The sequence below is a fragment of the Neofelis nebulosa genome, chromosome 1, assembly GCF_028018385.1.
Source record: "Neofelis nebulosa isolate mNeoNeb1 chromosome 1, mNeoNeb1.pri, whole genome shotgun sequence".
Classification (NCBI taxonomy): domain Eukaryota; kingdom Metazoa; phylum Chordata; class Mammalia; order Carnivora; family Felidae; genus Neofelis; species Neofelis nebulosa.
The window spans coordinates 96,124,746-96,235,382 of record NC_080782.1 but is presented as its reverse complement, the minus strand read 5'-3'; the positions used below and the strand labels follow the sequence as shown (position 1 = coordinate 96,235,382).

Below are 110,637 nucleotides of genomic sequence, written 5' to 3'. Positions count from 1 at the left end.
GGAAAATGCTAGAAGCAACATTTAAAATAATTGCCCATTTGCATTAGGATAGATGCTATCTTTCAGCAGGGACTCAATAAATACCTGTAGTTAACTTTTAGAAGAAAATGATCCACTTCAAAGGGGCAATATTTAAAGAAGAACAAGAGGCAAGAAATGTATAAAATCTAGAAGAATAGGCAAAAGGAAAATATCTATTCCTCTATTTAAAATAGAACTAACACATGGGAATAAAGTTGGAAAAATAAAATTTTTTCAAATGCTGTAAGTCAGCACTTAAAGACGATACACAAACTTCTTTAATAAGTCATGAATTTTGCTTATCCATCCTTAGGAGAATATGCAGATAATCTACACAAACGCAGATTAGCTGAAGAGAAGCCAGCTTACCTCCAAGACTAAGCTTAAAATAACTATTTAGGATGTCATCACAAAAGCGGCACAGGTTGGAGAGCTGTTTCAAATGTTCTTGTAATTGAACTTTAGGAAAGCGTATTTTATAAAGAGGTGCAAGAAAACCAAACACGTAGGCATCCAAGGTAGATGGCCTAAAAATAAATTCAGGATTTTTAAAAAACACATAGGAAAATATTAACTTGGGATCATGTTAAAAATATTTTTTCTCTAATACATTTACCAATTCTGAAGTATACAATATAGTCTTTTAGAAGGTTTACTACACATGTAAGCTTATAAAAATGATGTAATGAGGGTTTTTAAAAAAAAATTTAATACTCTAACCATTTATTTTATTTAGAAGAAAATTAACTCATAAATTAAAAATTCATCTTTACTTACAAGTGTTATATGAAGATATGAGACAGGGTGGGGATAGTCTTAGATATTTTAAATTCATATATATAGCATGTCTAGTCAATGTTTGATTACCATGGACAGAGAAATTACTATAGTAATTCATTAAATCTTTTTTTTTTTTTTTTAAAGCAAAACCTCATGGGTGGGAGGGGTGGCAAGAGGACTTGCTTTAAATAACTACTCATGGACTATATGCATACAAAACACGAAAACGATTTTTAAGGGAATGCACTCACGTATCTCCAAAGAAAAACTGAGATGTTCCCAATCTGTTTGACAGAAGATTTAGGCACTCCTTGGCATCTCTGTATATCTAGTAAGGATGAAATTACAACTCAAAGGTAGAACAGATGCTCTAGAAGTCCTTCTAAGCAGGCATCCAGGATGTTCATCTCTGCTGTCTCTCTTGTCCCTCCCCTGGAGGGACCTTGCTCTGAAAGTAATCCCAACCATACCTGAGCTTCCACTTCTCGGAGGTGGTAAAGGGGAGGCTCTCCTTTAGTCAGGAGAATTCTATTCAGTGCTCCCTTAGACATCCTTCCAGGCAGGATCAAACTCAAGGGAAAAGGAATTCGTGAAGCAAACCATGGCTTTGTCACAGCAAAGTAATTGTCACTCTCAACCCAGAATGTGTGAAGCTACAAAACAAAACAAACGAAAAACACAAGCATATTCTTTTATGAAAAGAAAGGTCATTTAAACAGTGTGAAAGTTTTGGGTAAATATCCTTGTACAAAGTGGCTTCATAAAACTTTCCCAATTAGAATGACTCAAGGATGAAACAAGATTTTAAACATGTGGATTTGTTGATTGCTATATCCCAGGCACCCAGAACAAGGCCTGGCACATATGTGCTCAATAAATATTTGTTGAAGGAGTGAATGATAGTTAGCTAAATTCTATACATGGAGGAACAAACTCTGTCTTCCACAAATAATTTTTATTTCCAAAATGACAGTATCTTTCATGTTGTTTCATGTCTTAGCTGAATGTCTAACAGAACCCAGTTTCACAGTAACATGAAAGAATCAAAATTAATTCATAAATGAAATTTCCTCCTTTAAGCCTTTTTCACTATGTTCCTTCTAAATAGATTAAAGCATACTTTTAGTAGGTCACTACAATGATGTAATATTCACCAATGCTCACCACTGCAGGAAGAAGCTTCTCTTCAAGGAGAGCAATGTAAGCCAGTGTATCTGCCCCCTGTTTTGCTGAGAGTTCATAATCAGCATTATATTTCTATTAAAAAATATAAAACCAAAAAACTTCAGAAGTCAAGGGTATCCCACAACAGTGAAGTTAAATAAATTAAGATTCCTATTCTTCCTTAAAAATGGCAAATATGATATTGAAAGGCATAATGATAAATACAAATTCAATGACAAATGCTGTTTAATGCAAATACAGTTCTTAGCACAACATTCCGCACACAGTAAGGTCAATAAATATCAGCTACGGTTTTTTATTAATTGATATTCTGTGATTGTTTACAACCTAGTTTAGCGCATGGCATGTTGTACCAACAATAAATAGAAGTTATTACCTTTAACAATAAGGAAGAAGTTCTAATTGGTTGCATTTTTCCCCATGAAAAAAGAAAGAAAACCTTCCAAGTTAGAACAATTCTAAATTTTGTTGACATAGGATTTATTTTTTCAAGAAAAGTTTTGGCAAAACCAATTACAACTTTTGTATTTATAAAAGTCTTTACATGTTTAAACATTTTGTATGCATTATATAAATCTTTAGATGCTCACACATTTTAGATACCTTACTTCATGGGACATTTAACTGCAACTCTCCAGTGAAGCGCTTTTTAAAAATAAATAGGGGGGCGCCTGGGTGGCTCAGTTGGTTGAGCGTCCGACTTCGGCTCAGGTCATGATCTCACAGTTCGTGGGTTTGAGTCCCACATCGGGCTCTGTGCTGACAGTTCAGAGCCTGGTGCCTGCTTTGGATTCTGTGTCTCCCTCTCTCTCTGCCCCTCCCCCACTCACACTCTGTCTCTCTCTCCTTCAAAAATAAATAAACATTAAAAAAAAATAAAAATAAAATAGGTGCTAGTTGAGGGGAACTCAGATGCCATATGCAGCAGAAAGTGTGTGGCAGCTTTCACTCCAGTGATAATCATATCAATAAGTGTAATCATAAAGATGGCTTCATTGAACCTGCCTATTTCTAAACTTCAAGAAAATCCAAAAAAGTACATGAAAACATAAATTGAGTGTTCCTCACTACAGGACTTTCAAATCACAGTAAAACTCATGATTCAGAGCGGTAATTCTCAAGTCTCTTTTTATATCAAACTCCAATTGTCTACTGAGTTGGTAAAAAAGAATTAAAAAAAATTCCCCAAACCTTACAATGTATTTTTTTTAAGTAACATGTAGGGAACAATCTACTTCTTCAAAAGGAACCACCCACCTGTTTTCTTAAAAAGTTTAGTATTTTCGCAGGCTGAGAAACAATGTTGTCTTCAGTTGTCAAAATTGGTACATCTCCTACAATCAAAAACAGTTTACATACAAGGAAACATTTCTATTTGCTCTGAAGACATTGCAGTCCCCTAAAAACCATACCAATTGCACATTCGGAGGGGGCAAAATGAGTAAGTTCATCTTAGTTTTTTGCAATTTCACAAAGCAGTTGTAGAGAACAGTGCCGTATTTCCATTGATCTGACTTGTACTTTACAGTATTACTCACAATGCCCAAACCGTAAGCAACACACAGCCAAAGTTATGGTAAGAAGAAACTAAAACCCCAAGGTACTTCATGGCTATATGCTTCAAAGCTTTAAATTCAGATATGGGGGCGCCTGGGTGGCTCGGTCGGTTAAGCGTCGGACTTCGGCTCAGGTCATGATCTCATGGTCCGTGAGTTCGAGCCCCGCATGGGGCTCTGTGCTGACAGCTCAGAGACTGGAACCTGTTTCAGATTCTGTGTCTCCCTCTCTCTGACCCTCCCCCATTCATGCTCTGTCTCTCTCTGTCTCAAAAATAAATAAACGTTAAAAAAAAATTAAAATAAAATAAAATAAATTCAGATATGGAGGTTGGGGGGCGGGGGGGGGAGTCTCTTAAGAGAGGAGAAAATTGTGTTTACACTGTACCTCTTGCACCTCTCCAGGTGTTATCTATGACATTGACTTTCAAGGGTGCACCAGAAAATTTGGCGTAAGCCTGAAACAAAGTTGGTAAGAGAACATTTAGACTGAGTACGTAGTGCAAATCTGCAAGCAGCTTTAATTCACAGCCCGGTCGCCCTAAGGCAGAAACTCCTGACACTGGGGCTGAATCCCTCTCCGGAGGTCTAGCCGAGGGTGCGCGCGCCAGCTACCCAGCTTTCGGGGACTTTGTTCCCCCAAAGGTCCGGGGGATGCAGAGCGGGGCGCGTGCGCGCCCTGCTTTGGTCTTAAGCTCCACCGCCCAGAAAGCTTTGCAAGGCTGAGTGGGCTCGCAGGCAAGCGGAGAAGCCTTGACTCTCCCGCCAAGGCCTCGGCGGGGTCACAAGCCAGGCTTTTGACTCCACGGGAGGGAACCCAATGTGGTGCAGCGAGAAGCGCCCCGGCCGGTCTCAGCCCTGCAGCGCCGCAAGGAACCGCGGCGAGCAGCGGAGACCAGGCCCAGCCAGCCTCGCGCTCTGGCCCCGCCCATCTTTCCTGCGCCCTGGTCCGCGAGGCGGCCTCACCATCACCACCAGGGACTCGCTGTGCACCGATGGGAGCCCCCAGCCACCTCCCCAGCAACTGAGCTCCAAGGGGGCCGCCATCTTGCCGGCGCCGACCTTTGTTACCCCGGAAGTACTTAGACGCTCAATTTCCGGCACGGTGAAACACGGGGCGGGGCGAGAGGAGGGAAGGGTACCTTTAGACTGAAGAAATGCGTCAAGAGGTGGAGGGGTTAAAAGCTCTCTTAGCCTCAGCTTGGCCTGATGGCTAGGAGTCTTGGCCCTTGAGTTAGACCCCCCCGCCCTCCCCGAGAGTCTTAAAATATTTATAGGTGCCTAAAGTGCTCCGAGCCCTTTGAGAATTACTACCTTGGGCTTCAATTAAGCCATCTGTAAAATAGACATGATTGTTGTGTTTAAAATTATGAAACAGGGAGAAATAATTTGACATACAATAGGCACTCAATAGTTCAACTCTTTCCTCCGTATGTTTGGCTTTTGTCTCTTTCCACTCTGAATTATGTCACCCTCAAGTTCACTTGGTCTGCTCTCCTTAAAAGTAATCCTATTCCTGAAATTTGTGAAGTGAATTCTGCCTTTTTTCAATCTGGAATATCTCCTTTTCCCTGCCATTGCTCCTTCAAAAGTGACCTTAGACGTCGCCTTCTCCGGGATGATTTTACAAAGTTAGGAAATTCTGGGTTCCTGCAAACCCTTGTACATACTTAAATTGTAGCTTCTTTTTTTTTTTTTTTTAAATTTTTTTTTTTAACGTTTATTTATTTTTGAGACAGAGAGAGACAGAGCATGAACAGGAGAGGAGCAGAGAGAGAGGGAGACACAGAATCTGAAACAGGCTCCAGGCTCTGAGCTGTCAGCACAGAGCCTGACGTGGGGCTCGAACTCACGGACCGTGAGATCATGACCTGAGCCGAAATCGGACGCTTAACCGACGAGCCACCCAGGCGCCCCTTAAATTGTAGCTTCTATTCCATACAGATTTTTTGCCTTTCACTATCCTTGAAAACTCCTTGAAGATACAACAGGACTGGCTTCATAGATGTGAGACCTGTGCAGTCACCCAAGGCCCCATGCTTAGAAGGGCCCACAGTTGCCTTACTGTTCTGCTACCATTGTCTTGAAATTCTTAACTTTTGAACAAGAGCCTTCCATTTTTATTTTCTATTGGGTCCTAGTGATTGTAAAGCCAATTGAGTCTGTGGGCATGAACTAAATGTTTGTTTTTTGGTTTTTGGTTTTTTTGTTTTGTTTTGTTTTTGTTTTTTTTTAACATCAAACTGACAGTTTCTCAGAGAAACTGTCAAAGAGGAAAAATGGGCCTTCAGAATGCCATGATCCTAACATGCTTACAGAGTGTGGGAGTTACGCCTTGGGTGGTGGATCTTCTAGAAGGCACAACAGTCTTTCTGGGGTACCCTCTCAGTCACTTCTCTGAATTCTTTGCCTTTCTCTGTTTCACTAAGTTAGTTGGGTCCCCTTAAGTAACTGAAAGCTCAAAAGAAACCTCTGCAAATTTTCATAAAATTATAATTCGACAGGGGCGCCTGGGTGGCGCAGTCGGTTAAGCGTCTGACTTCAGCCAGGTCACGATCTCGCGGTCCGGTCCGCGAGTTCGAGCCCCGCGTCAGGCTCTGGGCTGATGGCTCGGAGCCTGGAGCCTGTTTCCGATTCTGTGTCTCCCTCTCTCTCTCTGCCCCTCCCCCGTTCATGCTCTGTCTCTCTCTGTCCCAAAAATAAAAATAAAAAACGTTGAAAAAAAAAAAATTTAAAATAGCTTTATAAAAAAAAAAAAAAATTATAATTCGACATATAATTGCTAGGTACTCCCTAGGGTTACATGGTTTATATAGCTTATATGGCTATCTAAATTTTTCCTCTTTCAAATGCAAGAGTTCTCAGAAATGAGAAGGGTAAAGTATGTCAATGGTGAGAATCCATTAAAAATACTTTATAAATGGGAAATGCTTAACATATGTACCATTGAAACCAAGTATCAAAACATTTATTGAGTAGTTAAGGTATGCAAGACACAGTAACGCTCTAGGAGAATACAGAGATAAATAAGGCATGAACTCTATCCTCAGGAATTTATAGTGCACAAAGGAAAGATACAACTAAGGGTAACAAGTCATATTATCATGAGTAAAGGCAGAGATACAAATGAAAATACTATAGAAGCACAAACCAGAAAGGATGCATTCTCTGTGTGATCAGTGGAGGCTGTCTCTTCAGCCTTCAGAGTAAAGAAAGTAATTCAACTTTCAGACCCAAGAAATAAGACCTCCCTGTTTTGAGGTTAAAATCTTAATCCATAAAGCTCGGAGTCCATATACTGCAACCGAGCATTTAAACTGTGAATGCCCTGAGTCTTGTTTGCAAGGTGGAGGGGGGTGGGCAGTGGATGCACATTTTTTTGTGGACACATAATATAATTACTCAGTTCAGCCTTCTCCCTTATTTCTGATGTTACATATGACAATTTCATTTGCATTAAAGAGAAATTAAATATCTCCTCTTAGCATTGCATTCAGACAGAATAACATGCTAATGCATCTGATGAGAAAATCCTTACACACAGGTTTATCTGTGTCTATTTAATAGCAATCTTTTATTGTTGCAATTCCTCCTGAGAGTCTGTATTTGCTAGGTTGAATTTTAAAACCCTAGCGCAGCTGATTGCACAACCAGGCTGAATGTTGTTCCAGAGAACCACACAGAAAGCTGAAACCTTCAGGAATTATGCCTGGTATGGATAGTTGGCCCCTGTGCCTTTTTTGGCTGCTAAAGCGTGTTGTTCAGAGTTCATCAAAATCATAATTTCAGATTCCTACCAGGAAGCATATTATCTGCAAAGCATTCACATATGTGTGGGATAACTTGAATCACAGCTTTATAATGAGTATTCCAGACAATGTTTTCCCTTAAAAAGAAATATTATTTTTGAAAAGAAGGACATTAAAAAGGGCCTCATCTAGTGACAGTCATGTGAACTCAGGGGACCTGACCTTGGCATCCATTTGTATCCTTCATGTGTTTCCTAACTTGAAAGCCATGGTGTAAGTTCTATTAGGATCTTTTTGTTTGGGTGATTAAGAGTCTGTGAAATGCCCCTGTCAACAAAGATGAAAGTTTTGTGATAAGTGATCAGAAAATATAGTCCTTTGTGGAAAAGGTAAACCAAACAGCCTTGACTATCTCTTTCCCCTCTGAACATCTATAATTTAGTTCCGTGTTCGGGTACAAAATCCTTGGGGAGGAAAAGCAAACACTGAGTAGAAGTCAGGAGTGTTGGTTTCTTACTTTGCCTCTAATTAATGATAAGACCTTAAGCCAATCATTTTACCTTTATTACTCAACTCATTCACTTATAAAGTAAGTGAGATACTGAAATACTATCATGCTATGTGTGATAAACATTTAATAATAGTTAACATTCTTGGAACACTTTCTACATGACAGAAACTGTTCTTTGTATCTGACATAACTCATTTGATCTTCATAATGACTCCATAAGGTAGGTAATGTTATGTTCTCCTGTTTCCAAGGAGAGAAATTAAGGCATAAAGATGTTCATGAACCTTCCCAAGTTCACCTAGCCAGTAAGTGACAGAAGTAGGATTTGAACCCAGGTAGTCTGGGCTCATACTCTTAACCACTGTGTCATACGGCTGGTAGCCTTCTAAGTAGTCCATTAAAAATCCTAGCTTCAGTCAAAATGAACCTATCAATGCCATGATAGTACTATCATTACCTGTTTTAATAATATTTTTTGGTATTAATCCATTAAATAATTTCCTTAAGCAATTTCTTTTTTTTTTTTTTTTTAATTTTTTTTTCAATGTTTTTTTTTATTTATTTCTGGGACAGAGAGAGACAGAGCATGAACGGGGGAGAGGCAGAGAGAGAGGGAGACACAGAATCGGAAACAGGCTCCAGGCTCCGAGCCATCGGCCCAGAGCCTGACGTGGGGCTCGAACTCACAGACCGCGAGATCGTGACCTGGCTGAAGTCAGACGCTCAACTGACTGCGCCACCCAGGTGCCCCTCCTTAAGCAATTTCTGTATGCCCAGCACATTGCTGGGCTATCAGGGAATAATAACTTATGTTCACGCTTTCATAGGGATAGTTGATAAAACAAGGCCTACATGTTTGAGGTAAGTAGAGGTGATTAGGAGTACCATTTTGTCCAGCAGACCACAAGTCCAATGTGATTTTAGACAAGAGACTTTAACATACTGCACTGCATGGAAAAGGCCTAGTGGAAGAAGTGGGACTTCAGCTGACCTGGCAGGAAGGATGGCTACATTGGATTTAGATTGGCACAGGGAAGAGATTCCACATGAGCTATGCTACCTTAGTCAAGGCATAGTGCTGGGAATGATTATGGCAAAGAATCTTAAGTAAATGGATGCTGAATTTGATAACAAGACTGATCGGGATGTTGACTGACTAACTTAAGAACCAGAATTGGTGATGTTGGAAGGCATGGATATATGTAGTTTTGAGAAAGTAAAAAAGAAGAGTAAAAGTCTGAATACAATATTAACAGACACATGTAGTCATGGAGAGAAGGTGGGATGCTATCGTCTCATGGACACCGTAGGAGGAAGGGCTTTATGAACCTATCAATTGTACTAATTGAAGGAAAATGTTGTGGCAAATGAAGTGAGGAAATGAGGCTGAGTATTAATAGAAGAAAATCAACTGGCACCCTTGTGCTGAGCATTTTTCATTGAATAGGTTGTTAGAAATCAAATTGGAAGGGATTGTTGAAGAAAATGGTATTAGGAACAGGGGCAAGGAAAAGATCATAAGGCATGTGACAGATGAAGGAAAGAATGGGACAGGAGCAGATGACTCAAGATAAATGTTTTGGAGGAGATGACAAGGTGAATCTACATACATATGAAGACAAAATTGGCTACTAGTGAGCAAAAGCCTAAAGATGCCAGATAGAAAGATGCCTTGTATCCTATTCTTAGAGTTCTCAGAATTACCCTAAGAGTTGAGAGCCTGAGATCAGGAGTATGAGCAGTGCAGCTGGCACTGAAAATGAGAGAGGCTTTCTTTCTGACACCAAAGGAAGTTTCAAGGACAGCATGGGATCCTGAGTTAGCCCAAGCCAGTTACCTTCAAATTTCTGTCTTACATTAGAAAAAAATCAAAAGAGCATGAAAGAGAGATTGGGGCTTCAGAAAGAAGGACAACAATTTAGAGACTGTACTGGTGAGTTAATAAAAAGTGAATGGAAGCGTTGCTGGCAGTGGCAAAGGTCAAATTTAAATTAGTATGAAGGAGATAAATCAAGTGAGAGTCATGGACAGGCTAATAATTAGGCATCCTTTCAGTTATTATTTAAATATTCACCATTTTTCAAAAACTGTAATGTTGGTAGCTAGAGAACATAACAGGATCAATTTAAATTTTAATCTTTCCATCTGTTAAAAGTCCTACATGGAAACCTAGGCTTTAGTACCACTTAGAGTTTGCTCCAGAGGATTGCACAGAGAAGAGGGAAAGGATCCTAGGAATTGTGTGAAGACGGAACTTATGGATTCAGTGGGGCTCAGCCATCTTTATGTCTTGCTAAGTTAGCACAGTTGTGTGGCTTCCTCCAGCGGTACTTTGTGGCCCAGAAGTTTAAATAGGGGGCCAGCTTCATTTATTCATTTAGTATCAAGGCTATCAGGCAGTCGTATGTATTGTAAGGGATTAATTTTGTTTCTCCAGCATAGTGAACCTGATGTCTGTGTTTTGTATGAAAAAGAATTAGATAAAACAAAAATAGTAGTGTTATCTGACATAGCAATCAAACAGGAAAATTATATTTTAAAAGTGAAGATGGTGAAGAGTCTTAAAAGGAAATAAGGTGTTTATGCCTCCTCAAAGTGGTAAAGAACTATATACCAGTAGATTGTGACAAGTTATATATGTGTATTGTAATGCCTAGAGCAACCACTAAGAGAAGTATACAAAGAGATATACTCAAAAACACTGAATAAATCTAAATAGAATTCTAAGAAATGTTAAGACAAAAAGCTACACACATGTTCGTTAGCAGCTTCACTCATGATTGCAAAAAACTAGAAACAGCTCAAATGTCCTTCAGTAGGTAAATAGTTAAACAAAGTAGCTCATCCTTACTCAACAGTAAAGAGGAAGGAACTACTGACACACACACAACAACTTAGATGAATCCAGAAACAATTATTCTGAGCGAAGAAAAAAAAAAAACTTCACAATGTTTCACAGTGTATGATTTCAACAGATTAGTGGCTATCAGAGGTTGGGGATGGGGGTGATGGGCTGGGTGAGTCCACAAAGGGATAGCTCAAGAGCCTTGTAGTAATGAAGTGATTTTGTATCTCAGTTGTGGTGGTTACTCAAATCTGCACATGATAAAACTACATAGAACTATATACACATAGGCACATGCAAATGAGTGTGTAAAACTAGTGAAATCTGAAAAGGCTCCACGGGTTGGACCAATGTTAATTTCCTGGTTTTCTGTTGTATTATATGCAAGATGCTGTCATTGGGGAAAACAGTATGAAGGGTGTACAGAAGCTCCCTTTACATTTGTTTTGCAACTTCCTATGAATCTATACTTATTTGAAAATAAAAAGATTTTTTTAAAGAATTATGGGCCTCTGGGTGGCTCAGTGGGTTAAGCATCCGACTTCGGCTCAGGTCATGATCTCACAGTTCGTGGGTTCAAGCCCCACATCAGGGCTGTCAGCACAGAGCCTGGAGCCTGCTTCAGATTCTGTGTCTCCCTGCCTCTGCCCATTCCCCACTTGCACTCTCTCTCTCTCTCTCTCTCTCTCTCTCTCTCTCTCTCTCTCTCTTCAAAAATAAATAAACATTAAAAAATTTTAAAAAGAGTTATGATGTAATAGTGTGTGATGCAAAAAAAAAAAAAAAATTCGTATATAAAATGTCCAGAATCCTCAACCAGATGGCAACTAAAAATGTAGACTATCTGCCTTCATGGACCTTTGTACTTAGGACATCCTTTCATCAACAGAGCCATGCCATTTATATGTTTTCCCAGAAGAGGTGTTGAGCTACGTTCAGCCAACCCCACAGCTCTCCATAATCAATAATGATGAATAAGGATGGACAACTGGGATTAAGGAGCTCTACAGGACACAATCTTAGCACCAGATAAACTTCCCTGTACCACTGGGGTTCAGTCAACCTTGGAACTTCTGTATGACCTACAAATAATCCAGCTACTTCTATTTTGGCTAAACATATAGTTTTGAGTTTTCTTTAAGAAAAGAAAAGTGATGCATAAAGTTGCATAGATTCAGTTCACTGATATAAAGGAATTATATATTAAATACAATATATAATATATGTATAAAGGAATTTATATACATACATACATAAACTTATATATGTGCATATAAATATACATACATTATATGTTATATATGATTATATCAATATAATTGTTATAACAATAAAATTATATTTAATATAGTGTATATTCACTATAATTATTGTATTGATAACTTAAATATTAATTATTATATCAGATATAATAATTATATTACTTAGAATCATATACATGTAATTTTATATGTACATAAATTCCTTTATGTTTCTTCCATTGAATTAGCTCATTTTACAAGGGGGAAAATCATTAAATTCACATGCCTCATTTTTTATGGTAGTTATTAAAAAGCTATAAAGTACCATTTTTGTCAATATTTAAAAACGAGTATATAAAATAATCCTAGTTATATCCAGAACTTAAGTCATTCATGATATTGTTAAGTTTTTAGGGAGCTGCATTAACTTTCCCAGATTAATAGGCTACCATTAACAGTGAAAGACAAAAAAAAAAATCCTACCTTGTGAAATCTTGAGATGTGGATAAGTAGTCATTCATTTGAGGGATTCTTTGCTTTATACATTAAGTTGTTTTAAATAGCACAATCCAGTAGCATTTTTAAATAGCTCATAAATACAAATTCTGTCTATACACAATCATATCAGTTGTGTAAAATGACACATATCTGGTCTGATACCCTACTTCATGGAACCTCCTCTTGAAATAACCATTACTTACACAAATGTTTTAAATGTTATCTTAGCACGCTAAAAGGAACTAGTGTATATTCTGAGTAACGGAAGTGATTTAGGATGAGGAAAGGACAGAATCCAACACATTTGAAATGATGTCACAGGACAGTTTTATGTGTGTGTACTGTTTACAGCTCTTGAAATCCTTTTGTTCTCCATATTCATCAAAGGTCTGAGGCAACAACTTTAAAACCAAGCCAAAAGGTATACTGAGTAGGTATATAAAAGAATGGAATGTATGTTGACTATTTGACAATATGTCTCTATGTAAATACTTGTGAATTATTATTAAGTTGTATTATTGTATCTACTCACACCCTATGGTTGCCTGCACATCAAGCTGCACTGACTTTCGACTTCAAATGCAGGGGCTAAGTCTTATATCCTCCACAGCCAACAAGCATACCATAGATGTTCATAGTTGATGGCATTCCCCTAAAGGGAAGGGAAGGACACCAAACATGTTCAACTATTTTTTTTAATGTTTATTTATTTTTGAGAGAGAGACAGAGCATGAGCAGGGGAGGGGCAGAGAGAGAGGGAAACACAGAATCTGAAGCAGGCTCTAGGCTCTGAGCTGTCAGCACAGAGCCGATGTGGGGCTCGAACCCTCAAGCCATGAGATCATGACCTGAGCTGAAGTCAGGCGCTTAACTGACTGAGCCACCCAGGTGCCACATGTTCAACTATTAAAAGAGTGAATCTTGGGGTGCCTGGGTGGCTCAGTCAGTAAAGGTCTGACTTAGACGCAGGTCATGATCTCGTGGTTCATGGGTTCAAGCCCCACATCCGGCTCTGCGCTGACAGCTCAGAACCTGAGGCCTGCTTTGGATTCTATCTCTCCCTCCCTCTGTCTCTCTCTCTGCCCCTTCCCCACTTGCTCATTCTCTCTCTCTCTCTCTCTCTCTCTCTCGTTTTCTCTCTCTCTCAAAAATAAGTAAACTTTAAAAAGAAGAAAGAAAACTTAAGCCTAGTTAACAAATCAAACAAACAAAAAAGAGCAAATCTTTTAAAAGAGCAAAAATTGCTTCCTCAATTTCCAAAGTCTCAGACTCACCCATTCCATCCCATCACAATGTCTGCCCCTTCTTACAGTGGTTTCCTCTGAGGGCTGTGTTCTATCTTTCCATTGCATCTTTTCTCCACTTCTGGAACCTTTTTTCCTTTTGCTGTCTCCTGTCTCTACAAGGCATATCCATCCATTAGCTTCCCGATACTTTATACTTTCTATTACTGCCACCACAGTCTTCCACTCTGCACATCTGAATCCATCATGTGAATGAGACAATAAGACTATTCTGTGAATAAATACAATTAATGTGCTTTTCCTCCTCTTTGTTGGAGTAGATAATTAAGTGACCTTGAACTCTCATGCAAATCATGTTAGTCATGCAAGACTAACTAAATGCTGGAAACCAACAGGATAAAGGAAAGTGAGCAAAGCAAGTCCAGAGGATATTCTCTGGGGTGTATTTTCCAGTGTGGAACAGTGACTCAGTATGAATATTCAGGGCAGTGCTTCCAAGAACATGTATGTGTGTGCAGTGGGGGAAGTGTTACAAGGCAGGAATTGTGGTAGAAGCTTCCTCAGGCAAAAGAAATATTCTCAAGCAGGTCTCTACTTTGAAGAAAAAAATCTCTCTGATCTTTTTATGTGTAGAGGTATTCATTATGTATGTGGGCCTGTTTTTAAAATACTGTATTTTTAAATTCATTCTTCTTTAAAATAATTTGTACTTGGAGATATGGCCAACAGTTTATAAAAATTAAAAGAGACCAGTTGACTCTCAATTAAACTGCTCATCCGATCCATAAGTATCCTCCCTCTATTTGGATTTCAAAAGCCAAATGGTGTCTTCAAATTGGCAAATATAGTTGCAATTCTGTTGAACATATTTTTCCATGAAAAATGTTATGAGTACAAAAACAACATCTTAGAGGTGACTGTCAATACATATTTTCCTTGCAAGTACTCTATATTTGTTTCTGTATTTTAGGAAAACCTTAAGGGACGGTTGGGTAACAGAATTAGCAGTAGCATTCTTGAATCTTTCCTCACAATAACCCTAGGGATAGTATTATACTCATTTTATAGATATATCCCTTTCAATCCAACAAACATCTATTGAGTTTACTAAATGCCAGCACAGGTAATGCCAAGGTAAATAAGATGTAGTTCTTGTTACTGAGTGGCTTACATTGGAGAAGATAAGCATATAACATGCATTCTGTGCAGCTTGTGCTCATTGGGATAAATTCAAGGTATTATGGGACTATAGGGAAAGGATAATTTACCCATCTGCAGAGGGCTTGGAGATGAAGTGGGATCAGACAAGTACTCTTGGAGGCAGTTGGCCAGGAAGGAGTTCCCAGCAAAGACAGTAGCTCCAATGGAGTATAACCTACTGAATGAAAGAAGATATTTTCAAATGACACATCTGATACAGGGTTAGTAGCCAAAATATATGAAGAACTTATACAACTCAACACCCAAAAAACAAATAATCCAATTAAAAATGGGCAGAAGACGTGAACAGACATTTCTCCAAAGAAGACAGCCAACAGACACATGAAAAGATGCTCAATATCACTTATCATCAGGGAAATGCAAATCAAAACTACAATGAGTTGTCACCTGTTATGACCTGTCAAGGCTAAAATAAAAAACACAAGAAAAAAGTATTGGTGAGAATGTAGAGAAATAGGAACCCTCATGTACTGTTGGTAGGAATGTAAACTGGTGCAGTCACTGTGGAAAACAGTATGGAGGTTCCTCACAAAACTAACAATCGAACTACCCTATGATCCAGTAATCACACTACTGAGTACTTACCCAAAGAATAAGAAAACACTAACCCAAAGAGATATATGCACCCCTAAGTGTATTGCAGCATTATTTACAATAACCAAATTGTTGAAACAATCTAAGTGTACATTGATAGATAAATGGATAAAGGAGATTATATATATCATATATATATGATATATACAGATATTATGTCTATAAAGCATTACAATGGAATATTCTTCAGCCATAAAAAAAAGAATTAAATCTTGCCATTTGTAGCAACATGGGTGGAGCAGAGTATTATGCTAAGTGAAATAAGGCAGTCAGAGAAAGACAAATACCATATGAGCTCACTCATATGTGGAATTTAAGAAACAAGACAAACGAACAAAGGAAGAAAAAAAGAGACAAACCAAAAAACAGACTTTTAACCATAGAGAACAAACAAAGAAGATGTAAGGGGGGTGGGAGGGTGAAATAGGTAAAGCGGATTAAGAATATACTTCTCCTGGGGTGCCTGGGTGGCTCAGTTGGTTAAGCATCCACTCGGCTCGGGTCATGATCTTACAGGTGGTGGGTTTGAGCCCCATGTCAGCCTCTGTGCTGACAGCTCAGAGCCTGGAGCCTGCTTCGGATTCTGTGACTCCCTCTCTCTCTGCCCCTCCCCTGCTCATGCTCTGTCTCTATTTCTCTCAAAAATAAATAAACATAAAAAATTTTAAAAAAGAGAGTACACCTCTCTTGTTGAGCACTGAATTATATATGGAATTGTTGGATCACTATATTGTACATCTGAAATGAATATAACACTGTATATTAACTATACTGGAATTAAAATTTTTTAAAAAGACATGGAGTAGAGAAATACTATGTTGTCGTCTGAGAACTATGTATAATTCAACTTTTCAGGAGGGTGAAGTGAGCAGTAGATAATGATGAGAAGTAAGACTACAGACATAATCAGAAGCCTATGTAGCCACACCAGCCACACTAAGGAATTTGGACTTGGAGGCACCTGAGGTAAATATCTTGTCCTGAAAAGTGATTCCATGAAGATTTTTACCCAGTTCTATTTGTCCCCCAAGCCTGTGCTTTTTACATTATTACATATTTACTCCACAAACAATCTTAAAGTTCAGTATTTGCCAAAGATATAAATAAATCGTCTTGTGAGTCGGAAAAAAATAATATTAACTTGGAAAATACTTGAATAGCATTACTTGGAAAATGTGTGTTATAATCCTGCTTTCAATATTTTTTGAACTTTGAGTCTATTCATTAGACATCTTACCCTCTGCTATTTTAATTTATTTTTTACACCCTGCTTTTTTATACCATACCATGCACTGTGTTGTCGTTAGTATTAAAATAGCAAACTGACCAGCATCTAATATTGGGCTTATACTTGGTGGGTGCTCCAAAACAGTCACTCTACTTTTTGAGAATCCAGCCACCGCCTTCAGTAGCTACCTGACATGGATCTGAGACCAGACCTTCACATCAAGGGCATTTCTACCAAGGCACATCTGCTGGGCCTGATGGGAGCAGAGGTCTCTCCCAGGCTTGACTTAGGGGACTGACATCCCCTCACTGGAGGTCAAGGAAAACCCAGTTACTAAGAATGACTCTGCTGCCCCTAAACCATTAGCATTTTCCAAAGAGGAACAGAAGCACAAAGACCATGCCCTCTGTCATATTTAACAGTCATACTGCCTCAGGAGGGCTGGGAAGAACCCTCTGGATGACCTCACGCTCCATCCTAACATGAATGGCCTTCATCCTTTCCCACCAAACCATTTAAATAGAGAGGGTGCAGACAAAGTCAACTGTAATCAATTGGTGCAGAGCAGAGAGCAGAGAGAGAACATTTCATATTCAAGAATAAATTGTCCAAGCAGGAAATGTCATTGGGGTGAGTCCTGTAATGAGACAGGAGAGAAACATCAAACAGTTGAGGAAACTCCAGGAAAGAAAAAGGAAAGCTCGAGAACTAGATGAAAGAGCATTAAGATTCTACGTCTTCAGAAAAAGACTTCTGAACAAAATTGCATCGATGGTGCCGGAAAGCCGACCTAGGACATACCCCCACCACAGGAGGTGGGTCAAGGAACTATTATTGCAATGAAAGCTCATGTGACAAACTTTGCTTCCTCTTTCTCTTCAAAATTTTTGATTAAATGCCCTGATTCTCATCATAAGAACAAAGAATGTAAATGTTTTCCAGTAAGAACAAGGTCGTCGGTTTAAACTTCCATATGATAGTCTGTTACAGATGAAGGCACATTCAATATTGTGTTTAACTCCGGGGTTGGAGAGTGGAGGGTGGTTATTAGCAGGAGAGGGAGATGGACGGGGTGTCAGTAATTTGCAGTAACAAACTTAGCTGACGGTGGGAATGAATGTTTTATAACCCTGTATATACCTGAAGCATTTTATATACATTTAAAAAGTGGATTGGAGATTCAGGCAATAGTTAGAGAAAGGAGAGAGGGGGCAAGAAAGAGATCAGAAGGGCAGGCATGAGACAAAGAGCAGAAATAAGAGAGAGATAGAAAAAAGACGAGAAGGGATGGTTTTGAACCTACAAGAGTTTTTTGACTCAGTGCTGTTTGCTAGTGGTTTGCCTTATCAACCATTGCCCTGATTGAGTAAGCTCTCTGTCTCTCACCACACGAAGCTCAAGCAGAGGCTGAAGCCCGTGGCATTGTGATCTTTACAACCCAGACAAAAAAAGCAGTTCTTCCGAAGGAAAGAAGAGAAAAGAAAAAGAGGGGGAAAAGGACAGCAAATGCAGTTATTTCAAGAAGAAAAGAAAAAACAATCAACACATATATATATGAATGAACCTAAAGCCACTCTAAACTACTCCCCTTTGGGGACAGAAGCAGATACCCCAGCCAAGTTCAAAATGAAATCCCATATCCCTCCAGACCCTTTTCTTGCCTTTACTGTGTAATTTATATGCAAGTTGTCTGCATAGTTAATCTTTTGTAGCATCTGGTATTTATCATCAGAAACAGATTTGGGGGAGATTCTGGAGAAGCTCTTTGTATATTGTGGGTTTTTAACATTTCTCTACAAGTCTATTTCTTTAAAAGTTAGAAGTGCAGCTGAGTTCAGGGAAATATGTAATACAAAGGAGGGGGGCACATTACCAGGGAGGTGAAGATAAAACAGAACTAAATTTTTTTAGTGTTTATTTATTTTTGAGTGGGGGAGGGACAGAGAGAATCTGAAGCGGGCTCTGCACTGACAGCACAGAGCCCGACGTGGGGCTCAAACTCACAAACTGCGAGATCATGACCTGAGTGGAAATTCAGATGCTTAACTGACTGAGCCACCCAGACGCCCAAAAGGGAACTAAATTTTACAGCTAAAGGGACTTTGAAAGTCTTCCAGTTTGGCTCCCTGATTTTTTACAAGCTACAATGGCTGAGCTAATACTAGAAGCTAGGTTTTCTGAAATGTCATTCGGGTTTGCCTCAAGGTTTTATTTTCCCCCCAAATGGAGAAAATGGAAAGGTTTTATTAGATTATTCATTTAGAGTGATGACTAAAATGTGTAAAATGATATTGTTCAACTTCTGTAAGTGGGATCAGCATTGCATTCGACCGGCCTGAGAGAGTCAGGACTCTATGCCTTCTGGGAAGGTGCTTTCCAGTATTGGTGACGGAGAATATCTCTCAGTGTTCGTTCTCAAGATGCAGGTCTGAGATCTTGCCAGACCCATCACACAGGCTAGATCTTTGCAGGACATCAGTTGGACCCATCTTCCTTCTCACGTACTACAGTCGTCCCTTCTCTGTGGCCTGTAGATTTTATTTAGAATTTCAGAAAAATCTAGAAATAAACAAATAGATGAAAGTTCAGAGAAGCGTTTGCCCATTGGAGCAAAGATTCAACTTTTAGCACTCTTCAACTGTGGTGAATGAAAAAATAAAAAATAAAAACCAATTTAAAATTAGAATAATAATTAGAGAGCAGAAAACGACAGTAATTAGACAGAGTTCATGTGGGAAAGTCACAGTCCATATATTTTGGAACAAGGTAGGCTTTCCATGTTCTGTTTCTTAGCTCCTTTTGTGTATATTTATTTTAGAAAATCCAGAAAGTATTGTAAATGTCTTCACTTTCACTGTAATATTCTCCAGCTTTCCCTTTATTGGCAAACATAAATGGATCATGGTTTTCTCAAAGTTTAGGGGCTTGTACTTCCATGTGTAAAAAAAAAATCAGTGTAGTTAAAGGTTAATTTAATGAGTAAATTTGCAGTTATCTGAATTAACTATCGTTTATAATTTAATTTACCAGGCATGACAATTTTGATTAAATTAAGTCACTCCTAATATATTTTAATAGACCTGAACCACGAAGTAGCTTACACTCTGTATGGAGACAGCTTGGCCTAGAGAGACGAACAGTATATGTGAATTCTAGAGAGTTGGGGTTGACCACACGTTGACCTGAGTTCTTCACTTTACCTCTCTGAGTTCTAGAATCCTAATTTGTGTAGAAGGGCACCAATCGCCCTTCTGCCTGGCTGGTGGGCTGTTGTAAGAATCCAGAGAGATAGTGTAGTTAGAGATGTTTATAACCTGGAACACCGTGCACACCATATATGTTCTGTTTGTGGCATTGTTATTAAAATAAAAGGTTTTGTATGCATTATCATTTTCCTGAAAAGCAAAAGTTTTCAGAAAAGGAATTGGGGAAACTTTTTTTCCTTGTAGCTATAAAATATCAAGAGGTTTCATTTCCCCACGTGAGTCAATTCTACTCTGCTCTAGTTCTTTCTGGAGTGACACCTCTTCCCTCCAGATTCTCTTGCCACTCACAGTCAGATTGGACACCACTCTCCTCACTGGACCTCAACATCGCCCTGCTGGCAGATGCCACAGGAGTGCATTTCTTCTCCCATGGCGCTTGCATTCCAGAATACGAGAGCCAAAGACATCAGGGTACCAGAAGGATCAGATAGGGGGGTGAGTAGTTGATGCCCAGTGAATAGGATAATGCCCATGAGGTGTTTATCCTCTTCCATAACTTCATAGCCCAATGCGACTAGATACTAACAGGGAGAAATTAAGCTTATTTTTTCTTAGGAATTTCACAGGCATATGAAAGAACATGGTTAAAAAGGACTAAGTTAATTTAACGCTAGTCATTTTTTTCAAACTTTCTGGTATTTAGTGTCAGTTCCTACTTGTCCCAGCTATGCCCGCCTGTAGGTGTGTGGGCCTTAAAAGGACAGTCTTCATGTTGCTCTGAGTGAACAAAAGCAAAGTTGAGTGCAGGGACGTCCTGTGCCTCCTAAAATTAGTCTGTACCATCAAGCCAGGTGAGTAGTGTTCAAGGTCAGTCACCCCACCCCCGAGAATCAGGCATCCTTCTTCCATGCCCCATCTGCAGGACTCGCCTGTTACCCAGATCCTTGTTCTTGATCAGGTTCTACCTCAAGACTGGAATCCTGCCAACTGACACAGCTCTTGGGCTCCATTTGCTTCTGTGCATCAAACAGAAGCCCAAGAGTAGATGGGAGACCCAGAGTGAGCTAGTAACAGGATCTCATCCAGAATGCAGGTCTTCCGGTACCAGCCCTGGGCCCATTCACATATCACGTATTTTTATGAAAGACACATATCATTTTGGGTCTTACTGTCACTTTTCTTCTGGTGATGTGGATGGTATGTTGCGTTTCGTCTGAGATTAACAGTATCAGTTATTCTTCTCAAATGGTAAATACTTAGTTTTACTTTGAGAGTGAAGAAAGCCATAGATGTCCCTGCAAGAAAAGAAGGTATAAGACCCTGATCTGTGTATTTTGGGTATGATCTTATTACAAACTGAACCCATGTCCAGAATAAATGTGGACCATTCTCAGCAGAGCTTAGGAGCATTAAAACATTTATTATCACATCACAGCAACGCTAATAAAAATCAGATTGGTATGATTTTCAGAGAAGAAACTAAAGATACACTCGAGCTGTGTTCATAGTAATAGAGTCTTTGTGAAAGATAATTAGCTTGTTTATGTACTGTATTAACAACAAAAAATTTTTTACAGACCAGTGAGCATCTCCTAACTAAAATCAGTGATTTATATATTAAGACATAAAAATGGTTCTACCAGTGAAAAAACTAAAGCACATGTCTCCGTCTGCAGTAGAGTTGCCAGGTAAAATACAAGATGCCCAGTTAAATGTGAATTTCATATGAATAACAAATAGTTTTTATACTAGTAAAAACTTTAAATTTAACTCAGCTTCCCATATTTTTGATAAATATGGACACTATAATTTAAGGGGCAAATGTTGTTTGCAGCTAGTGGTCCTGTATAAAACCAAAGGATATGATGGCACACTCATTTGGAAAATATTTAAATACAATTTCAAATCTTACTGAGGCAGGGTTTCTTGGCATTGTCACTACTGACCATTTAGGCTGGATAATTCTTTGTGAGGGGCTACTCTGCGCATTGTAGGGTGTTTAACAGCATCCGTGGCCTCTACCCACTAGGTGCCAATAGCATTCCCTAGTTGTGACAGCCAGAAATGTGTCCAGACATTGCTAAATATCCCCTGGGACACAACATAATCTCTGGCTGAGGACCACTGTTCTGAGGGAAGAAGCTTATTTATAAGTAAATATGGTGCATGTATTTTTTTGGTAAAAAACTAGTCTGTCCTTGTCTGGAAGGAAGAAGGGAAACCCCATATTTTATACAGTTTTCATTTTAAAGCATCTTGAGAGAGACACCAATGGAGAACTGATGGAAAGTGGTTGAGAAGCTGAAGAGCCGGTAGACAGGATTGTTTTGCAATCCGAGGCTCTGTGAGAGAAGCTTCTGCTTCCTCTTTGAGATAAAAAAGGCAGTAGAAAGGACTTAAGTGAAGGCTGGTATTCCCAACATAGCCTCCATCCAGGCTCTGAAAGAACAGTTAGTACAGAGTCTGCTGATTTCTGGAAAAGGAGTGTTATATTTGGATAGCAATAATTGAAATTCCAACCTAGACCACCTAGCTGAATAATCATGTGTGTGTCCAAAAGACCCAAATTGCCAGGAGATGTGTTGAGAACCAGAGTGGGGAAAACTGTTTACTGTTTGATCTCCAGAAAACAATTTGACAGGAAATTTTACTATGGTGTTGTTGCTTCTGTTTTCCCCAAGAAAACATATGAATTTAGTTTATTGTCTAAACCAAGAAAGTAATGTGGTTACACATATTATGGAGGCATTTTTTAAAGAATTAACCTTTCAATCCTTTGTGGCTCTTAATTACTGTTCTTTGGTCGTACATAGAGAGTCACTAATCATTCATTCCTCCAAAGAATTTACAGCATAATCCTATTTTCCACTCAAGTTCTACATGATTGCCAGATTGGAGTGAAAAATCAAATCAACTTCCAATGAAGAGAGACTCAAAAGAACAGTGGTTCAAACAAAATTCCAAAGAGAATACATGAGCTGCTTATTCTGCCTTTATTAATTTGAAATCTACAATTTTGTATTTTGTGAGGGTAGTGCAAAAAATATTCTTTTAATTGAGTCATTCTAACAAAATTTAGGGGACAAATATCCCCACTAATATTCTTTTTTAAAGTTAGGTCAAGGCAATTCTGCTCTAAGGGTGAAGCACTTAAGTTCTGGTCTGAAGTTCTTTGTTTAGACACACAATATACACAATGCAGCAGAGACCCATCGCCCTTGAGATAAAGTCTTGAATCCGTACTGCACTCTGCAGGGTCCTGACGTATCTGGCTGGAGTTGATCACACTTTCTCTAGCTCCTAGCATATAGGCTAAGCTGCTCCAACATAGAGACCCCAAAGTGAATTTGCTCAAAAAAGATCAAAGTTGGTTATTCTCTCACAAAACAGTTTAGAATGATGCAGGTGTTCAAAGGCCCGGGATTCATGTGGAGCTCGACTCATGAGGTGATCTAGTGACCAGGTACTCTATCTTGTTGCTCCTCATCTATATGGTCAAAGCGCACTCACCAGCACCCTCTTTGTGCTCCAGTCTGAAGAAATATGGGCAGAATGGCAGGCGAAAAAGCTTTCTTTTAAAGATGTGTTGCAGGTGGGTTTCCTAGGAAACAGATTCTGAGGCGGGGATCAGCATGCAGGAGGTTTGTTAGGGAGTGCTCCTGAGATCAACAGCTGTAGGGGGAGAGGAAGGAAGCAGAACTGTGCAGGGGAGAAGCTATGCTGCAGGGCAGGCATGACAAGGCCTCAAGTGACCCTCTCGAGAGCCCTGAAGCTAACATGGCCCTTCAGAAGGGGGATGGAGAGTTGGGCCTTTATATCCCTTGATCAGTGATAAGCTGTGAGCAGCTCCAGGTCAGGGACGTTGCCTGGGATGAGATGGCTCTTTTTAGCTCAGGCGATTTTCAAAGAGGGCTGTTGGCCAACAGCTATCTGGATGGCTACATGGCAGCACAGCACAGCAGCCAGGACGTGATGTGACCTGGAAGTTGCACGAACCTCTTCTACTTACATCCATTATCTGGAATGTCTCGAATGACCTAGAATGACCACCACAGTTGCAAAAGAGACTGAGAAATATAGACTTTAGCTAAAAGGCATGTGCCTATCTATGAACTAAAAGGAAGAAGGGGAGAATGGGTATTGGGGAACGATCACAAGAGGGAAGATAATCATTGCTTGAGTTTGTTCCACTTATTGCCTATTTTAGATCAAAAGCTATTTCATTGAGGAAGCCACCTGCAAAGCACCGAGGCAGAAAGAAAGCTAAAATTGGGGCAAGAACAACAGAGGTTCCTTATATCCAGTGATGTCCCTTGACTAGTGATGACTACACCAAACTTAGCTAGATTTTGGAATGAGCCAGGGACTGATTCCCCAGAACTCTGCAGGAAGAGGTTCCTAGGGGCACAATTCCAATCTCCTTCCCCAAAGCACAAGCTACAAGGAGAACTAAATAAAGCAGTATCTCCATGAAGGGCCTTACTTTGGGCTCTATCTATATCCATCTATGGGATGAGGGGCTTTTCTAAGACCTGCTGCATGTCAGAACAAGTCACTTAATATAGAGGGTAAAGTGTACTAAAATATGATTCTGATCCTGCAGAGAATACAGTAACTGTACTGACCCAAATCAAACACACATCAGATAGCACTGAAATACTTTATCACTTTCTGTTAAAGGTACTTGGATTTCAGCATAATAATTGTGTGTAGAAAGGAAGGAGACTGAGGGAAGCTTAAGTGCCTGCTGTCCCTCTTTCTGAGCAAAGCAGCCAGACTGGTTACTGCTACTGACTAGACCAGGAATTGGAAGCTAAAATCAAAGCCACTACTATAGGCTGAGCGCATAAGGAGATCATTAGCCTCAAAGGAAGCCTGGTAATTAACCCTTACCAGTAACAGAACTGTATTGCATAGTACGGCAATAACCAACCAACTTCTTGTGCATTTGGAATAAGAGAAAGGAGGAGCCAGTCAGTATGCAGGAACAGGAAAAATAATAGTGAAACTATAGAGACCAAAACAAAGAGAGTATGAAGGACCATAACAGTCTGACTTCCAGAATGCCTGACGGACTCCTAGAAGATTCCCCTCTCCTCTCCCCTCTGCCCTGGTCCCCATCCTCTCCCACACACCCAGAGGTGGATTACCGTGTGCTTCTTAGCTATACACAGGCACGTCCACAGGGATCCTCCTGATGGGCCAAGTTTCTGCCGTCCTGAAAAAGTGTTTCATTTCTTGACTCCTGAGGAGTCATGCCAGGATTCTGTATACTGAGATTTTAAGAATAAAATGAAATTACCATGAAGAGAACTACTTTGAGGCCCATCTATGTCCACTTCTGGGATTTAGCCATAGTCAGGTATATGCAGGTGATAGTGATGGCCTGCCCTAAGCGTATTTGTACCAGGCAGGGAAGGAGAAGGATTAAGAAAGCTGTCTCTGGATTTCCACAGACCTGGGTTTAAACTTCAGCTTTGCCACCTATTAGCTATATGACCTTAGAAAGTCCTGTATCCCCTTTAAGCCTTCAGCTTCTCATTTTTAAAATAAGCACATAAGGATAGTGTCTGCTTCCTCCTTGATTGTGAGAATTAAATGAGGTAAAATTAGCTCTTGGCCCAGGGCCTAGAATGTAGTAAGCACCCCCAAAATGACAGCTGTAATAGCAGCTACCCCATAAGTAAGACCCCGTGGAAGACATTTACCTTAAGGTAGGAAGAAAGTCAACTTGGCCCAGTAAAACAAACAAACAAACAAACAAACCTCAAAAGGAGAGAATCTGAATACAGTTTGCTGGTTCCCAGCTCTCACCTCTGTGTCCCGGCCTAACTTCCCAGAAAATCATCATCAAATTCCACGTGGAGGTGGAATTATAAGTAAAGTGTGACAAGAGCTGTTTCATTAAAAGCTCGTTGAGGCTTTGAGGTACAAGGCAGTGTTGCTTTGGCACCACCACCACTTCCTGCAGTGTGTATGCCTCTGTTCCACCTGACCGGGGAAGCTGTAATCCCTCAAATTTCACTTCACAATGCTGCACAGCTTTGGAATCTCACAGGATCCAAAGCGTCAGCGGTGATACCTGGAAAATGTGACATGTGTTTCCAGCAGACGTGACTGTGGTCATGATGTGATGACAGTACCTAGCAGACATCAACATGGTTGGTATAACAATGACCTCCTGCAGACACGACTGCAGTACTCAGCAGATGTGACAATGGTTCCTAGCGGTCGTGGTGATATCTCCGGTGCTCTGTGGCTAAAGCAGGACCCTCAGAAGCCACTACAGCCTGAGGCTGGTTGAGACCAAGTGGTGCTGGGGCCCAAGGTTGTGGTATTCATTGGCCAGTGGTTGGAGGAAGAGAGAAAGAACATGGCTGACACCAGGGAGTGGCTGCTAGTATTTAGTTATGAACATGTGCAGGTCTAGTCCAAGGTATAGAAATTTGGGTATGAGGGAAGTGGTGAAGAGATTCTGAAGTGAGCTGGAGGGAAGAAAACAGGCAAGGAGGTATGGCATACACTTCTCTTATCTGGGATCCCTATAAGCATCAAATGAAGAACTTCCCCTATGGCACCATATTTCAGTGAGGGATTGGAGTGAGCACTGCACCAGGACCATAGAGACCTATATTTTCATCCTACCCTGACACTGACTCTCTCTGGGAAAGTGCCTTAACCTCTTGGAAGCTCAGCTTCTCATCTGCAGAAAGGAGGGAAGAGAGTTGCACTTGATAACCAAGACCCTTTCTATAATGGTTTTACTTCATCACTACCGGATTCAGATAAAGCCAAGGTCTCTTTAGCACTCTTTTCCAGTTGAAATGTGTAACTCCCAAGGACTTGGAACTGTTACCATTTTGGTAAGGAATCTTTTCATGGAAATATTACATCCTTTAAAGTAATTAACATTCAGTACTCAACCTTAGAACATTATCCAAATTTAGATGAGAAAAGATGAAGGAAGGGAAAAGGTGTTACCCTATCATACTTTTTCTTTTGGGCATGCAAATAAAGATTCATTTAGGGGATGGGGAAAGTTTTCGTTTCTTTAGTACTGAGTTGGTGGCAGCGAGAGCTAAGTAGGAGTTGACTATCTCAGGTATAGATTTTCCTGAAGTGATTCAGGTATCCAGGCTGCGTCCTTGTAGCCAAGGCAAATGATGCCCTTCTGGGGCTTGCATGCTTGATTACAAGTAAGAGACCTTCTGTAGAGGTCTACAAGTCCCTAGGGAGATAGGAGGGCACATTATAAAGGGCTAAAGCTGGTGCACCTGGGAGGCTCACTTGGCTAAGTGACCAGTTCTTGATTTTGGCTCAGGACATGACCTCGTGGTTCATGGGATTGAGCCCTGTGCCGACTCTGCGCTGACAGCACAGAGCCTGCTTGGGATTCTTTCTCCCTCTCTCTCTGCCTCTCTCTCTCTCTCTCTCTCTCTCTCAAATAAACAAATCAGCATTTAAAAAATAAATAAAGGGCTAAAGCTGGCCGACCCTGGGGGATAGGGGTAGACAACTGGTACCTCTATGAGATGTAATAGGAGGGGCGAATTCATATTCTGGAGCTCATCCCCATGCCTTCTGGTACATCTCCCCCTCTGATAAAGAACCTCTGATAATCATGTGTTTCACTGGAACAACACCATCCTCATCATTAGTAAAATGATTGCTCATTGTCGACATTCACGGAAAAGGTCCCTAGAGAGGCCAGGTGTCACAGGGAAGACTGGAAGACTGGCTCCCGAGGGGAACGTTCCTTTCCATGGTGAACGAGCCAGAGACCAGGGTCTGGGACTCAGCCTTAGACAAACAGATACTCTTCTCTTGTCAGTGTGTGAAGGACGTGGAAGAATAATAAGCAGACTACCAGTATTGTCATTAAAAGGCAAGGTCTCTTTTATGAGGTTGACATTCGCCTCAGCCTGGTAAGAACATTCTTAGACAAACTGCAAGGAAGCCAATTTAACAGAAAGCTGTCTGGCAAGCAGCAAGGGTGCTGCCGGATGGGGTCAGCCTGTAATTACCTGATGCATCCATTTCCACCATGTGCCTGCCTGCCTCTTGGACCTCTTGGTTGTGTTTGGAGCCAGGACAACCCTTCTGTGGACACTGCTCACATGTCCACTGCCAATGTTTGCCTCACTGACTCTTCCTGTGCCACCCATTTCCAAACTTCGATGTCTGACCACTTCCCTTTCTGACTGAGTCTTTCCTTTAATGTGTTACAATCTTTCATCAGGACAGGTCACGCTCTAAGATATGGCTGCATACTGAGTTTACCCACTACATGTGCTCAGCTGACCAAAGGCGATTTCCTTTCATAGCCTAATTCTTGAGGTCACCTCCTTGTTGCCCTCCTCCCATACAACACCTACACTGCAGTCTTAAAATATCATTTTGTTTTATTTCATTTCACTTTTATTTTCTGTGTGCTTTTAAATGTCTCCACTGATTTTTTTGAGTGGGATTGCTCTGAGAAAGGAGGTTATTTTTAGCATAGATTGAATCAAGTAAGATGAAATCTCATAACAAATTCAACTGCCATAATCAACTTCATTATGTCAAACGAGGCCAGGTTCTTTCCCTCTTACAATTTCTTTTTTTAATTATTTAACTATTTATTTATTTAGAGTACGTGCAAGTGGGGGAGAGGGGCAGAGGGAGAGAGAGAATCTTTTTTGTTTTTGTTTTTTAGTTTATTTATTTTGAGAGAGAAAGAGCACACGCACAGGGGAGTGCCAGAGAGAGAGTCCCAAACAGGCTCCACATTCAGTGCAGAGCCCAACGCAGGACTCGATCTCACAACCCTAGGATCATGACCTGAGCCAAAATCAAGAGTCAGACACTCAGGGTGCCTGGGTGGCTCAATCAGTTGGGTGTCCGACTTCAGCTCAGTTCATGATCTCACCGTTCATGAGTTGGATCCCCACATCGGGCTCTGTGCTGACAGCTCGGAGCCTGGAGCCTGCTTGTGATTCCGTGTCTCCTTCTCTCTCTGCCCCTCCCCCACTTGTGCTCTGTCTCTCTCTGTCTCTAAAAAATAAATAAATGTAAAAAAAAAATTTTTTTTAATTAAAAAAAAAAGAGTCAGACACTCAACTGACTGAGCCAACCAGGTGCCCTCTCTGGTACAATTTCTATTTGAGAGATAAAACTGTGTTCATAAATGGTAAGATGAATATACATATATTATCACATTTAGAATTACTACTAGCTCTAAAAGTTGGTCAGTAAAATATGGCAATGTGAGGTAATAAGTTTTCATTTCTCTTTTTCATAAGATTTTGGTTGTTTTGTTTGTGTTTTGTAACCACTAGCGGCTACTAAAAACCCCAAGCCTAAACAAACTGCTTGTGACTTCAACCTTAGATGAACAGATTCAAATAGGATAAGATTAATCCATACCTCATTCCCAGTAATGAACGCTAAAGAGCAGGCAAAATAGTTGCTCCTTTCCAGATTTCGATCTTCTATTTGCTTTAATCATTTATTTTTATTTATTGATCCCCTCTATTACATATTTATTTATTCCTACCTGTTTTGTTCCACAAAGCATTTAAGACAGATGAGAAGAACACAGGATGGAAGTTAGGATAGGGGAAAATAAAAATCAATGTTAGATAAAGTTAGAGGGAGGAGGTAAAGATACATAGGATAGTAGTAGTTCCTGCATAATTATTAAAGTAGAGGTCAGTATTTGGGCTGGGCTTCCTGGTGGCAAGAGGAAAAGTGAAAATTTAATAGATACAAAATTACCTGTTACTTATAAAGAAAATCTCCCCAAATAAATAAAGCCTTTTTTGGCATTTGAACGTGAAATTTCTTTTTTTGAATTTTTTTTAATGTTTATTTATTTTTGAGAGACAGAGCACGAGTCGGGGAGGGGCAGAGGCAGAAGGAGACACAGAATCCAAAGCAGGCTGCAGGCTGAGCTGTCAGCGCAGGGCCCATTGCGGGGCTCGAACTCATGAACCATGAGATCATGATGTGAGCCGAAGTCAGAAGCTCAAAGGAATGAGCCACCCAGGTGCCCCTTAAGGTGAAATTTCCTATTTACATCTTTATATAAAAAACCCAGGGATATGGATGACACCATCCCACAATATAGTTTGGCAACATGCAAACCAAAAATATTCTGTGTTTTTTGAAGGATTTTTTTCCCTTATTCATTTTCTTCCTTTTACTAGAGCAATGCTTCCTCTGTCTATTCTTCCAGAGCATAAATATTTTAATAATAAGCATCTAAGCTTATCCATTTTTTTTTACCTGCTCCTGAGAGGTATGATCATGGACATTGTAAGACTGTATCAAATTGCTTCCCTCCCAACTTTATCGTACTTTAGTTCTTTTTTTTATGTTTATTTTTTGAGACAGAGCGAGAGACAGAGTGCAAGCAGGGGAGGGGCAGACAGAGAGTGACACAGAATCCAAAGCAGGCTCTAGGCTCCGAGCCGCCAGCACAGAGCCTGACGCAGGGCTCAACTCACGAACCTGTGAGATCGTGACCTGAGCGGAAGTCGAATGCTTAACCGACTGAGCCACTCAGGCACCCCTACAGTACTTTAGTTCTATCTCGCTTTTTAATTCTACAAATTACCCATTATTGTTGTTGTTTTATGTGACCAATGTTTAAACTTATTTATTTAAGAATGTTTTTGCTTACCATTTCTTCTTGCATTTCACACTTTCCATTTGAATTCATCTTCTCTGCATCTGAAGTATATCCTTGAGAATTTCATTTTGGAATGCCTTATACTCAGTTTTATTTGCCTTAAAATGTCTTTATTTTGCCCTTATTCTTTTTTTAAGAAGTTCACTTTTTTATTTTGAGAGAGAGAATCCCAAGCAGGCTCTACATTTTCAGTGTGGAGTCCAGCATGGGGCTGGAACCCATGTACTGAGCCCCAATCGAGAGTTGGACGCTAACCTGACTGAGCCACCCAGGCATCTCTGCCCTCATTCTCAGAAGGAGTTTTCACTAATTGTAGTTTGGGGTTGATAGTTATCTCTTCTCAGCACATTAAAGATAACATTCCGTATCTTCTTGCTTTGGCAAAGGCTGTTGAAAACAGTGTTGTAATCTAATTTTTATTCACTTGAGATTTGTCTTTAATCTTTGGCTGCTTTAAAGATCCTCTCTTTGACCTTGGTGTTCTGAACTTTTGCTGCAATGTGCCTAGGAGTGATTTTCTGCTTATTTATCCTGTTTGGGATTTGTTGGGACTCTGTGGTTTGGTGTCTTTCAACAATTCTGAAAAATTCTCAGCCATTATCTCTTTAAATATTGTCACTTTTTCATTTTTTCTAATGTCTGCATCTAGAACTTTAATTAGACATAAGTACTTTCTCACTCTATCCTCCTTTACTTTCAATTTCTCATATTTCTTTTTAATCTTGTTTCTCTGCACTACATTCTTTGTAATTTCTTTTGCTTTATCTTCCATTTTGCTAATTACCTCTTAATTTTGTCCAAGCTGATGTTTAATTCATACATTGTTTTTAATTTCAGTTATATTTTTCATTTCTAGAAGATTTCTTGCAAATATACAGTAAAACCTTGGTTTGTGAGCATAATTTGTTCCAGAAACATGCTCGTAATCCAAAGCACTTGTATATCAAAGCAAATTTCAAGAACCATTACCTTAGTCGTGCTCATGTGACATTTGGCGTCATGTCCTACTCGTATTGCAAGAAATTGCTCGTTTATCAAGTTAAAATTTATTAGAAATGTTGCTCATCTTGTGGATCAGTCACAGAACAAGTTCCTCGCAATCCAACGTCTTACTGTACTTGGTTTTTTACTTAATAGTTTTTGTTTGTTCGTTTCTTGTCCTTACTTTCAGGCTTCTCTTTTATTTCTTGAAGCATATTAAATGTGTTAATTGTATGGTCCAAAAGTCTGTGAAAGTGTGATTCTGTTGTTTCTCACTTATGGTCCTTGTTTCCTTGAGTGTTCTGTAATTTTCTTTTTATTGCAGGCTTATATTTTTTGGAACATTATCTGTAGGAATTTTTTGAGAATGAGGTTAAAGTTCTTGTCCCCCTGACAGGATTTCCTGTGACTTTAGTTGTCTGGAGGCACTACCTGTTCTCTGTCTGACAGTTTTTCACACCGTATAGTAGCATGAATGTGGGACTACAGTATAACAAGGAGCAACATCAGCTATGAAGCATTCTTGACAAAAATTTTTCACCTGAATCTAGTCATGAGAAAAAATTGGTCAAATCCAGAATATAGGACATTTTACATGACTGTTGGCCCGAATTCTTAAAAAAAAGTCATTGTCATGCATACAAAAAAGAAAAGGCAGGATACTCTTCTTAATTAAAAAAAAAAAACACTAAAGAAACAGATCAAATGCAATGAATTCACTTTAATAAGCTTCTGTTTTTCATTTTTTAAGTCATAAAACATGTTTGGGAAGCAATTAAGAATATTAGAATACAGAGCACATGTTAAATGATTTTATGGAATTATCATTACTTTTCTGAGGTGAGATCATGATATGGCGATTATATAAGAGGATGTCTTTATTCTAGGAGATGCCTACTGAAGTAGTTAGGGGTAACATGTCCTGTACTTGTAACTTAATTTCAATTGGTTCAAACAAACACCCGACACACACACACACACACACACACACACACACACACACACACACAGGTCTTGGTATAGGTATAGGTAGGGAAATCGGTGACTGTAGGAGAATTATTCATTTGTACTTTTCTCTTGACTTTTTTGTAGGTTTTTTAAATATTCAAACTTTTAAATTTTGTGGGAAAAGGCAAAAACAAACAAAAAACTATATTAGGGATAGCTGTAGCTACAAATATTAGGGGGGAGATTTTCTCCCCTACACAAGGGCCAAGATCAAGACAGGCAAGTCTCCATGTTTTCCCCTTCTGAACAGAGGGTTCATTTCTAATCTCTTACACAGAAGGCATAACTTCTTGAGGTCTCAACTTGATATGGAGGAGGGGGTCTTCTTTTAGATTTTTCACCCTGGTAGAGCCTTAGACTTTTTTAATCCCTTCAACCTTTGAAGCTGCTAAAACAGAGGTTCAATATCCCGGGGTTTATCAGATACTCTCAGGGTAAAAGCTGATTTTGGTGCTTATCTACTGCCCAGGTTTCATGCTTTAACTTTATATTTGGCCACTATAGATTTCTTGATTGCTTGCTCAGTAATTCATCTAATTTGTAAAATATTTTTCACCCCAAAATTTCATGTTTTTAGTAGGAGGATCATTTAGGGCATCTTGTCCTATTATACTAGTAGAAACAGAAGTCTTCATGCAACAACATCTTAAATGAAATTTATTATTTTTATTCCAATTCCTATAGAGATTTAAAAAGCAGTTAAAGCCACAAGCACATTTCAAAAAAATATTCCTTATCATACCATTGTTATAAAGCCCCTGGCCTTAATACATAAATCGAGTATATTTACCTTTCATCTACCCAGTTGAAAATATAGTTGTCTCAACACAAAAAGGTACTCCATCAAGCCAGTCTTTTCCCCTAAGTTATAAGCTCATTTATTCAATTTATTGTAAAGTCATAATTCTGTACCATATATATATATATATATAGAGAGAGAGAGAGAGAGAGAGAGAGAGAGGCTAGATTATGAAAAAACACCTTCTCAGTAAGTCATAAACACCTTTCATAACAACAATGGAAATAGCCCTGTTGACAAGAGCAATATATACCTTTTTCATTCTTTATTTATTTGCTTATATGAGGAGCAAACTACTAAAGCCAATATCTCTCACATTTTCTTTTTATTGTAATGGATTTGGTATGCTCCGGACACAAGCCTTAACACAAGCCTCCATTTAAGAACCAGGGTGAACATTTCCCCTACAAAGCTGAGTAGACTGTCATCAGTCCCTCAGTTGCATGAACACCAACCTCAATTGATGAATAAGAATATGTATTGAATAAAAATAAAGAACAGAAAAGAAATATTATTTATTCTGCAAGAAACAAATCTCAGAATCATAACATTCCATGACGTCCCACAGTCACTGATTGTAGTAGAATAGTTACTCTCCAATGTTAGTTACAGGTTTTAGATGGAGGACATTTTTATTCTGGGACCTTCCTTGGGTCTGGGACCTTCTGAACCAGCCCCCAGACTCTATTTTTCTGATCTGTGTGTTGGTCAACATATCTAGGTGTCCCTGCATACAAATAGTTACTCAGGAGGGAGATTATTGTGTTTTTATATATAGCCTTCCCCTTGATTTTGGTGTTCAGTTTTTTCCCTAAATTACCAAAGCAGCCAAAAGCATTAATTATGATTGTAGTCAGAGTAATTTCCTCTAAATCCTGCTGTCCTTTTCTTCTTTTTACAAGAGGGTTGGGTGCCCTTTCCCTGAGAGAATATGTTCTGCTTGTTTAAAGATTGTCAAGGCAACCTACTGCTTCTCCATTTCCTCTCACTTAGGTTCTGGATAATAATAGATTAACCAACTCAATTACAAATCAAAATACTTGAGCCTCATCAAAAAAAAAAGGAGAAGAAGAAGAAGAAGAAGAAGAAGAAGAAGATAAAAATGAAACAACTACTTGCCAGGCACTAGGTTACATGTTTATATTTATTCTTCCACTTAAAAAGTGCTACTGGCATCTCCATTCACCTTAAAACAGGCACCATTAGCATTTCCATTTTTGGATGACACTCCAGTCTAAGAAACGGAGCCATTAAATGGCTGCCCAGGGGCACACAGTGATGGAGTCAGGAACAAAACCAGGCAGTATGACCACAGAGCCTGCTGCAGTCCTAACCAAGACACTACCCCTGCTTGTTTTCACTGACTCCTCTCAGAAATGTTTCAAATTCACATATCCAGGTTGTCAGCTTCAGGTCTCCGGATTTAGAGCCCAGCCTAGGAATGAGCAACTACTACTGATTGAAAGCCACAATATGTGAGGCACCATCCTCGAGCTCCCTCTCATACAACTCGCAAGGTTGGCGTCATTCACGTTTTCCAGTGATGACAAGGAGACACGACCTGTCCCATAACAGGAGCTTAAGAGAATTCCCAAGGCCATAGACCTAATAAGTGGCTGAGCCCATGTGTTTCCTCCATGCCACTTCCCCAGATTAGACCTAGCATTCCTTCACAGGTCAGGGCAAGGTCATAATATACTGTGCTGGTGACCACACCATTTTGGCAATGGTCTTTAAAAAGTGCATAGAAAGAAACGGTAAATACTGGAAAACTGAGTTTTTTTGTTTCATGTAATATTTCTATATAAATAAGCTAAATTAATAACAAGAAATGCATTCTTATGGCCTCATTTTACTTAATTTTCCCAGGAAGCAGGGTTTGGGGTTTTGTTTTTGTTTTTTGATAGAGAGAGAGAAAAAGAGAGAGAGAGAGCGAGCGCCCAAGCCAGTAGGGGAGGGGAAGAGGGCGAGAGAAAATCTTAAGCAGACTCCTCACTCAGTGCGGAGCCCTACTTGGGGGTCTATCCCATAACCCTGGGATCATGACCTGAGTCAAAATGAAGAGTCAGACGCTCAACTGATTGAGCTACCCAGGTGTCCCAGGAAGCAGGGTTTTATGCATTGATCAGATATCCATTCTCCCTAAGGCAGCATAGCAGAGCAGAAGGGTGCTGGGCCTGGGGTCAGAGACCTGAGTACGAGCGCAAGCTCTTGCATTTCCTTGGGAAGTTGTTCAACCTCCTTGACCTTTAGTTTTCTAGTCTGTACAGTGGGAATTATAACCATCCTACCTATCTCACTTGTTGTGAAGATTGAGGTCGCGTAAATGAGATATTTAATGAGATATTAATGAGATATTTAAAGTTGATTACTATTATTGTGTGGGATACTAAGACTCTTCCACAGAAAAAAGAAAAAGATGAGGGGTGTATGTGTGTGTTCTTATGCGTATGCATGAACAAATATGCATATATGAATATGCACATAAGTACTGTGTATAAGTAAGTTGTCTTATGCAAATGAAGATGAAAAACTAGTCATAATGTCACAGGATAAGCCCTGATAGAGTATGCTAAGGCAAGCCTACAAGGCCTCTGATTTCAGCAGCTTAAACTATCAGTTATACAGACAATGTTGAAAGATTGCTGCTGGGACCAAGGTAAGAGGAACAGTAGTCCTCAAAGGACTGACACAAAGCTGCGTCTCCACTGGTGACTTCAGGGGGTTGCCATGGAACACCCTAGCTCCCCCAGAGGGCACTGGAATCGAGTTCTCACGTGGGGGATGGGGGGAGAAATGGGGGCTATTGAAAGAGGAAAATATTACAAGGGGCATGGGACTCTCTGACAGGTTCTTTAAAAGGAATCAGCATTTAACACCCCCAGACACTATAAGCTTGTCTTTGAGGGACGCTTTGCTGCCTTCTCACATTTTCTTCCCAGGCCTCACTTCTCTTTTCTTTAAGAAAAAAAAAATTAACATTTATTCGTTTTTGAGAGACAGAGAGAGACAGTGCAAGCAGGGGCGGGGCAGAGAGAGAGGGAGACACAGAATCCAGAGCAGGCTCCAGGCTCTGAGCTGTCAGCACAGAGCCTGATGCAGGGCTGGAACTCATGAACCATGAGATCATGACCTGAGTCGAAGTCGGATGCTTAACCAACTGAGCCACCCAAGTGCCCCTCTCTTTTCTTGTTCCCCAATTCCCATGCTACTTTTGCTCACTTCTGGGTTTTCTGGCACAACGTTTACTTTCCTGAATTTGTCAGGTCTATTTTCCTTTTCTGCTGGTCAATTTTTAAATGTAGCAGCCAAAAGAATCAACATCACTAGCAATTATATCCATACTCAGAATTACTTCTATAAAGGGACATGCTAGAGACCCACAAGAAAATCTCTTTCTGAGAATTATGTAAGTTGGAATTTCATTTTTCACTGACATGAATGATGGAACACATACTATATACCAATGAAAGTCAGCGGTCAAATGGAATAATAAAATATGTTTGCAGTTCACATTTCCCATAAAAGGAATCACATTTTCATTAGACAGATTTTTCAGGTCAGTGACCAACTCCCTCCCATTGTTCTTGAAAGTGCTATAAACTGGTCCATTTTAATACTGCTGGAAAAATACTGTACCTCAAAAGAGGAAGGAGAGGAACAGTAGATCTAATATTTACTCGTTTGTGGTACTAGGAAGCAAGATGAAACTCATGCCCTGTGCCCCTCAACTCCTAGGTCTGAGTAGAGTGAGGAATGGAATATTAGCAACAAGAGCCCACTAATATTTGCTTCTTCTTCCTTCCCACCTCTTCGTTTTTTCTCTGCTTAATATTAAGCCTGATTTAATGGATAGGATTTTGGGAAAATATGTGGTCTAAAACAGGGCTTGGTAACTTTTTCCATTGAGGGCCAGAAAGTAAATATTTGAGGACTTTACAAGCCATATGCACTCTGTTGCAATTGCTCAACTTTGCCATTGTGCTACAAAAGCAGCTGCAGAAGAGTGAAAATGGCTGTGTTCCAATAAAACTTTATTTATAGCTTAAGTTTTACATAATTTTCACATGTCATAAATAATACTCTTCTTATTTTTTTCCTATCCATTTAAAAATATAAAAACTCTTCTTAGCTTGCTGAGCCTACAAAAACAGATAATGGGCCACTGTGGACCAGTTTGCCAATTCCTGGTCTTGAACTTTTTTATATGTTAGACCCATTGAAATTGAAGTTATTTTGTCCTTCCCTCCCCCCCTTCCACTTTTTCCTACATTGGTTTTTTTTTTTTTCTCACACCTTTCCTCCTACTCTGATTTACCAGTACATCACTTTTCCTTTAGCTTCACTTATTTGTGAACCTCACAAGAGAATAAAGACTATTTGCCAAAGACTTCCCTGTAAGCACCTATCCTGTGGTGGCACTAACAAAGTGGAAGACACAGAATCTGTGGCTGACCATGTGGACATGGTCATTTAACCATTGTCCTCTTTTTCTTCCTTCCTGGTATGGTCTACTCTCACAATAGAGGCTGGACACTAGTCATCACTTTCCCACCTTTCCTTAGAGACAAGACATGGATATGTCTGTGATCTACTCCTAGACAATAACACCTGAGAAGTCTGTTTGGGTGCTCCTGGGAAAGGTTCCTTTTTTCCCCACTGGAATAAGAAAGAAAGAGAGAGCAACACCAAGAGTGAGAGTCAACAGCAGAAGCCTTATTTCCTGCTTCCTACTTTTGGACAATGTCATGTAAAGATAAGATGTTTGGAGCTGCAGCAGTTAACTTGTAACCATGAGAGAAGTCCAAAAGCTGATCTAGAGGCATAACATTGTTAATTCACTGAACTACCCCTGCAACTCTGTCTGTGGACTCCGTGTTATCAGAGAGAAAATAAACCCCTGGGATGGGAATTCTGTTACTGTCTTACACAGACAGGCTTCACTCTTGTGAAACTGTTATTAGAGGAGTGATGGGACACATAAAATGAAAACGATGACAAGAAAACACAAAATATCAAGGGGAGGAGTTAAGATGGCAGAGTAGTAAGGAGACCCTGGGCTTGTCTCATCTCTTGAATGCAGTTAGATCAACATCAAACCATTTTGAACACCCAGGAAATTAATCTGAGGATTAATAGAACAATCTGCATAATTTGAGGGAGAGAATATTGCAGCTTCTCTTAAAAAGCAGATGAAAACATACCTACTATGTACCTTCCTTCATATGGTATTTTTAATTTTTTTAAATTTTTATTTCATTCTATTATTGTCGTTATTGTTTTTTCTTCCTCCAAAGTGACAAGATGGAGGAATTCACCTCAAAAGAAAGAATAGGAAGAAATGATGACCAGGTATTTAATCATGCAGATATAAGTAAGATGTCTGAGTAGAATTTAAAACAATGATTATAAGGAGACTAGCTGGGCTTCGAAAAATCATGGAAGACACCAGAGAGTCCCTTCCTGCAGAGATAAAAGAACTAAAATCTAGTTTGGCCAAAATTAAAAATCCTATAACCGAGGGGCCCCTGGGGAGCTCAGTCGGTTTGGCATCCAACTCTTGATTTCAGCTCAGGTCATGATCTCAGGGTCGTGGGATTGAGCCCTGAGTTGGGCTATGCACTGATAGCCTGAAGCCTGCTTGGGATTCTCTCTCTCTCTCCTTCTCTCTCCTTCTCTCTCTGTCCCTCTCCCCCTTGCACTCACTTACTCTCTCTCTCTCTCAAAATAAATACATAACGTTTTTTTAAAGTTTTTTTAAAAATGCTATAACTGAGGTGCAAACCCAAATGGAGGCCATAAAAACGAGGGTGGATGAGACAGAGGAGTGAATTAGCAATACAGATGATAAAATTATGGGAAAAAATGAAACTGAAAAGAAAAGGGAAAAGAGGTCAGGGATCATGAAGGCAGGCATAGGAAACTCAGCAATTTATTAAAATGTAATGACATTTGTATCATAGGAGTCCTAGAAGATGAAAGAGATAAAAAGGGGCAGAAGGTGTATGTGAGCAAATTATAGGTGAAAACTTCCTTAATCTGGAGAAGGACACAGACATCAAAATCCAAGAAGCACAGAGAACTCCCATTAAATTCAACAAAAGCCACCATCACCAAGACATATCATAGTCAAAATCACAAAATACACAGACAAGGAAAGAATCCCGAAAGTAGCAAGGGGGAAAAAAGTCCTTGATCTACAAGGGAAGACAGATCAGTTTCACAGCAGGTCCACAAAAACTTGGCAGGACGAAAAAAGGAGTGGCAAGATATATTCAATGTGTTGAATGGTAAAAATATGCAGCCAAGAGTACTCTATCCAGAAAGGTGGTCATTCAGAATAGAAGGACAGGTAAAGAGTTTCCCAGACAAACAAAAATGAAAGAAGTTTGTGACCACTAAAATAGCCCTACAAGAAATTTTAAGGGGGACTCTTTGAGTGGAGGAAAAAAAAAGATCAAAAGCATCAAAGACTAGAAAGGACCAGAGAGCATCACTAGAAACACCGACTCTACAGGCAACACAATAGCACTAAATTCATATCTTTAAGTAATCACTCTGAATGTAAATGGACTAAATGCTCCAGTCAAAAGATATAAATTGAATGGATAAAAAACAAAACAAGATTCATCTGTATGCTGCCTACAAGAGACTCATTTTAATCTTTTTCAAAAATGTTTATTTATTTATTTTGAGAGAGAGCTCACGAGGGACAGTGAGAGAGAGAGAGGGAGAGGGAAAGAGAGAATCCCAAGGAGGCTCCATGCTGTCATTGCAGAGCCTGACATGGGGCTCAATCTCACAAACCATGAGACCATGACCTGAGTTGAAATTCAGAGTTGGATGCTTAACCAATGGAGCCACCCACGTGCTCCAAGAGACTCATTTCAGACCCAGAGACAACTGAGATTGAAAGAGGATGGAGAACTATCTATCATGCTAATGGGCGTCAAAAGAAAGCTCGAGTAGCCAGCTTGTCATATGTCAAACAAACTAGATTTTAAATGAAAGACTGTAACAAGAAATGAAGAGGGCACTATATCATAATTAAGAGGTCTATCCATCAAAAAGATCTAGCAACTGTAAATATTTATGCCTCCAACTTGGAAGTGTCCAAGTATATAAATTGATTAATCATAAACATAAACTCACTGATAATAATACAAAAATAGTAGGTGACTTTAATATCCCACTTACAACAATAACAAATCACCTAAGCAGAAGATCAACAAGGAAACAATGGCTTTGAATGACACACTGGACCAGATGGGCTTAATATATCCGGAACCTTTCATCCTAAAGCAGCAGAATACACATTCTTTTTGAGTGCACATGGAACATTCTCCAGAATATATCACATACTGGGTCACAAATCAGCCCTCAACAAGCACAAAAACATCAAGATCATACCATGCATATTTTTAGATCATAATGCTATGAAACTTGAACTCAACCCCAAGAAAAATTTTGTAAAGCTCTCAAATACATGGAGGTTGAAGAACATTGAACTAGAGAATGAATGGGCTAACCAGGAAATTAAAGAAGAAATTTTTTAAAATACATGGGAGCAAATACAAATGAAAACATGACAGTCAAAAACCCTTGGGATGCAGCAAAGGTAGTCCTAAGAGGGATGTACATTGCAATTCAGGCCTATCTCTAGAAGCAAGAAAGGTCCCAAATACACAACCTAACCTTACACCTAAAGGAGCTAGAAAAGGAATAGCAAATAAAGCCTAAAGCCAGCAGAAGAAGGGAAATAATAAAGATTAGAGCAGAAATAGGGGCACCTGGGTGGCTCAGTCGGTTAAGCATCTGATTTCGGCTCAGGTCATGATCTCCCAGTTCGTGGGTTTGAGCCCCGCGGCGGGCTCTGTGCTGACAGCTCACACCCTGGAGCCTGCTTCAGATTTTGTGTCTCCTTCTCTCTCTGTTCCTCCCCTGCTCACGCTCTGTCTCTCTCTCTCAAAAATAAAGATTAAAAAAATTTTTTTTTAATTAGAGCAGAAATAATGATATAGAAATCAAAAATAAAAAACAGTAGAACAGATCAGTGAAACTAAGAACTGGTTCTTTGTGATAAACAAAATTGATAACCCCCTAGCTAGACTTACCAAAAAGAAAAGAGACAGGATCCCAATAGATAAAATCAACAAATGAAAGAGGAGAGATCACCACCAACACCACAGAAATACAAATAATTACGAGAGAATACTGTGAAAAATTATGTGCCAACAAACTGGACAATCTGGAAGAAATAGGTAAATTCCTAGAAATTCACAAACTACCAAAACTGCAACAGGAAGAAATAGAAAATTTGAACAGACCAATAACCAGCAAAGAAACTGAATCAGTAATCAAAACTCTCCCAACAAACAAGAGTCCTGGGACAGATGGCTTCCCAGGGGAATTCTATCAGACATTTAAAGAAGAACTAATAACTATTCTTCTCAAACTGTTTCAAAAATAGAAATAATCATTCTATGAAGCTAGCATTACCTTGATTCCAAAACCAGACAAAGATCCCACTAAAAAAGGAGAATTACAGGCCAATATCCCTGATGAATATGGATGGAAAAATTCTCAACAAGATATTAGCAAATTAAATTCAACAGTACATTAAAAGAATTATTCACCACGATCAAGTGGGATTTACTCCTGGGCTGCAGGGCCGGTTTAATATTTGCAAATCAATCAGTGTGATATACCACATTAATAAAAGAAAGGGTAAGAACCATATGATCCTGTCAATAGATGCAGAAAAAGCATTTGACAAAATACAGCATCCATTCTTGATAAAAAACCCTCAACAAATTAGGAGTAGATAGGACATACCTCAACGTTATAAAGACCACATGCAAAAGACCCACAGCTAGTATCCTCAATGGGGAAAAACTGAGACCCTTTCCCCTATGGTCAGGAACAAGACAAAGATGTCCACTCTTGCCATTACTATTTAACATGGAACTGGGAGTCTTACCTTCAGCAATCAGACAACAAAAAGAAATAAAAGGCATCCAAACTGGCAAGGAAGAAGTTAAACTGTCACTATTTGCAGATGACATCTAGAAAATGTGGAAAACCCAAAAGACTCCATCAAAAATTGCTAGAACAATACATGAATTCAACAAAGTCATGGGATATAAAATCAATGTACAGAAATCTGTTGCATTCCTATATACCAATAACGAAGTAGCAGAAAAAGAAATCAAAGAATCGATCCCATTTGCAATTGCACCAAAACAATAAGATAACCTAGGAATAAACCTAACTAAAGAGGCAAAAGATCTATACTCTAAAAACTATAGAACACTTGTGAAATAAATTGAAGAAGACCTAAAGAAATGGAAAAGAATTCCGTACTCATGGATTGGAAGAACAAGCATTGTTAAGATGTCTATACTATCTAAAGCAATCTACACATTTAATGCATCCCTATCAAAGTACCCCCAGAATTTCTCCCAGAGCTAGAACAAACAATCTTAAAATTTGTATGTAACAAATTTGTATGGACTCCAAATAGCCAAAGCAATCCTAAAAATGAAAAACAAAATTGGAGGCATCACAATTCTGGATTTTAAGCTATGTTACAAACCTTAACATACAAAGCTTGAGGTCAAAGAAGTTACTGCCTGTGTTCTCCTCTAGGATTTTGATGTTTTCCTGTCTCATATTTAGGTCTTTCATGCACATTGAATTCATTTTTGTGTATGGTGTAAAAAAGTGGGCCAGGTTCATTCTTCTTCATGTCACCGCCCAGTTTTCCCAGCACCATTTATTGAAGAGACTGTCTTTTTCCCATTAGATATTTTTTCCTGCTTTGTCGAAGATGAGTTGGCCATATAGTTGTGGGTCCATTTCTGGATTCTCTATTCTGTTCCATTGATCTTTATGTCTGTTTTTGTGCCACCAGTACCATGCTGTCTTGATGACCTCGGCTGCAGCAACTTCTTACTAGACGTGTCACTGAAGGCAAGGGAAAGAAAAGCAAACATCAATTATTGGGACTTCATCAATATAAAAACTTCTGCACAGCAAAGGAAACAATCAACAAAATTAAAAGGTAGCCTATGGAATAGGAGAAGATAGGTGCAAATGACATATCAGATAAAGGGTTAGTATCCAAAATCTATAAAGAACTTAACAAACTTAACACCCAAAAAACACCAGTTAAGAAATGGGCAGAAAATAGGAATAGACACTTTTCAAAGAAGACATCCAGATGGCTAACAGACACATGAAAGAGATGCTCAATGTCACTTATCATCAGGGAAATAGAAATCACAACCATGATGGCTGGGTGGCTCAGTCACTTAAGCATCCCACTTTGGCTCAGGTGAAGATCTCATGGTTAATAGTTTGAGCCCTGTAATGGCTCTGCACTGTTGGTGTGGAGCCTGCTTCGAATTCTCTCTCTACCTCTCTCAGCCCCTTCCCCACTTGTGTGCACTCTTTCTCAAAATAAATAAATAAACTTAAAAAAATAAAATGCTAACATCCTTTAAAAAAAAATAAACCACGATGAGATACGACCTCACACCTGTCCAAATGGCTAAAATTAACAACACAAATAGCAGGTGTTGGCCAGGATGCAGAGAGAGGGGAACCCTCTTGCACTGCTGGTGGGAATGCAAACTGATGCAGCCACTCTGGAGAACAGTATGGAGGTTTCTCAAAAAAAAAAAAAAAAAAATAGAACTACCATACAGTCCAGCAATTGCATGATTAGGTATTTACCCAAAGGACACAAAAATAAATATTTGAAGGGGTACATGCACCCCAATGTTTATAGTAACATTATCAGTAATAGCCAAAATATGGACATAGCCCAAATGTCCATCGACTGATAAATGGATAAAGAAGACATAGTATATACATATACAATGGAATATTACTCAGCCATCAAAAAGAATGAAGTCTTGCCATTTGCAATGACATGGATGGAGCTAGACTATATTATGCTAAGCAAAATAAGTCAATCGTAGAAAGACAAACACCATATAATTTCACTCATATGTTGAATTTAAGAAACAAAACAGATGAACATATGGAAAGAGGTGGGTAGAAAAGAGAGAGGAAACAAACCACAAGAGGCTGTTAATAATAGAGAACAAACTATGGGTTTATGGAGGGAGATGGATGGGAGACAGGTTAGGTGGGTGATGGGTACTAAAGACAGCCCTTATTGTGATGAGCACTGGGTGTTGTATGTAAGTGATGAATCACTGAATTCTACTCTTGAAACCGACATTGCACTGTATGTTAACTAAAATTTAAATTAAAAGAAAATATCAAATATCAAATATCCTAGACCAATACATGATGCTAGTTATACTTTTAGTGCTCCTTGATTACGAAAAATGATATATCGATGACTCCCTCCCTAGCAGGAGCTCTCTTCAAAATACATGAAAATACATTCATACTTCTCCCAATGGTTACTGCGCTATCTCCACCTTCCACTTCATAGGCAAGCTTTTTCAAAGTTACCTTACTTTTATTGTTACCCTTACTATCTCCACTGCCTATTCTGTGGTCCTCACTCATTGATGGCATTACTCTGCCTTCCTTTCACCCACACTACTCCATCAAGCTGCTTTCAACAGTATCACCGTTGACTTCTGGGTTGATAAACCCAAGCACGGTCTTTTAGTCCTTACCTTGCTTGACCTCTCAAAAGTGCTGATACTGTTTACCATTCCTCCCTGACACTGTACTTTCCTTAGCTTCTTTTACATCTTTCTCTCTTTATTGCTGGTTTCTCCTTCTCTACTGGCTCTGAAGTGTAGTGTTCATCAATGTTCTTCCCTGATCTTACACTTTTCTTAGGTAGTCTTATCTATGCCTATGGCTTTATAGGTACCTATATTGCTACCTATAAATTTATGATGTCAACCCAATTCTCTCCTAGTTACATACTCATGAAACTAAATGCCTAATGGATAGCTCCATTTGAATGTCTTGAAGGTGCCTTCACCTCAATACAGCCAAGACAAATCATCACCTCCCCATCATATCTTGGTGGATGGCACTACAGTCCACCAAGTTGCCACGGTCAGAACCCCAGATATTGTCTTGATATGTCCCTTGATGCTCTTGCATATAACATGCGTTTCCTGTTTGTTGTGTTCTTCCCTTACTTTGTCACATGGAGATTCTCATCCTTCATGATTCAAATGAAAAGCCAGCCCTTCTAGGAAGTCTTTTCCAATTCTAACTACAAGTTATTTTCTCCTAAGTATTTCCTTGTTTCTTAGGACACGTGTCTACTATAGATCTTATCATTTTATTTACATCATCTGGTTTCCTGAGTAAACTGTGAGCTAAAGATCAAGAACTATGTTTTATTCATCATTGTATGGCATTGTCTAACAGCATGCTGGGCACATTCTAGAAGACTGTCAATAAATATTTGTTAAGTATATTAAGTGATGGACACATACAACAATAGCCAAATTATGGAAAGAGCCTAAATGTCCATCAATTGATGAATGGATAAAGAAATTGTGGTTTATATACACAATGGAATACTACGTGGCAATGAGAAAAAATGAAACATGGCCTTTTGTAGCAACGTGGATGGAACTGGAGAGTGTGATGCTAAGTGAAATAAGCCATACAGAGAAAGACAGATACCATATGGTTTCACTCTTATGTGGATCCTGAGAAACTTAACAGGAACCCATGGGGGAGGGGAAGGAAAAAAAAAAAAAAGAGGTTAGAGTGGGAGAGAGCCAAAGCATAAGAGACTGTTAAAAACTGAGAACAAACTGAGGGTTGATGGGGGGTGGGAGGGAGGGCAGGGTGGGTGATGGGTATTGAGGAGGGCACCTTTTGGGATGAGCACTGGGTGTTGTATGGAAACCAATTTGACAGTAAATTTCATATATTAAAAAATAAAATTAAAAAAAAAAGTGATGGACACATAGTAAATATTTGTTGCTAAACTGATCACATTAATGAGAACAAACTCTCTCTAATTAAGATTTCATACCTGACAGGCAACTATCCTTTCTAGCTTAACAATTTTGTCACTGATTGGATAGCAACACCCACATAATTTTAGAATTTGGAATTAGAAAAATTGTGTATATCTAATCCAACTCTTTTATGAACTCATTAAGGCTCATTTGTAATTAGTTATACCAGTTTTCCTATTGATAGTTAACTAAGATCCTTTATATGTTCATTCTTTTAGTTAGATTAAACATGTCCCCAGGAATTCAAGTGATACTATTTGTTTGCTTACAAACCTTTTTTTTCCCCATAGATAAACTTCAATTCAAATCAAATTATCCCGAATTCTAAACCCCTGACATCCAAATGAATAGAATTTTAGTATTTATTACAAGTTTTCTTTATGTCCTATTATTTCATTGCACTTTGCATCATATTTTCTTAGCAAATATATTTAGACATCTGGCACTAAATTTGGTATTGTCCTGGCACAATAATCATTATTATCACTTGACATTGCAGGAACTACCATGCAGATGGATTAATGTATTGTTTAATGAAGGAGACAAGTTACTTTAAGAAATGCTAGTTTCAAAACTCTCCCTAGACTTCAAGTTGGGTAGACATAGTTATTTGTAATAAATGTCTGCACAACTGCATTTTTCCAAGAAATTTTTACACAGCATTTAGTAAAGTATATTAAAGAAGCTTAATGAGAGGTTTTTCTAACAGTCTACTTAGACTCTTAGTGAGATTGAAAATGAGTGATTTTACACATTTCTTTTCGCTTCACTAATCTTCAGTGCCTAAATTGCTATCTTTTAATTTCTGGGAAAAAAAGCTTTTTACTTTTAACTGCACACTAATCAAAAGCCCCCTACCTAATTTAAAGACCCTTATTTGTGCTAATGAGTTTCTAGAGAAGCTGTTTTCCTGTCACTTAATCAAGTACCTTCCTTTGTTATTAACATTAAACTACATAGTAACCCAAAGTCTGCATTTTCCTGTGCTGTGGCATAAATGTTATCACACATCATGGTGTAAACTATATTCCCTTTAAGCCATCTTTATTTTATTATATTTTTTTAGAGAGAGAGAGAGAGGGAGGGAGGGGCAGAGAGAGAGAGGGAGACAGAGAATTCTAAGCAGGCTCCATGCTCAGCACAGAGCTTGATGCGCGGCCCCATCTCATGACCTCGTGACCCTGAGCTCATGACCTCAGCTGAAGTCAAGAGTCAGATGCTTAACTGACTGAGCCACCCAGGTGCCCCCAAGCTTTCTTTACATATTAATCATTATTTCCCATTTCCATTCCCTTCAAGAATTCAAGTGGAAAACTTGGCATAACTAATGATAACCCTATTCAAATATCAATTAACAAATATGCAAAACTTCTGCTTCGTTGTGCCCAATAGCAGTATGTAATATGAGTAACTTCTTGCACTTCTAAAGAACAGAAGGAGTAGGAGCAGATGGGTATCCCCACATCCAAAATGAGGTTTGGATATTGAGACTGATGATGTTGCCACGCATGTAGCCAAAGGGTTTGAAAAAGTTTATCACCCACATAATGAGGCTCTCTGGCGAGAGTAGGATGGGCTCCCAAGCTTGTGTGAAGATGGCTGCAGAGAGCAGGGAAAGGAGATGGTTTGGGGATTTTCGTGGTGGTTAGGGTGTGAGGCTGGGGTGAGGGTTCCTGGCTATAGTCTAGGGCTTGCACAGTGGAACTTCCTGCCAGCACCAAAGGAGGGAGCACCCAGGCTTTCTTCTCAGCTTGCTCAGATATGGGGCTGAGGGGGAGGGGAGTGGCAGACATTGAAAGCTGTGAGCAAACATAAAAAATGTTATATTCTGTGTTAAACAGTTACAAATGGAAGGACACCTAGTATATCAGTTACCTACTGTAACTGCTACTATGTCAGTTACATAACAATCCTAAAATCTTAATGACCTCCAAAAATAAACGTTTATTCGCATGTCTGGAGTCGGCTAGACAGCTCTGCTGATCTTGCCTGAGCTCACTCACCTGAGTCAGCTGACAGCTAATCTCAGGTGGCTTTGCCTAGGATGACTGTGGTGACTCATCTCTGCTCCATGTCTGTCATCCTCCAACAAGCTAGCACAGCCATGCTATCATGGCAAAGGTAGACGTGAAAAAGCAAGCAAGTGCAATCACACAAACACTTTTTAAGCTCCTGAATGTGGCATATTTCCTAAAATCTATTGGCCAAGGACGTTACATGACCAAGCCGAGAATCATAGTGGGAAGGCAAAAGATATGTAGATGGAAGAACAAAGAACTGGGACAGTTTTTGCAACCTCTCTCACAAATGGATTACTAACATATCACAGCCTCTTATAACCTACTTTGCTGAGAGATGGAAAATCAGTTCAGTGAGTTATTCACCAGTAGGTGCTAGGCACTATACTTGCAATTGGGGCTACAAAAATAAATAAGAGTGTTAGGGAGCTCATAGTCTGATATTGGGGTAAAATAAACAATACATTATTATTTTTTTAATGTTTATTTATTTTTGAAAGACAGAAAGACAGAGTGAGAGCAGGGGAGGGGCAGAGAGAAAGGGAGACACAGAATTTGAAGCAGCCTCCAGGCTCTGGGCTGTCAGCACAGAGCCCGACATGGGGCTCGAACCCATGAACTGTGAGATCATGATGCAAGCCGAAGTCGGACACTTAACCGACCGAGCCACCCAGGCTCCCCCAACAATGCGTTATTAAGATAAATTAAAATCCAGTGTGATAAGTGCAACAACAGATATTTTAATAAGGTGGCACAGAAAAGAAACTGATTAAGTTTTTCACCTCCTTGATCATAGATTTCATAGCCAATTTAATGGACTTTATTATAATAAAAAATAATTGATTTTCCTCTTGGTTCCTCCTCTTCCTCCCTTATGGAAGACATAAAGAAAAAGCTGGGTGAGATTCTCCAGTGAATAGTTTAATAAACATCCGGGCTCTTTAGCAGCAAAACTAGATTGTAAGTATGCTGGGCTAGCAGAAAGTCACTTGGTTCTCTTGTTGATCCATTACCCTTAGTAGTCATCCAGTTTCAAGCAAAATTTATTGTGTGTCTACCTGGGCAAGCTATTTTGCTGGCCGTCTCCTAAGAATTGGGGTCACCTAGCAAAGGTGACTAAATGAAGATGACTAAAAACTAAGATCTGCCTCCAAATAACTACAGTTATTGTGTAAGTCCATTGTAGAAGACATAAATAGGCAAAGCTGTTCTGCTTCTAGCAGAAGTTGGGAACCTGGAGGCCGCTCTCACCCAGGCCACTGTCGGGGACAGTTTGAAGATCTGAACATTCTTCGGTCATTTCATTGGTTTACCGTTACATTGCTGGAAACACATGCCCTTTTTCGCTACAGTGCACTCTCGTATGTAGAGAAGCGGTACCCCATTCCATAGAGTGGTGTTAGTGTAATGTGGCATTAAATAAAACCCAGAACTGTGGTAGACCTCAAAGAGAAGCGATATCCTAAGATAGCTTGCAAATCTCCAGGTCACCAGCAATGGCTGGAATCATAATAGGTGAAGGGTTATTCTTGCACAGCTTGAAAATAAGATGATGGGTTCATCTTCCAGCTTGTGGCACATAGCTTATTAACCTTTCAAGTGACATTCTTTGAGACATGACGACAGGGATAGAAATACTTTGCTGGATCTTCTCCATTACTCAAGATTCTCTAACAGGGAAACATTTTGCCATTGTTCTGAAATATCTTTTCCTCTGGTTAATCCGCATTATCCTAGGGGGCTTCGCTTAGGAGAGAGATGAATTCCTTATGTTCCTTCCCTCTCTTTCGGTATGCTCCCTGCTCCCAGACCTTCAAACTGTCACATGGAATCTTTTGGGAGGACGCAACAGAAGTGGGCATGCAAGAGTGTTTGGAAACCAGACTGAAAATAAACCGCCCTCCTATAAATGGTTCTGTCCGGATTGATTCCTTGAGATGTGTTTTATTTCCGTTAAAAACTCAAAACTTTCAAACGTTCACTGTTCGTGTCTTAAAACTTGACGGGAAAAATATTCAACATCCGAGGCACTCAAGAAAAGCTTGAAATAAAAGAAACCAATTGCTGTCTGGACCGCTTTAGGAGGCAGGAGAGTCTTCAGGGTTCATTCTCAAGGGAACCTACGACGGGCTACGGGCGTTACAAAGCCTCTCCAAGCGCGGTTCTTTTTAGAAAACAGAAGGAGGAAAGGGGGGCGGGGGGACAGGGTCACTTCATCTCTCCCCCGTCCTGTGTGCCTAGAGCTGCCCCTCTCTCTCCCAAGAACCCTCGCCCGCCCAGGTCCCGCTAGACCGCGTCTCCTTCCCCTCGCCACACGCAGTCCGTCTCCTCCGCCGCCCACGCTCCCCGCTCGGCCGCCCCCTCTCTTCCCGGCGAACCGGCTTCCCCGCCAAGGGGGCCGCCCCGGCCTCGGCCCTCCCCCGGCTCCGGCCGGCCAGACCATAAAGAGCCCGGCGCCCTCGGCGGAGGCAGCTCCTAGTGCGCTCAGCTCTGCACCGCCCCCGACGGCAGCCCCGGAGGCCGCGCCCCGCGCACCCTGCACCTGCGCCGCCCGCGGGGCCCGACGGAGGGTCAGCGCGCAGCTGGGGACACCGAGGCACGGCCAAGCCGCCTCGCTCGCGGGCGTCCGTGGCTGCAGGAAGAGCCAATATGCTGGCCCCGCGCGGAGCCGCCTTCCTCCTGCTGCACCTGGCCCTGCAGCCGTGGCTAGGGGCCGGCGCCCAGGCCACCCCCCAGGGTAAGTGGGCTCGCGCCGGGGCGGGGGCGACGAGCCCCGGGTTCCTCCTTCGCGCTCCGCTTGGATGACAGGAGGGACCAGCTCCGCGCGCTGCTTGGCCCTTGGCTCCCGGGGCCTCCGTCGGTACTTCTCTGACCCTCTGGGGTCCGAGTCCCAGCATTTTGTGATTGGAAGTGGCGATTAGAGTACAGAATTTTCTGAGAGACCATTATCCAGCCATGAGACCACTTCCCTAAACAACATCTTAGGGGATTCGAAACTTATTTTCAGTCCATGCAAAGAAGTGGAGTTCATTTCAGAGCTCACCCTGCGCTAGACCTCTAACACATCCTGAAATCCAGGTTGTATCCCCTGCGGTTCTCTCTGGCCGGCCATCCCCTAAGCCTTTGCCCACTAAACTCCGACCCGGCGGGAGCGAAGTTCCCGAGAAAGGCACACGCAGCTTTACTCTCTTTGCCCGGCTACTGGCTCTTTGCTGCTCTTTGGCCCCCAAAACCATCTTTGGGAGTCGGCATCATCTCTTGATTCCTGAGATGAATAGAGCAGGAAGGACCAAGAAGTCGGTGTTTGTCTTCTAGAGGTAAAAATTCGATAAATACTTTGAAAAGACAGCTGAATAATTTTCAAACCTCTGTGTGAAATGGGGTGAAAATGACCATTGGGCAGAATGCACTTAAGTTTAAACTGATTTTTTTTTTTTTGTAAAGGTCAAAAGGAAGAAATTACTTAAGCAAGAGAAGATGTTAGGGCTCTAACTGGCCATCCAGTGATGACCTTCACCTGTTGACTCATTACTGCGGCATGAAATAAAGCTGGAAGGAGTCAAACAGGTTGAAGTGAAAGTTGTTCTTCCTCACAAACCCAGGGTGAAGCATGCCTCTGAGGGAAGTCTCCAATTCCTCCCTCTCCTATTGCAGTAATAACCCATTTAAACTTTGCATGTCACCAAATAACTCCTTTTGATTTCAGACCAGGCAACCAGAATAGTGGTTTCAGGGGGTAGGTAATAATACGCTGCATTTAGTTTGCCTTGAAATATTTGAAATACTAGAGTGTCTATTTATTCATTGTGACCTCTCTTCAAGGAAGGTAAGAAAGTTTTTTTTAAAAAATTGAAGTGTAATTGGCACAGAAGGATATATCAGTTTCAGGTGAACATGAAACATAATGATTCCAAAATTGCATACATTGTGAAATGATCACCACAATAAAGCCAGTTAACATCTGTCACCATATGCCATTACCAAAAAAATGATTTTCTGCAATGGAAACTTTTGGGGTTTTCTCTCTTAGCAACTTTCAAATATGCAATACTGTATTATTAACTATAATCAGCATGCTATACTTGAAATCCCATGACCTATTGGTTTTATAACTGGAAGTTGGTACCCTTTGACACTTTTCACCCTTGCCTCCACCCCTACCCCCCCACCACCACCAGTATGCTCACTGTATATGAGCTTGGCTGCTTGTTGTTTTAGTTGCCGCATAGAAAATGAGATCATACAGTATCTGTCTTTCTGTCTGACTTATTTCACTGAGCATAATGCCCTCAAGTTCCCTCCATGTTGTCACAAATGGCAAGATTTCATTCCTTTCCTAGGTTAAATAATTTTCCATGATACATATATACCACATCTTCTTTATTCATCTATTAATGGACACTTGATGGTTTCCATATCTTGACTATTGTACGTAATGGTTCAGTGAACATGAACCTGTATATATCTTTTTGAATTAGTGTTTTTAGGGTTTTTGGATGAATACCCAGAAGTGGAATTGCTGGATCATAAGTAGTTCTATTTTTAGTTTTTTTGAGGATCCTCCGTACTGTTTTCCATAGTGGTTGCACCAATTTACATTCCCACAAACAGTACACAAGTTTCCTTTTCTCCACATCCTTGCCAACACTTGGTATTTCTCTTTGATAATAACCATTCCAACCGGTGTGAGGTGATAACTCATTGTGGTTTTAATTTCCCTGATGATTACTGATGTTGAACATCTTCTCATGTGCCTGTTGGCCACTTGTATGTCTTTTTAATATAATTTATTGTCAAGTTAGCTAACATACAGTGTATACAGTGTGCCCTTGGTTTCAGGAGTAGATTCCCATGATTCATCGCTTACCTACAACACCCAGTGCTCATCTCTATGTTTTCTTTGGAAAAAAATATCTGTTTTTTTTTAGATCTTCCGCCCACTTAAAAATCAGATTCTTTTTTTGCTATTGAGTTCTAGGAGTTCTTTATATAGTTTGTATAATAACCCCTTATCAGATATGATTTGTCAATATTTTCTGTCATTCAGTAGGTTGTCATTTCATTTTGTTGATGATTTCTTTTGCTGTTCAGAAGCTTTTTAGTTTGATGGAGTCCCACTTGTTTGCTTTTGCTTCTGCTGCCTTTGCTTTTTGATGTTAGAAAGGAAGCATTTCGGGGTGCCTGGGTGGCTCAGTTGGTTAAGTGTCCGACTTTGGCTCAGGTCATGATCTCAACTTTGTGAGTTCAAGCCCCACATCAGGTCTCTGCTGTCATCGTGGAGCCCACTTCTGATTCTCGGTCTCTCTCATTCTCTCTGTCCCTTCTCCACTCAAAAATAAATGAACATTAAAAAAAAAAGAGGAAGCTTTTCAAAACAATTCAAAAGTTTTCTGATTGTACATAGGATTTGACAGTTTTAAACTTAGGGGTTAATATTTTGTGTTGTATGAATTCCTGACATGTGAACACACAGCCTCATGGTGTGCTGCAGGTTTGGATTTTGCTGCTTCTTGGAGCTGCCTGTTTCATAGGACTCGGAATAAGGCTGTACTACCTAAATTATCTGGTTAACTTAGTTGCTGTAGATTATCAGATTAAGTTAAGTTTCTGATAGATTGTTTTATTGAGTTAATTAGTCTTACCATCATCAGCTCAACTGAATAATAATTGGTATCCTTTCTCCTGTGAGCTGCCTTGCTAGTCTTATTGGTATGTATTCAATTGTCATACCGTGGTAGTTGGACTGATTCGTAGTAGTAATTTCACCTCTAACAGTAGAAGGTTGTGCTTAGATCGTGGCACTATTAATGAAATGTAATAACATTAATAGAAAATTGTGTCTCATTTCCTTTTCAAAACACTCTCCAAACTCATTACCAACTAATCCCAACTCTGCCTCTTGAGAGAGAAGCCAGTGGGTTAGATGAGCCTTGAAGATTGAAATAGGGTAAATTTAGCTTGAGCTAAATCATGTGCATAATCCTAGTGAAAGCAAGACTCCAGAATAGCAAGAGTTTAGTGTTGAATGCAGTTCCCATACCTTGAACACACATTGGCAGATGGCTTGTCCTGAATGGAACTTTTAGACATATTGTCTCATTTTCCCTTGTTCTTACTGATGGAAATGTAAAGCTTGCAATTCTCTGGAAATTAAAAAATTCTGTTTCCTTTTTGAAGTACAGTAGGCAATAGTCTTCATGTTTGGGGGGGGGGGGGGAAGCGAAGTCCTAGAAGGAACATAATAGATGTTTTGCTTTCCAGTATTTCTAATATTAAACACATTATTTTGTAAGGTCCTTAAGTACATGGGAAAGAATACATATCCAGTATAAAGACAGATAGTTTCTTAAAGAGTAGAAATTCTTGAGTACTTAGGGTTTTGCCTGTTTGTTTTATAACTTTTATTTATTGTTTTCTTATTACAAAAGTAACACCTGTTCATTGTAAAAATAAAAATAAAAAATTGCATAAGCAAAAAAAAGGAAATAAATGTATAATTATATGACCCAGAGATAGGTACTATTCATGTTAGGTTCTGTTGTGTTGTCTTTCAAATGTTTTCATTTGGAAATATATATTTCAAGTGGGGTCATGTTACATGTATAGTTTTATGATTTTTTCAATTCTTTATATCATGAACATCTTCCATATCTGTAAGTATTCAGCTGCATTACTATTTTTTATAGATAATAATCCACTTTCAGGAGGGACTAAAATTTATTTATCAAGCGCTCTAATAAAGGACCCTTAAGTTGCATCCAGTGTTTTGATATTATAAACAATAATTTGTTGAACAGTTGTAGTGCTACAGGATGGCTTGGATGGCTAAAATCTCTTTGGTCTCTGTCAAGCCCTTCTTTCTCTGCTAAGGACAGTTGATGTTTTCATTAAAAAGTGCTATGCTAACAAGGCTTTGGTTTTCCACCTCTTCCAGTTAGATTTTCTCCCATTTTCTTTGGATATCTTTGGGTATCATTGTATTAATTGTTTTTACAGTCAGATGGTGAGAAAAATACCTTATTGTTCAAGTTAGCAATTCCTTCATCATTAGTTAAGCATATGAACAGTGTGTGTGTGTGTGTGTGTGTGTGTGTGTGTACATACCACATCCTGCAGGAACTTCAGCCTCTAAACCTTTTTTTCTAGATACAGTAATGTGTATACACACACACACACACACACACACACACACACACACAAAATACTTATTTGCCATTGTAACTCTTTTTCTGTAAATTGTCTGTAAATTGCTTTTTCATGTTCTGTGCCCATTTTCCTTCTGTTTTTAAAATTTTTTTTTCTTTTTATTTTTTTTAATTACATCTAAGTTAGTTAGCATATAGTGCAACGATGATTTCAGGAGTATATTCCTTAGTGTCCCTTACCCACTTAGCCCATCCCCCCTCCCACAACCCCTCCAGTAACCCTCTGTTTGTTCTCCATATTTAAGTGTCTCTTCTGTTTTGTCCCCCTCCCTGTTTTTATATTATTTTGGCTTCCCTTCCCTTATGTTCATCTGTTCTGTGTCTTAAAGTCCTCATATGAGTGAAGTCATATGATACTTATCTTTCTCTGACTGCTGTGTCCATTTTTCTATTGCTTATTTTATTAATTTGTAAGAGCTTTTTATAAATTATGGATTCTATTACCCTTTTCATAACCAGATTATTGTGTCTAGAAAACAGCTTTAGAGGCTGAAGTTCCTGTAGGCTTTGGAATTGTTCAAACAATATTAGTATAAACCAACAAAAATACTGAATAACTTCTAGTGAGTATTACCCATTTGGCCTTTGCCTTTTGAATAATTCTGGATGTATACTCTTAAAGCTCTCAAAAATATTACAAATATGTATATGTATCTATATCTCTAGATAGATAGATAGAAAGAAAGAAAAAGAAAGCAAGAAAGAGAAAGAAAGAAAAAGAAAGAAAGAGAAAGAAAGAAAGAGAAAGAAAGAGAAGAAAGAAAGAAAAAGAAAGAAAGAAAGAAAGAAAGAAAGAAAGAAAGAAAGAAAGAAAGAAAGAAAGAAAGAAAGAAAAGATAGAGATAGATGCATCCAACCTGGGGCTAGAACTTAAAACCCTGACACCAAGAGTCTCCTACTCTACTGGCTGAGCCATCCAGGCACCCCTGCAACAAGATTTTTAACAGAGAAATATGGAAGAACTATATATGCACAAAGGGAACACTTGGGTCTCACAGAGACAACAAATTGTTTGCTGACACACTGTGTCCCACCACATCCATTCTTTCTGCTGCATGCCTGGTATCATTTATCACTGACCAGAAAACTACAGTCAGCTCTGGTCCAGGGGGTGCATGAGAACCCTAGGGCAGGCATTTACTACTTGGAGACATAAGAGAAACAATGACTTGCATGCTCTCACCTGTCTCCCTTGTAGCCTTTAGTGTTTTTCCTAGTGGGCTTTTTCAGAGCCACTTCTTGGGCCAAATGTGATTTACGGTTTGCAAATTTAGTCTTCTCTTGGGAGTTCATGACCTAGTGATGATGATTGTGCTGTATTTTTTCTGGTTCAAATGTCCAGCCACTGTAAGAATGATAAGGAAGAACTGGTGAGTTTAGCAATGTAAATGGTAACAGTGTTCATGTACGTTATATCTTACTGTCAAATTGTGTCCCCTCAAAAAAATGTTTGTCCCAAACTTCTTTCACTGATTATCCCTTTCTCTCTATTCTCCCTAGTCTTTGACCTTCTCCCATCTTCCAGCCAGAGGCTGAACCCAGCTGTTCTGCAGCCAATCCTGACAGATCCCACCTTGAATGAGGTCTATGTGATCTCCACCTTCAAGCTGCATTCTAAAAGTTCATCCACCATCTTGGGCCTTTACTCTTCCATTGATGGCAGCAAATATTTTGAATTCACTGTGATGGGACGCTTAAACAAAGGTAAGCACATTTGCAGAAATCATTTTCCTAAGAATCTTCTTTTCCTATTTGAACCTTTGGGATCTTCTTGCCTTGAGATGGTTCCCTCCTCCAATTTTATACTGATCCAACATTCATGTCAGTTTTCAATACAAAATTCTTCTGATTGTTCATTGACCTGTCTGGGGAGGATGAGTTGATAATTTGGAGAGAGGATGAAGAATTGTTTGTGGCCAAAATGCCCTTTGACATTGTCCCACTTCCTGTTATTCTGAGTCCAGTTTGGGAAGGGACAGGACCCAGGACCATTAGGCCACTGACTTAGTTCAAGCTGTTAGAACAAATACCATAGACGAGGTGGTCAAACAAGAGACATTTATTTCTGACAGTACTGGAGGCTGAGAAGTCCAAGATCAAGGTGCCAGCAGCTCTTGTTCATGGAGAAAGCCTGGGTCCTGCCACCTTCTTGCCATGTTTCCATGGCCTTTCCTCAGTGTGTGCCAGTGAAGAGAGCAAGCTCTCTGTCTTGCCTTCCTTAAAAGGAAACTAATGTCATCGTGAGGGTCCCACCCTCATGACCTAATTTAAACCTAATTACTTCCCAAAGGCCCACTGCCTAATACCACCACACTGAGGGGTTAGAGCTTGAACATCTGAATTTGGGGGGGGGGGGCGGAGAAGGGACACAAACATTCAGCCTCTAACAGCCACCCACACCATTCTTCTGTTCCCTCGGAAGTATGTGACTTAGCAGACCTAACTCCCAGCTCTGCAAGAACTTCCCTGGACTTGATGCAGAGAACATACCTCAGTCACTAGAACTAAATGAACATCGTTCTTTTCCACCTGTTTCATCCCAGTTTACACAGGTCTGTCATCTGTTTGGTTGCTTTGCTGTCAAATGTTTCATTGTCACAGTGAGTTACTACAAATACTGAGAAATGATTCTCAAAGAAACAGGTCACTATTTTTTCATCTCCTTCCCCTCCACCCATGCCCTGGGGACAACACCTGTTCCTGCTTATTGAGGAATGTGACAGATACGTGTTCCTGCTGCCTCATGATTTTAATAAAAAAAGGGGGGGACTGGTCCTTCTGGCTAGATGTTATATTTATTTCACTTTGCTTTACTTCAAGTGCTTCAGACTCTCTATCAGATTCTAATTGTGATTGAACATTTAATTTTCAGATATTAGGAGCTGACAGAAATTCCTAATTCTTAGCTTTCATAGGACTACAGAGTTAAAAGCAGGAAGGAATGGGTTTTTAATTCCTTTTATGTCAAGTCCCAACCACCCCCCTGCCCCTTCCCTCCCCACTCATATTGTGCTCTCTCTGTCTGTACCTCCGGCCTGTCAGGGGCTGTGTTGAGGTCCCAAATAGTGAAGGGAGTCTGGGGACATGATGACATGTCTCAGCTTGGTGACAGAAGGGCCTTCTGTGGAGTGAAAAACTCTGCTCCTAGCTTTTCATCCTCACTGAATCTCCCCCCTCTATTTCACAATTGTCCAGTATGCGTGAGCCCATTGTGGAAAATCTGTGTTGCCTGGAAACACAAGGCAGCACATTCCCCAGAACGGATTCTTTTTGTTGATTCTATATGGGCAGAGGTAACACCAGATAGCAAGATGGAGAGGTAAGGGTGTTTTTAGTGCTTCCTTTGAACAACGAGCAGTCATGTGATTCAGCTGTAAACACCAGCTGATCTCCATGTTAGAGGAGAAGACCCCAAGGTTGGATGAACACCTCTCCACCTTTCTGGATTTTGTTAGAAAATGAAAATTAAAGGAAAACAAAGAGGAATTTATACCAGAGTTTGGAGAGTGGACGAACTTGACATAGAGAATTTTCACTGGAGCAATAGAAAAAAGTATAGAGAGTTGCCAACACGGTGAATCTGAAGGTTCTGTGAAGGAGCAGTAGCCTTCAGACTGGAACAAGAAGGAGAAGTGACTGGGTCCATCAGCTCCATGGAAGAGACGGGGTTGTGATTGTGACTCCCTGTCGAGGTATTTGATAGTGGCCGTGCAGGCCTGACCTGGAGGATCGAGGAGAATCATCTACCTTGAAGGTGAACCCCAGTCACTGTCTAGGGATCTAGATGAGCTCCTACAGTAAAGTGAAGTGTATTGTGTGAAGAATGTGAAGCACAAGTTGGCCAATGAGCTCCCTGCTTCTACAAGTCAGCCTTTGCATGGCCGCCTCATTATCGTTCATAAGCATAACTTGGAGGGAGTTAGGCTGGATGGCAGAAACCTTTAGTAGCTTCCCATTCCAAACTGAATAAGATACAGATGTCCCTGCTGAACTGTCAGAACTTTCTGTGGCATGATCTCGCAACCAGCCTTTGCAATTTATCCCTTCTTCCAACCCTCCATGCAGCCTGTGCTTGAGCTAGATGGACTAGTTACCATTTCCTGGGCCCACTCATGCTGTCTGTCCTTCTCTATCCTTTTACTCTTGTCCTTTGCTCCCCACTGGTACCTTTCCTGCATCATATACAGATACCAAAATCCTAAAGATGCAAGACCGTTCTCAAATTCTTTCTGACATCTTTTATTACGATTTCTACAGAAGGTACTAATCTTAGTTTGCCTTGTTCTTGAATTCTTCTCTCCAGTAGGTTGTAAGCTCCCTCAAAGCAGGAACTGAGCATCCCTGAACTCACCTTTGTGTCTTTTGTAGCCTCTAGCACAGTGCCTTGTACATAAAGTAGCTCATGAGCAAAGTGAACAGAATAAATGGAGGCTGTGAAGAGTAGCCTTGTTTATTAAAGAAGATATATACTGTTATGAAAATTCTGGAAGTATACAATGTCTGGCGCATAATAGTTCTGGCTCAAATGCATTAATGAATTTTGAAGACCATTTGGATGAGGACATAAGGGAAATGGACTATTTCTGATATAAATGATCTATCAGATTGTTAGTAATACAGGTAGTACAATCTTGGTAGAAATAAGCGTTCTACAGAAATCACCTGGCTGTACAGAAGCTCTGGTTGATATTTTTCTTGTATCTGGCATAGAAGCAACCTTCCAGTTAGGATTTTGAGTTTGAGTCACAGTTAAATCTCTTAACAGCTCTGTCCCCATGAATATGTCTCTGAAGTGCTTAGCCTTGGTTTACTGTCTCTACAGTGGGGTCGATTGATTGCAAGAGCTGAATTATATAAGTATACTTTTTATAGACTGTGGAGCTCAATAAAAATTTCAGGTTCTTCCATATGCTTCTATAAGATAGGTAGAAAGAAGAGGAAGAGAGAGATCTCTGTTTTTTTAGGGGCCTGTCTTCCAGAGAGGATTTGGTGAACTCTTGGCTTGCCTTGATGAGAGCTTCACCTTTCAGAAAAAAACAATAAGAACTGCTTCTTTAGTCTTAGTTTGTTTGCCACAGAAGAACAACTTAGGGGGTGCCTGGGTGGCTCGGTCGGTTTAATGTCCGACTTTGGCTCAGGTCATGATCTCACGGTTCATAGGTTCAAGTCCCATGTTGGGCTCTGTGCTGACAGCTCAGAGCCTGGAGCCTGCTTGGGATTTTGTGTCTCCCTCTCTCTCTGCCCTCCTCCTGCTCACAATCTGTCTCTCAAAGATAAATAAACATGAAAAAATTTTTTTAAAAGAACAACTCGGTGTTGTGGAAATGAAGGGAACCCCAAGAATTTGCAGTAATAACTGCAGACAGTCAAGCTCCTTAGCATTAAGATAGGACATGTCAAATAGTTCAGAGTAATGGTTCACAGAGAAGTCTGTGGGCTAAAGAGAAACACAGTGTAAGAGAGCTAGATGAGTTTCAAAACTAGAATTCTGGGGGCACCTGGGTGGCTTAGTCGGTTAGGTGTCCAACTTTTGATTTCAGCTCAGGTCGTGATCTCATGGTTTTTGAGATCAAGCCCCATATTGGGCTCTCCACTGGCCATGGAGTCTGCTTAAGATTCTCCCTCTTCCACTGCCCCTCCCCCCCCTAAAAAAATTAGAATTTTGAACCCAGTAATGAAGGGGGACAATGAGGTGCCTCAAACGTTAATAATAATATTTATGGGCCCATCCAGTGTCCCAAGAGTGTTCTAAAGGCTCAAACCTCATTATCTCTTGTGATCTTCACTGTATTCCTATGAGGTGGCCTTGAATTGTTTGGTTTTAAAATGGTCATGTATAGAAAATGGAAAGAATATTAGTGAACTTTAGGATGAACTCCTGGAGGGTTATATTATTACCCTTGTATCTTGGGATTACCTGGAAAAGAAAGAGCTGGGATTATTTAAAAGAAAATGAGTTCACTAAAAATAAGTCATGCCAAACTTTTTTTAAAGTAGTTTCTAAGCTGAGAGATCAAAAAGATGCTGTGAGCATAATGTATCTTGATATCTGAAAAGAATTTTTTGAAGCCACTCATTATACATTTCTGGAGAGTATAAAAAAGAATAAGCTAGATAAATAGTACTATTAGGGGTTAGTAAGTTGTTTTACAGCAAATCTAGTGGTTTTTGACAAGGCTCTGTCTTGGGCATTGAACCGGTCAGCATATCAGTGACTTAGGTGAAGGCATAAATAGTATTTTATCATGTCTGCAAATGGCACATAGCTAGAGAAGACCGTTGAACATGTTGGATGCCATCATCAAGTTTAACAAGGTCCTACCAGTCTGCCACATATGCCACAATCATATGAAATTTAACAATAATAAATGTAAATCCATCACCTAGGGGTGAAAAGTAAATTGCCAAAGTACAGGCTGTGGGAGAACTATCCTCACAGGTCTAGTCAACATTAAGAACCAACTAGTGTTGAGCACAGTGCCTGACACTTAGTAGTTGTTTAGAAATGTTTGCTGAATGAATGAATGAATGAATTAGCAGATGCAGTAATACAACAGTTTTTTAAATCTTCTTAAGGGGTGCCTGGGTGAGTTGGTTGAGTGTCTGACTCTTGATTTCAGTTCAGGTCATGATACCAGGGTTGTGGGATCTAACCCCATCTCAGGCTCTGCCCTGAGCAAGGAGCCTACTTGGGATTCTCCTCCTCTACCCTTCTCCCTCACTTGCATGCTTTCTCTAAAAATAAAAATTAAAAAAAAATACATATCACCTGTCATCATTTTAAAAAAATCTCCTTAAATTTTAGACTTCATTAATGCATTCATGTGGCTGGATTAAAGGAGCTAATAGTCCCACCGTACTCATTCAGGACACATGACACAAGAACACTCTCAAGTCAGCGATTACCTTGAGGAGAGTCCCCAAAACAACAACCCTTTGGGCCTCATTTTTTATGACATCACAAATCAAAATGTTAAAGGATCTGGAGAAATAAAGGAGCCAAATAGAAGACATGAAAGAGATGAAAGTTGCCTTAAAATATTTGAAGAATATCATTTGAATTAAGGATAAGACTAAGTCTGTCTATAGTTCAGAAGAGCACAGTTAGGACTCATTGGTGGAAGTCAGAGGGAACAACAGATATTGGTTCTGTATTAGGAAAATCTTGGAGAGCAATCCAAAAGTGAAATGGGTTTCCCTACAAAGTAATTAGTTCCTTGTTCCTGGAAATGTGCTGGTAGAAGCTAAACTTTTATTGAAGGGATTTGTGAAATGGGATATTGAGCTAGATAATTTACAGTGTTCATATTCTGTGGCTCTGCTAAGACCAGAAGATTCCATGGGTGCTCAAGGAATTGCTTTGGAACTCCCTCCTATAAGATGACCTTGGGACTTCGTGTGCACTCAACAGCTTTTGTCACCTACCAGACAGTTGCACACTTGAGGAATCTCATAACTTCTCAAAATATCAAGCCCTCTGCAGATGTTTAATATAATTACTGTGCTGCCTTTCACTGGATGGTTTCTTTGCAGGGTGTGTGTGTGTGTATACATGTACTCTGTGTACTTTACATTTGTTCAAACTGCTATAAGAAAATTTCAAAACCTCCACACGGCATTCATCCCACTTGGGAGTCACCCAGGGTACTTTCAGGAAAAGCAATTTGACGGCTTACCTTTTATATGTATTTCCAAAGCACTAAAGTTACAAAGACTCAGTGTATAGGGCATGAAGATAAATAAGCAAAGGCAAACAAGAATATCCATCACAAGAGACATTAATGGCAAGAAGACCTTTTTTTTTAATGTGCAATTATTTTAAAAGAAGAGGAAAGGTTGACAGCAATGGCTTTCATCAAATATTGAAAAGTGCCAAAGAGCAAAGCCATTTGCCAAGCAAAGCAGAAAGCCCCGGACTACGGCTTCACGAGTTTGCTGCCTGCGGGCCAGGTCACTCTGAACTCTTTTGCCCAGGCAGACAAAATATTATCATTTCCAGTTCTTTAAAGCTGGCGCCCTACTTCATTGCTCTGACATTCAGTACCTCATAATATTTTTGACTACCAAGTCCACTGTTCCGAAAAGCACCCTTTGAAAATTCTTTTCCAAGAAAGCAGTATTTCACATCTTCATTGCTTGGGTTTGCTCTTTCATCTTTTGCCAGTCGCGGAGATGGTATTTAATCAGGCTAAGTTACATGGTTTCTGTGTCAAGAGGGTAGCCAGGCATGTAAATGGAGCTATAAAATCAAGCCCCAAATTGTCTGGGATACAAAGATGCTAAGTTTAGACGGAAAGGATTTGTAAACAACAAAAAAATAATAATAAACCAGTAGAAACTGCCCCTCACGTTGTTGAAGAGATTGTGGGTTAAAAAAAAAAATCAGAGTGGATACATGAATACTCTATTTTTCATCCAATAAATAGCTGTATTTTGCGTTTTCAGATGCTATGGTATGTGAGAAAATTGATGAAAATTAGAATCCTGGCCCCAGACTTTATGCTCTAGTAGTGAAGATAAGAAATAGATACAAATAGATACACTAATACCTACATTTGCATAGCAGTTGGTAGTTTTTGTATTTTCTTAGTTGACCACCACTGAAAACCAAAAGAGATAGAAAGGAAAACTCTTCTTAGCTGCATTTAATAGTTTAAGAAATGGACACCTAGCAAAATTAACAGGCCCAGGGTCACATAGCTATTAGGTATCTGAGCCAAAACTGGACTCTGAGTCCTGGAAAAGTACAGCTGGAAAAGTCAGGACAAAGTGTTACAAGACTAGGAATGAAGACAGCTGCCAGCCATTGGGAAGAAGGAAGACTTCGGGAAGTCGGGTGCATTTGAGCTGGATCTTGGTTTCAGATGAGTAGCCGTGATGGATCAGGAAAGAAAGCGATGGAGCAGAGGGCACTCCACACAGAGGGAAAACCTAATACAGGTTGTTCAGCTTGGCTGGGTAATGAAGGCAGGGGGAAGGTTGCAGCTAGTCCTGGGATCAGGAGGTTAGATGTTATTTAGGAACCACTAGGGAGCTATTAAAAGATTTCAGTTGCTTGCCTGTGTGCGGCTTTGAGAAGGCAATAACTTGGTCAGAAGAGTCCTTTAAGGAGCTCAAGCTGTCGGTCTAGATAAAATGTGCAGAGAGAAGCTTTTGGTGGGAACGTGAGGCAGGAATGTGGTGGACAAAGCCAGCGACAGAACAGAGTGGAGACAGAAACACCGTTTGAAGACGTGCAGTTTTCAGGCAGTTATCACCAAACTGGTTTCAGCTAGTGGTGAGTGAAGAGGGAATAAGAGAACGCAGTGTGCCGCAGCTGAAGAAACAAAGCTGTACCGATGACTGTTTTTCTGAGTGCGGTGTTCCTGGAGGTGGTGATGGACAGAGGTGTGGTTGACCCAGGAGAAGACCACTCTTAGCAGCTTCAGGGGACTGGCTTTGCACCCCTCCTGGAGGGGGGGACCTGATTATGTTATTACCTCTGTAGTATCTCCCCTCTATTTTGCCCTCTCTGCTGTGTGTATGTGTGTTGCATTAAGATAGGGCAAGGTGAGCACTGGAAAAGGGGGCTGGAGAGAGGGAGGCAACTATGTCTGCCCTCTCCTGCTCCAACGGTGCTGTCTCTGGAGAAGGTCGGAGAAACTTCCACCCCACAGGCTGCAAGCTCCTAGAGCCAGAGCTTTAGAATGTGTCTCAACTCAGTGTGACTGATGTGACAACAGTGAGTTTCCTGAGCAGGTGCCTGTCTGCCCTCTGGGGTAGTCTTACTGCTCTGAAGATAAAATAAGTATTGAAGCACTGAAGCATTGAAACTCCTTACTTTGCAGTAAAAAAGAAAAATGAAAAATGGAAGCCATAAGAGAAATGAGAATCACTGGATCAAATATGAAGAATGGTAAATGTCAAAGCACTTGATAATTTATCTGCTAACGGACGTTTTGAAGATGGAAGTTTCTGTGATTCTTCTTTTCCTTTTGTTTCCTCTTGCCATTGTCACAAGACCTAGGAGCATGAGGAATTTGTCATTTCAGCACTGCACTGCAACACAAAGCCAGGCAGAAGTATAGAATCCCCTTAAATAACAGCATGAGCACAACAGTAGGTTTTTCTCTCTGCAGTAGATATTGAATTGCCCCTCTCTAAACTTCATAATTTATATATGGAACGCTTTCCATGCAATCATTTTATTATTCATTGAAAGTTCATGTTCACAACATTTAATGTGCACCTGCTATGTGTAAAGTGCTCCACTGGGTACTATTTATAAAATTAAACTTAGTGATTCAGTTATGAAAATAAATCATGGCCCACATGCCCTGGAAAGCCTGTTAAAAGCAGGCAAGATGCCCATGAAAATATGTTTCCTTTGAATTCCACAGAAATCTCAGTTTGAGGAAGAAAACCAAGGCTATCTGTTTTAAGCCACTGTGTGTATCCTCTTCAACTGTTAATTTGAGGCACTGAGGTTGTGGTGTGAAGAGAATAAGGAGATGTTGAGTATACATGTCTATGACCTAATTGAAGTTTGGTGGCCCAAGTGGTATTCTCACTGGCCTGTAAACCTCCAGGTATTTGTAAAACTGCTCAAAACAATAAAGAAATGAGCTCTGAAAAGTTGAATTAGTCCATAGGTTTTGATCAATTTTCTCCCTCTTTTGGGTACCATATATGGCTTCAATTTCCAGCTGTGCAGTTATTGTTTAAATTCTGAACAACATTAAATAAAGAGGTAAAAATTCTGGCATATCCCATATTTATAATGCCTCGAGAATGTCTACTCATGTCTACTTTCTTCCTTCCCACTCTTTCTCTTCATACCACCATATATAAAATACTATGTTTTATATTAGAGTCAGAGAAAGGTCTTTTAGCCAGTCTGTCCTGCCAGGTCTTACCAATTGTTTTCTCTTGGTAAGCGAGTGGTGGTGAGCACATAGGCCTAAGAGAAGATCTCCTTACTCCTCCTGGCATCTCTGTATATCACAGAACCTAAGGCTATCTGGCCCTCTCCAGTCATGGTCAAATGGAAAAACAGATCTGGGCAGATTTTAGAAGCGGTGGGAATATCCACCTAGACAGCCTTATACATTTGGAGGAAGTCTTCAAATAAATCCTGAAAGTTTCATAGCGGTGACTGTTTTTTCTGGCAGTACTACAACAACAACAGGCTGGTTACTCCACGGGGAGGCACCAAGTTGGCATTTACACTCTTCAGAAAAGGTACCTGTGGAAAAATAGTCCAAGTTACTTGCTACAAATCATACAGCTTGACAGCAGCACAGTCTGGGTATATGTACGTAATTCACTTCTTCTTAATTTTTTTTTTGTATACTATAACGCATGTTTCTTGTGAAAAAAATTAGACAATGAGGATGAGCAAGAGGAAAACATCATCCAAGCACCCACCAATGACCATATTAAAGTTGACATATTTCCTTCTAAATTTCTGTATATTTTTTTCTGAACGAAATTATACTGTGACTCAACGCGTTTCTCACTCCACAAAATACCAGGACTCTGTCTGTGTTTTTAATGTGCGCCTATTCCATAGTATTCCATTTCATGATTACATTAAAATTAAAGTAGCTAGTGCACCCTCTCTTTTTATGCATATATGTTGTACCAAATGTTTCTTACATATTCCTGAAATGATTATTTCTGGCAACGAACTGTAGTTTGGCAATGGTACCTATGGATGAATTTGGAGGTGTTCTTGGGTCGACTCACTAAGCCCTTAGAAGCAAATCGGTTTGCTCCCAAGACCAAACTTGGGTCCTTAGAGCAAACCTCACCCGATGGGCTTTAACTCCCAAAGGCTCAGCTGAACAGATTTCAGCTCAGGGCTCAATAAATTCAAGAAAGTAATGGAGTAAAAAGCAAGACAGAAAACCAGAATCTTAAAGTTTGTAAGAATTTTTATTTAACAAGAAGTGGAAATGCTTGAGCTTAAGGATATATGTGAATAGATAGCTACCTACATAAAAAAAGAAAAAATCAAACAGAAAATAAGATAGTAGATCTTCTTCTTAGTCCTTCTTTTGCAACCATGGATACCTTAGGTTTTCTGAGCATTCTTAAATTGAAGATGGGTTGCAGAGGGACAGTATGACAGATAATACTCCATTCAATATATGTTTACAAAGGCCTAGCCATAGTTCGCATTCCTTTAGTCATGAAATAAACCACTCAGTTTCTTTTTTTCTTTTTTACTTTTTTTTTTCAATATATGAAATTTATTGTCAAATTGGCTTCCATACAACACCCAGTGCTCATCCCAAAAGGTGCTCTCCTCTCAGTTTCAAATTCTAGTCTTGCCACTTAGGTGTCCTTGTGTAAGTTCCTTCACTTACCTGACGTTCACTTTTGTCATCTGGAGTTATTCCACTTTGATAGGGTTGCAGTGAATAGAAATTAAGTGTTGAAAGCAACTACGGGCGGCACCCAGCTCCATTGTAGTGCTTAATAAATGAATTGGTGAATTAATGGATTTATGCGTTCAGGAGCTTATTTGGATTTCAATTGACTTTTGATGGATTCTGCTTGCTTATTGTACTTATCACTGTCTGAAATTGTTTGTTTTCAGATGTGCTACTTAGTGTCTGTCTTTCCATGAGCACAAAGCATCCTCAACAACAGAGTGGGTTACAAGTGTCTAGAATAATGCCTGGCACGCAATGTGTTGAATATTTATGGTTCCAACTTGCTTGCATTCTTTCTAGTAACCCAGCCTTGTGACCTACAGGCTGTTTAGCAGAGACTTGCCCTTTCTCATCCTTTTCTCATCCTTGGTTGGTATGTGCTTGGTTCCAGCTGTACTCCGTTACCTGAAGAACGATGGGAGGATTCATTTGGTGGTTTTCAACAACCTGCATCTGGCTGATGGCAGGCGGCACAGGGTCCTCCTGAGACTCACCAACTTGCGGCGAGGGACTGGCTCTGTAGAGCTCTACATGGATTGCACCCAAGTGGATTCTGTTCACAATCTCCCCAGAGCCTTTTCCGGCTCTTCCCAGAGTCCTGAGTCCATTGAATTAAGGACCTTCCAGAGGAAGGCACAGGTAGAAACCCATAAGCCATTCTCCAAAGTGGAAAGAGCCCAGACTCAGTGAATGCAGAGGAGTATGCTGAGGTCATGTGTGGGTCTCATTCTGGATGCATAATTAGCATTACCTGTAGAACTTAAAAACCTATTGAAAGAGGGCCTAGGCTCAAGGCAAATTGAATTAAATTCTGTAGAGGTGGTGCCTAGGCCTAGGTATTTTTAATAATACTGATTCTAGGGGTGCCTGGGTGGCTTGGTCGGTTAAGCATCCAACTTCGGCTCAGGTCATGATCTCACGGTCCGTGAGTTCGAGCTCTGCGTCGGGCTCTGTGCTGACAACTCAGAGCCTGGAGCCTGTTTCAGATTCTGTGTCTCCCTCTCTCTCTGTTCCTCCCCTGTTCATGCTCTGTCTCTCTCTGTCTCAAAAATAAATAAACCTTAAAAAAATTTTTTTTAAATAATAATAATAATACTGATTGTAATCAGAAGCTAAAATTGAGAGCCTCTGAAGTTGGAAAGGAAAAGCAAAAATTTAAAGAACAATCTTAGAGGGGCCCCTGACTGGCTCGGTTGGTAGAACATGCAGCTCTTGATTGTGGGTTCCTGAGTTTGACCTCCACATTGGGCCTAGAGATTATGTAAAACAAAAACAAAATCTTAGAGCAATAGGATGATCTATTTTAAATTTTTCTATAATTTTACTGTTTTTAATGAAAGCGAAAAAGAATGATTGGAAACTCCAAGCACTAGGAACAACATTTTTCATGTGTCATATTAGAGCAATCCTAGCAAAAAAGACCTTACTGTCAACTTAGTTCCATGAGGCCTTAAAAGTCTCTTCACCCCTTTTCTGTTTTATGATATGTTGATGGTATTTTTTATTATATCATGGCACCTCCCCTAGAAATTGCCACATATATTGCTTTTAAATTTTTGTGCCAGGAAATAATGTGTTTCCTATAAAGAACTAGCATTCTTTGTCCTTCCCATTTATTATAACTGGTCATAGTTCTTGAATTTTACCTTCCATTGATGTAGAAGTCAATGCCAAAATCAGTAACTGTGTTCATCTGTTACAGCCCATAATGTTATCTTCTGTGTCTCAATCTACATTTCCATTTCTACTTTATTTTATTGTATGTGCTTCAGTTACAAGCTGCTCTGATCCCTTTGTACAAAGAGACTGGGTATAAGCAATAATTTCCATTACAACTAGGAATGCTGAGAAGTTTTACATAATAATATAAAAACAATGAATCTGATACTGGAATTTTGTGTTTGGAGAATAGGAAGCATTTTCAAGCAGAAACTTCAAGAAAGCTAAAATGCAAGGGTTCTTTTGTTTTTGCAGAAAAAGAGAAAAACACAAATAGTCTTAGTATAGATTTTTATATAGAGAAAAAAATAGTGAATAGAGAGATATGCAAAACTTTATTTCTGAATCCCCAAAGTAGCCCAAATAATCAGAATGACAGTCACAAATTGTGTCACTGACCATTTCAGAATTTAGTGTGTACCACTAAATAAGTCAATTTCTAAAAGCCAGGAGTCAGCCATGTCAAGGTCATCAGAAACTAAACTCATTGGAATTTTTCCAAAAGTTCTAAATCCTTAGACTATCAAAGACTACAGTATTTTGTCTTCATAGTCACCTTCTTATTTATTCAGTCAGCTAACAAATAGGCATACTCTAGGCGTTAAGGAAAGCATAGTGGGCAAAACAGTCATGGCCCTGCCTCCATAGAGCTTATAGCCTGATGTCCAAAACAATATCTGTTATATAGCATGTGTTGCGTATTAACTTAACAAAATTAGAAAACAGAACTACTCTGAAAATACTTAGTGTCCTTGTTTTATTTCTTTATTACTTACATATTTTTTAATTTAAATTTTAATCAACATACAGTGCAGTATTGGTTTCAGGAGTAGAATTCAGTGATTCATCCCTTACATACATCACCCAGTGCTCATTATCGCAAGTGCCCTCCTCAATACCCATCGTCCATCTAGCCCATCCACCACCCACCTCCCTCCATCAACCCTCAGTTCTCTGTTGTTAAGAGTCTCTTGTGATTTGCTTTCCTCTCTGCTCTCTCCCACCTTCCTATATGTTCATCTGTTTTGTGTCTTAAATTTCACATATGAACATCCTCATTTTTTTTTTAATATATGAAATTTATTGTCACATTGGTTTCCATACAACACCCAGTGCTCATCCCAAAAGGTGCCCTCCTCAATACCCATCACCCACCCTCCCCTCCCTCCCACCCCCCATCAACCCTCAGTTTGTTCTCAGTTTTTAACAGTCTCTTATGCTTTGGCTCTCTCCCACTCTAACCTCTTTTTTTGTTTGTTTGTTTTCCTTCCCCTCCCCCATGGGTTCCTGTTAAGTTTCTCAGGATCCACATAAGAGTGAAACCATATGGTATCTGTCTTTCTCTGTATGGCTTATTTCACTTAGCATCACACTCTCCAGTTCCATCCACGTTGCTACAAAAGGCCATATTTCATTCTTTCTCATTGCCATGTAGTACTCCATTGTGTATATAAACCACAATTTCTTTATCCATTCATCAGTTGATGGACATTTAGGCTCTTTCCATACTTTGGCTATTTTTGAGAGTGCTGCTATAAACATTGGGGTACAGGTGCCCCTATGCATCAGTACTCCTGTATCCCTTGGGTAAATTCCTAGTAGTGCTATTGCTGGGTCATAGGGTAGGTCTATTTTTAATTTTCTGAGGAACCTCCACACTGCTTTCTAGAGCGGCTGCACCAATTTGCATTCCCACCAACAGTGCAAGAGGGTTCCCGTTTCTCCACATCCTTGCCAGCATCTAGAGTCTCTGATTTCTTCATTTTGGCCACTCTGACTGGCGTGAGGTGATATCTGAGTGTGGTTTTGATTTGTATTTCCCTGATAAGGAGCGACGTTGAGCATCTTTTCATGTGCCTGTTGGCCATCCGGATGTCTTCTTTAGAGAAGTGTCTATTCATGTTTTCTGCCCATTTCTTCACTGGGTTATTTGTTTTTCGGGTGTGGAGTTTGGTGAGCTCTTTATAGATTTTGGATACTAGCCCTTTGTCCGATATGTCATTTGCAAATATCTTTTCCCATTCCGTTGGTTGCCTTTTAGTTTTATTGGTTGTTTCCTTTGCTGTGCAGAAGGTTTTTATCTTCATAAGGTCCCAGTAATTCACTTTTGCTTTTAATTCCCTTGCCTTTGGGGATGTGTCGAGTAAGAGATTGCTACGGCTGAGGTCAGAGAGGTCTTTTCCTGCTTTCTCCTCTAGGGTGTTGATGGTTTCCTGTCTCACATTCAGGTCCTTTATCCATTTTGAGTTTATTTTTGTGAATGGTGTGAGAAAGTGGTCTAGTTTCACCCTTCTGCATGTTGCTGTCCAGTTCTCCCAGCACCATTTGTTAAAGAGACTGTCTTTTTTCCATTGGAAGAACATCCTCATTTTTAAAATAAGGATGATATGGGAATGCAAGCTTGTACAGCCACTCTGGAAAACAGTATGGAGGTTCCTCAAAAGACTAAAAATAGAACGACCCTACGGCCCAGCAATTGCACTACTAAGCATTTATCCATGGGATACAGGTGTGCTGTTTCGAAGGGACACATACACCCCCATGTTTATAGCAGCACTATCAACAATAGCCAAAGTATGGAAAGAGCCCAAATGTCCATCGATGATGAATGGATAAAGAAGATGTGATATATATATACAATAGAGTATTACTCAGCAATCAAAAAGAATGAAATCTTGCCATTTGCAACTACGTGGATGGAACTGGAGGGTATTATGCTAAGTGAAATTAGAGAAAGACAAATATCATATGACTTCACTCATATGAGGACTTAAAGAGACAAAACAGATGAACATAAGGGAAGGGAAACAAAAATAATATAAAAACAGGGAGGGGGACAAAACAGAAGAGACTCATAAATATGGAGAACAAACTGAGGGTTACAGGAGGGGTTGTGGGAGGGGGGTGGGCTAAATGGCCAAGGGGCATTAAGGAATCTACTCCTGAAATCATTATTGCACTATATGCTAACTAATTTGGATGTAAATTTAAAAAATAATAATAAAATAAGGATGATAACTTTACACTGGCAGTTAACATAAACTTTTTCTTTCACAAGTATACAATAATGAGTAGATTAAAAATTATAAAATAAAGAGGTGAGGAAATTGACTTTGTGACTAGAATGATTGATATCAACCAATAATGTGAAAGTATGATTCCAACTACCTGATAATCAGAGAGTATACTGTTTATTCATTCTCCTAGCCCAAGGAAATCAGGGTCTTTGCTAAAACCTGGAGCTGAGACATCCTAAAAACAACAGCGTTTAAAATTGAGATCAGTGTCTTATTTATTACAGTCTAAACTCCATAACTAAATTCCAGACAATTCTTAAGAGGTGTCTGCCACAAAATAGCTTGTTTACCATGAAAGCAAAAGCCTTTCCTCTGCTCGGAGACACCTTGATGAACCCTCAGGCCAAGTTGGATGCCAGCATTTTCCTAGGTTATTGGCTACTTCCATATTTGCTTCAGTCAGAAGGATAGGGCTGGCAGGTTTTAGGAAAAATCAAACCCACAAAATTATGCAAGCTGTCAGAGTCTAAGTATACAGGGCTACTTACTCTGTTATGAAAATTATGTGAGTATGCAAGCACATTGGTTTTTTTAACAGTGTCAGCAATGTGTGGTATGAATGTGATTTCTTCCAGGATTCCTTGGAAGAGCTGAAGCTGGTGGTGAGGGGCTCACTGTTCCAGGTGGCCAGCCTGCAAGACTGCTTCCTACAGCAGAGTGAGCCACTAGCCACCACAAGCACAGGTATGGGCTCTTGGGCAATTTGCACACCTTCATCAGTACAGATAAACCCTGAGCCCCCAAGTGGGCTGGCTCCCATCACTGAAAGGTGAACTTCAGTAGAGCACAGGTACAGGATGTGTCTACAGAAATCAGGCTCTTGTGCTAAAGAGCGGGACAAGAAATATTTCCATTGTGCTTTTATTTTTATAACTCATGAATTTGGGCTAACAGCCAATGGCATCATTATCATTTTTTTTTTAGGTGAATTAGATGAATTACCCCAAGTTAAATTCCTCTCCTCGGGTTTTTGTCATGATGATTCTCTGGGAAACCATTTGCTTTTGAGCCATGGTAGAAATGTCTGTTAGTGGCTGAATGCTCCTTGCCTTTTGCTATTGCTAGGAGACTTTAATCGGCAGTTCTTGGGGCAAATGACCCAACTCAACCAGCTCCTGGGAGAGGTGAAGGATCTTCTGAGACAGCAGGTAACAAGGCCACAGCATCGAAAATCCCTAGTCCTGTCAAAGAAGCTCATCATACGAGCTAGTGGAGCTGCTGAGGCAGCAGGGGCAGGGAGATGGACCTGGAGGCAGACCTCAGGTGGCCCCGTGCGGCCCACTACCCCGGAGGTCTGTTCGAAGGGCTCTGGAAGTGGGGGACAGGTATGTGATGGCTCTCCTTGGAGCCATCAAAGGCTACATTAGCACTACTTTAAGAAGTGTTTACTAGATTGCTACACATGGATTCTTTCATTCCTGGATTCTATATCAGATACTCCTTTTCCATCCTGTTTTTCCCTTCCCATTTCTAAAGGTCAAGGAAACATCATTTTTGCGAAATACCATAGCTGAGTGCCAGGCTTGCGGTAAGTGTTGTTCTAGTAACTGCTTCATCCTGAGTTGGACGAGCAGGTGAGGACTGATGAAGGGCCATGGAGTGAGGCTACACCGACTATGGTTTCTGGAGGTTTGGCACAGAGTTGGAGGGAAGGGAAGTTCATTGGAAAATCAAATAGCATTTTGAATCAGCTACGTTTTTCTGGTGGTCAAAAAGTCTGCGGATTATTGGTTTTCCTCTAGGTCCACTGAGCTTTCAGTCTCCAACCCCAAACACGCTGGTGCCCCCTGCATCCCCAGCGCCCACGACATCCTCGACACCCCCAGTGCGCCGCTGTGATTCTAACTCCTGTTTCCGCGGCGTCCGATGTACTGACACCAGAGATGGCTTTCAGTGTGGGCCCTGCCCCGAGGGCTACACAGGAAATGGGATCACCTGTTCTGATATTGATGAGGTAAAAGTTCAGCCTCCCCGGGACAGGGGCTCCCTAAGTATCTTGTACACCCTACAGCTTATGGAAAAGGAAGCCAGGTTGATGATGCTGGGATGACATGGGCTGTTCTCCAGGTGACATAAATACTCTCCCTCGTGAATCCTTAGCGAGCACAAGACCATGAGCAGCGGGATGAAGGAGGCATGACACCTGATTGTGGCTCTGTTTGTAATAACTCCTCTCTGTGTTCCCGGCTGTTCTGCTGGGCCATGTCACTATAATGCTGAGATTTGTACCCCAGCACCGATTATTTCTCTCATGCAGTCAGTGTTACACTTTGGATTTTCCTACACTTCTGCAAACACGGGAGGGGGAATATCTGTGTGAGGGTATATTTCAGGGGTCGCAACTAACTTCTTCAGGTTACATGTGCAGAGGGGAATCTCAGACCAGCAAAGCCTGTTGAGGAGATCCTATAACCTGTGAGTAACCAAAAGTGTTGAGGGATGGAGCCAGAAGGACATACAGCAAACACAGGCTGTTTGGCCGGCTTGCAAAAGCCTCTAAAGGAGATTGTTTCAAGACTGTGGTTAGCCAGTCTTTAGTCCAGTCCCAAAGCAGTGTTCACAGTAGGTAGCAAGGCCGCCACCAGAATATGCCTTTCCCCTCCCACCAAGCCAGAGGAGGACTAGAAGGAGAAAGAACGGTGCCTGCAAAGAGGTTAGGTGTGTGTGCACACACACAAACACACACACAGCTCCTTCAGGCTCGTGGTAGCACTCAGCTGATTACTTTCCCAGGTAGTAAGCAATTAAGATGGTCTGTAGTAATCCCTCACTTGGAGAGACGTCTGTACATGTTTCACAGAACTGCATCTGGTTTTTATCTGTGAGCTGGAATTTTCCTCCTTTTGAAAGGGCAGGAAGTGGTCATGTTTTTTACATTAGTTGAAGCGGTTAAAAAAAAAAAATCAGAACCAATCTCCTAGACTACCAAGAGCCTTGGAACATCCGTGGACTCTATAGGGCATGAAGGCAGGCACAGACCCTAATAGATCACATCTTGTTGAAAAAAGCAACAGCTACCCTGGCCTTGTCTTCTTGAGATTTTTTCATTTGAGAATTTGGTTTAGTAATGCATTTGGATTCATCTAATAGCCACCTGACAGGCAGTCCAGGAACACTGTCCTTCCATGGTGGTTTTAAATTACAAGGTAGAATATCAGAGAATTTACACTGGGAGGTAGACTGATTATCGTTAAGGACCTTTTCCACTTGGCCATGCCGTTATTTGTAATACAGCAAAGCCCACTAGAAGTCAGCCTTATACTGTGTGTGTCTGAGATTCCATCTATAACTATGAAATTAGAAGCCTTTATATCCTTTTACCATCTTGGTCACCAAGAAATGGACAGTTAAGTAGATAAGCATGTACAAATAGATGAATGAGAGTTTGTGTTTTCTCCATGTGGCTAAAGACTTTGGGTTTTTTTGTTTCCAGTGCAAATACCATCCCTGCTACCCAGGTGTGCGCTGTGTGAACTTGGCTCCTGGCTTCAGATGTGATGCGTGCCCCATGGGCTTCACAGGGCCCATGGTGCAAGGTGTTGGGATCAGTTTTGCCAAGTCAAACAAGCAGGTGGGCTGAAGTTACGGTCTTTCTACTCACTTTTTATCTTAATTACCAACAGAAAACCTTGGGTTTGTTACCACCTCTTTAATTATAACCCTTTACCTCCTTGAACAGCCAATGCCATGTGGAATGTCATGGTGCACAAAGGAAAAATAAGGAAGTTTTCCAACTCATTTCTGAGTATAGATGTTCATAATATCTAGTAGGGAGGAAACTATCAAATCAGGATAATAGAGTATCACTAGGAAAACAATGAGTGGGGTAATACTAAATATGTGGTATGATGTCAGACTTATTCTGTTAGCCATTGAACGTTTTGTCCTGCAGAATAACTTGAGAATCAAGGAAGCAAATAAAAGCTTTGAAAAATTGGGTCACTTTTATAGAGTCATTGTTGCTGATAAGAAGCTGTTTTAGAGATGAGAGGATTTCAAGAGTAGAAATAATCCCCTGAGGAAACCCCCCTTCTTCTTATATAAGCTATAAACTGCCATAAAGCACTTGAGCACTTTGTGACAGTCTCCATTTATTTCCAAATGTTCTACTATATCCTGGCCATTATTTAACTGACTGACTGTGAAATTCTTTTTGATGTCTTCAGCCCTTAAAAGTGGTTGGTCTATAAATATATTTTACTACCTTAGGGAAATTATTAGGTATGAAGAAGGGCAAGGGTTCATTATTTCCTAGCTGCCTATCAAGGGATTCTAGAGGGCATCATTTTTTAAGACTAGAAAAAGGAGGCAAGCTGGACATATACGAGTGACAAGAAACCATTAGAGTAATGACCCAAAGTTTTTCATCCTCTCCTCTAAAGACAAAAATCTCCAAGACTAAACCAAGGAAAATAGACGAAATGAAATAGACAGTGCTTTGTGTGAGAGAGTAAGAAGCAGTGCCCAGTGGATTTCCAGTAATATGGTAGACTCAACTGAAGTAGAAGGAGCCACCTTGCTAAAACTTAACAAGTTAATGCTTATGGGAGGTAGGAGCTGGGTATCAGTCCTAGGAGTGGGAATCAGGGGTTTTAGCACCTGTGTAGGTATAGCAGACGTAGTCCTGGACCTTTAGAAAGACCTACCACGCCTTCATAAAGCCATGAACCCTACCCATGCATTACAAGGAGATGAGAAAACTACTAGCCCCCAAAATCAACAAGGAAACTTCATGTCATCTTTGGGACATGGTTGACAAAAAGGAATATTTGCCACAACAAGTCAGAGCTCCAGGTTTGTGCCGTATACCGTTATGAGCTTCAAATCTATGTTACTAATACCACATGGAAATACAAGCCAGAAAATTAACATAAAAATTAGCCCTGGTGCAGTAAAATCCCTAGGGCCCTGGCTAATGTCAAAGTCATACCAGAGACTCTGAAACCCAGTGCCAGTAGAACATGCAAAAACAGGGCGCTAAAGGTATGTTGTTCATAAACATTTTGTTCATAAACAAAAATGGTGATTTATGTGAATGGTGATTTAAGCTACCCTGAGGATACATGATAAATATAAAACAGTTCAAAAGGATAAAGAGGCCAAGGAAGGAATAGATATCATAATTTAAAAATAGGGCAGTGTTGGGGCGCCAGGGTGGCTCAGTCGGTTAAGCGTCCAACTTCAGCTCAGGTCATGATCTCACGGTCCGTGGGTTCGAGCCCCGCGTCGGGCTCTGTGCTGACAGCTCAGAGCCTGGAGCCCATTTCAGATTCTGTGTCTCCCTCTCTCTCTGCCCCTCCCCTGTTCATGCTCTGTCTCTCTCTGTCTCAAAAATAAATAAACGTTAAAAAAAATTAAAAAGAAAAAAAAAATAGGGCAGTGTGAAAAATAAAAGGCAACCTTGAAAAACAGGTTAAACTTACTCAGTGAAAAATGTAATCAATGACATTAAAAACTCAATTAGGTGGGCAAGACAGCTAGCAGAGAATATATAGAATGGAAGGTGCATCTAAGGAAATCATCCAGGATGCAGCACAGAAAAATAAAGATATGTGAAAATATGAACAAGAGGTTAAGAGTCAAAAGGAGAAATTAATGAGAAAGTCCAATATTGGCTTATATTGGTAGTTCCAAAGAAAGAATTGAAAGAGTAGGAGCAGAGGGAAGCTGAGAATTTTCCAGAATTGAAGAAAGCTAGGAATCCTCATACAGAAGTACATCTAGTACCAAACAGGATATAGAAGTCCTTTCCTGAGTAAAAAGTTTGCAGGAACAGATGAATCATACCAGTTGTGTTTTCTGAACAACCTTAAATCCCAAGGCGGCAACTATCACTTGAAATTAGGTCAAGTACAGATTGGTACAAACACAGGGAGGTGGCTAAAGCGACGCTCCTGTTATCATTTTACCTGAAATCCCATGTCTTCACCCAAAGATATCAAAGCAAAATTTATTTGCACTTCTGCTTAAATGGAGTATGTCTTTAAACTTTCCTGTACTAGGTCTGCACTGACATTGATGAGTGTCAAAACGGAGCGTGTGTTCTCAACTCTATCTGTATTAACACTCTGGTAAGTATTTTTCATGGATGATGTTATCAAAGCAGACCAGTTGTTGAGACAATCATATGTTTATAAATCATAACCCCAAACACACATAGAACAGGTGGGTACAACATATTTGGTTGGCAAATGAAGATAAAAGTTTATGTTGAAAAATAGTCTTTCATGTGAGAGTAATTTTATAAGTAATTTTTATATGAGAATAATTTTCTAACTGCTGTATTTTAATCATAGTTGCAATGTTGGGCTTTTAGAATATATTTTTAAAATATTTTATTTTAAAAATATGAAGAACTTCTTAGTTTATACAGTTCAGAATATACATTTTATTGGTGATGACACAATCCCCAAATAGTATTCATTATTTTTATAAATCTCTCCAAAAGTCATTCGTATTAAAATGCTTAGCTCTTAAGAGGTCTAAAGTGTATATATTTAGATATGGTTTTATTTCTGAAAGTTCTTGTCAACTGATTCCGAGATAGAGGTGTGGCCCAGTAACCATCAAGAGACCTGCTGATTCCATTTGTGACTGCTTCAAACTTTGTCTCTAGGAAAATTACTCTAGTTTGCTTGTATGTAAAAACATTTTATAGGGGCGCCTGGGTGGCTCAGTTGGTTAAGGGTCCGACTTCGGCTCAGGTCATGACCTCACAGCTTGTGAGTTCGAGCCCTGCCATCAGGCTCTGTGCTGACAGCTCAGAGCCCGGAGCCTGTTTCGGATTTCTGTGGGTGTCTCTCTCTCTCTCCCTCCTCCACTTGTGCTCTGTTGCACTCTCTCTCTCTCTCTGAAAAATAAACATTTTTTTTAATTTAAAAACATCTTATAAATATCAAGCCCCTTATTTTAGTCCTCACAACAACCATGTCACTAGGCACTATTATTCCCGTTTGACAGTTGAAGAAACAACTCCAGAAAAGTAACTGGGCCAAGACCACACCTCTCCTAAGACTTCCAGCTGCAGTCTGTGTTCCTATCCACATACTCGGCTACCTAGGAATATATAGGGATTGTTGCTTCTTAGCTTTTCACCAGTCCCTTATCAGTGAGTCTGCAGATAGAGATTTGGGAGACACTGACATAAAGGTAATAACTAAAGTCACCCTGGGGGAAGAAAACTAGATGGTGGAACCATCTAGCAAGTAGAACTCCGGAGAACCTGAAAAATGGGCCAAGGAAAAAGAACAAGAGCCAAGAAAAGGAGAGAACCGACCAAATGGAGCAATCCGGTAAGGCCAGTAGATCGAGGAAGACCACTGAAGAGCATCCTTTGGAGTTGGCAGTAAGAGGTTGTTAATGACCGAAATCATTGAACCCTACAGGTGACATGGGTGTCTTTCATGAAATGTAATTTCATCTCAGTAAAGCTGTTAAAAAAAAGTCACAGCCGGTAGAAGGGCTGCTGTAGCAGGGCTGACAGCTCATTTGCCAGGCTTCTCCACGGAGCCTACCTCATCAAGAATTCTCCGTGCAAGGCCATTGACATTTCTCTGTACAACTGTTCTTTGTCATTCCATTTTTAAAAAGCCAAAGGAACAGTTAAAAAAAAAAACCTTGTTTTTTCCTAACATGCTTTTCAATCAAACCGTCTCCCTTGTCCTGAGAATAAATGCTCTCTGCCTCCCAGGGCCTCACTGGCACCATCAGCCCCTTCCCCTTTTGTCTTCCACGGCAGAGCTGGCAAGTCCTGGTAACAGTGGTTCACTCTAGCCTTCTTCTGCCCTCCCCGCTCTTCCCTCACGTCCGTGTGGCTCGCTGCAGCTTCCAGGCTGGCGGTGTCTTCCTCAACATTCGCACAGTCTTCCAAGATGTACACATGGGCGGAGAGGCAGGCATGGGTGTCCCTAAATCTTGGCATCACTGAGTACCTACAAAAATAAACACAACTGCAGTCGCCTCGCTCACAGTTCTGAGCCCCAGCTCATCATCTGATCTTTGCAGGGATCTTACCGCTGCGGGCCTTGCAAACCGGGGTACACTGGTGATCAGACAAGGGGATGCAAAACTGAAAGGAGCTGCAGAAATCCTGAGCTGAATCCTTGCAGTGTGAATGCACAGTGCATTGAAGAGAGGCAAGGGGATGTGACATGTGTGGTAAGTTGTCTGTCACCTGCTCAATGATTTTTTTCCTCTTCCATTTCAAACACCAAGCCCTCCCCAGTTTCTCCTTGCTTCCAGGTAAAAAGTACTCAGAAGTGAAAACATTTCAATTGAGATAAACACAGAATTTAATAGTAACAGGGTCAGCTGAGTTCGCGGAGAGCAATGTGAAGTCCATCGAACATCAGGTGCCTTTTCTCTCCCTGTCAGTCATGGGTCAACACCATTCTCTCAGGCACATCAGTGGTAGAGCCCTCCCTCCACTCTAGCACAGAGTAGATATCTACCCACAGAGTGGTAGATACCCTCTGTGGAGGGCCAAGAAGTGGGCGGCAAGAAGCGAAGGGGCCGCCTTCCCTCCCTCCCATCCACCGCCCTATTTATTCAGGGAATGTTTTAGCATACTGCCATCCTTTCTAGCTGTCCTTAGAACCTGGCCTGATGCTCCAGGAAGCAGGTTGGAGGGAAGCAGTAGGCTGTTGCAACTCTCAGAGAACCCTCCTGTCTCCTGCCAGTGAACGCGAGGGGACAGAGGGCACTTTTCTGTCTCCACCTGCACCCAGATTCAGGAATAGCTCAGCGGATGGCCACTCTTCTCCCTATGCATTACCCAACCCTGGAGCCCATCTGGGGAGGAGCTGGCTGGCAAGAGAGTTGACGTGGGTCTCGGGCCAGGTGGGTGCATGCTGGGCCCTTGGTGAAGAAGAAGGCCCTTTCTGACACCCACTCCTAAATCCCAGGCTCCAGAGTCCTCAGGGCTTCTAGACACTGAGAAGTCAGCCACTTCAGCTGCTTCCCAGTAAGTCAGGCCCATGGCAGGTGGCCCTTCAGACTGTGGGACTCCCAGGTTCACGACGGTCACTCCTGAGCTGCAGGATGGATTCTGGGAGACGCTTTCTCTCTTGTCTATACCTTGAACTTAGGCTTCTTTATCATTATTCTCACAAAATTTTCTACTGGGAGCATATCGCTTTTCAAATATTGGAAAGGAGAAGAATCAGAATGAAGTTGAAGAAATGTAATAACACGCATTCTCTCTGGCAGCACAGATAGTCTGTAACAAGGTCCTGACAAAGGAGCAAGCTGGGTCAGAGGGAAAAACCCCACAACTTGCCTAATTCCTGTTGGCTGGGCATGTTTATTACCATTGAGAGGCGAGTGTAAATCTGTGTTTAAATCCTAATTTTCTGTGAACAAATTAATGACTTCCCTGGGATGGTGGGTGATGGAGCTCTTAATATGTTTTTGAATTTGTAATAAGGCACGACGACAGATGGTAAAGGATTAATACACTTGGTGTGACTACTAAAATAATTTAATCTGCCAGAAAATGGCTCATTAAAAATGTATTTGTTCCTAGAGGAAATTTTTTCTTTCATTAAAATGAGTCAAGGACCATACCCCATGGCCAAGCTTTCCAGGCCTTCTGAAGGCCCGCTGAAGCAACTGCACGGAAATAGGGGCACTTACAGGAGGGGTGTCTTTGGCCTCCTGCCTTCTAAATTCCTGGTTGCAGAAGGAAAGCATGGATGATTGAGAACAGGCAGGCTGCCGCTTAGGAAGTCACTGGTCTTCAATCACCTTCTTTTGATTAGCAAGGCCAGGAAATTTAATGTTTATTCATGTCAAGTTCTTTTTCCCTAAACCCTGCTTTTGTTCCTCAGGCTCTCTGTCCTCTCCCTGACTTTCTGGTTCCCTGTCGTTTTCCAGGTCCTCTTCCTCACTGTTAATTCCTCTGTTCTGCCTTCCCCCTCTGCAGGTGCCTGTCCTGTTCCTGGGCTGGACCCCCAAGTCCTACCTCATGCCCAGGGCACCACTTACTGAATAACTTCTTTTGTCTTCGGTTTGCCAGCGATCCTTGCTCAATAGCCTAGTTGTCTCACCTACAATGGGGTAACAATGACCTTGCAGTGTCATTGTAAGGATTGGAGACAATGGGTGTAGGGTCTGATACAGAATAACTATTGACGCCTCTTATGCTGGCAATGAATGAGGGCTGGTGACGACAGGGTACTTGGGTAGACTTTTCCAGGGGTGGAGAGAACACACAGGCCCAGCCCTGGACCTGTGGGAATCTTCTTCTGCTAAAGGGCATGAATAAAGGTAAAGCACCTTGGAAGGTTACTCTTTTGATGGAAATTGATTTAGAAGACTGTTAAAATCAGAGATATGACTGCAGTTCAAGAATGATAAGGGAAGTGGCACAAAAGCCACATGCATTCGTTTCTGCTGGGAGAGGAAATTGAATAATCATGTGGAGAACAGGTTAATAGTAACTCTGAATTACAAATACCCTTTGAACCAGGAATTCCACACTAAGACACCAGTACATGTGCAGAATGACCTATGTACTAGAGTAACCTGTTGTAGCCTTGTTTGCAATAGAAAAATGTTTTAAAAACCAGACACCCATCAGTAGAGGACTGGTTGAATTCATTAAGGCACATGCCTACCACTTTGGGTATGATATATCTGTGACCACTAAAAAGAGTGACATGATCTACATGGAGTGATATGGAAAGAGCTCCAAATAAAGTACAGAACAGTGGATATAGGTGCTGTCATTTGTGTTAAAAGTCAAAAGAAAAAGAATGCGTGTATTTGCTTGTCTGTGCATGTTGTATCTGTGGAAGTATACATAATAATGGATGGCCTGAGCCAAAAAAATAGGAATGGGGAGGAGTCTTGGTTCTATCTCCCTTTGTACCTTTTGATTCGTAAGACTATTCAAAAAATAATAGTTTTAAAATCCTACCCAACAAGGCGGTGTAGCTCTGGGCCCTCCCTCTGGGGAAGCACATATGATTAGCAGGGATTCACAGGGTCAGAGCTGAGGCCCTTGTCAGCCACCTGCCTCCTCCCAGGCTTGGCTTCCCGAACTTCTCCTGCGCTTTCCCTTCACAGTGTGGCATTGGTTGGGCTGGCGATGGCTATATCTGCGGAAAGGATGTGGACATTGACAGTTACCCCGACGAAGAACTGCCGTGCTCTGCCAGGAACTGCAAGAAGGTAAGGAGGGCACACAAGAAAAACACCACATTTGCTGTGGGCTGTCCAGAGCCAGAGCTTATATGGGGGAGGGTTCCATTTAAAACTGCATTTTGAAAGTAGCTGCATGTCAAACATAGCCAAACAGCCATCAACAGGAAAGTCAGGCGGCTACAGTCAGTCTTGAGGTTAGAAATCATTTCTGACCTAAGACAGATGTAGATGGGGGTGGGGAAATACGGAGAGGTTGGTAAAAGGGTACAGACGGGATACGAAGGGATAAGAAGAATAAACCTGAGGATCTAATGTATAACACGGTGACTATAGTTGTTAACCCTGTATTGTCTAACTGCAGTTGGCTAAAAGGATAGAACTTAAATGTTCTCACCCACACACAAAGAGCCAGTGAGATGTTGGATGTGTTAACTCAATGGTGGGAATCCTTTCACAACATAAAGGTATATTAAATAATCACAGTGTACACTTCAAATATATTAGAATTTTGCCAGGTATACATCAATAAAGCTGAAAAAAAAGTCAGATGCAGATGTTTCTCTGAGCTCTTGTTTCTTCTCCTTAGGATAATTGCAAGTATGTGCCAAATTCTGGCCAAGAAGATGCAGACAGAGATGGCATAGGAGATGCTTGTGACGACGACGCTGACGGAGACGGGATCCTGAATGAGCAGGTACTTGCTCTGCCAGCCGGGCGCATGAATTGCCACATACCAGGGATGCAGAAGAAAGCCTGCGAAGTCCCCTATTTGTATTAGTCATTCCCCATGGTAGTTGCCATGCCTGTGATCCCCTGGCATCGCGGCTCTCTTCTCCTGAGTTCTGACAGCGCATGACAATGGGGTGGGGCTGGCTGGCATCCACTGCAGGACCGGAGACCTTGGAGGGATTCAGTAAAGTCTGATTAAATGGTCTTCTGATCCGTTAGGATAACTGTGTCCTGACTCACAATGTGGACCAAAGGAACAGTGACAAAGATATCTTTGGGGACGCCTGTGACAACTGCCGGAATGTCCTGAATAATGACCAGAAAGACACTGATGGAGATGGAAAAGGAGACGCCTGTGATGATGACATGGATGGAGATGGTGGGCTTGTCTTGCTTTGTCTTTTATGTGGGACTCGTGTGTCCTTTTGCCCTTGTTCTCTGTTAGGAGCAGAAATAGCATTGCTAACTCAGAAGGCCTCCCACATGGAGTGGTTTCCTGCAGCTTGTGTCTGGCCCGCCTCTTTCTATGGAAGGAGACTCCATAGCCCACTCCTCTATTTAATAACCCTGGGTGTTTCTGGAATTCTACATCTTTGCCAGAAACTTTGTGGGGATTACTTCGAGCAGCGTATTTGCAGGCCATGTGTCTTCCTAGAAAGAGTAGATCTCCCCCACCCCCACTTCCCACCTGTGAGATTCCTGGGAGCAGAGAATTGCATGAGAGGGCCTTGAGCAGGGTCACAAACTACAGATTCTGGGTCTGGCTCCTCCTGCGGAGAATCAGGCATCTCCCGGAAGACGGGCCCTTCCCCTGCCTATTCTGGGAAGAGTGTGGAGGCAGGAGTGGGCCAGCTCTAGGCTCCACTGAAGAGGCCTTCTAGTGTGGGCTGTGTGAATGGCAACCCCCAGAGCACAGTTTGAGCTCTGGAGCCTCTCAGGATGGGAGGCAGAACATTTGTTTCTGTGTAGCTTCCATAGCATATAGATGACTATCATCAAAGTATAGGCTGGATGTGATAGTTTTTGAAAAATATTTCACATCACAAGGGCCTTGAAGGAAAATCTTTAGAAATACACTCCCGGCCCTCCACCTACTCACCCACCACACACACACACACACACACACACACAGACACACACCGCTCCAGAATATCCACACCTCCCTAAAACATGACCTCATCCTCTGCAAGCCCTACTGATGATCAGATCCAGTGGTATGCTGGTAAACCAGTTCAACAAACCAAAAAAAGCTCCAAGATGTAGCATTTGCCAGTTTCTATGCTATAAATACCACTCCCACCATGAGTGATTACAGGCTGCTTGCATGACAGGACATAGACAACAGTTGGGAAGAGGGGGGGCACGGTGGGCCCAGCCCTTGGGTCCCAGTCTTTATTCACATTGCCACAAGGTCCTCCCTCTCCAGGGCTGGCCCACCTAGCCCTCATGACCTTTTCGTCTGGTTACATGATAGTCCTTGACATCTTGCACAACTTCTAACTGCATGGAGAAATGCCTCAGATCGCTGTTCATTTTTAAGTCTCCCAGAATCCATCCTTTGAGGGTACATCCAGATAAGTGCTGAGAAAGGTAGTGGCTCTTGGAGGACAGCTCAACAGAAGTCACTCACCCCAGGCCTGGGTAGAGGCTTGATCTCTTAGCACCCTGAAGCCTGTCTTCTAGATCTGTGTGTTCACCTGACTCAGGGAACCATTCCTTTCTTGTAGGAATAAAAAACATTCTGGACAACTGCCCAAAAGTTCCCAATCGTGACCAACGGGACAGGGATGGTGATGGCGTGGGGGATGCCTGTGACAGTTGTCCTGATGTCAGTAACCCTAACCAGGTGAGGAGCGTTTGAGGGCCTCATACTCTAGGCTGAGCTCCCCTATGTGAAGATTCTTTAAGACCGGTGCCTAGAAAAACAGCAGAGCACACTGGCTCAGCTCCTTGCTGTTGCACTTACCTACCAGAGCAGACATGGTAGAATTGCACACCTTAGGTCTGGAGGTGGTAGGAAGAACGCTTCACGAGACCTAAGGCCCTCTGGGCTAATCTCATGGGCTGTAGAGTGCCTACGTAGAGTGCCTTAGTAGTAGGAATTTAATGATGCCCAAAACAAGTCTTTTTGCTGGAAGGAAAATGTAGCATGGAAACTAACCTTTGGGAGCCTGTGCCCTTTTAGTCCCCAAGCCCCTATACAGCCTATGTCTGGACATTTCAGATGAAGTTCAGTTAGCGCCGTGTTGTTTCCCTTCTCGCTTCCTGTCTGGATAATTGGGTATGATGTGTCATGTATTTTTAAAGCCCTGAGAGAGGGGCGTCATTGTTGCCCTCTGTGACTCACTCCCATTCTGGCTTAATTCCAACATGCAGAAGCAAAGCCAAATCAGTTTGCCTTGTCCCCATGCCTTTGGCTGGCTCTCCTCAGACCCGTGCCAGAGTTCCACGTCTCCACCTGCCACCATCCTGCCCCGGCGCCCTTTCCAATCAGCTCATCTGGTGTGTAGGCAGCCCAGCCATGTGGCTTGATATTTTGGAAGGCTTTTTTGACAATTCAGCATTGTGCCTACACCAATATGGTGCTGTCCTTTTGCAGTTCTGCACCAACCCAATTCCAGAGAGACTTCCTGAGATGCAGTGGTGAGGGGCCAGATCTGCCTTCTCTGGAACGTTCTGTGCATGAAGGCCCAGGGATAAATAATTACATGCTCTGTTCTCTTTGCAGTCTGATGTGGATAACGACCTGGTTGGGGACTCCTGTGACACCAATCAGGACAGGTAGGGCACATTTCTCAGTTGCATTAAGGCCCGATGAAAAATTTAGAGGGAATTTTAGCTTTCGGAGCTTTCTGCTGCTACCTTGCTTTGGGATCTCTCTGAATACATTGAGAGAGATTGAGCTACTGGTGGGAAAATAGCCCTGCCTCTGGCCAGGGTCACCGCACTTCCTTGAAAGTTCTCTATAGCCAGGTGACGGTGTCAGGAGGGGCCACGAGGCACTCCAGCAAGTGAGATTCTAGCACAGGAGAGGCAGTAGAGCATCATGCTTCAGACCCGGGCTCTGGATGATACACAGCTAGATAAATCCCAACCCCTTCACTTACAAACTACCTAGCCTTAAGTAGGTCATCAAATCTCTGTGCCTCAGTTTTCTCATCTGAAAAATGGGGACGACAATGGCACGTAGCCAGGTCTGTTGTGAAGATGGAGTTAATTTACGAAGAGTGCACATCACAGCTTCCCTTACATAGCTAGCACTCAGTAGGTATGAGCTCTTTTATTATTATAGTCTTTCAGCTCAGGGAAGCTTCACCATCATCCCAAAATAGGAAACTGTCAGTTTGCTGAGAGATCACTGTTATTTCATTGTCCTTGGAATTTTTTCGTGTTGTGTCCCTTTATTGGTGGTATTGTCCTGTGCAAATGAGTTTTGTCAACCCGTCTAGCCCCACATGATGTAGTCCTATATTAAGACACAGGGCTGGATCAGATGCTGTAGCAACATTAGCAAGAACAAAGACAAGTGTATCTCTGCCCTGGAGGCGCCTGTGGTCCCAGGCTCTGTCCCCTTTCATCTCCATCAGGGATGCTTGTTGGGGCGGCAGGACAGGGATGAGAGAGGGAAAGGACCCTGGAAGGCAAAGCAGGGCCTCCCTTCTCAACCCCTGGGAGGTGGCCCTATCCCCAGTGGTTCTTGAGCCCAACCTTGTGCAAGGACAGCTGCCATAAAGTCCCATTTCTGTCCTTGTGCTCAGTGTCCTTGCTGCAAAGTATGTGTCAGCCAAGTGCACTTAATCCTACTTCTCAATGCAGTCTCAGTTTCTTCATCTGCAAAGTAGAATTAAATGCACCTTGCAGGTTCTGTAAGAATAAAAGCTAAAGTAGGTAACGCTGCTGGCAGAGTGCTGGTCCACAGGTGACCTGCACCAAACAGTGGCTGTGTTATTGTTACCACCACACGAGGAGAGGGCCACAGAGTCTGCCCTAGAAGGTCTCCATTTCTAAGTGGAACCTTCCCTAAGGGATGGACATCAAGAATGTTCCTTGGTGCAGGTGGTCTTGCACCGACGGCCATCTACGGAATCTCTAAAATATCCTATCCTGTCACCCTGTAGATATTTGCCTAAAATAAATGACTCATTCTGCTACATTCTAATTCCCATAAACTTGAACCTTTGGGAGGAGGACAGGAACTGCTTGTTTTTGCATAAAAATGTGCAAGGCCGTATAGAATGGCTGCTGATGGAAACGGCTCGATCTTAGGATTTAAAAGTCAGCCCTGCTACAGGCACAGGAATTCCGCTGTTTGAGCCATGTCATCTTCTACTTGCCCAGGTTGGCCTCATTTTCTCTGGGACCCATCTGGGACATGTGGCCTGGAGGGCATAGGCTGGTGTCTGGCTTCCCTCCCCTGTCTGGGATAGGCCATGGGTAGAATGAGGTGAAAGGGACATCTGCTCTGATACAGAGTAGCCAAAGAGGGCCTCCATCAACACGGGGAAAAAAACTCTGGGGACAGGGCAGTCTCCTCCTCGAGTGGCTCTAAGGCCTGGAAAAAAGAAATGTCAGGTTGAGAATGAGGGTTCTGAGAAGTGCTTTAGAGCAGGACTGAGCCCAGCCTCCATGCTTGCCTCTCAGGCAGGGGCCACCCCCTCCTCTCTGCCATTCTTCCTGAGGCATGCACATATGATCCTTCTTGGGTCTGCTGGCCAGGGATTGTGAAGAGGAATGGAAAACACTGGAGGGCTTCCTAGGAGCCAGCACATACAAGTACTCTGTCATAGATTAAATTGCAATATGCAAAATTCTAATCACAGAAGCATTTAATCTTCATAACAACGCAATGAGGTAGGCTCTGTTACTCCCATTTTACAGATGTGGACACTGAGCCACAGAGGGGTCAAGTATCACACCTGGGGCTGCATGCTAGTAAGTGGCTGAGCCTGGCTTCACTGCCCCTCACTTTGTTCCCTTTGCACAGTCTCAGCTGGAGGTGGCGGGGTGTGGGGAGGTGATCACAGTCCCCAGGGACTGATAGGAACATCTGGTCACAAAACCAGAAATCAACCTTTATCTTCTTGAGTAGGATATGATGTGCTTGTTTCAACAAGATGAGGAAGTGGAGAAAATGGTCTCGGAGGCCCACAGGGCAGCCCTGTCTAAGGACATGTGGGTCAAGAAAGACCAAGCCGCCACACCCAACTCTCGCTTCCTCCCTGCTCTCCGGTCACCTGTGCCACAAACCACCTCTTCCTCCTCCCACAGTGATGGAGATGGACACCAGGACAGCACAGACAACTGCCCCACCGTCATTAACAGCGCCCAGCTGGACACTGATAAGGATGGCATCGGTGACGAGTGTGATGATGATGATGACAACGATGGCATCCCAGACGTGGTGCCCCCGGGACCAGACAACTGCCGGCTGGTCCCCAACCCAGCCCAGGAGGATAGGAACAGTAGGCGGGCTCAGCCTCGGGTTGCACGGGGGCCCCCAGGCTCCCTTCTGCCAGGCACTCGGTGGCATGCTTCTCCTAGGGCCTCTCTGAGGAGCCACAGTTTGGGTGGTCAGCAGACAGCTGGTAGACACCACTGGCGAGCTCCATCAGAGAAGCACTGCCCTGCAGCCTCTGAGTAGCCCTGGGATGAGGTCACGTGGGCCAGGGAAGCAGCCACACGATTCCCCTCAAAGGGCTTGGGGAGCTGCTCGTCTCACAGGAGTCCCAAGCTCAGATGGCTACAGGGGCGAGGCCAGTAAGGAAGAGTGTGCACAAAGCCAGAAATGACACAGAGTAGTGAGGACCTTGGCGAGTGGGGGAGGGTACGCCCATCCACAGCTCAGCAGTTCAGTTCAAATATCTTAATACCAGGTCAGCTGAACAAAACAAACCATGAGCCAGAGAGCCTAAGGATCACCAGCTGGTCTTAGAGACTGTCTGGTGATGATAATTTCCCTGTTTTTCATATGTTCTAGAGAAAGTACTATAGATGTTTGCTTATGTAAGATCAGCTTTAAGATTCACCACTTGGTGAACCCCAGCGTCCTGACCCAAGGTTCCTGACAAGATCAGTTTTGTAGAGTTGCCTACCACACCACTCTATCCCCAGAAAATTCTTTTGGTCACCTACAGTGGGGTTCAGCAACCAACCATGATGACTCCAGGATGGGGCTCAGGGCCACCTCAGACATGGCTGCTGCTGGGCTCCTCTGCCCACATGGGTGGAGAGTCATAGCCCTGGAGGTGGGGTGTGGGCTCCCTCCAGCTCCTTGCCCAGCCCTGTCTCCGTCAAGCACAGAGTGGGCGGTAGCCAGCTCCTCTCCTCCTCCCCTGCCCCACCCAGGCGATGGCGTGGGAGACATCTGTGAGACTGACTTTGACCAGGACCAGGTCATCGATCGGATCGATGTCTGCCCAGAGAATGCAGAGGTCACATTGACCGACTTCAGGGCCTACCAGACAGTAGTCCTGGACCCTGAAGGGGATGCCCAGATCGATCCCAATTGGGTGGTCCTGAACCAGGTAAGCGTCACGTGGTCAACAGCAGCTCAGCTCTGCCTCTCAGCACAGGTCGTCCTGGGAGAAGTGGGTAGCAGTGACAGGGGGCACTGTTTCAGACTACACTTACTCCTCATAATCACCCTATGACAGAGCACTTTCATTAGCCCTGTTTTACACATCAAGTCCCATCAATCCGAAATGATTGCTCCGGGTAGCAATGCAGGTGATGGCTAAGAATGCTGGAACTGGGACCCAGGCAGTCTGACCCCAGAGCCATGCTACTGATCTCTCCAGGGGACTGCCTCCTGCATGTCTTCCTTATTGTGTAGCTACAAAGAGCAGGCACAGAGAGGCTTGGGTTTTTTAGTGTCACCCAGGAAGTCACATTCATTAGAAGTCTATGTTCTCTCAATTAAGCTGATTCAATAAACCCTTAATTACAGTTTTAGCAAAATAATCTCTATTCAGCTTCTCTTTCCCCCCTCACAAGTGTGTGCTTTCTTTGAGGACATAACAAGGTAGAACAGTTCCTCAGGTAATTAAATCTTTGTGTGGAGGTCAGACCTTGCTGACCACTCACCAATGGTGCCAGAGGCTCTGGGCTTCCTTGAGCTTTCTCCACCCTCTAAGATGGCCTTCAACTCTCTCTGCAGGGCATGGAGATTGTGCAGACTATGAACAGCGATCCTGGCCTGGCAGTGGGTAGGTCCAGGGCATCAGGAGCACGTGTATAGAATCCACTCGTTGCAGCTCCTCATGTGGCTGGTCTGCCTCTCTGATCTTCTTCTGATCCCTGCAGGGTACACGGCATTCAACGGAGTTGACTTTGAAGGGACCTTCCACGTAAACACCCAGACAGACGATGACTATGCTGGCTTCATCTTTGGTTACCAAGACAGCTCCAGCTTCTACGTAGTCATGTGGAAGCAGACAGAGCAGACATATTGGCAAGCCACGCCATTCCGCGCTGTGGCGGAACCTGGCATCCAGCTTAAGGTACCAACAGCTCTAAGATACTCATCTCTCTTCGGAGCCCTCTTTTAAAATCCTCTGTTGTCCCATGTGGCATTTAGTTCATCTGTGACATCGAGGTGTTTGTGCTACAGTACACCCAGGGCTTGGCCTTCATTCTTGGGTACAAGCTGTGTCCTAACCTCTGGGTGACTGATGGTGAAAATGTCAGTCTGAGTAGGGCTCAAGAGTTGGGAGAGATTTGGGGGTATGTCACCAGGCACAACATACCAGTTTAACTGGCTAATCTGTTCCCTTGATGGGGCCAGCTGTGTACAGGAGGGCTGAGCCACTGCCTCCCTCACTCCTGCTTGGAGAAAAGGCACACTTTAGAGCTCTCAGAAACACATGTGGGGAGCAATGGATTTACAGCAGGAAAAAAAGTGGAATGGGTTAGTGGGGTATCAGCCAGAGCTGGTTATTAAAGGGTTAAAGGTCACCTCAGGAGAAAGGGCATTTAAGTGTTTACGCTTTTGTCCAAATCCAAGACAGCCAGATTGTAACCATGAAGTCACCACCCCAGGGACCCAGGAAGCAGGAAGGGTGGTCTGTGTATTTGGTTCTACCGTGCTCGTGTCCTTTCCAGGCTGTTAAGTCTAAGACAGGCCCAGGGGAGCATCTCCGCAACTCCCTGTGGCACACTGGGGACACGAGTGACCAGGTCCGGCTGCTGTGGAAGGACTCGAGGAACGTGGGCTGGAAGGACAAGGTGTCCTACCGCTGGTTCCTGCAGCACAGGCCCCAGGTGGGCTACATAAGGTACGTGGAAGACATCTCACCTTGCACTTGAAGCAAAGCACATCCTCATTGTGCGTCACAGAGCCTTCACCGCCCTGAGCAGTCCTGACCCCGGATGGCCCTCCAAGGGCATGCTTCCAAGACTCAGGCCATGGCTCCCAGAAAAGTACTAGGAGAAAGACACCCAAGCTCAAACTAACCAGCTGGACATTACGGCCCAACTGGGGGCAGAGGGACTTTCTGCACGGGAGGTGTCAGTGTTGGGGAAGGAGGTGCTTGAGTAGTGACCCCCTTTCTGCCATGCTGACCACTGTGAGGCAAGGCCTGGGTAAGCCTCCTATCCACACCTGCCCTGTATGGTGGCTTGTTCACGAATATTCATGCTGCACTGCGGTGGGTCCCTTTTTTGGTCTCTTCCCCTCTGGACTATCAACTCCCTGAAGACAGTGCCCGTATCTCCTTTTACCTTGGTCTCCCCACTGCTGGGCCTGTACCACATGCGGCAGGAACGGATCTTCACGTGAGCCAACGCCATCTGCCTCATTTCCCTATAGGACTATTTAAAAAACAAGCACTAAAAACTCTTCTCAGAAACGAGGAAGGCTTAGACTACATCTTTGAAATTTAGACCATGTACTTACTTGCTCATTCCTCAAACGTGCAGATCAACACCAACGACAGCTTATGTAGACCAGTTGCAGTCTCCTGACCAGGAAACCAGCCTGGTGGAAAAAAGAAAATCATGGTGGCTAATTCATGTTTTGTTCTTCTTTGAGCATTTAGTCAAATGTACTGTTTGTCGCACAGTAAGACGTTCATGTTCTGAGCCTTATGAAGCCTAATGCCTTCTTTTCTGTCCCAAAATGCAGTCATAGAATATACAATCTGCCTGCACATAATTTGCAAAACTAATTCCCTAACACTGTAAGAGAAAAATAATAATTTATGACAAAATCATGTAAATGCTTAAACACCACTACACCACAACACAAAATGAAATAGAAGCAGTGACATTCTAATACAGGTTTTTCTGCTGGTGAGTTAACTTCTAACAAGGTGAACACCTCTTTTTAAGCAAAACAAAGTAGTCGTTTCTCAATTTACCCCCCCCCCAAATTCAGTATATATTAAAACAGTGCAAAAAATACTTGATGTTCTCAAGTAAGTGGAAGTTAGGGTCTAGGCCCGCCCTGATAATTATAAGCAGGGTTTTCACCTACCCAGGTGTCTGAAGGAACACTCCAAAGGAGTATAGGATGCAGGACAAGTTGTGACTGTTCTCTCCAGGGCTTTGTAAGCCATTCAGCTTCCCTGGCTTCTGTCATAAAATGCCAGACAAAGAGCCACAAATTTCTAAAGCCCTTGTTTAGGGGAGGGCTGTTGCTCCCGTGGAGGATCACTATTCTGAGATTGAACCAGGTGCTACCAGTCAGACCTCAGGAAAAGCAGTGATTTTTCAGTATGTTGTCTGGACAAGGTAACTCACAGGACAATGAGGTCACAAAGCCTCTTGGCCATGGTTCACACTGTAGTTTCTCTTCAACTCATCAGCAAGTACCCATCGAATATGACTCTGTGCCCAGCATTGTGTTAGGCTTTTGGAGAGAAAGAATATGGGAGGACAGGAACATACAGTCCTTGACCTCATGGAACTTCCAGTCCAAGAGGGAAGGGGCCACAGCTGGAGCACAACCCAGGGTTGTGAAAAATGGAGTATGAAACAGCAAAGATGTGGGTATTTAAGAAGTGAGGCCCCTCAGGAGCACCTGGGTGGCTCAGTCAGTTAGCTGGTTGGCTCAGGTCACGATTTTGTGGTCCCTGGGTTTGAGCTCCCTGTCAGGCTCTGTGCTGACAGCTCGGAGCCCGGAGCTTGCTTCGGATTCTGTGTCTCCCTCTCTCTCTGACCCTTCCCAGCTCATGCTCTGTCTCTCTCTCAAAAATTAAAAAAAAAAATTTTTTTTTAAGTGGGGCCCCTGGGTCCCACAGTGGGTGCTTCACCTTGACTTGGGTTTGAGGTTCATGAAGACCGGCTTGGGCTGTGTTGTCCGCAGAGTGCGCTTTTATGAAGGCTCTGAGTTGGTAGCTGACTCCGGGGTCACCATAGACACCACCATGCGTGGAGGCCGGCTTGGCGTGTTCTGCTTCTCCCAAGAAAACATCATTTGGTCCAACCTCAAATACCGCTGCAATGGTAATGTGCATTCTTGTTACTATACAATATTATTACTATCATTAATCAGAAAACGCGGCCTTATTTTTACAGCACATTTTCTTCTCAGGAGCTCCAAGCTCATGCGGCATATTCGTTAAAATGTAACAGTCTCTAACCAAAGTAAATGGTAGATCTCATTTTTCCTACTTGGTAGATGAGGACATTGAGACCCACAGAATTTAACTGCTTGGCTTAGGATTTGGGGTTCAGTGAGAAATTCAGTCAGATTTAATTTACGGCAGCCTTTATTTTCTCATGGCTCAGACATAATCACACTCAAAATCCATTCTGCCTGCTAATTTCCTCTAGGCCTATGAATGAGCACTCCCGGGCTTTAAGCCAACAATTTGCAAAGCAGCCTGAAGTAGAAAATGGCTGTGGAGGCTTCAGGGGCCTGTTGCTTAGGCTGACAGTGACCCCTACAGGATGCTTGCGCAGCACGAGATGGACTCGGATTCCAGGTGGAAGGAACTTTACTAACCCTGCTGTGCCTGTTCTGGTTTGCAGACACCATCCCAGAGGACTTCCAAGAGTTTCAAACCCAGAATTTCGATCGCCTGGATAATTAAACCAAAGAAGCAATCCATAATTGTTTTTCCAAGCACTAAAGCCATATATTTTTTAACTTACTACACCTTTTTTTTTATATACACTGTGCCTGCCTTTTACCAATCCAAATAATATCAAACTTTTTATATGGATGTGGCAATAAAGAAGAGATAATTTCTAAAGCCTGGGCTACTCAGACATTGCTTACATGTGGCTCAGGCTTTGATGGTGTGTATGTGCTTCTCTGAGGTATACATCTTGAACTTGTAGGGGGAATTTTTGCTTAGATTGGGTGATCAGTGAGATTGAGCAAGTGCGTGAATCAGGAGACTCAGGCCGAAGGTCTGATCGCTGGTCCCTCAGGTTATCTTCACATAAAAGCCTAACAGTGCCATTGCTCACCTCAGCAGCCTCAAAAACACATGCTCAGGGGAACCTTCCCCAAGAAGATTTTTCCTGACCAGTCCTGGAGCTGATCTAATTCCTTCTGACACCCTCCCCCACTCCACACACACCTTTCCACACCCGCACATTCAGCAGTCATTGTGCTTATTTATATATTTGGCTCCCCCCAGTGGAATGTAAGCTTACTGACATCAAAGACCATGTCTTAACTAAAATCAGTATTCCCAGTACCCAACATAGTTACCTGAAATATAGTAGATATCCAGTAAATGTTTGCTGGCTTGCTGGCTGAATGCCTCTTAAGTAACAAGGACAAAAGTGTAGATGCATCATATAAACCCTTCCACAACTCAAAAAGCTCTTCACAGGGGCACCTGGGTGGCTCGGTTAAGCACCCAGCCCTTAGTTTCAGCTCAGGTCATGATCTCACAGGTTTGTGAGATTGAGGCCCATGTTGGGCTCTGCACTGACAGGGTAGAGCCTGCATGGGATTTTCTCTCTCCCTCTCCCTCTGCTCCTCCCCCACTAATGCGTGCTCTCTTGCTCTCTAATAAATTTAAAAAAAAAGAACCCTCACAACATATGCTCTATGATTATATCAGTAACCTAATTTCAGTGCCTAATTTATACATACCATTTGTAAGGCAAAGATCCAGGCCCATTTTTATAAACTCCCTAAGAATTCTGTTTTAAAGAATATTGCTGGGTAGTAATATATCCTCCTATTCCAATACTCCTGGAGGTATCTTAAGTCATAAATAGAGGATAAACACTATCCCCACAGTTTTATCATGATTTCAATAGTCCTAAAATACGACGCATATGCGTAAGCAATAGGAGATATGCAGGATTTCAAGACAGCCCCCTACACATGTAAAGCCTAGAGGTGTCTGTTGCCTCCTAATTCAGGACACTAGATATCCCACATCAAGGTCTTCAGTGAGTGGACAGAATTCAGGCCTGTCTACCAATTTTTCCCTCTGCTGACACTGTCTAGTCTCCCAGGGGGACTATGTTACAGGAGATACTGTTCAAGGGTTTCTGGACCATACTGCTGTCATGGGCTTTTTTCAGTTTATGGTTTCACACCTATAATTCTTTCCCAGTTCCAAAAAAAAACTAAGAACAAGTTCATTTCATTAGAGATCATCCTCTTTCAATCTTAGTCCTTTTCCTTTTTTTTTTTTTTTTTTTTTGTTTAATCTCACTGAAAGGTTATTATTTCCTGAGCCCTTAGGGCCTCTCGGATCTCTCTAGCCCATTTGGTCTTCCACACACTTTGTCAACAATACAGTTAGGTTACACCTTTATAGCTATTTTCATGCCCTTCTGCTGAGTCTTTGGCACTTTACTAGGCAGTCTGTGATGAAAACCACAAATCTGTTTCTTCAGAGATCTCATTCTCATCACCGAAGTATATACCAGATCCTGGACAGGAAATAAACTCCTCTGTAAGTTAAAGAGAGTGTGTTAATCAGATCTGGTTGTGAAGCTGAGCTGAATTCTTACAGTATTTTGATCGGACTTTCAGTGAGCCTGATTTCCTTATCAAAACCATCTCTGGCTCCCATATTCTCTCCTTTACTGCCTCCCTGATGCTGGTGGAAAGAGGAGGCAGCCTTTCTGTCCCCTCCCCACCCCCAAGTCTCCCTGCTGTTAGCAATACAGCTGCTCTAGGAAAGCAATATACCCTTAGCAAAGTTTCTTTGATACTTTTGTGTCTATAACCATGCTAGTACCATTGGCCTATAAGAGATCAAGAATACAATTGTATCCCTTAGGGAGCTTATTAGACCATTGGGAAGACAAAGGTCATTATATACAGAGAGCAACAGACCCAGTGATGTGCTGAAGCCAGTGCTTACCAGCTCAGGAGAGCCAACTATTATGTTTTGAAGACAGGATATCCCGTCAAGCTGTTGATGGTTTGATATTAGCCATCATGAGAATATTTACACCACAGAAATTGGCAAACACTACAAAGCAGGGCTCCAGAGAGCTGATGGTCAAACATTTACCAGCACACAACTGGGTGGGGTATACTATCCTGTCTTATTTCTGGTTGTCCCGCCTCAGTATCTTGGGAAATGCTGCAGAAAGCTTGAAACTTTCAGAAAACTTCTTCTTTAAATGGAGAAGCAACAGGAAAAAATGTAGAGAAGAAGCTTCTGGACACTGGTCTTGGCAGTGATTTGAATATGATGCCAAAAGCATTCAGCAAAAGCAGAAGTCAGCAAATGGAACTACATCAACCTCAAAAACGTCTGCACAGCAAAAGAAACTAAATGTACATCAGATAAGGGGTTAATATTCAATACGTGTAAAGAATTCATACAACTCAATAACAACAACAAACCCTGATTTTAAATGGACAGAACTAAACAGACATTTTTCCAAAGAGGACATCAAAACGGCCAATAGGCATATGTAAAAATATGCCACGTGACCAACCATCAGAAAAATGCAAATCAATACCATAATGAGTTATCAACTCACACCTGTTAGAATGGCTATCATCAAGACGAGACAAGTGCCGGTGAGAATGTGGTGAAAAGGGAACCCTTTTACACTATTCATATGAATGTAAATTGGTCCACCCACTATGAAAAACAATATGGAGGCTCCTCAAAAAAATTAAAAAGAGCTACCATATACCCAAGGAAAGGAAAACAGGAGTTCAACCACATATCTGCACTCCCATTTATCACAGCATTATTCACAATAGCCAAGATATGGAAACGTGAATGTCCATCAGTGAAGTAAAGGATAAAGAATATGTGGTAAATATACATGGTGGAAAATTATTCAGTCATGAGAAAGAAGGATATCCAGCCATTTGTGACAACATCATGGTCCTTGGGCACAATATTCTAAGCAAGGTAAGTCAGAGAACGAGAAGTACTGTATGATATCACTTACATGTGGAACAGTAAGTGCCACTGGGTGGCACATTTAAACATCTGACTCTTGGGTTTTGCTCAGGTAATGATCTCATGGTTCATGAGTTCCAGCCCCACATTGGCAAAGAGCCTGCTTGGGATTCTCGGTCTCCCTCTCTTTCTGCCCCTCCCTATGCATGTAGTCTCTCCTCTCTCTCAAAAATAAATAAACTTAAAAAAAAGAAAAGATTGGGGCACCTGAGTGGCTCAGTTGGTTGAGCATTCGACTTCGGCTCAGGGCATGATCTTGTGGTCCATGAGTTCAAGCCCCGCATCAGGCTCTGTGTTGACAGTTCAGAGACTGGAGCCTGCTTCAGATTCTGTGTCTCCCTCTCTCTCTTCCCCTCTCCGGCTCATGCTCTGTCTCTCTCAAAAATAAACAAACGTTTAAAAAATAACTAAAAAAGATTGACGGTGTTTAAGGGCACAAGCTTGCAACAAGTAGTAAATAAGTCATAGAGATCTAAAGTCTATACAGTATAATGAATGTAGATGATATTGTACAATATTGTACTACAATCAAACTTACTATGAGACTAAAACTTAATTATCCCAACTGCTAAAAAGAAAGAATAATTATATAACATGATAGAGGGGTTAAATATTGCTACAATGGCAATTATATTACAATATATAGATGTATCAAACTAATAAGTTGTATGCATTAAATTTGCACATTACATGTCAAATATATTCAATATTTTAAATGTGGAGAAGTGGAGAAGGTTGTGAGAATCAGGAAACACTTGAAAAAGGCTAGCCAGATGCCTGCGACAAACTATAGCAATGGCCTAGCTGGTGTGGTGCCCTCTCCCCCAAATTGAAACCTGGGAGTTTTTAATATTTATATTCAACTCTAGTGCAGAAACTCAAATTGCTATGAGAGTTCCATCCATGTTAGCAAGGTCTTCATTTGAATCTTATTAACGGCCCTTTCCCCTCCTTGCTCTCCCTTTCTCTCAAAAATAAACAAACATAGGGGCACCTCGGTGGCTCAAATGAGCATCCAACTCTTGATTTTGGCTCAGGTCATGATCTCACAGTTTGTGGATTTAAGCCCCACATCAGGCTCCATACTGACAGTTCAGAGTCTGCTTGGGATTCTCTCTCTCTCCTTCTCTCTGCTCCTCCCCAGTCACATTCTTTCTTTTCTTTCTTTTTTTTTTTAAATGTTTATTTATTATTGAGAGACAGAGCACAACAGAGCATGAGCATGGGAAGGGCAGAGAGAGGAGAAGACACAGAATCCGAAGCAGGCTCCAGACTCCGAGCTGTCAGCACAGAGCCTGTCACGGGGCTTCAACCCACCAACTGAGACACCGTGACCTGAGCCGAAGTCGGAAACCCGACTGAGCCACCCAGGCACCCCATCTCTCTCTAAATAAATAAATAAATAAACTTAAAAAAAATGTAAGTAAATAAATAAAAATTTTTTATAGACATAGAATAATTGCCTTTAGAAATAAACATAAAAGAAGAATAATCTTATTAATACTTCTAAGAGTGTGAGCAGCCCTCACTCACTCATGATTTCATTCTATTATCTGTCTTCCTCCTGACTGTTCACTGAGATCAAGGGTTCTGAGGAAATGGGAGGAGTGATGGAAAAATGAGAATGTCACTGTGGGGAAAGACCATTCCAGGGTAGACACCCACAAGATGAGAGAAGAGTTTGGGGGGCAGGAGGAGGGCCCTGGGCCATGAAGAGAAGCCCCAGGGGCATGGGAGGAGGGGCTGAGAGGGAAGTAGAGCACCCCCAAAAAAGGAAGCTCTTGCTTCTCTCCTTCCAGGTTATTATTCCCATATCTCAGAATTATCATGGGAGGTTATCCTTAGCTTAATTTTAATTCTGGGCTATAGAGTCAAAGAAAATGAGAAAGATGCAACATCTAGTCACCCATTATTGAAGTATCTGTAAAGCATTTTTTTAATGACCCAGACTAGGAAGATAACTCAGAGTATATTCAAGGGACAGAAAAGAATCTGGTCTGAAAAAAACTTGAGAACTAAGTCATTTATATGAACCTACAAAAGTGGGATATGAGGTGCCCTTGTTTGAGGACACACAGTCCACTGAGAAGTTTACCCTAAATTTCTTGAGACAGTGTAGTTTCCTTAATGGATAAGGATTTTTAATTCCTAAAAACACTTAGAATTAAGTATAGAGATACTAAACCTACTGTCCTAATATTTTTGTGTAGTGTTTAGGAATTATTTTTGAATATGTGGTATTTAAAGTACTTGAAGGGCACCTGGCTGGCTCAGTTAGAAGAGCATGTGACTCTGGATCTCAAGGTGAGTTTAAGCCCCACGAGTGTAGAGATTAGTTAAATAAACTTTAAAAAATAAAATACAAATAAATTACTTGAAATATTTTAAATAATTTGGCATATTAGAGAATCTAGTAAATTGAACTTGTGATTCAATTAAAAATATATCATTCTGGGGTATCTTAGTGGCTCAGTCGGTTAAGCATCCAACTCTTGGTTTCAGCTCAGGTCATGATCTCCCAGTTTGTAGGTTCAAGCCCCATGTCGAGCTCCACTTGTAGGGTCCCACACTGAAAGCACTGAGCCTGCTTAGGATTCTCTCCCTCTGCGCCACTCCCCCACTTTTGCACTTGAGCATGTGCACATGTGCTATCTATTAAAATAAAGATACTTAAAAAAAAAACACATTTGAAGCTTCCTCATTTAGGCATGTTTTTAAGTTCCCACTTACAACTAGAGTTTCCATGCTTAGAAACGCATTTTCTGAAATTCAAAAGTCTTTTTTCCTAACTTATTTGTTCATTTGAAAGCAAAATTGAGCTTCCTATGTTCTCTGCACTCTACTGGACCTGGGATGCAAAGATACCAGACTCCTCTTCCCTAAAGGGCTAAGAACTCCAGAGTCCTAATAATTTACTACCCTCTAATGTAGTCGCTCCCAAACCTTTGGCTTTCTTTTGAGATTTCAAAATAAATTTCAGGGGATGATAAAGGATTGCTGATTTCTTACTTTGCCCAGTTAATTCTCTTGACAACAAACACCTGCTCATTTTAGAAAAAGAGCATTTTGGGGAACTGGGTGATTCAGTCCATTGAGTGCCCACCTCTTGATTTTGGCTCAGGTTAAGATCCCTGGGCCATGAGATTGAGCCCCACATTGGGCTCCATGCTGAGTGTGGAGCCTGATTAACATTCTCTCTGTCCCTCTCCCTGGCTCTCACTCTCTAAAATAAAGGAATGGGATGGGATGGGATACAATGCAATGAGATGGAATCGAATGGACCACAATGCAACACAATGCAACATAAATAAAATAAAATAAAATAATATAATATAAAATGGTAAAGGTAAAGCATATTCCCAGTCTCAGAAAGGTGGTTCTCATTAAAATTGCAGATAAAAATCAGTTGGGGAGGGGTGCCTGGGTGGCTCAGTCAGTTAAGCGTTTGATTTTGGCTCAGGTCATGATCTCACAGTTTCATGAGTTCAAGCCTTGTTTCAGGTGAGCTCAAACCCAACTTCGGGTGAACCCGGCTTCTCTCTCTCTCTCTGCCCCTCATGGGATATTCTCTCCCTCTCTCTCTCTGCCCCTTGCTCACTTGTGCCCTCTCTCTCTCCAAAAAAAAAAAAAAAAAAAAAAAAAAATCAGCTGGGGAAACTTAAAAAATAAATCTATGCCCTGCCCCCAACCAATTAAATTAGAATATCTGTGGATTTGACCACAGCATCCATTATTTTTTTTTTAACGTTTATTTATTTTTGAGACAGAAAGAGACAGAGCATGAACAGGGGAGGGGCAGAGAGAGAGGGAGACACAGAATCTGAAACAGGCTCCAGGCTCTGAGCTGTCAGCACAGAGCCCGACGCAGGGCTCAAACTCACGGACCGTGAGATCATGACCTGAGCCGAAGTCGGACGCTTAACCGACCTAGCCCCCCAGGCGCCCCTACATCCATTATTTTTTTAAAAAAGCTTTCAGGGTTGGGGCACCTGGGGGGCTCAGTCGGTTAAGTATCCAACTCTTGATCTAGGCTCAGGTCATGGTCTTGTGGGTTCCTGGAACAGAGCACTGTGTGGGGCTCCATACCAGCAGTGCAGAGCCTGCTTAGGATTCTCTCTCCTTCTCTCTCTGCCCCTCCCCCCTGCTTGCACTCTCTCAAAATAAAAATATAAACATTTTTATTTATATATAATATATATATAATATGTACGTCTGTACATATAGTTGTGTATTTGACTTTAGACTTCTGATTTTAAGTTAAAAGGTATGGAAGAATTTGGCTGACTATATAAATAAGAGTGAGGTGATTAAGATAAATCCACAATATTTATAAGTTTGTTATATTTACAAGAGTTACTTGAGTACCTAGGTAGTTTTTGCCAAATGATACAAAAATTAATTTTATAAATGAAATTTAAACATACTAAGTTTGGGGGAATCTAGATGGCTCAGTCAGTTAAGCATCTGACTCGATTTCAGCTCAGGTCATGATTTCATTGTTCGTGGGATCAAGTCTCATATCGAGCTCTGTAGTGACAGCATAAAGCCTGCTTGGGAGTCTCTCTCTCTCTAAGTAAATAAATAAACATTTAAAAATAAACATATTAAGTTCATAGTGTATTATACATTAATATAGTATTTTAGATGCTATGAATTAATATATTCAACTTATAAATGCAATTTAAAATTTAAGTTTGCAAATGAGACTAAACATTAATCAAAAGCTTAAAAGTGATGATAAATTGTTCTAGAGTACATTTATAAGAACATTTATAGTGCATTTATAATACATTTATAAGTACATTTGTATATTTATGGAGTATAGAAGAGTAAGCAAATTTTTAAGTTGAACTTATAAACTTAAGGTTTTGCAATTTGTATCTTTAATTAATCAAATACTAATTTTAAAAACCTCAGGCACCTGGCTCGCTCATTGGATTGAGCATCTGACTCTTGACTTTGGCTCAGGTCATGACCTCTCAGTTTGTGAGAGGGAGCCCCATGGTGACAGCACATGGTGACAGTAGGATCTGACAGCGCAGAACCTACTTGGGATTCTCTCTCTCCCTCTCTGTCCTTCCCCCTCCCTCTCTCTCTCTTTCAAAATAAGTAAATAAATTTTTTTAAAAAACATAAAAGCCATTAATAGCTTTCTATGTACAAAAACTGCCCTCATAAGCAAAAAATAAAACCAACAAAATACAGTCCAGTGCTAGTCTGGGGAAATACATCCTCAACTCCAAATAAGGAGTGACAGTTGTTCTAGAGCACAGCCCATTTCTACAACGGGGACCGTCACCGCACAGAGGGGAAAAGAGCCTTGGTACCGCTCCCTATGGCTCCCCGGGCATCACCAGGCAGCTGCTACAGCATCTCAATGGCCTGGGTGATGTTGCTTTCAGCAATCAAACCCTCATTTGTTGGCCATTTGATCCAAAGAACATTTCATGCTGGACTTGGGGCCTCAGGGAGGTGGCAAGAAGCACCCCTCTTTTCTCGTCCTCCTACCTGCCACCCCCCCCCCCCATGTTAAACCTTAAAAAGAAGTGTAAATGCACCTACTTACCTGGAGGGTTGGGGGTGAATGAGACCTGCAGAATTAAAGCTTCCTTCTCTGGCTAGATGCCCCAGAAGTAACAGTGGCCTCTTCCTGAGCCTGTTATGAAACAATGACAGTTATTTTCCACATATCACCTGCCTCCTCAGCCATATAGTAGACATGAATCAGCCCTTGAACTCAGGTTTGTGAGAAAAACCACTTTAACTCCCAAATTCCAACTTGTTTTCATTTTGAAAACTCATTCTCCCAGACTCCAGACAAGTACTACTTGAGTCTTGCTTGGGGTTTCCACTCTTCTCTCAGAATCACCCTAGGGTGACTTCTCAGTACCAAAGTGTTAGGGACTGGGGAATGGCTGTCCACACAGATTCCTCCTAACACGACCATGGTCAGCGCTCACCACCACCCCCATTCTCAGAGGCCATAAAACCACAAAAGGGCCCCCAAATCTGAATGAACCCCTGGAGCCATTTCTTTACTGGCCCTCACCTGGAGGGCTGCAGGAAGCCCCTCTTCTCCCTCTCTCTCTAGCATGGGACAATCTGTCCCTAATCTGAGAAGGAAAGCCTTATGTCCACCCGCCCTCCTTGCTTTTGGCAAAGAAATTCTGTCTGTTCCCAGTCTTCCTTTACTTATGGCCCCTAAGTTCCCCTAAAGGCTTAGCTTGCAGGCCAGCTCTGACTCACACATGCCACATCCCCTCTGAGGTAATAAGCTCAGAGTCCACCCTCTGAATGGAGAATTGGGGAATAGGGAAATATCAAAGGGAGATGGGCTCAGTGTCTTCTGGTGCTACCCCACCACATTCTGAATGAGCCCAAATGATGATGACCTAAGGTGTAGTATAGGATCCTCTTTGGGTTTCTGGAGCCTACAAAAAAAAAAAAAAAAATCCACCAGGAATATTGTTTGGAAAAGCCATACTTACAGAATGAAATTGCAGGTGCTCAAGAGGCAGAGGGGTGTGGTGGCAGAGAAAGAAGAGAAAGGGATTCCCCAAGGCTGGGGGAGCAGAGGCATGGTGGAGTTTGGAGTGGACTTGTCTGCTCCACTCCTAAATGGTTTGAGAAATGGAGAGGAGCCTCTGATGGGAGTACCTGGTCATGACTGTGGACTGGACACTTAGCCTGCACCCTGGAGCAGAGATGAGGGCTCTAGATGGCCAAGCTTACAGCAGCAGGCAGGCTGATCTCGAGGAGCACCAATGCAGCCCTCCTAAAGGAAGCACCACCTCCTCCCCCCAATACACACAGAGAACCTGTAGAATGGGGCTAAGGAAGGAGCCCCAGTAAGGACTGACATTGCAGGCTGGCTAGGTGAGAGGGCAGGGGGACAAAGTGAGAGCAGGGAGTGAAAGGGCGGGCCTACACCAGCGGACACCATCTTGTTCTGTGTCCTTCACCTTGACCACACCTCCTCCCCTTGAGTAACCTCCCCCTCACCTGCCTAACAGGACTCGGACCCTTCCCAGCCAATCGGCTGAGGCCATAGCCATTACCTCACCAACTGCCCCTAGGCCCCAATAAAACCTTTGTCCTTTTGAAACTCGCTCTCTCTCCCTGGTATCTCACCTCTGCGTAGGTGCAGGTAGGGGATTGAGCTCGAGCTAGCTTGAATAAAGGCTCTTTTGCTTTTACATCGGACTCGGCTCCCTAGTGGTCTTTGGGGATCACAAATTCTGGGCATAACAGGAGCAGGGCTCTGCTCAGCTCTAACAGAGGGGAGCTGACCAAAGAAAAGTTGAGGAACAGAGGCCACAGGGACCTATGCTCAGGGAAAAGAAGAGGGTCATACAGAGAGCCAGACAACCTCCAGGCCCCACACTCCCAACTCCAGAAGGTGTTTCTGGTGACACTCTCCATCCAACCTCCAGTCACCAGAGGCAGAAACAGGCAGCCTTGGACCCACATGCAGAAATGGGGAGCCCGCCAAGCATATTCACTATTCTAAAATTCCTGCACATGTGTTGTTTCTATAAGAAGAAATGGAATAAACATTAAGAAAGTACCAAAGAAACCAATGAGCCGTTAAAACTGATTCAGCAGCATGGGGAGCCTGGATGGCTCACCTGGCTAAGCATCTGACTTCATTCAGCTCAGGTTATGATCTCACGGCTTGTGGGTTTAAGCCCTGCATCCATCTCTGTGCTGACAGTGTGGAGGAGTGTGCTTCAGATTCTGTATCTCCCTCTCTCTCTGCCCCTCTCCTGCTTGTGCTCTCTCTCTCTCTCTCTCAAAAAAACAAACATTGTTTTAAATAAATAAATAGATTCAGCAGAATATTACCTAAGAGAAGTATGGGTGATTAAATGACATAAAGGGAAAAAAATAAAATGAAAATCAAACAAACGACTTGACCTTCCTCCCAACTCATATCACCAAGGCTGGACCCCAATGCAGTTTCTTCAGCCACTATTTGCTGGACCTGGATTATTCAGTTCCTACTGTTTGGATTTGTTCCTAAAATGAAAAGATGCCTATGTTTAGGCCAGGCCACGTCCTCCACCTAGAAATTCTACAAACAGCCCCTGAGAAGTGCTCCACGTGGGTGGAGCACCCTCAAGGGGCAGCTCCTGAAGTCACAGCTTTGGTTCAAAGTACCCTGAAGAAAGGATTCACTTCAAACCCTTATCCAAGCTATGATCGAGCACACATGTCTCCCCTTCACTAAGGTTACCTTACTAAGTAATATCAGGTTTATACATTATAAAACACAATAAGTAATCACTGTGAGGCACATACATCTCTGCAAAGAAGAGTTGTCCAACTATATGAACATCTCTTGCCATATTTGGGGGGGTGGTTCTTCTAAATAGCTGTTCATTAATTGCTTATTTTATAGCACCCACTAGAAAAAAACAGTAGCAGATATCTCAAGTCTAAGAAAAACTTATGGAAGTAAGTTTTTCATTGAAAGTGTTCTCCATTAGGGGCACCTGGGTGGCTCAGTGGGTTAAGGTGGGACTCTTGATTTCAGCACAGGTCAGGATCTCATGGTTCCTGAGATGGAGCCCCTTCCATCCTGGGCTCTGCGCTGACAGTAGGGAGCCTGATTGGGATTCTCTCTCTCCCTCTCTCTGCCCCTTCCACTGCTTGTGTACTCTCTCTCTCTCAAAACAAACATAAAAAAGAAAAGAAAAGAGAAAAGAAAAAGGTGTTCTGTTATCTTCACAAGAAGCCCTTTTTTTGTTGTTTGATTTTTGTTTTGTTTTGTTTTCCCATTGAATTCATTTGGGCAGAACGGGAGCCAGGGAGGCTCTGCATCTAAAAGAGGGTGTTCGGCCTCTTGGTGATGAAATGCGGGTTGTGCTGGCGACGCAGGACCCGGTGGGGCAGTGGGAACTTGATTCTTGGAGTCATGGAACTGTCTGACTGCTGCTCGGTGGCACGTGCTGGCTGCAATCTCCTCCACCTTCATGATCTGGATCCAGCAGCCCGGGGAGCGGTGTGGGGTGCCCATGTCTCGGTCGCAGTGGGTGACGGTGCCCTCGTCGTCAGGTCCCTGTACGCCCCGTACATGTTGTGAGTGCCACTGCGGGAGTCATAGCGCAGCCAGATGCCGAAGTTCTTCACCCACAAGGGGAATTTCTCAAACACCTGTCCACAGTAGACAATTTCCCCTGAAGTCTTCATCTTCAGACACAAAGTACCAGAAGCGGGACTTGACGATGACATGATTAGGTGCAAATACTCGCAGGAGATACAACAGCGGAGTGCGGCATTTTGGGGTGGGCAGGCAGCGCTCCACTACCTTGTACCCTAAAGTGTGCCATCATGACGCACTGTCCGCTCTCAAGTGCCACCCAAGAGAGGACCGCTCCCACCAGACTTCTGAGGACCAGGGGTTGAAAACGAACGTCTCAAAAGTCCCTTTGAGCTCTGTGGTTTCTGTGAGCTGCTGGAGGATGAGTAGTATGCAATATTCTTATCTGTATCCTACCCTCAGCCCCTGAATAAAGTATTTGTTGAACTGGAAAAGCCAGTTGCCTCCAGTAAGCCAAGAGCAGGAGGCTTCAAACTCTTGTCTTTCTCCACTGAATCCACGAGGGGGCGGCAATCTTCCAAAAACATGACTATTCTGAGCAGGCTGCCCTTTTCTAGCTAAAAAACAACACCTGAAGTTCATTAAAAATCAAACTACTACCATTTATTACTTATTTTACTCTTAGTAACAACATTGCTAATAGTTCAGTGCTTAAGAACTCATTACCAAAACATTAAATTAAACAAAAACCAACAACCACACATGAAACAAATGATATTTCAATTATTACAGATGAGGCTGTGAATGAACACAGAAGCCTCATTTTTTTTTTTTTCTCTTTTTCTGGAATTGCCTAGAGAAGACCTTCCTTGTCCCTCAGCCTAAATTCACGTCGGTCTTCTCTGTGAGCCAAGCAAAGAGACATTCATCCATCCATTCATCATTCATTCACTCACACATCAAACCAACACCTACTGAGCAACCGCTGTGTGCTAGGCGCTGTGCTAGGCACTGGGAGGAACGCAAAAAAGTACGTGAATCCAGCTGGCATTAGTCCAGGTCTCTATTTGAGTGAGAGCCATTTTCACTCCAACACTGTTAATTGCAAAAGAATAATTTGTTTTAGGACTGGATAAAACTTTATTAAAGCAACTTGCTGGATTCCCTTGCTCTCTGACTCTATTTGTAAAGCATTTGTCCGCTGAAAGAACCCCCATTTACTTAATCCTGAGAGGTTTTAGCTAAGTAAAAAAAAAAAAAAAAAGACTTGTCCTAAATGTCTCACCAGAAAGAATGACTTTCCAGGGAACACAACATAGCTTACCAGGCAGGGACAGGTGGCTTGACAGAAGTTAATTCAGTCAAAAACTGTTTGGTCTGCACAGTGTTTTCACTATTCTTGGGGCTTTTTTGTTTGTTTTGTTAACTAATGCAAACTTTAAAAACTGAGACAAATTTGGAGCTCTAGTCTAAGATGACAATGCACAAAGACCCTGAACTTGCCTCCTCCACAGGTATACCAAATCTACCCCCATTTGTAGATCAATTCCTCCTGGAGAAGGACCGAGGACTGTCTGAACAGCTTCTGCACAACAAATGATATAAACAACCCAGAGAGAATGGCAAGAGACGGAGACTGAGCGACAAGGGGAATCCCCATCCCCAACGCTGCCAACTGCACTGGGGAGGGATGCTACCCACAGGAGGCTGGGAGATCCCTCTTCCCTGGAGCACAAAAAAAAAAAAAAAAAAAAGCTCAAGTTTAAAAGCGCAACTAGAATATAAACAAACCAACCCTAAAATCCTGCCAGATGGTAGGAGAGTTGTGGAAACACTCTCGAGGTTAGAGGGACTAGTGAGCAGCACAGTTTACATTCCCCCTCCACCTTGACAGTGTGGACAGGAGCAGGGCCCAGTGCCATAGCTGGCCTGCTGCCTCAGTGAGCCCCAGGCCCCTAGCTCACAGCAGTCACAGCCATACCACCAAGGCCACCCCACCATGGTGCACACACCAGGACATCCCTGATCAATGCTCACTACAGCTAATGGCAGTTTCACCAAGGCGACACAGGGACAAAGCACCCTGCAACTCTCCAGACCCACATCACTTTGGCTCCAGACAACTTGCCAGGGAACCCCTCCAGTGCAGAGCAACTGGGGGTACACTGACCTTGACTCTAAGCATTCTGGCACAAACCACCTATACAAAGGATCCCAGAATCCCCTGGCCTGTGCACACCTCAGCTCCAGCCATGCACAGGGTACCCTGGAATACCCTGGCTTGTAATTTCAGCTTCAGCTGTCCTGCCAAGGTACCTTCTGCAGAGAGGGTCCCAGGACCACTCTGGCCCACACCTACTTCAGTCCCAACCATCCCAACAGGGCAGCCTGGGACCCCCAGCCCATGACAGCCACATCTCCAGCCAACCAACCAAAGTCACCAGGAACACACAGTATTCACAGGGGATGGCCTGTGATAAACAAAACCATTCCATCAAGGTTAGGATAAGTAGATGTTTCACCTAATTCACAGAAACACAGTAAGTCAAGCAAAATGAGGAGACAGAGCAATATGTTCCAAACAGAAGAATGAGACAAAAATCTCAGAAGGACTT

The 110,637-nt window shown here is 41.8% G+C and overlaps 2 protein-coding genes, 1 long non-coding RNA gene and 1 pseudogene across 8 annotated transcripts in view; 1 reads left to right on the top strand and 3 right to left on the bottom strand.

The window, feature by feature from the left end:
• MTX3 (metaxin 3) overlaps positions 1-4,605 on the bottom strand; it is a 16,020-nt gene extending 11,415 nt beyond the window's left edge. For 2 of the 4 annotated variants that reach the window (XM_058728646.1, XM_058728664.1), the window contains exons 1-7: positions 4,509-4,605; positions 3,931-4,000; positions 3,244-3,320; positions 1,966-2,058; positions 1,272-1,454; positions 1,053-1,129; positions 391-548 (exon numbers count right to left, since the gene is read on the bottom strand). In XM_058728646.1, the coding sequence (XP_058584629.1) occupies positions 391-548; positions 1,053-1,129; positions 1,272-1,454; positions 1,966-2,058; positions 3,244-3,320; positions 3,931-4,000; positions 4,509-4,589 (739 nt within the window). In that variant the 5' untranslated portion in view covers positions 4,590-4,605. Of the gene's footprint in view, positions 9-390; positions 549-1,052; positions 1,130-1,271; positions 1,455-1,965; positions 2,059-3,243; positions 3,321-3,930; positions 4,001-4,508 lie in introns of all 4 variants that reach the window. The other 2 variants (XR_009261252.1, XM_058728656.1) reach the window with 2 other exon arrangements.
• Positions 4,606-50,810: 46,205 nt separating this feature from the next.
• THBS4 (thrombospondin 4) lies at positions 50,811-95,826 on the top strand. Its single transcript, XM_058728616.1, has 22 exons — positions 50,811-51,074; positions 57,043-57,246; positions 68,353-68,600; positions 73,333-73,441; positions 73,823-73,905; positions 74,234-74,285; positions 74,500-74,711; positions 76,191-76,328; positions 78,760-78,828; positions 80,762-80,914; positions 83,825-83,929; positions 84,489-84,596; positions 84,851-85,010; positions 86,359-86,477; positions 87,360-87,412; positions 89,900-90,093; positions 90,977-91,155; positions 91,788-91,836; positions 91,934-92,130; positions 92,732-92,904; positions 94,935-95,074; positions 95,603-95,826. The coding sequence occupies exons 1-22, from the start codon at positions 50,987-50,989 to the stop codon at positions 95,662-95,664; spliced, it is 2,895 nt and encodes a 964-aa protein (XP_058584599.1). The 5' UTR covers positions 50,811-50,986; the 3' UTR covers positions 95,665-95,826.
• On the bottom strand, positions 91,484-94,972 carry LOC131510925 (uncharacterized). 3 transcript variants are annotated; one of them, XR_009261247.1, is made up of 3 exons: positions 94,104-94,552; positions 93,525-93,605; positions 91,484-93,439 (listed from the first exon to the last, which is right to left on the bottom strand). It is a non-coding gene; the product is annotated as an uncharacterized LOC131510925 (long non-coding RNA). The 3 variants fall into 3 exon arrangements; XR_009261244.1 differs by lacking the exon at positions 94,104-94,552 and adding an exon at positions 94,882-94,972 and having other exon boundaries at positions 91,484-93,605; XR_009261246.1 differs by having other exon boundaries at positions 91,484-93,605.
• An 11,943-nt stretch (positions 95,827-107,769) lies between the features above and the next one.
• On the bottom strand, positions 107,770-109,944 carry LOC131517368 (large ribosomal subunit protein eL20-like; annotated as a pseudogene).
• Positions 109,945-110,637: the final 693 nt, after the last annotated feature.

Coding starts and splice junctions, on each gene's coding strand:
- THBS4 (XM_058728616.1), top strand. CDS start 50,987: ATGCTGGCCCCGCGCGGAGCCGCCTTCCTCCTGCTGCACCTGGCCCTG. Junction 51,075..57,042: donor CGCCCAGGCCACCCCCCAGG/GTAAGTGGGCTC, acceptor TATTCTCCCTAG/TCTTTGACCTTCTCCCATCT. Junction 78,829..80,761: donor CTATCTGTATTAACACTCTG/GTAAGTATTTTT, acceptor TGATCTTTGCAG/GGATCTTACCGCTGCGGGCC.